Source organism: Hordeum vulgare, chromosome 2H (genome assembly GCF_904849725.1).
Source record: "Hordeum vulgare subsp. vulgare chromosome 2H, MorexV3_pseudomolecules_assembly, whole genome shotgun sequence".
Taxonomy (NCBI): Eukaryota; Viridiplantae; Streptophyta; class Magnoliopsida; order Poales; family Poaceae; genus Hordeum; species Hordeum vulgare.
Genome location: NC_058519.1, coordinates 256944716 through 257088894, shown reverse-complemented (window position 1 = coordinate 257088894; position 144179 = coordinate 256944716).

Here is a 144179-nt window from a genome sequence, read left to right as displayed (position 1 = left end):
GAAGTTCCATCTAAATCTTAGCAAGGTTAATCTTATTATTTTCAGCCTTCATTTCGTTTTGTCATTCTTTTGTATAGGGAGGTTCTTCAGGGTGGTTCTTCAAGGATTGAATTACTTCTCAAGGTGTTCTTCAAAATTATTGTTGGAGAACTGCAGTTGTTCCTTCTGTTGCATTTCAAAGTGCAATTCTTCCTCCATTATCCTTTGAGGTGGTGTTATAGCATTCTTGACTCATGAGGAGTCTCACTCAGAATTTGTTTCAAGAATGAGAAATTTAAACCCACCAATTTCTTCGATCATGAGATATTTTCAAATCATGATTTCCTCATTGAAGTTATCTTGGATTGGATTTCACCTAAAGCTTTTTCTAAGGATTTTTGCTATTATGTTGTTTATCATTGATCCAGGTTCTCAATGTATCCTTTTGGTGAAAGAAGTTTTCCATCTCTTATTGCCCCCTAGCAATCCTTTTTCATGCAAGTGGTAGATTGTCACCTCATAATTTTGAGACGTTTTTCATAAGCCCACAAAAAGCTTTTTCTTTTCGTTGTTGGTTTGCCAACAAATCCTTTCAATTCTTCTTGTAAGGATGCTGATCAAATCCAATTGTGGTAGAAGTCGTCATTTTCTTCTTCATCAAATGATCTAGATTCTTTTTTTGTTCCGGAGGCTTTGTGATGTTTCCCTCTTTAATCCATTACCTTGTTTTATCAGGATCATGTTCTTTCCTTGCTTATCCATTTAACTAGAGATTTGTGTCCTATTTTCAATTCTTTCCATCTTATCAAGTTTAGCTTCTCTTTCCTACCGAAGTGCTGCCCAAATGTCTTTTGAATTCTTGCTTGTTCCTGATGTCATTCTTCATCTCTTTGCAACCTTCAAGTATTGTTGGTTTCACTTGTTGTTAAAGAAGCAACTGAGATTTACCTCTTACTTTCTTCTTGCTCTTCCCTTTCATTCTAAGATCTCGGGGTGACATCTCTTGTTGGTGGAGGAGAGCTATAACAACCGGGAACCGACACTTCAAAAGATTACCTTTGTATTTCATTATCATCATGTGATTTATTTGGTTGTCCCATTCACCATCGCATAGTTTGCATCATCTGCATTGCATTGGCACTTCGTTGCCGTCATTTTTTTCAAAACCTGCATCCGGTATAACTTGTCGGTTCTTCCTATTCTTGTCGTCGACCGTTTGGAGTCCTACCACACATGAATGCGCCCGCGACATCGTTAAGATAGTGTTTTTAAAAGTGCGTATAAATTTTTCTCGGATTGGGTTGAAAGTTGGCGTCCGGTCTTATTATAGTGTAGGTAGGCCGCATAACGAATTTCATCACAATCGGAGTCTGTTTGATACCCGAACCATTAATCATATAGCGGCACTATAGGGAGTCAAACGTCGGACGTTTTAGTATTTAAAGATCTTGTCACGGGCTGCCACCTTTCGAGTCTTCTCAACCCAACTACTCTACACAGCCCAACTAGCCTAAGCTGAGCCGTCTAATCGCAATCGCATGGTCGAAATCGGAGCCAAACCCCCATTCTAGCCCTATTTTCCTATTTAATCAGAACCCCTAGCCATTTTTGGACCAAACACTAGTCCTAGACCTTCCCCTACCTTTGCACTACCACCACATGTCTCCCCTCCACCGCGCAGCCGCCCCCTAAGCCAGCCACAACAACCAACTCTATTGAGCCACGATTTGTGCCACCTGTGGCTAGATCAGATGGCCAGGGCACCCCAAGCCACCATCGCCTAAACCCTAGAGCCTCCCTCGCTGTTGCTCACCGCCGCCCGAGCCGCTCACCGCCGCCCATGTTGTACCTTGCTGCTTCCCGCGTTGCACCTCACCGCCGGCTGCACTTCTGCTCGCCTTGCCGCCACCAACGACCCTTTCCAGTTGCTACAGAAGCTCCGCTGGCTAGCTTGGGCATGGCCTCCACCCTCCAGCGCGCTGATACGTCTCCAACGTATCTATAATTTTTCATGGTTTCATGCTATTATCTTGTCAAACTTTGGATGTTTTGCATCCCTTTTATATAAATTTTGGGAATAACTTATTAACTCAGTGCCAATGGCGAGTTCTTGTTTTTTTCCATGTTTTTGACCCCTTTCAGAGGAGGATTTTGAACGGAATCCAAACGGAATGAAACTGCCAAAAAGATTTTTTCCGGAACAGAAAAAGATCGGTAAGCCGGAGAATTAGGGCAGGGGGCCACCAAGGACCCCACTAGCCCTCATGGCACGGCCAGGGGGGCCCACAGCCCCTTGGCTTGTGGGCTCCCTGAGGCTCCTTTGCCCTACGTTTTGCGCCTATATATTCCCTAAAATCCCAGAAAAAATAGGAGATCATCGAAAGTACTTTTCCGCCGCCGCAAGCTTCTGTCTCCGCAAGATGCCATCTGGGGCACGTTCTGGTGCCCTCCCGGAGGGGGATTCGAATACGGAGGGCTTCTTCATCAACACCACGACCTCTCCGATCATGCGTGAGTAGTTCAACATAGACCTACGGGTCCATAGCTAGTAACTAGAAGGCTTCTTCTCTCTCTTGGATCTTCAATACAAAGTTCTCCATGATCTTCATGGAGATCTATCCGATGTAATCTTCTTTTGCAGTGTGTTTGTCGAGATCCGATGAATTGTGGATTTATGATCAGATTATCTATGAATCTTATTTGAGTTTCTTCTGATCTCTCTTATGCATGATTTCATATCCTTGTAATTCTCTTCGAGTTGTGGGTTTTCTTTGGCCAACTAGATCTATGATTCTTGCAATGGGAGAAGTGCTTGGTTTTGGGTTCATATCGTGCGGCAACCTCACCCATTCACAGAAGGGGTAGCGAGACACGCATCGTGTTGTTTCCATCAAGGGTAAAAAGATGGGGTTTTCATCATTGGTTTGAGTTTATCCCTCTACATCATGTCATCTTGCTTAAGGCGTTACTCTGTTCGTCATGAACTCAATACACTAGATGCATGCTGGATAGCGGTCGATGTGTGGAGTAATAGTAGTAGCTGCAGAAAGTATCGATCTACTTGTCTCGGACGTGACGCCTATATGTACGATCATTGCCTTAGATATCGTCATGACTTTGCGCGGTTCTATCAATTGGTCGACAGCAATTTGTTCACCCACCGTGATATTTGTTATTTTGAGAGAAGCCTCTAGTGAACACTATGGCCCCCGGGTCTACCCCACACCATATTTTCAGCCTTACACTTTTTACTTCATTGCACTTTCCGCCTTCAGATCTCACTTTGCAATCAAACTTGAAGGGATTGACAACCCCTTTAAAGCGTTTGGTGCAAGCTCTTTTGTGTTTGCGCAGGTACTCTGGACTTGACGAGATTCTCCTACTGGATTGATACCTTGGTTCTCAAACTGAGGGAAATACTTATTGCTCCTGTGTTGCATCACCCTTTCCTCTTCAAGGGAAAAACCAAAGCAAGAAAGTCTCCGTCAACGTGTCAGTTTCTAGCGTTGTTGTTTGAGAAGTAGCAAGAAGAATTTCTGGCGCCGTTGCCGGGGATGATCAAGTCAAGAACTCATCCAAGTAGGTGTCGCAAACTCATCTCTTGCAATTGCTTTGTTTGCCAGTTGCCTCTCATTTTCCTCTCCCCCACTTCACATTTTGCCTTCTTCGTTTGCCTTTTTTTGTTTGCCTTTTCATTCGCCCTTCTTCTCTCTTGCCCTTTGTTCGCTCGTGTGCTTGCTTGCTTGCCGAAGTCACCATGAATGAAAACACCAAACTTTGTGACTTCTCGAATACTAATAATAATTATTTTATTAGTACTCCAATTGCTCCCGCCACTAGTGCGGAGTCATACGAAATCAATGCCGCTTTGCTGAATCTTGTTATGAAAGAGCAATTCTCCGGCCTTCCTAGTGAAGATGTCGCATCCCATCTCAATAACTTCATTGAGCTTTGCGATATGCAAAAGAAGAGGGATGTGGATAATGATGTGATTAAATTGAAGCTTTTTTCCTTTCTCGTCGCCAGATCGTGCAAAAACTTGGTTTTCTTCTTTGCCCAAAAATAGTATAGATTCTTGGGATAAGTGCAAAGATTCTTATATGTCCAAGTATTTTCCGTCGGCTAAGATCATCTCTCTCCATAATGATATCATGAATTTCAAGCAACTTGATCGTGAACATGTTCAACAATCTTGGGAGAGAATGAAATTGATGATTAGAAATTGTCCCGCTCATGGCTTGAGTCTTTGGATGATTATTCAAATCTTCTACGCTGGCTTGAATTTCGCTTCTAGAAATATCTTGGACTCCGCCTCAGGTGGAACGTTCATAGAAATCACGTTAGGGGAAGCCACAAAACTCATATACAACATCATGACGAATTACTCTCAATGGCACACTGAAAGGTCACCTACTAGTAAGAAGGTACACGCTATAGAAGAAATTAACTCGTTGAGTGCTAAGATGGATGAGTTAATGAATTTGGTTGCTAGTAGAAGTGCTCCTTTAGATCCTAATGATATGCCCTTGTCTTCTTTGATTGAGTGTAGCAACGCTAGCTTGGACGTTAATTTTGTTGGTAGGAATAATTTTGGCAACAACAATGCTTTTAGAGGAAACTATGTTCCTAGGCCTTTTCCTAGTAACTCCTCTAATAACTTTGGCAACTCCTACAACAATAATCATGGAAATTACAATAGATTACCCTCTGATATAAAGAGTAATATCAAAGAGTTCATCAACTCGCAAAAGATTTACAATGCGTCCATAGAGGAAAAACTACTCAAAACTAACGATTTGGCTAGGAGCGTTGATAGAATGTCTAGTGATATTGATGCTTTGAAAGTTAGATGTGCTCCTCCCAAGATCAATATGGATGAAACTTTGAAAGCTATGCGTGTTTCCATGGTTGAGAGCAAAGAAAGAACCGCCCAAATTCGTGCTAGACATGAATGGCTTAAAAAGGCGTGTTCTCGTGACAAGAATCATGAAGATCTTAAAGTGCTTGGTGTGACTCCCATTGAAATTTGTTTTCTTGTGTCAAACCTAATGATGATGGGGCTGGATATGAATCCACTTTGGTTGAAAAGTGCCCTAATGATTCGGAGTCCATCTATCTTGATGCTAAAAGCATTGAAAGTGGAGTAGAAGATATTAAAGCTTTGAGTAGTAATGAAATTACTACCATGGATTTCAAGGAATTCAATTATGATAGTTGCTCCTTGATTGAATGCATTTCCTTGATGCAATCCATGTTAAACTCTCCACACGCTTATAGCCAAAACAAGGCCTTTACCGATCATATCGTCGAAGCTATGATAAAATCTCTTGAAGAGAAACTTGAATTGGAAGTCTCTATCCTTAGAAAGCTTCATGATGAGTGGGAACCTACCATCAAAATCAAAATCAAAAACTATGAATGCAATGCTTTGTGTGATTTGGGTGCTAGTGTTTCCGCGATTCCAAATTCTTTATTTGATGTTCTAGGTTTTAATGAGATTGAAGAGTGTTCTCTTAATTTGAATCTTGCGGATTCTACTATCAAGAAACCCATGGGAAGGATCAATGATGTTCTTATTATTGCAAATTGGCACTATGTACCCATGGATTTCATTTTGCTTGACATTGATTGCAAGCCTACATGCCCTATTATTCTTGGTAGACCTTTCCTAAGGACTATCGGTGCTATCATCGATATGAAGGAAGGGAATATTAGATTTCAATTTCCTTTAAAGAAGGGCATGGAACACTTTCCTGGAAAGAAAATAAGATTGCCTTATGAATCCATGATGATTGACACTTACGGTTTGAGCACCAAAGATGACGATACGTGACTCTATCGCTTTTATGCCTAGCTAAGGGCGTTAAACAATAGTGCTGGTTGGGAGGCAACCCAACGAATTTATCTTTTTTATTTCTGTTTTGTTGCGTCCACACCATCATAATTCTGTTGTGATTGGGTTTTTTGTGTTTCTTTTTGTGTTTGAGACAAGCAAAACCTTTATGACTAGTCTTGGTAATGGTTGTTTGATCCTGCTGGAAAAAGACAGAAACTTTTCGCTCACGAGATGATTTTTCGTTTTTATTCAGAAAGAGATTTTGAGTTGATTATTTTTGCTGCTGGTTGATATGCCTTTTCCCAGGCAGTCGTAATTTTTACAATTTGTGAGATAACAGAAGTATACGAATATACAGATTGCTACAGACTGGTCTGTTTTTGACAAATTCTGTTTTTGTTGAGTTGGTTGCTTGTTTTGATGAAACTATGGTTAGTATCGGGGGGTACTAGCCATGGAAAAGTGAGAATATAGTAGCCCAACACAAATATAGATAGAATTCAAGTTTGCTACAGTACCAAAAGCGGTGGTAGTTTGTTTTCTTGTGCTAATGATATCACGAGTTTCTCTTTAAGTTTTGTGTTGTGAAGTTTTCATGTTTTGGTTGATGTTCTCATGGACGATGAGTTAAAGAGTGGAAAGAGCTCAAGATTGGGGATGCCAAAGGCATCCCAAGCCAAATTCAAGGACACCAAAAAGCCTAAGCTTGGGGATGCCCCGGGAAGGCATCCCCTCTTTCGTCTTCAATCCATCGGTAACATTACTTGGAGCTATATTTTTATTCACCACATGATATGTGTTTTTCTTGGAGCGTATTGTATCCTAGAAGTATTTTCTTTTTGTTGTGTAGCAATCATCCTTGCTGGACACCTTTTTGAGAGAGAGATACATGCACTCATCGTGATTTTACTAGAATGTTCATAGTGCTTCACTTATATCTTTTGAGCTAGATACTTTTGCTCTATGTGCTTCACTTATATCTTTTAGAGCACGGCGGTGCGTGACTTGGTAGTTGGCTCATTCTATGAAAGTAGTTCCAAAGGGGATAGGTACCCAAAGAGGATACAAAACCTCCATCTTCATGTGCATTGAGTAGAAAGAGAAGTCTTGATTCCTCTCAATTAGTTTTGAGGCGTGGATCTGGTAATATTAAGAGTTATGTTAGTAGGGTGTTGTGAATCTAGAAATACTTGTGTTGAAGTTAGTGATTCCCGTAGCATGCACGTATGGTGAACCGCTATGTTAGGAAGTCGGAGCATAATTGATCTATTGATTGTCATCCTTTGTGTTGAGGTCGGGATCGCGCGATGGTTAACACCTACCAACCCTTCCCCTAGGAGTATGCGTTTAGCATTTTGTTTCGATTACTAATAAAAACTTTTGCAACAATTATGTGAGTTCTTCATGACTAATGTGAGTCCATGGTATAGATGCACTTTCGCCTTCCTCAAAACAGCCACCATACCTACCTACTATGGCATTTTCATAGCGATTTCGAGATATATTGCCATGCAACTCCCACCGTTCCGTCTCATGACTTGTGCCGTCACTCTCATATTGCCATTGCATGATCGTAAGATAGCTAGCGATATGTTTCAACGTCATATGCCAAGCTAGATCGTTGCATATCCCGGTACACCACCGGAGGCATTTCCTATAGAGTCACCATTTTTCTAAGCTTTTGAGCTGTGAGTAAATAAAAGTGTGATGATCATCATTATTAGAGCATTGTCCCATGGGAGGAAATAAAAAAAAGAGGCCAAAGAGCCCAAAAAAAGAGAAAAAAAAGAAGAGGCCTAAGAGCCCAAATGAAAAAAAAGAGAAAAAGTGAGAAGGGACAATGCTACTATCTTTTTCCACACTTGTGCTTCATAATAGCACCATGTTCTTCATGATTGAGAGCTTCTTGCTTTGTCACTACCATATGCTAGTGGGAATCTTCATTATATAACTTGGCTTGTATATTCCAGTGATGGGCTTCCTCATAATTGCCCTAGGTCTTCGTGAGCAAGCAAGTTGGATGCACACCCACTAGTTCTCCTTTTGAGATTTCACATACTTATAGCTCTAGTGCATCCCTTGTATGGTAGTCCCTACTCATTCACATTGATATCGACTAATGGGCATCTCCATAGCCCTTTGATATGTCGAGTCAATGTGGCCATCTCCTCCTTTTTGTCTCACAACCACCACCACACTCTATTCTACATATAGTGCTATATCCATGGCTCACGCTCATGTATTGCGTGATAGTTATAAAAGGTTTGAGAAAGTAAGAGTGCGAAAACAATTACTTGGCCAATACCGGGGTTGTGCATGATTTACATTAGTTGTGTGAGGATGATGGAGCATCGCCAGACTATATGATTTTGTAGGGATAATTTTCATTGGCCTTGTTATTTTGAAAGTTCATGATTACCTTGCTAGTTTGCTTGAAGTATTATTGTTTTCATGTCAATAGCAAACTATTGTTTCGAACCTTACGGATCTTAACATTCATGTCACGTGAAAGAAGTAGCAAAGGACAACTATGCTAGGTAGCATTCCACATCAAAAATTCAATCTTTATCACTTCCCTACTCGAGGACGAGTAGGAGTTAAGCTTGGGGATGCTTGATACGTCTCCAACATATCTATAATTTTTTATTGTTTCATGCTATTATCTTGTCAAACTTTGGATGTTTTGCATGCCTTTTATATATTTTTTGGGACTAACTTATTAACTCAGTGCCGAGTGCGAGTTCCTGTTTTTCCATGTTTTTGACCCCTTTGAGAGGAGGATTTTGAACGGAGTCCAAACGGAATGAAAGTGCCAAAAAGATTTTTTCTGGAATAGAAAAAGATCGGGAAGCCGGAGAATGAGGGCAGGGGCCACCAGGGACCCCACAAGCCCTCATGGCGTGGCCAGGGGGGCCCGCAGCCCCCAGGCTTGTGGGCTCCCTGAGGCTCCTTTTCCCTAGGTTTTGCGCTTATATATTCCCTAAAATCCCATAAAAAATTAGGATATCATCGAAAGTACTTTTCCGCCGGCGCAAGCTTCTGTCTCCGCAAGATGCCATCTGGGGCACGTTCTAGTGCCCTGCCGGAGGGGGGATTCGGATACGGAGGTCTTCTTCATCAACACCATGACCTCTCCGATCATGCGTGAGTACCATAGACCTACGGGTCCATAGCTAGTAACTAGATGGCTTCTTCTCTCTCTTGGATCTTCAATACAAAGTTCTCCATGATCTTCATGGAGATCTATCCGATGTAATCTTCTTTTGCGGTGTGTTTGTCGAGATCCGATGAATTGTGGATTTAGGATCAGATTAACTATGAATCTTATTTGATTTTCTTCTGATCTCTCTTATGCATGATTTCATATCCTTGTAGTTCTCTTCGAGTTGTGGGTTTTGTTTGGCCAACTAGATCTATGATTCTTGCAATGGGAGAAGTGCTTGGTTTTGGGTTCATACCGTGCGGTGACCTCACCAGTGACAAAAGGGGTAGCGAGGCACGCATCGTGTTGTTGCCATCAAGGGTAAAAAGATGGGGTTTTCATTATTGGTTTGAGTTTATCCCTCTACATCATGTCATCTTTCTTAAGGCGTTACTCTGTTCGTCATGAACTCAATACACTAGATGCATGCTGGATAGCGGTCGATGTGTGGAGTAATAGTAGTAGATGCAGAAAGTATCGGTCTACTTGTCTTTGACGTGATGCCTATATGTATGATCATTGCCTTAGATATCGTCATGACTTTGCACGGTTCTATCAATTGCTCGACAGTAATTTGTTCACCCACCTTGATATTTGCTATTTTGAGAGAAGCCTCTAGTGAACACTATGGTCCCCGGGTCTACTCCACACCATATTTTCAGCCTTACACTTTTTACTTTGTTGCACTTTCCGCCTTCAGATCTCACTTTGCAATCAGTCTTGAAGGGATTGGCAACCCCTTTAAAGCATTGGGTGCAAGCTCTTTTGTGTTTGCGCAGGTACTCTGGACTTGACGAGATTCTCCTACTGGATTGATACCTTGGTTCTCAAACTAAGGGAAATACTTACTGCTCATGTGTTGCATCACCCTTTCCTCTTCAGGGGAAAAACCAACGCAAGCAAGTCTCCATCAACGTGTCAATTTCTGGCGCTGTTATTTGAGAAGTAGCACGCGCCTCAACCTCGCCGACCTAGCCGCCCCTCGCCAGAGTGCCGTCTCCTGCTGGTCAACTCCACCACCTGGTCGCGCTCCACTCCCAAAGGCCTCGTCTCTGTAGCCCAACCCGAACCTCGCCAGCGTCGAGCCGCCTCGCTACAGCCACACCGCCAGATCTGGACGGACATGTCCCGGATCGGCATCGTCCGACCTCATCTGGCCATCCAAACACGCTGCCTGCACGCCTTCCTCCCGTTTTTCCCCTCAAGGAGAAATTCCTCCAAGTCCCCATAAAACTGTCATTTCATCATCATGTTCATAATTGTGATGCTTGCATTTGGAAAACCGTGCATCGGATCTAAACGTGTAATATATGTAAATTCATATACTCAACATGCTCTACATGATGAATGAATTTTCACACATATTAGGAATCATATTCATGCTCATATCTCTCTTGCAAAAGTGCTTTGCATTGTAATCGTTGAAAACTGTTATATTGTTCAATCTTGCGTGGATGATTGCATCTAATTCGAAGGCCTTTTGCATGTGGTTCCTTTGTGAGAATTGCTCTATTTAATGTCTACTTTGATGCCATGCCTCTAGTTGCCATGTAAATTATCATTAACATGTTCATTTGTGGCTCCCAAAGTGCTATCACGTTCAAACTACTCATATGTTTTTGTAAAGTTTCATTTTGCGAAGCTCGAATTAAGCAAACCTTGTCTCTTTTGAATGTGAGCAACAGAGTGATTTGTAGTATGATATGTCTAGTTGCTGTTAGTAGGTTTCCCATGCCATGTATGTTACGCTTAGCTATAGTATGATGTGATGATGTTGCTGTTTGGTAGGGCCAAATAATTCTAAGTCTGAGAATCTAATTATTTCAGAATGCCATGTTGTAGGGATGCGATCTATGAATGTGTGCATATTTAGACCTTGCTAGTGTGGATTTAAATGAAGTGCATCATGCCTACTACAATTCGGTAAATTTTCTTGCCATTATATGACCTGTAATATGTGTTTTCTTATTGTCAATACGCCATCATGATAAAAACTACAATGTTAAAACTGTTATTTTCACTAAGTCTAAAAGTGTGTTCAAGTAGCTATTTTGAGAGCTCATTTCCTAGTGATCCATGCTTCCATTCAATTTGCTGTTAGAAGATGATTGTTGTGTATCTTATCAAATATTGTCCCATATCTTGTTTGTGAATTTTGGAATCCTATAGGTGGTTGTTTTGGTGTGTATAAAATGTCATGTTGCTGTTTTGGACAGATTATCGCTATAACTTCTGTTCGTTGTAGTTGCCGAGCCGTTGCTCCATTTTAAACTTGCCATATATGAAACTTTCTTAGAATCTCAGGTAGTTTCATAGTATCTAGATGCATTGATGTTCCAAAATGTTTTTCGTTGTCATTGGCATACAATTTGCATTCATGGCATATTATCTTGGGTTGGTCATATCTTTTAGACCGTAAGTCCGTTTTAGATGATCCATATATGTAAATTGACTAGAATGACATGTAAAATCACATTGTGAAATTAGTTTCCCTGTTTAATAAATGTAAAAATATGTTTAGTTCATATATGAACCATTTTCGATATTAACATATAGCTAGGGTCGATCCAGAAATACTATAAGTTGTTTCCGACCTCATTTAAAATGCCTAGATAGTGTAGTTTCATTAGGCTTCACCTCTTGCCATGTTTAAAAACTTTTAAAATTGTTGAGTAAATAAATGGGAGTGAACTAAATAATTCAAATGTGGAGTCTCATCAATATGTAACTCGTTGCATATTGAGCTTCACTTAATGTGTACTATTTGATTGTTGTGCTTTGTCATGCCTTGCATAATCGTATGGACATGCACCATACTTGATTGTGAATCATATCATGAATATGTTGTGTTATTTATCATGTGTTTATGGTTTTTGTCGTATTTCTTCTTCTTGATAGAGTTCTGAAACTAGTTCGGAGTGTGAGGATTCGTTCGACTACATTGGTTTGTCTACTTCACGGATTCGTTCTTCTACCAAGTAGGATCTCAGGCAAGATGATCATTTCCGTGGATACCACTACAATCATTGCCATGCTAGTTGTCTCATTTCTATCGCTATGTCTCCCTTCCTACCACCTGTTATGTCAAGCCTCCCAACATTCACTTGAAAAGCCTCTAACCCCTCAACATCTGAGCCAACCTTTGTTTTGTCTATTTTACCGCTTGCTCATCACTTCTTATAGCGTTGCTAGTTGGAGGTGCAAGTTGATTTCCATGTGACACCATAGATTCCTTGTTTTATCACAATATTGTTGCTATTTAATTTAATGCACCTATATACTTGGTAAAAGGTGGAAGGCTTGGTATTTTTGCTCATTGTTTTGTGCCACATTTGCCACCCTAGTTACTTGTGTACCGGTGTTATGTTCCATACCGAGCACTCCTAACATGCTTGGGGTTGTTATGGGGAGCCCCTTGATTTTCGTTTTGAGATAAAACTCTTCTCACAAGGCCCAAAATTGGTATTATATTTGCCCAACAGAATAATATTGAACAATTTTTTTAAAGAATAGGGCGTCATGAACCCGGGGATTAATTCAACATAATACAGGGAGGACTAGTGTTGATGGTGCTGGTCCTAAATAGAGTGGTGTGCAGGGCCACACCAGGGCAACTCAGGGAATTTCTGTGAGGCCATTGTACATTGCGCTCATGCAATTGTGCCCTGAGAACGAGATGCACGACTCCTATCGGGATTGTCGGCAAGTCGGGTGGCCTTGCTCGATTTGTTTTACCTTTCTCGAATATCTTGTGCATAGGACTCCGAGGATAACTTGTGCTATTTGGAGGTTTTGGTTTTCCATCGGGAAACTGAAAAGACTATGGGTTTTCCGTGGTTGAGGTTTTCCACTTAGATTACTTTGTGATGGACTAGTTGGAGCTCCCTTGCAGGGGTAAGTCTTTTGGAAAGTCATGCCTGCGGTAATGTGGCAACTTGGAAATTTGTTTAACACACAGTCATAACAAACTTGAAGTAAACTCAATTAAAATATCACGATTATGCACATAGTTGGCATATTTTATTTGAGTTTACTTCAAGTTTGCTATGACAGGGTGTCAAAAAAAGTTACCATGTTGCCACATAACCGCGGGCACGACTTTCCGAAGGATTGAACCTTGCAAGGGTGCTCCGACCAGTCCATCACAAACTATCAAAATCTGCCCTAGAGAGAAAACCTCAACCTCGAGGTAGCCTGAGGTATCCTCGATATCCTAGTGCACAACAGATTCGCTAAGAGTAAAGCAAATCTAGCAAGACCGCTCGATGTGCCAACAATCCCGATAGGAGTTGCGTATCTCATTCTCACGGCACGACCGATGAGCTAAGCATACAATAACTGACATCCCGAGTTGCCCCCTGTATTAGGTTGAATAACTGACATACGCACGATGCTCTAGTTTGGACCAGCACCATTAGCATTACCCTCTGTATTAGGTTGAATAACGAACCTTGGGTAGCCCTAACTCCCTATGCGTCAAATTAATTATCAATAGTATTATGTCGGGCAAATATAGTACCAATGTTGGGCCTTAGAAGAAGAGTTTTATCCCAAAACGAAAATCAAGGGGGTCCGCATAACAACCCCAAGCATGTTAGGAGTGCTCAGTATGGAACATAACACTGGTACACAAGAAACTAGCGCAAAAAATTTTGAATAGAACACCGAGCCAAAAGTCAAAGCCTTCCACCTTTTACCAAGTATATATGTGCACTAAGTTAAGTAGCAAAAATATTGTGGTATCTCAAGAAATCCATGTTGTCACATAGCTAGAAGCAACTTCCACCTGCAACTAGCAACGCTATAAGAAGGGTTGAGCAAGTGGTAACATAGCCAAACAAAGGTTTGCTGGTATGTAGAGGGGTTATAGGATTTTCATGGCAATGTTGGGAGGCTCGACATAACAGGTGGTAGGCAGCAAGAAATAATGATAGAAACAAGACAACTAACATGGTAGTGGTAGTAGTGGTATCCAGGGAAATGATGTCACATCCCTCAAACCTAACCAAAGTATAGCATTGTGCTCATATCTTCTTTGCATTGCATCAAAGAAAATTGCAACAAGATCAAAGCAAGTGGTGAAGCAAAACTCAAAAACCCTAGCCACTTCTCAATTTAAAGGAATTTCCAAACTTGTTAAAATCAATGAACCCAAAATGGCCTCAAGAAAAGTTCAACTTTTCTGATAATTCCTGAAAGCGAATAATCAATGAAGAAAACTATTTTCATAACACTTTTGGCATTTTATTTAAGTACAAAAAAGCCACTGAATTCAAGTTTAAATTTGAATTCAAAAACTTTAAGTTTTCAAAATGTTGAAAACTTCTGGAATCGTTGGATATATTCCAACTAATATTCTGGTGTGTTCAAAATAATTTTATAAACTATTTTGGAGCTGAAATAAATAGCAAATCAAAATAGTTAGCAAATCAGAAAACAACACAAGAAAAAAAATGCAAAACTCTTACCTGTCGCTTACCTGGCCCAGGCCCAGCTCCCCGGTCGTCTTCCTCCTCGCCAGTAGGCAGCAGGAGGTGGCCACCGCGATGCCCGGCGCCTCCACGCAGCTCCCTGTCTGCCTGGCCGCCGCTTCGCGCTGGCACGCGAGGGTATAACCCTCCCGAGGCGTGCCCAAGCCAATCCCTCCTCATTCTCCCCCTCTACTTCGTTTCCCCACTGCCGCCATTGGAGCCCGAGCAGAGCTCGAGATCGCCGTCCTTCTAGCCTACCCCCTTCCTTCCTGAGCCGCATAGAAGATCCGCCGCAGCTCCCTGAAGCTTTCTAGCCACGAGCCCGACGCCAAGACGCAGTGAATCGACGAGACGCAGTCGTCTTCTTCCTCGGGTCACCAAAGTTTATCGCCGGCGTTCTCCCTCTCCAGGCCGTCCCCGAGCAAGCTAGCACCACCACTGCACCCCCCGTGAGCCTAGCAAGCTTTTCCCCACGTTTCCCCCTTCGATCTCTTCCTCTAGCCCTGATTTCACCGGAGCCCGACGAAATCCGTCGCGGGAGCTCGTCGCCGGTAGCTCTCCGGTGAAGTGCTCGTCCTTCAAAGGCCACCAGTAGCTTCAGGCTGTCAAGTAGGTGCCGTAGGTGCTCAGCCCCGTGCCTATCTCCTTCAGATTCGACTAGCCCGACGATGCCCGAGCTTCGGCCGCCGCCAAGCTCGTCGCCGGCGTCATATCCGGCCAGCTCAGCCCTGGCTAGGTGCAAAAATGAACCTGTGGGAGACGTGTCGTTCCTCTGGTGCACTCCGCACAGAGTTTGGCCGCCTGTGCGCCGTTTCCAAGCCCTGCGCCGTTCTGGTGGTCGCCGGAGGCTCACCGCCGGCAAGGACGACCTCGCCGCCGGTGGATCTCAGCTAGCCTGAGCCACTGACGCGTGGGGCCAGCCTCTGGATGATTTTAGTTAATAAAAATAAAATTAATTAAACTAATAAGTCACTGACATGTGGGTCCAGTGCTGTTAATTAGCTAATTAAGTTTAAATCTAATCCAAAACTGACCAGAGTCACTGACGAGTGGGTCCCACTGGTCAGGTTTGACTTTCAACGGCCAGTTGGACCTGATGATGCCATGCTGACGCAATAAGTAGATTTTCTGTTTAAAACAATTCCAGAAAATGCCCAAAACTTCTAAAAATCATAGAAATTAATCTGTAACTCCAAGGAAAATAATTTATATATGAAAAAGTATTAGAAAAATCCAAGGAATCTGAATATGTCATTTTAAAACATGTTTGAAGATGTTACTGGACCAAACATGGAGAATAATGAATAGGTTAAATTTAATAAATGCTTCGTAGTTGGAATTTGAAAATCATTTGGATTCCACTTCAAATGCTATGATCAAACATTGTGCAATCAAAACCAGCAACTTAACATATCATTCCCATGCATGTTAAAAACAAGTTGATCTGAGCATCAGGTCGAATCAATTAAAATGGTATTCGAGAATACCTCATTTGAAGTGATATTTGAATCTGATTCAAATCAACTCCAAACTTAATAAATGATAGCTACATTAGCATACCACCATGCATCTTCATGCCATGTTCATGCATCATTTTGTTGCATACGATTATTATTGATTGATGTCATTTCTATCGGTAGGCTCCGCTCCTCCGGATTCCACCGAATATCCGACTGATGGATATTGTCCCTCCTCTGAGCAACAAGGCAAGCAACCATTTTCATCATCCTGATAAATCCCATGTTCTCGCTCCTGCACTTACTTATTGCATTAGGATCAAATGCTTCAAATGCTTTTGCCAAGTTAGTTGAACCCACTTCCTTTGCATGACCTGTCTTTGTCACAGTAAATAGCTGAACCTTGCAACCTAGCATACCTGGTAGATGCTTGAGCCATGATGTGCCTTATCCTGCTATGCATGCTATGCTTAGAGTTGTGTATGGTCTGTCATCTGGGAGATGTACAGAATTGTGAAAATGTGTTCAGTAAGTGAAGGTTGTGTGTTGAACCTGATTTGGTAAAGGTACCGGTGAAAGGCTATGTAAGAGTACATGGCGGGTTATTTCATTGGAACCGTCCTTAGGAACTGAGTTCCGTGTATGTAATCCAGGACGAGATACTATCGCATGCTGGGCCCTGAAATATGACCCCGCTTGACTTATTAATCGCCTAGTACTCGGTCCAAGAGTTTCAAATAGTTTCTGGTGTTTATAGTCATGCTGGAGGCCGTGCATAGCGCTGACCTGAGAGGTGGGCGGTGATGCGGTAGGCAGTGGCACGGTGTGGCAAGTGGCACCCGGATGGTGGGCTTGGGAACCCTGCGCACATCGTTTGGGGCCGTGGCGGAAACCTCGGCCGGACTTCCGTGCGGGTTACCCTCAGATAGGCGATAGACCTAGACTAAGTATTAGCATGGTTAACGGTCATGGCCGACTCCCTCGCTGGGCTTCCACTTGAAGGTTGCCGAGGTGCATGACGTGCACATGGCGATAAGTGGCGAGAGATAACTAAGTCCTTGTCGCGACAAATGGAGGGTTCTTCCTAGACATCGACGACAATGAGTAGCTGGTATCCCAGCTACGATCTGGCCCTAGGGTGGGTCTATAGTATAGTCAGGCCATGTGCCTTCTAGTTTCATATGTCTGTACTCAGACAGTTTGTCTACTTCCGCTGGCTTGTAACTTGAATGACTGTTATGATGGGTCGTGAGACCCCTACTGTGTAATATTATGTGTGAGGCTCTTCCGAGCCTTTTAAATAAAGCTTGTGTGTTTATGGTTATGTTGTGATGCCATCGATGTATCTATACATATCAGTATGCCATGCGTACGTGTGTCGTACTTCATATGTATGGGGTTTGATTACCTAACTGTAGGCTCTAGTAGCATTCCTTACAGGGAAATGCCCCTTTGTGATCCAACAAGCCATGGTAGTTCGCTATTTCTCCGGACACATTGGTTGACCGGCATGTGTCCTTCTTAGCTGTTGTGTATGTCCCCTTTGGGGAAATGTCACATGATGTAATGGAGTCCTTGTAGCTTGCTACGACTTGTCTACATTCGCTGGTGACCGACACCTCCTTTGCTGGGTCATGTATGCATGTCCGTGTGCGGAACTGCCACTTTTGTTTATGACTAGACACGTCGATCCGGGTTCTTTGTCATTGGATTGCTAGCGACACAATTGCATACGCGAGTCAAAAGGCGCAAACGGTCTCGGCTAAGGTAAGGCTGCAGCCGAGGGGTTAACCGTGTGTGAGACCACAAAGAGATGCGATGTATTACAGGCTGGATTCCTATGGCTTAGGATCGGGGTCCCGACAAATGATCATTTTGCATGAGATCCCTCATGGAAGGAGAACGAATCTGTGAAGTAGACGAATGGGCGTAGTTGAATGAATCCTCACACTCGAAAACGGTCCAGAACTCTATCGAGAAGAAACAATCCGGAAACAAACAATTAACACAAAATAAACACCATAACATATAGATGGCATGATGCGCAATCAAATATGAAGCATGTTCAGTTTAAGTATGCTGGGCATGACAATCACAATAAACAAATACTACACGTTAAATGAAGATCAACATGCAACGATTGCATATTGACGAAACTCCACATTTGAATTACTTAGTTCACTCCCGTTTAGGTACACATCAATATTAAATATTTTTTAAAATGGGTGGTCATGGCATAAGGTGAAGATGGAATTAAGAAATTTTAAATGGAGAAGGAAAACATACGTATAACGAAATAATAACTCTCCATATTTAAGAGGAATGGGGTTAATGTTGCTTGAACTAAACAAACATTTTAAATGTTGTTAATCATGGTAATAGGTGAAGCATGACAAGTACATCTTCTAGGCATTTTAAATGAGGCCGGAATCAACAAATAACAATTTCGAAAAGTCCCCATATGTAATTTCTGAATTTGCTACTATTCTGCCTAGAACACAATTTTAGAGTTACTAAACACCAAAATAAATGACACAATTTTATTCTACGCATTTGTCTAGTCAAGTTGCATATGTGGATCATTTTAATGAGAGCTAGAGTTATTTAATTATAAGACAAAGCGTTTTTAACATGTCATTGATGAAAATTAATGCAAACAAGAATTTAAACATTTTTAACATGTGTGAAAGTGGCATATTATCAATGTACAAAAAATTCTTATCATTTTACATGTCTAACTCATTTTAATCCGATGTACGGTTCAAAAGTTATAGATGCATTATTTTAGGGACTAATCTCTAAAACAATTTTCATTGGAGAATCGGATAAATTCACAGCATCGGGAAAAAAATGGCATATGGGCCGAATCTGAAACAGAGCATTAGGCACAACATAGAGGAGGACTGCATGAAGCGATATAGAGGAGGTTTGCAGGGAGGTCTTCACGGGCTCAGCCTTCTTGGGGCCGAGCCTGGGCCTGACGATGGTTGGCCCACAAGGCCTGATCGGACAGGAGGCTTGCTCAACGTGAGCGTCGTTCCTGGCATGCTCGAACTAGAAGGGTAGGAGCGGCGGGATGCAGGGTTCCACCACAGAATCGGTCTATGGTGCGGCTCTAGCGATGCAGACGAGGCGAGGATGTCCAAGGCGACATCAGGAATGGCGTCGGAGGATGCTCCCGTCCAGATCCAGCCGGATCCGAGGAAGGACTAGAGGCAACCGAAAACGCCGTGGCTTCTCCTGTCCGAGCAGAAGGAGAGAGAGAGGGAGCTAGATGGTCAGAGGAGGAGAAGAGCAGGAGGAAGGAGAGGAACACAGGGAGCGCAAGGACGACTAGCGATTGCGGCGACCAGCGACAGGGCTCCTGGTTATCGCTCGAGGTCGAGGTGTTTTGTTCCAACGGGACGGCCAACATGAGAGGTAGAGTAGGGGCGCGCGACCGCCATGGCTTGCCAGTCCCTTGATGTGGGCGATGCGCAAGTCTCACTAGTAGAGAAATGGCTAGCCACAACTTTAATTCGTGGCGCCTCATTTTCAATTCACGTTAACACTATATTTTTAAAATAGTGGTGGCCTCAATATATATTATACGTCATCACTTCATCATTAGTAATGGCGTGTGAGGTAGAATCCACGCCATTACTAATTGGGATCGAGTAGCCTACTTGGTCGCAAGTTAGTGGTGACGTGTAAAGTTTTATCACGCCACCAGTATTTTCCTTACCGCTGGCGTGGAACTTTTTGCGACGCCACCAATAACTATATAAGTTATTGAAAAACAAAAAATCTAGATGAGTTTGCGAAAGAATAAAAGAAAATGACTGAACAGTCACTCTCTTTGATTGAAAACTGGGTATTTATACCCTTCTTATAAGGTAGTTAGAGTTACAATGTCGGTAACTAGAACCGACCTAAACAACAACTTAAGCATTGATTACTAGGATTAAATTAATCCTTAACACTCCCCCCTAATCTATGATAGTCTAATACGCTTCATCTTGATGAAGATTCCTTCCCGTATGTGTTTGCCTTGAGAATGTTCATCGTCTTCATTTGAGAAAGACTTGTATAATCTTTAAAGTCTCCTCCAAAAACCCTATGGGAAAAATATGAGGAGAATAATATAGATATGTTGCTAAAACTCCTTTAACCAAGTGCAGAAAATAAGGAGAAAATGATGAAACATATAATGATTATTGTCTCTTGATAACTCATATGAGAAAAACCATTGAAGAAGGAGAAAACTCATCGATAAGTTTGGAGAACAATTAATATATCAAGAGTACTTCCTTTAAAAAACCCGGTAGGGAAAATAGAAAGTATTGTTGGGTAACGTAGTAAATTCAAAACTTTCTTACGCCATACAAGGATCTATCTATGGAGAGACCAGCAACGAGCAAGAGGGAAGATAATATTCATACCTTTGAATATCGCTAAGCGGAAGCGTTACTAGAACGCGTTTGATGTAGTCGTGCTCGCATCGATTAGAATTGCGGTGTGATTCCGATCTACGTGCCGAATCACGGCACCTCCTCGTTCAACACACGTGCAGCCAGGTGACGTCTGCAACACCTTGAACCAGCAAGGGGGAAGGAGAGGTTGAGGGAGTGCTCCGGCAGCACGACGGCGTGGTGGCGATGGAGCTAGGTGGGATTCCGACAGGGCTTCGCCAAGCACCGCAGAAGACAAGGAAGGAGGGAGGTAGGGCTGCACCGAGAGAGAGAGAGAGTTCATCATCCCAAAACAGCCCCAACTCATGGGTATATATAGGAGGAGAGGGAGGAGGGTGCGCCACCTCTAGGGTTCCCACCCTAGGGGTGGCGGTAGACCCATCTGGCCCCCTTTCCTCCCTTTGCCATGCCTTGGGATGGGTGGGACGTGCACCAGTCCACCAAAGCGCTGGATCCCACCCACACTTGGCCCATCTAGCCTCCCGGGGCTGGTGGCCCCTCCCGGTGGACCCCCGGAACCCTTCCGGTGGTCCTGGTACGTTACCGGTGACGCCCGAAACATTTCCGTTGTCCAAAATCTTACTTCCTATATATAAATATTTACCTCCGGACCATTCCGGAGCTCCTCGCGACTTCCGAGATCTCATCCGGCACTCCGAACAACTTTCGGTAACCACATACACTATTTCCCTATAACCCTAGCCTCATCGAACCTTAAGTGTGTAGACCCTACGGGTTCCGGAGACGTGCACGCATGACCAGGACATCTCTTCGGCCAATAACCAACAACGGGGTCTGGATATCCATGTTGGTTCCCACACGTTCCACGATGGTCTCATCGGATGAACCACAATGTCAAGGATTCAATCAATCCCGTATGCAATTCCCTTTCTCTATTTGTATGATACTTGCCCGAGATTCGATCGTCGGTATCTCTATACCTTGTTGAATCTCATTACCGGCTAGTCTCTTTACTCGTTCCGTAGCACATCATACCATGACTAACTCCTTAGTCACATTGAGCTCGTTATGATGATATTCTACCGAGTGGGCCCAAAGATACCTCTCCATTACACGGAGTGACAAATCACGGTCTCGATTCGTACCAACTCAACAGACACTTTCGGAGATACCCGTAGTGCATCTTCATAGTCACCCAGTTACGTTGTGATGTTTGATACACCCAAAGCACTTGTACGGTATCCGGGAGTTGCATAATCTCATGGTCCAAGGAAATGATACTTGACATTAGAAAAGCTTGAGCAGACGAACAACAAGATCTAGTGCTCTTCTTAGGATTGGATCTTGTCCATCACATCATTCTCCCAATGATGTGATCCCGTTATCAACGACATCCAATGTCCATGATCAGGAAACCATGATCATCTGTTGATCAACGAGCTAGCCTACTAGAGGCTTACTAGGGACATATTGTGATCTATATATTCACACATGTATTATTGTTTCCATTTAATACAATTATAGCATGAACAATAGAGAATTATCATGAACAAGGAAATATAATAATAACTACTTTATTATTGCCTCTAGGGCATATTTCCAATAGTCTCCCACTTGCACTAGAGTCAATAATCTAGTTACATTGTGATGAATCGAACACCCATAGCATTTTGGTGTTGATTATGTTTTGCTCGTGGAAGAGGTTTAGTCAACGGGTCTCCAATATTCAGATCTGTATGTACTTTACAAATATCTATTTCTCCTTTCTGGACATAGTCCTGGATGGAGTTGTAGCGGCGTTTGACGTGCTTGGTCTTCCTATGAAATTTGGGCTCCTTGGCTATGGCAATAGCTCAAGTGTTGTCAAAGAAGAGTTTCATCGGGCCTGATGCACTTGGAATCACTCCAAGGTCGGTGATGAACTCCTTCATCCAGATCCCTTTTTGAGCTGCTTCCGAAGCAGCTATGTACTCCGCTTCACATGTAGATGCTGCCACGACGTCTTGCTTGCAGTTGCACCAGCTGACTGCACCATTGTTCAAACATACACATATCCGGTTTGTGACTTGGAGTCATCCAGATCTGTGTCAAAGCTAGCATCGGCGTTACCCTTTATGACGAGCTCTTTGTCAACTCCATAAACGAGAAACATCTCCCTAGTCCTTTTCAAGTTCTTAAGGACATTCTTGACCGTTGTACTAGAGTGATCATACCACTTTGGTACCTCCCTACCAAACTTATGGCAAGGTTCACATCAGGTCTGGTACACAACATGGCATACATAAGAGAACCTACGGTTGAAGCATAGGGGATGGTACTCATCTTCTCTTTATCTTCTTCCGTGGTCGGGCATTGAGTCTTACTCAATCTCATACCTTGCAATACAGGCAAGAAGCCCTTCTTTGACTTATCCATATTGAACTTCTTCAATATCTTGTCAAGGTATGTACTTTGTGAAATACCTATGAGGCGTCTTGATCTATCTCTATAGATCTTGATGCCTAATATGTATGCAGCTTCTCCAAGGTCCTTCATTGAAAAACTTTTATTCAATTAGGACTTTATGCTCTCCAATAACTCTATATCATTTCCCATCATCAATATTTCATCCACATATAGTACGAGAAACGCTATAGAACTCCCACTCACTTTCTTGAAAATACAGGCTTCTCCATAAACCTGTATAAACGGAAACGCTTTAATCACCTCATTAAAGCGAATGTTCCAACTCCGAGATGCTTGCACCAGCCCATAGATGGAGCGCTGGAGCTTGCATACTTTGTTAGCACTCTTAGGATCGACAAAACCTTCTGGTTGCATCATATACAACTCTTCCTTAAGTTGTCCATTAAGGAATGCTGTTTTGACGTCCAGTTCCCAAATTTCATAATCATGAAATGCGGCAATTGCTAACTTGATTCAGACTGACTTCAGCTTCGCTACGGGAGAGAAAGTCTCATCGTAGTCAATTCCTTGAATTTTTCAAAAACCCTTTGCGACAAGTCGAGCTTTATAGACGGTCACATTACCGTCTGCGTCAGTCTTCTTCTTAAAGATCCATTTATTTTCTATGGCTCACCGATCATCGGTCAAGTCCACCAAAGTCCATACTTTGTTCTCATACATGGATCCTATCTCGGATTTCATGGACTCAAGACATTTGTTGGAATCCGGGCCCGCCATCACTTCTTCATAGTTCGAAGGTTCATCATTGTCTAACAACATGATCTCCATCACAATGTTGTCGTACCACTATGGTGCAAGACGTACCCTCCTGGACCTTCGAGGTTCAATAGCAACTTGATTCGAAGTTTCATGATCACCATAATCAACTTCCTCCCCAGTTGGTGTAGGCGCCTCGGGAACATTTTCCAGCGATGTGCTGCTCTCCGGTTCAAGAGGAGGTACAATTACCTCATCAAGTTCTACTTTCCTCCCACTTACTTCTTTCGAGAGAAACTCTTTCTCTAGAAAGGGTCCGTTCTTTGCAACAAATACTTTGCCTTCGGATCTAAAGTAGAAGGTATACCCAATAGTTTCCTTAGGGTATCCTATGAAGACGCATTTCTCTGTTTTGGGTTCGAGATTTTCTGGTTGAAGTTTCTTCACATAAGCATCACAGCCCCAAACATTCAGAAACGACAGATTAGGTTTCTTTCCAAACCATAATTCTTACGGTGTCGTCTCAACGGATTTAGACGGTGCCCTATTCAAAGTGAATGCTGCGGTTTCCAAATTATATCCCCAAAATGATAGCGGTAAGTCGGTAAGAGACATGATAGATCACGCCATATCTAATAAAGTGCGATTACGATGTTCAAACTCTCTGTTACGCTATGGTGTGCCAGGCGGCGTAAGTTGTGAAACAATTCCACATTTCCTCAGATGTGTGCAAACTCCTGACTCAAATATTCTCCTCCACGATCAGATCGTAGACATTTTATTTTCTTGTCATGTTGATTCTCAACCTCACTCTGAAATTCTTTGAACTTTTCAAATGTTTCAGACTTGTGCTTCATCAAGTAGACATATCCATATATACTTAAATCATCGGTGACAGTGAGAACATAACAATAGTCACCGCGAGCTTCAATGTTCATTGGACCGCATACGTCGGTATGTATTATTTCCAATAAGTTGGTTGCTCGCTCCATTTTTCCAGAGAATGGAGTCTTGGTCATCTTGCCCATGACGCACGGCTCGCATGTGTCAAATGATTCAAAATCAGGAAACTCCAAAAGTCCATCAGTATGGAGTTTCTTCATGCGCTTGGCACCGATATGACCAAGGCGGCAGTGCCACAAGTATGTGGGACTATCATTATCAACTTTAGATCTTTTGGTACTCACACTATGAATATGTGTAACATCACGATCAAGATTCACCAAGAATAAACCATTGACCAGCGGGGCATGACCATAGAACACATCACTCATATAAATAGAACAACCATTATTCTCTGATTTAAATGAGTAGCCATCTCGCATCAAGCAAGATCCCGATACAATGTTCATGGTTACAGCTGGTACTAAATAACAATTATTAAGGTTTAAAACTAATCCCGAAGGTATATGTAGAGGTAGCATGCCGACGGCGATCACATCGATCTTGGAACAATTTCCGATGCACATCGTCACCTCGTCCTTAGCCAGCCTTCGTTTATTCTGCAGTTCCTGCTTAGAGTTGCAAATGTGAGCAACAACATCGGTATCAAATACCCAGGAGCTACTACGAGCGTTGGTAAGGTACACATAAATAACATGTATATCATATATACCTTTGACGTTGCCGGCCTTCTTATCCTCTAAGTATTTGGGGCGGTTCCGCTTCCAGTGACCGGTTCCCTTGCAATAGTAGCACTCAGTCTCAGGCTTGGGTCCATTCTTTTTCTTCTTCCCGGCAACTGGCTTACCGGGCCCTGCAACAGCTTTGCCGTCTTTCTTGAAGTTCTTCTTACCTTTGCCTTTCTTGAAACTAGTGGTCTTATTGACCATCAACACTTGATGCTCTTTCTTGATTTCTACCTCTGCATATTTCAGCGTCGAGTACAACTCAGGAATGGTCTTCTCCATACCTTGCATGTTGTAGTTCATCACAAAGCTTTTATGGCTAGGTGGAAGCGACTGTAGGATTCTATCAATGACAACATCATCTGGAAGTTCGACTCCAAGATGAGTCAGACGACCGTGTAACCCAGACATTCTGAGTATATGCTCACTGACAGAACCGTTCTCCTCCATCTTACAGCTAAAGAACTTGTCGGAGACTTCATATCACTCGACCCACGCGTGACGCTAAAAAACTAGTTTCAGCTCCTGGAACATCTCATATATTCCGCGTTGCTCAAAACGCCTTTGGAGCCTCGGTTCTAAACTGTATAGCATGCCGCACTGAACCATAGAGTAGTCATCACTCCGCGACTGCCAGTCGTTCTGAACGTCCTGGGCTGCCGGGGCAGCGGGAGGATCACCTAGAGCCGCATCAAGGACATAAGCTTTCTTGGCCGCAATAAGGATGAGCTTTAAGCTACGGACCCAGTCCACATAGTTGCTGCCATCATCTTTCAGCTTTGTTTTCTCTAGGAACGCGTTGAAATTCAAGTTGACAGGTGCGTTGGCCATTGGATCTACAATATTTGTAAATACAACTTTTAGACTAAGTTCATGATAATTAAGTTCATCTAATCAAATTATGTAATGAACTCCTACTTAAATTGACACCCCTCTTGTCATCTAAGTGTTACATGATACATATCGACTAGACCGTGTCCGATCATCACGTGGGACCGACTAGTCAACAATGGTGAGTATCTCCATGCTGATCGTATCAACCATACGACTCATGTTCGACCTTTCGGTCTCCCGTATTCGAGGCCATGTCTGTACATGCTAGCCTCGTCGAGTCAACCTAAGTGTTTTGCGTGTGTAAACTGGCTTACACCCGTTGTATGCGAATGTTAGAATCTATCACACCCGATCATCACATGGTGCTTCGAGACAACGATCATTCGCAACGGTGCACACTTAGGGAAATACTTTCTCGAAATTTTATGAGGGATCATCTTATTACGCTACCATCGTTCTAAGAAATAAGATGAAAAACATGATAAACATCACATGCAATCATATAGTGACATGATATGGCCATTATCATCTTTTCTCCTTTGATCACCATCTTCGGGGCATCGCATGATTATCATCGTCACCGGTGTGACACCATGATCTCCATCATCATGATCTCCATCATTGTGTCTCCATGAAGTTGTCACACCAACTATTACTTCTACTACTATAGATAACCGTTAGCAATGAAGTAAAGTAATAAAAACATGGCGTTTCATCTCATACAATAAATTAAGACAACTCCTATGGCCCTTGCCAGTTGTCATACTCAGCGACATGCAAGTCGTGAATCCTATTACAAGAACATGATCAATCTCATACATCACACATGTAACATCACATCCTTTGGCCATATCACATCCCATAGCAAACCCTGCAAAAACAAGTTAGGCGTCCTATAATTGTTGTTGCAAGTTTTACGTGGCTGATTTGGGTTTCTAGCAAGAACGCCTTCTTACCTACGTGACAGTCAAAACGTTGATATGCCAGAACTATTTAACCTTCATACGGACACTATTCATCGAATCCACTTTGACTACAGTGGGAGAGAGAGACACCCGCTAGCCACCTTATCCACCATGTGTATGTTAGGCGGTGGAACCAGTCTCACGTAAGCGTACGTGTAAAGTCGGTCCGGGTCGTTCATCCCACAATACCGCTGGAAAAGATAAGACTAGTAATGGCAAGCAATTGACAAAATCAGCGCCCACATCTTTTGTGTTCTACTCGTGCATAGAATCTACGCACAGAACCTTTGCTCGGATGCCACTGTTGGTTAACGTAGTAAATTCACAATTTTCCTACGCCATAAAAGGATCTATCTATGGAGAGACCAGCAAAGAGAAGACGGAAGAGCATCTTCATACCTTTGAAGATTGCTAAGCGGAAGCGTTACTAGAACGTGGTTGATGGAGTCATACTCGCAGCAATTTAGATCGCGGTGTGATTTAGATCTACGTGTCGAATCACGGCCCCTCCGCGTTCAACACACGTGCAGCCCGGTGACGTCTCCAACACCTTGAACCAGCAAGGAGGAAGGAGAGGTTGAGGGAGAGCTTCGGCAGCATGACGGCATGGTGGCGATGGAGCTACGTGGGATTCCAACAAGGCTTCGCCAAGCACCGCAGGAGACGAGGAAGGAGAGAGGTAGGGCTGCGCCGAGAGAGAGAGAGAGAGAGTTCGTTGTCCCAAAACAACCCCAACTCATGGGTATATATAGGAGGAGAGGGAGGAGGGTGCTCCACCTCTTGGGTTCCCACCCTAGGGGTGGCGGCAACCCCATCTAGCGAAAGGAGGTAGCAGCCAGGGCAGGGAGAGGAGGGGTAGCGTGCCAGGTGGGCCTGGGACCCTCCTGCGCTAGGATTGCCCCCCTTTCCTCCCTTTGCCATGCCTTGGGCTGGGTGGGAGGAGCACTAGCCCACCAATGGGCTGGTTCCCTCCCACACTTGGCCCATGTAGCCTCCCGGGGTTGGTGGACCCCCCGGAACCCTTCCGGTGGTCCCGGTACGTTACCGGTGACGCCTCAAACATTTCCAGTGTCCACAATCTTACTTCCTATATATAAAACTTTACCTTCGGACCATTCCAGAGCTCCTCGTTACGTCTGGGATCTCATCCGGGCCTCCTAACAACCTTCGATAACCACGTACACTATTTCGCTATAACCCTAGCATCATCGAACCTTAAGTGTGTAGAACCTATGGGTTCGGGAGACGTGCAGACATGACCGAGACATCTCTCCGGCCAATAACCAACTGTGGGGTCTGGATATCCATGTTGGTTCCCACACGTTCCACGATGATCTCATCAGATGAACCACGATGTCAAGGATTCAATCAATCCCATATCAATTCCCTTTGTCTATCGGTATGATACTTGCCCAAGATTCAATCATTGGTATCTCTATACCTTGCTCAATCTCGTTACCGGCAAGTTTCTTTACTCGTTTCGTAGGACATCATCCCGTGACTAACTCCTTAGTCACATTGATCTCATTATGATGAAATTTTATCGAGTGGGCCCCGAGATACCTCTCCGTTACACGGAGTAACAAATCCCGGTCTCAATTCGTACCAACTCAACACACAATTTCGGAGATACCCGTAGTGCATATTTATAGTCACTTACATTGTGACGTTTGATATACCCAAAGAACTTCTAGTGTATCCGGGAGTTGCACATTCTCACGGTCCAAGGAAATGATACTTGACATTAGAAAAGCTTTACCAGACGAACAACACGATCTAGTGCTATGCTTAGGATTGGGTCTTGTCCATCACATCATTCTCCCAATGATGTGATCCCGTTATCAACGACATCCAATGTCCATGATCAAGAAACCATGATCATATGTTGATCAACGAGCTAGCCAACTAGAGGCTTACTAGGGACATATTGTGATCTATATATTCACACATGTATTACTGTTTCCGGTTAATACAATTATAGCATTAACAAACATATATGCAATCTGATGATTGCTAATAGGTTATAGTTTGTGAGATTACTCCCCCTGAACCTTCCAAATATGGAGGATGTCTCATACCAATTCCATTGACATGAACAAAAGATTGTGTATAATATGTTGGATTTTCACATGATTTTTTCTGCAAATTATTTCCTCACTTTTTTATAATACGTGTGGATAAGTAGTTTCCGAGCAATGTGATATATGATATTTCTCTTCGTATAACATGTAGGTATTGAGTAACACAAGTGGAAATATCTTTATATATCAAGTTATGTGATTCTGATGAATCTCAACCACGTGATTTTGAGTGTGGTTAATCATGCTGCCAAGCCATGCATATTTTGCATTGCTTTTAGATAATGCAATTATGTTAGAATGATAACTGGCAATAACCATTAAATTCCATTTAGATGACTTCCATATGAAGGTTATTCGAGCAAATTCAGTCATTGATATGGCGTCGTTGGGATCAAATAAAGAGCCAATATCATTATGTCATATCATGGTCATATCTTGTGTTTCCTGATGGAATTGTCCAATATTTATTGTGAGCTTAAGATATAAGATGATATTCCATATATCAAGCATGTACCTTTTGTTGGGGGTTGCACTCTGAACAAACATATCAAATGTGGTGTCAGGCTGACATAGTTTGCAATCGTATGAGTGCTTTGATATTAGTGAGATAGAACTTCAGGTCTTTATGTCACTTCATTATCATTCCTAGGTAAGAATATATTTGTACCAGATCAGGGCAGTATTACCATACATATCATTTATTGACATGATATATCCAAATTGAGCTTCTCGTATATGTTTTGGATATATGTAGACTGATATGTATTCTTGAGAGAATTCTCAAGTTGTAAACGTAAGCTAAATTTGTTTGAATCCAAATTTTCCGTCTTGAGATGATTTTGTGTATGTTTATGTCTTGTGGAGACATTGATGACGAAATCATAGATATACACTAAGGTGATATAAGGAATTCAAATTTGGGGGTTCCTTTGTTAGCACTTAACACATAAACAATCATCATTCTTTGAGTAATCCTTCGGGAGAAGAAAATCATTTAGTCGGCAGTACCATGTGATTTCCGACTATTTTGAGCCATATAGTGACTTCAGAAATTTTACACGAATATGTTGCAATTTATTTTGGATTTGGAATTGTAATCCCTTGAGGCACTTCTTTATAAAATTCTGAAACAAGTGACACATATGAGTATGTACTCACTACATCCATTAACTTCATGGATAATATTATTTGTACTGCCAATGATTTTTGTTATCGAAACATAATTCCACTCATACCAAGTGGGTATGTTACATCATAATCGATGTCGGGTATCTACATGAACACTTCTATTACAAGCCTTGCTTTCTCACCACCTCATTTAGTTTGTCTATGAATGAGAAGTTTTAGTATTCCATATGGAAGATACTTATGAGGAGTGGGTATTACTTTGGTAAATACAGCTCGTTTGTAGAGTGAGTTCTATTCTTCATTACTTGTTTCCTTTTATGTGAACCAATATGAGTGCAAGAGGCACTCTACCATGGATTTTTGTTCAGGGCGCAAAAGGTTTTAGCAATTTTTAGAAGAAATATATGTCGACAAATGTAGTCTTTATTTTGTATGATTCTGGTGGAATCGATGAAATTTGTGGAAATGTATTTATTCCTTTTAACTCCTTGTGATTTCCTACAACAATGTAGTCAAGGTGTTTCTATGTCCCGACACCAAAACATTTGTGCACATTTATGTCGAGCTTTGTATGATGAGCATCAAGTGAGGTGTCTTTCAACTTGATGTTGAATTACATTTACTAGTTGAGGATTTGATTTCCTTTGTTTCCGCGGAAGCATATGCAAGATTATATCTCGTGTGGTTAGATTCCTCCCCCTGTTGCACTCAATTCGGCAGAAGAGTGGTTTATTAGGTACCTCCACTCTTTGTGACACTTTACTACAGGAATATAAAATTGAGTAACACATTTGTCATCGGTAAATGTATGTGGCAGCTTTGCAATGTGTTGCAAATATGTGATTCCGAACCTCTAGTTTAGATTCTTTGAGTACGTGGATATAAGGATTGAATGTCAATAACATTTCTAATTTATTTTTTGGCATTCTTTGTGGTACTTATCTCCCCCTAATGACGGAAATGTCCTTATTGCTGATGCAATCATCATACGGGCTATGAATAATTTTGATTGACAAATAAATTGTTATTCCTCACATAGATCCCTAATTTTCTGTGAGGGCCCATTGATTTACGCTGGAGTCGTGATATTGGTATGTAATCGGATTATCACAGATAAGAAATACTTTGTTGATTTCCACGTAATTACTACAAGGGGAAAGTTGTATGCTATTCACTTAGTACGATTTATATCATACTTATGGTGTGTAATGCCGTATTTATTTAGCAAGAGGCTAGGAAATTACAATTTTATAAGTTTGGTCATGTTATTAATTTCACTATCTTTGATAAGATATTTAACTAAACCATTCTGGGTATGCACATAAAGTATTATGTATAATCAGACATTGCTTGTGAAGTGAGTTCAACAAAGTTGTCCATTCGACCGGATTTATCCCTTTTTCGGATAGTTTGCTCTTACTTTGAGAATTTGAGCAATTAATTTAGTTATATCATTCATGGTTTTGTGTGACAAGAGACACACTTGAAGTCATTTTATAAATGTTTCCATAAGTACCATGAAGTATTAATATAATACCACATAATGGTTAAGTAGTCCACATATATTTTTTGAATGTGGTTTAGGAAGAATGAGTGGCTCATTTAGAATTGTAAGGTGAGAACGCCTTCAATTAATTTTCCCTATGAAACATGTGGTGCATATAAAATCTGATGATTTGGGAAATTTTGGAATTTGTTAAGCTGTGACCAATAGAATTGTCAGTAATTTTCTAATCGTCCCCAAACCAGGATGGCTAAGGCTACCAAGACTAATATTTAACTTATTAATATATAAAAAAATCATTGTGTACGCAACAATATTGAATATGAAATTAAAACATAAATTCAAATTTATCAAATATTGTATCCAAGGGATATGATATTAGACATTTTACTACATGTGGTAGTACAAGTATAGGCTAATAATATGTTGGGATAATTAGGAGATCACGTGAGGTCTCTCATATTGTTTAGTGCAAATGAATGCATCCTCTATTTACTACACTAGACTTTAGTTCTCCTTGTAATGAAATAATGGTATAGTGCCCATTGGGTGAATATGATGATTTTAAGAAATAATATGTTTCTTTACCATGAAAATGGTAATGCCGTCATAAGAAGATGTAAAGTGTATTATTGGATTTTCAATCGGATTCAAATATGAAAAATATCTGATCACAAAATCTCAACTTAAGTTGATTTTATAACTACCAAGATTGTAAGTTGTGATAGACTTGAGGCCCTAAAAAGTTATTGGGTGATCATTCCAAATGTGCTCATGGAAGCATGTTTCTCTTAAGTGAAATATTCAATGTGAATAAATATTCATCCATTATGTACTTAGTTTGATAACTAAGTGAAGTTGGTGATTTATAAAAAGCATATGCACATATTAGCTATTAAGATAATAGTCGTGGCACATTTTCCCGAAGGTTGAGTTATAGTGGAAACAATGCCACGTGTGGATATAATGACTGATGTCGTGAATCATCTTAAAATAAATACTCCCACCAAATCATCCATTTAGTGTGTTTGTAAATGTGAGCCATGTGTTACTTGAAAATTCTAATGCATTTATTTAATTTACTTCTAGGAGTAAGTGGCATCTATGAATAAATGATTTGTTTGAGAACTATCATGGACAAGGTGATACTTGGTGAACCTGGGTCTATCGTTCAATACAACAAATGTGATGAAATAATTGCTAATGTTTTGGACTTCATTCTTGAGGAAGTGTGGGATTTTATTTCACTGCCAAAATGTATAGACTCTGCATTTTTAACATTGCTTAGTCAGTATGAAAGTATAACCACAATCTGATGTGGACCCTGCGGAAGTGTCAAGACAGTCAATCGTTGCCATAAATTATGGTATCCGTCTTGATGGACAAACAACACTATAATTAGAAATAGTGACATCGGCTCTAGTGCCATGCATTTTACCAATGTAATAAAAGGTAATCGTTGGAGTATGCAAATATTTGCATAATTCCCCAAGACCTATTCAAGAAAATTGAGGCTTGAATAATTCATATTGGCACAAAAATACTATTTCAGCATGTAGTGACTATCCATGAATGATATTTTACCATGAGAGTAAAATATTTTAGTGAACAACAACAATAAATACTTTAGAGGAGAAATTTTTAGTACGGCTCATGCCTTATAGCGATATGTGTAGATCTCAATTTATATAGGATAACACTTTGAAGATAATCACCAATATGGTTTAGATCTGGCAGTAATAGAAAATATAGTCTCACTTTTGCCAGTAGAGGTTCATATCTCTATTACCTTATGCTACACTATATTTACGAAAATCACTTTGAAGGTAATCCTATGTCATGATGTAGACCTTGAAGTAATAGTGGATATTCTACAATTTTATTTTATTTTTTGCAGTAGATACGAATATTGGCTTATGATATCTTGAGGTAGTCACATATTAATATTTGGAAGAGCACTTTGAAGGTAGTCATCTTGTTAATGATAGGATGTAGACCTCACAGTAATGGTGGATACTCTGCAAATGATGTAGTAGATGCCGCCAATACCTTGTGATTCACAAATAATTTTTACTTTGAGTTATATAATCTGATTGTTGCACTAAAATTAAATGTTATAGCGATTGTTGCAACATCATGTACCCTGTACATATAACATATGTCAAAACATGTACGCTCTCACATCTAAATTTATGAAACATCTGAGGGCTTAATTTGCAATTTTTAGTAAGCATGATAGCTCACTGCATTGCACTCTACAAGATGTGTCACATGGTCTGAACTGAAAACTGACGAAGGGATAAGGTTCTCTTTGTCTCTCCCGTGAGGTTGTAAAATTGATATTCCCACCTACAGTACTATCCCGAGGGGATTTTTTTTTCTTTAACAATCTCAATCGGCAGCCTCGACGGCCTCGACGGGCCGCTGCCGAGAGCCGTGGTGGACGCCGGGAGGGGCGATTCGCCGTCGCCGGGCCAAAGGCATGGACGCCACACCGCGAGGGTGCATCGCTGCCCTTGCGCTGCACCGAGGCCTAAGTCCATGGCTGCGCTGTGGACTGGTGCACCAGATGACATCACCGCGGTCGGGGCCTGGTCTTATCTCGCGGAGCGAGCCCGAGGTCGATGACGGGGCCGTTGCCGAGAGATGCCACGGCCGTGCCTGAGGGCATCTATGGCCGCTCGTCGCCTACCGCGAAGACAGAAGGCCATAGTTGCGCTGGACATCGTTACGATGCCATTGCCTAGTAAGTTAGTATCGATCGCTGTGTAGGAACATGGAAAATAATTGGAATAGGATCATCTGATGATGTAGCAATTAAGATCAAAAAATTTGATCTGTACGGTTCATGTGTGAAGTACAGAATATGAGAATCAGGATACTACTAGTTCGTGACTTGACTCCTTTTATTTTATTTGATATGTGCTTCCTGATCCTTGTTCTTCTTGGTTCTTCTCATGGTGGCCTTCTTACTCTTTGCATCTGCGATGAAAAAGAATCTAAAATGCAGAAGGAACTGCCAATTTAATTGGTTGATGATTGATGATCGTGCAGAGGATGATGGGGTCGACGAAAAAAAGAAACGAGGATATGGTTGTTTGCAGCGTATCCGGAGAATAAAATTCGCCGGAGTTCTTCGTCGATGCTCGGTTTTCCTCGCACCGTCGGCGCCCGTGGTCGCTCCGCCTCCATCTCTGCTTTAGGGTGGTGTGACGCGATGTGTCATCGCTGCTGTCGTCGTTCCTCTCCATGTAGCATGTGCTCTCGGCAAAGGCGTGCTGATAACGTGTGAAAGAATAAAAGCAAATTACCAACAGTCACTCTCATTGATTGAAAACTGGGTATTTATACCCTTCTTACAAAGCAGTTAGTGTTACAATGTCGGTAACTACAACCGACCTAAAAACCCGAATTAAGCATTGATTTCTAGGATTAAATTAATCCTTTAACAGAGTTAATGCTGGCGACAGTTCAACCCACGTTAGCAGTAGTGCAGCCCATGCCAATAAGAGCATCTGCAATAGCCGCGCTAAAACGGCGACGCGTTGCAAAAATCGCCTTTTTAGCACGCACGCAATAAAAAAAGTTGCTCCAGCGGTCGCGCGATAAACGCACGCGCGGCATAAAGAGTACAACGCGCGGTCGGAATCGTGATCGTGCACTGCTTATTTGGTGCGTCCGCTTCGGCGCGCTTTACACTCGAGCGCTCGGATCGCTCTCTCTCCGGCGTACTGCCAGATGGACACCCCCGCCGGCACCGCCTTCAACCCTTCCTGCACCTGTGACTCCTCCGCTGCGGCCGTCGCCGCCACCTCCGCCGCAAACCCTACCGCTGGGAGCTTTGGCTGCGCCGCCGATGCTCCTCCAAGCACCGGCGTCGCGCCCGGCCTTTTCATGCCACCACGGATGACCTCGGCGGCGGGTGGCCTCGCGCCGATGCCTGCCATGAACCCATGTGCCCCACTCTTGCAACTCTCAAATGTGGCGCGGGCGATGAAGGGCAAGGTTTCTGCGAAGAAGAAGAAGGCAACGGACAGCTCCGGCTCCTCCAAGCCATCTAGAAAGAGACTTGCAGGGCGTGTGACGGCCACGATTGCTCCAGAAGTGCCGGCGAGCTAACTTGTTGAGCCACCGGCCGACGCGCAAATGGTGTTCGAGGAAATGCACCCAAGGTAACAAAAAATTGTTGTTGTTATTTTTTGAATTCATACATATAGATAACTCATTTACTTCGTTGTATATTCTTTGTAGTGTCAATGATGAAGCATATATGTCAACTATGGGTGTTGGCTCCAACAATTCTCATTGGTGTAAAACCAATGACATGCATTTCGATGACCATGAGTTCGAAGGTGGACGAGGATGGTGAGGGCATTGTCAACGCACCGAAAGGAAGAAGAGGAGGCAACTACACCAACGATGAAGACATATTGCTATGCAATACTTGGTTGCAAGTGTCGAGGGATCCATCCATTGGAGGTGATGAAAGTAAAGATGCATATTGGAAATGGATGAAGGAGCACTTTGATCTACACAACAAGAGTGGAATTGACCACTCGACACGATCTGTTCGCTCCCGGTGGTCGACAATCAACCGAGATTGTCAAAACTGGGCAGCCGCACAAAAGGCGGTTGACATGTTGAACCCAAGTGGCACTAATGATATAGATAGGGTATGTGCCATTTCATCCATGTTCATCATGCTTGTTCTTGGTGTTTGTAGTGCTAACTTATTTTTTTGTAGTTCAATATTGCACAAAACTTGTTCAAAGGAGAGGAGAAGAAGACCAAGAAAGAGAACATCAAGAAAGGGAGACCATTTGCCTTGCCTCATTGCTATGAAGAATTGAAGGATGATGAGAAGTGGAAGAAGCGTGACAGCATCAATGATGTTGATGAGAGAAACAAACGCACGAAAATAATTGAGTTGGATCACGATGAGGAGGAGGCATCAAGTGATGATGGCAAGAGAAGCCCTACACCAAACTCGGTTTCATACTCAAAGCCAAAATAACCGGATGGGTGCAAGAAAGATGCAAAAGAAAGGAAGAAGAGGAAAGGGGATGATGAGCTAAAAAATGCTATGGAAGCTATTGTGAAGGCAAGAAAAGAAGCGAACAAGGTGAGGAAGATGGCAAGGACCCAAGATGCCACGACCGAGGAGAGGAGGGTAGCGGCCGAGGAGAGGAGGGTGGCGGCTGAGGAAAGGAAGGTGACATTGGAGGAGAGGAAGGTGGCCATGGAGGAGCGATCCAGGTTGTTGGAATGGGAGAAGTATTTGTTCTTCTTGGACACATCTACTCTCAATGAGGCGCAAAAGGAGTATATAAATCTTACCCGTGAAGAGGTCTTGATACAAAAAAGAGCCATGCTTCGCAGCATGGGTGGCGGTGGCATTGGCGACATGGGTAGCGGTGGCATTGGCGGCATGGATGGCGGTGGCATAGGTGGCATGGGTGCCACGGGTGGCTTGGGAGCACCTCCGGGTGGCATTGGCGACATGGGTAGCGGTGGCATGGGCGGCATGAGAGGCATGGATGGCTTTGGAGCAACTCCGGACGGCATTGGCGGCATGGGAGGCGGTGGCATTGGAGGCACGGGAGGCATGGATGGCTTCGGAGCACCTCCAGACGTCATTGGCGGTATGGGAGGTATGAGTTTTGCGTCTCTCATGTGAGGCATGGGAGCACCTTCGGGCGCCACGGGCGGCATGTCTTCCGGTGTGCCAACACCTTCGTATGACCTTGTCAACACCCGTGAAGAGGAGGAAGAATCCGCTTCGGATGATGAATCGGAGGAAGAGGAAGATGAAGATGAGGATGAAGATGAAGACGAGGACGAGGCTTGATGTGGGCATGAATTTAAACTAGTGGGCATGAACTTGGTTGGATGATTTTGTGGGCATGAACTATTTATGTCATCATGGACTTGTTTGTGTGATTTAAATTATGCCATGTCTTTGTTTTGTTCTTTGAAATTCATTTTGTATTGAAATGGGTCAAAATGCAACACATGGCAAGCGCCGGCTGCTCGTGCGCGCTGCATTTTAGCGTGCCTGCTGGAGCTATGGGCGGGTGCTGCATTTTAACGCGCCTGCTGGAGCCAGCGATAGCTGCCGTGCCAATACAGGGAAACTACACGCTGGAAACTGTATTTTAGCGTCGCATATAGCATAGTGAGCAACGGCTGTGGGATGAAGTACCTCAATCTGTTTTCTCTTCTTTTAGCGCAAAAATACAGTTTGCTCACTGCGCCGAAGAAACTAGCTAACTATCCCTTAGCTCTCTTTCTAACTGGGAAGTACAAACAATCGAGAGAGAAAGGACAGATCAAGCGACTTAAAAAGAAGAAGAGAAAACAGATCGAGCTAGTTCATCCCACAACCGTTGGCGACCCATCTCGCCGGCGGCCGCCGCCCGCACCCTCTCCCCATCGCCACTTCCCCCGTCCTCTCACCTCCCCGCCCCCATCCTCTCTCCTTCCTGCCCCCATCCTCTCTCCTCCCTGTCCCCCACCCTCTCCTCGACGTGATGCCCTATATCGAGCGCGGACGGCCATGGCGATCCGTGATCTGCCAAGGCCCGGGCCGAGTTGCCGCCGTCGTCTAGGATGAGGCCGAGTGGAGGTTTTGGGTCTCCACCTCCAAGCATGCTTCCTCCTAATCCAGCCGAACCAAGCCGCGGTCGCTGCCAACCGAGAGCCCCGCGTAGGACGTCGACGGAGACTACGGGGGCACATCCTCGCCGCTTGGCGAGGCTATATGGCAGATGGGGAAGATCTCCAGCGAGCTGTCTCACACACACGCCACCCCGTTCTAGCGGCACGTCACCATCGAAGTCCGCCTCGTCCCCACCGTCGGCGCCCGTGCAATTCTCCCTGATTATCGTGTCTGTGCTCGTGCAGGATTGCTGCACCGACTTCCCCAAGCTCTGGTGCGTGTGATCACTGATTAGTTCATGTGCTAGAATTTGGGCCCATATTTGGGGCAGCCCAACTAGCAAATCCTGAAATCTCAAAGTGGCCCACGTGTATAAGCAAGTGGTGGGAGTGGGAAGTTTAGTCCCACAAGGAAAGTTGGAGGAGATGTACACCACATTATAAGGTGGAGTGTTGTAACACTTGTAAGTGACTGAGAAGAGGAGAGCCTCTCACGCACTCCTCCTCCTCCTCCGTCGCCCGCCTCCACACGGTGCGATCACGTTTCGTGAATTCGAGCCTTGAGCCGAGACAACATTTGTATTTATTTTGCTGTTTTGGAAAGCTGAATTCATAGTCGTGACGGACGCGTCACAGCTGGGCCGGTTCAGGTCGCTTTCGAATCGCGTGCTGCAATCGACTCGGATCTGCGGTGTGGGCCACGTCGCACCCGTTAGGGTTTTACGAACCGCACTATAAAAGGCACGCACCGTGGGCGATGTACACACACCAAAACAAATCTAGGGTTTTGCCACTCCTCGTTCCTTGCGCCGCCACCATAGTCTATTCCACCCCGAGCGCCGGCGTCCACCGGCAAACGAGAGAGGAGGTCTCCAGAACCAGTCGCCTTTGTGATCCTGTATGGGAGAGGGCGAATTAGGTTTTTGGAACGCGCTCTGCGCGACTGCTCGCTGCTTCCACAACGGGACGTCTACCTAGCAAGTCGGGTGGTGCTGCGTACCGCCGCCTCCAGCGTCATCTACTTCGTCCTGTCATCGCCAACGTCATCGTCAACAACATAGCTGCACCGAACACATCCGCTTCATCTGCAAACGTTCGGAACGTGCATCGTGTTCCCGTTGGCCTGATGAACATGTTAGATGCGTACATGTTTTGCTATACTGTGTTGCTGCTATTCTTGTTGTCTACTGCATCTAGTATGTTGGAGTTTCACATGTTAGTAGCTAGTATTGTCATGCTTTATATTCTGGAATTAAGCATGGAAATTGTGCCTAATTATTCAATAATCCAAAAACCTTATTATTTTTATAGGCAATTTCCTGAGTTAAACATGGGACATCTATCTGAGGCACTGAGGCCGGACAAGTTTACCGGTGAGGATCGTGGTGGATAGTATTTCTATAAAATCTTTGATGAATTCCATGAGGAACACGGTATTATTCATGAGAGGACGCCTCCCTATTCACCCCAATCAAACGGGATTGTTGAGAGGAAAAACCGGATGCTAACCGACTTGGTGAATTCCATTTTGGACACAGCTGGTTTATCTAAGGCATGGTGGGGGAAGGCTTTATTGACTTCGTGTCATGTATTGAATAAAGTTCCAAACAAGTACAAAGAGAATACCCCTTGTGAGGAGTGGGTTGGGAGAAAACCATCACTTTCATATTTGCGCACTTGGGGATGCTTGGCGAAAGTCAATGTTCCAATTTCGAAGAAACACAAACTTGGACCAAAGACAGTGGATTGTATCTTTCTAGGCTATGCTGAGCGGAGCATTGGTTATAGATTTTTAGTGGTTAAATCCAAGGTACCCGATATGCATGTTGATACAATTATGGAATCTCATGATGCAACATTCTTGAGAATATGTTTTCTATGAAAGATATGCATAGCTTTGCTGAATTTTCTTCTAAGTTAATTCCTGAATCTAGTACATCTAATGATTACTCTAGACAACCACTTGTCGAGAAAGTCCTTGAGAAGTATGACAATGAAGCTCCTAAACGGAGTAAGAGACAGAGGGTTGAAAAATCCTTTGGTGATGACTTCATTGTGTACCTTGTGGACAATACTCATACGTCCATTGCAGAGGCATTTGCATCTCAAGATGCAGATGACTGGAAAGAAGTTGTCGATAACAAGATGGACTCCATTGTTTCTAATGGAAGGTGGGAATTATCTGAGCGACCATATGGTTGTAAGCCAGTGGGCTGTAAGTGGGTGTTCAAGAAGAAGCTAAGGCCTGATTGTACTATTGAGAACTACAAGGCACGACTTGTAACCAAGGGCTACACCCAGCGAGAAGGCGGAGATTAATTTGACACCTATTCACCTGTTGCTAGACTGACCACCATTCGTGTACTACTTTCCCTGGCTGCCTCTTATGGTGTGATCGTTCATCAAATGGACGTAAAGACAACTTTCCTTAATGGAGAGTTGGAAGAGGAAATCTATATGGATCAGCCTGACGGGTTTGTGGTAAAAGGTGAAGAGAAAAAGGTGTGCAAGTTGTTAAAATCTTTGTATGGGCTGAAGCAAGCACCTAAGCAATGGCATGACAAGTTCGACAAAACTTTAACTTTTGGGGGCTTTGTCATTAATGAGGCTGATAGGTGTGTTTACTACCGCCATGCTGGGGGCGATAGAGTTATATTATGCTTATATATTGATGACATACTGATTTTCGGTACAAGCATGAGCGTGACAAACGAGGTCAAGTCTTTTCTATCAAAGTGCTTTGATATGAAGGATCTCGAAGAAGCTGATGTAATTCTGAACACTAAGCTTATTAAGGATGAGAGTGGAATTACGTTAATGCAAGCACACTATATTGAGAAGAACTTGAGCCATTTCGGCTTTACTGATAGCAAGCCTTCTCCAACACCTTATGATCCCAGCGTGACACTTTGAAAGAACAAGAGGATAGCGAGAGATGAATTGAGACACTCTCAAATAATCGGTTCACTCATGTACCTTGTGAGCACGACGAGGCCTAACATCTCCTTTGTTGTGAGCAAGTTGAGCAGGTTCATGTCAAACCCGGGTAATGATCATTGGCGTGCACTTGAAAGGGTCATGCGCTATCTGAACGGCACTATGAGTTATGGGGTTCACTATTCAAGGTACCCTGTCGTGCTTGAGGGATACAGTGACTCAAACTGGATATCATATGTAGATGACCTCTACGCCAGAAGTGGATATGCATTCCTTCTTGGAGGTGGCGTAGTGTCATGGAGGTCTTGCAAACATACCATATTACGAGATCAACCATGGAAGTAGAACTTGTTGCTTTAGATACAACCACTGTTGAGGCAGAATGGCTACGTGAGCTCTTGATGGACTTGCCGATGTTTGAAATGCCATTACCGGCCATCCTCATGAACTGTGACAATCAAACGGTGATTGCCAAGGTGACCAGTTCTAAGGATAATGGGAAGTCGTGAAGACACATTAAAAGACGTTTGAAGTCCGTCAGGAAATTGAGAAACTCTGGAGCAATTACTGTTACGTATATTCAAACAGACAAAAACCTGGCAGATCCATTTACGAAGGGAATATCACATAATGTGATAGATAGTGCATCGAGGGAGATGGGTATGATACCGGTGAGTATTATACCATAATGGTAGCCCAACCTATGTGCTCGGAGAATTTGGGCCCATATTTGGGGCAGCCCAACTAGCAAATCCTGAAATCTCAAAGTGGCCCATGTGTACAAGCAAGTGGTAGGAGTGGGAAGTTTAGTCCCACATGGAAAGTTGGAGGAGATGTACACCACCTGATAAGGTGGAGTGTTGTAGAACTTGTAAGTGAGTGAGAAGAGGAGAGCCTCTCGTGCACTCCTCCTCCTCCGCCGCTCGCTCACCTCGACTCAACACGACACGTCACGATCGCGTTCCGTGAATTCGTGAATCGAGCCGAAACAACATTTTTCTTTATTTTGCTGTTTTAGAAAACTGAATTCGTAGTCGTGACGGACACATCACAGTTGGCCTGGTTCGGGTCACACCCGAATCGTGTGCTACAACCGACTCGGATGTGCGGCGTGGGCCATGTCACACCAGTTAGGGTTTTCCGAACCGCACTATAAAAGGCACGCGCCGTGGGAGCTGTACACACACCGAAACCAATCTAGGGTTTTGCCACTCCTCATTCCTTGCGCCGCCACCATAGTCTATTCCATCTCGAGCACCGGCGTCCATCGGCAACGGGAGAGCAGGTCTCTAGAACTAGTCGCCTTTGTGATCCTGTACGGAAGAGGGCGAATTAGGTTTTTGGGAAGCACTCTGCGCGACTGCCCGCTGCTTCCACAACGGGTCGTCTACCAAGCAAGTCGGGTGGTGCTGCGTACCGCCGCCTCAAGCATCGTCTACTTCACCCCGTCATCGCCAACGTCATCGTCAACAACATAGCTGCACCGAAAACATCTGCTTCATGTGCAAACGTTCGGTACGTGCGTCGTGTTTCCGTTGCCCTGGTGAACATGTTAGATGCATACATGTTTTGTTATACTGTGTTGCTGCTATTCATGTTGTCTACTGCATCTAGTATGTTAGAGTTTCACATGTTAGTAGCTAGTATCGTCATGTTTTATATTCTGGAATTAATCATGGAAATTGTGCCTAATTATTCAATATCATGCATTGTTCTTAAGACGAGTGCTTTCTTTGCGAAGTCAACAATTAGTTCACATGTTCATCCCATACGGAGTCCCCATCTTTTGCATTTAGTACGGGTATATAGCAATTAAGTACATTCACTTGCTAGCAGTTGAAACAAAGTTCTTAATTTGCATCACTTAAGGGATTGATCGATACATCCATGGCTTTATATAAATTGATGTAAAGTGCTGAAAACAAATGTACACCTGTCACAAAAAATACAGTACCTTAATAAAATAGATGGGCAATGCATTGGAAAATCAATGTCTCTACTAGACTGGATACTTAAATGGACGACACATTTCATAGTAAGAAACCTACAATATATACTTTCGAATATTTTATACTCCGTAGTAACTAGACTAGATACAACTACTGTACTCTACATGTGTGTATAACTATATACCTTTCAAAAGTTCAGTCAAATGTAAAATTACACATATCAACTGTAATTTGGCATTCGGTACTTCAGAAGGTATTTTTCGTGGCACAAGCAACCTCGGTCTATGGTGCCGGCAACTCCTTCCTCCGCAACGGATTCGCCATCCACAAGTATGTACCCTACTCAACCCTCATCTTATGTATCCCACTCTAGATAAGATTCAGCGTTTGATATGCTGCAAGTGCACGTTTAGGCCCCCTCTTTGGATTTTAGATTTTTCATAGGTTGCTTGTACCTTGTTAGTGTGCATGATAGAAATTAATTCTCAGTTGCTGACTCTTTGGGTTGTTGTAGTAGAGGGTATGATGGCAAAATCCTAGTCCTATTACTGCTAATAGTGCTATTAATCTGTACAGTCAATAGGGCAAACACCCATCTGGGTTGTGTGTAGAAATTACGCTTGAGAATAAAATCACTTGTGTTTGACACCCTATGAATGCTTCACTAGTGAAGAAATTGCATGTGCCTGCAGTATAGTGTGTCTACTCAAGGACTACATTATTTTTTATTTTCTTTGGCACCTTTTGCATAGACTAAATTCTGGCCGTCAGTAATCTTTGTTCCATTTAAATAATCATGATGCATTAGGTTCGAAGTTTAGATTGAGATGACTCGGTTGTGCTGGTTGCCATAAACTTCAATTGAAATTTCTAAATAAATGTAAGAAGCACGTGACTGCAATTGGAAATCAGAATTTTCCTAGTTGTTAGAGCTCGGATTTGTGTGCTTAAAATACCCTCTCGTAAGAAGGACGAGATTGACATAGGGTTGCATTTGTATACTTCATTACTTGTTAGATCATGTAGAAAACTATTTTGAGACTGAGCGCAATAGACATCAGAATATATAATCACGTTGTCATAGTGCCCTACTGCCTTTTATATGAACCTACTAGACTAACTACTTGCTATCACACTACTAGAAGTTAATTTTGAAGGATCGCCATACTGCAAAATACATAATTTGTTCGATCATGTAGAAAACCAATTTGATACTTCATATTATTTAGTGCTACATATCTTACCTAAGATTCTTCCTCCCGGCATCAATCACGTAGGTGTCATGGATGATGATGCTTGCCTGATTTATTTTTAGTACTCGTCGTCAAAAAATGGTGTAGGTTTTGAGTTTGTGGACGAGGACGATGGTACAAATGACATTAGGTGCAGCGGGAATTGTAGTTGGTTCAGGTTGGACTTGGACATCATGTTGTCGCACGATCTCTTGGTAGATATCTAGATATTGTCTCCTTCATCTGTTGTGGATAAGTATTCAAATGGGACATAAACAATAGATGAGCATGTCATTTCAATAAGTATTCATCGACCACAAAAGGAAATGTAACCTTCAGACTTCACAGATCACCATGACTGCAATTTACACACTAAGATTTAGAAAATCTTCTTAACTTTGGTCTTTTTACCAAACACATGCCCCAAACATAGTGGTCATGAAAAACCGAAATCAATTTTCATAGAATGTTTTTTGTATGAACTAGCTAGTAATTGTTAGCCTCTTACTATTAATTTTATTACTATTGATTTTCTCTATATATGTAGGTTTGCTTCCATCTCATGTTGGCAATGGTGGTGGCGGCGGCAACAACTACGGTGACATCAACACGGTGCTATGGTGGCAACGATAATGACCACACTTTATAATTAATATATATAGATGAATATATCAATTGTATGACTGATTTAAACATATGGATGAATGTATATATATGTTTAGATGCAACGATGGATTGTATAATTGTCTTTTTTAATTCATAACTACTTAGTGGTGGTGTTGGTTGGTTTGCTCACTTCACTACTACTAGTGAATAGTAGTGACGTGTGTTATTCTCCACGCCATTGGTATTCCATATAGTGGTGGCGTGCGCGAAAAGAGCCACTCCAGCGGTAAATAAACTACGTCAATATTTTTAACTATGGTGCCACATTGGTGGTGTTGACCTTTGTTGCCAGCAATGTGTTTTTTAGAATGCTAGCACTAGAATTTTCAATGCTAGTGTCTCGTGTCCCATCGACCCGAGAAGCAGGGTGTCATGAAGCAGGGTGTCGTGGGAGCAGCTGGTTGCGTGGGGCTAGAAACGGCTCGCCGGAATAGGTGCACGGACCATTCGTTAGGTTAGGGGTTGTGGATCCGGTTGGCTGGTAGCGTTTGTGGTTGCTAGATGGCTTGCGCTTGTTGGTGTGGAGCCAAAAACAAGGTGGAGGCTTTGGTTGGTCGGGAGGAGATCCCGAGCGAGAGGGTGGCGACGGCACTGCGGGAATTGAGGGAGTTGGTACTCTAAGGTTGGATGGGACAGGCTAGGACTAGGGTTTCATCTACTATAAATAGGTAGGGTTTTTATCTAGGGTGTGTACTTGGACAATGTTTGACCATACAATTTAAATTGGATGATAAAAAAATTAGGTTAGGGATTCAATTGAAAAACCGATGATGGTTTGCGGTATTATGGTGTTGACCTGGATCCAACGGTCACGATCGCCAAGTTTTGGTTTGGGGGAGTTTTTGGCTAGGTAGCGATTAGGTTGGTGCACTATGCACATAGGCTAGGCAAAGATGAGAGGGAAAACGGGCAGCACAGAAATGTAGTTTAAAATACCGAAAAATCTATGAGTTGACGGGCTATAGTGCCGCCTGAGGTTAATCCGTCGGGGTATCAAACAGACTTAGAATACGACAAAATTTGGCACACGATCTACCTACACTATATTTAGACTGCACACCAATTTTAAACCCATTCCAATAAGGTATTATAAACTCATTAAGAAAACAATATTATAGTGATGCCGCGGGTGCGTGCGTGTGTGTTTGGTGTGGAAACGGTCAACGATAATAACGAAGAGGACCGATGTCTAATAACGGATGTGAGTTTGAAAAAAATGACGAAAATGGACTTCCAATGCGATGCAGATGATGCAATGATGAACGTTACAAAAAAATAATTCACATGAAAATAACGAAATAAAAAAGGTATCTTCTGCAGCGTCGGTTCTGGGCTAGTACACTACCTCTAGCCAAAATGGTTGTGGCACGAGCATGCACGCATCCCCTTCTCTCGGTCAAGGTGCCCTCACTTCCGAATCCTCCTGCGTCAACCGCGGGGGGGAATACAGAAGTACCTATGGCCGAGGTGATTCCCCGCCCACCTGTTCTAGGACAGGCGAGCACGGGGTGGCACGAAATAGAGGAATCTATGGTGCACTCCTCCATCCTTCCCGAACACCATGTCCTTCTGGACTCGACTTTCCACCAATTATGGTGTGTAGAGGTCAGAATTAAGAAGGACTTCAAGGGTATTTTCAAAGGCTTTGAGGTATGTTGTAACAACTATTATTTCCTTTGTAACTTTGGCATTCTTAGTTAACACGTAAGACAATCAATAGCGCCCTTAACAGACCAAGTTTGGGTAAATATTGTCCGAAGACTCACTTTTTTTGTAAAAAATAAATTATCCAAGCATGATCAAGAGCATGAGCATAGTGACAGTATCCCCCGTTCCCTAAGTTAGTTTCAAGAAGCTGACTTAGGGGGTCATCTATATTTCGACCATATATAAAAGTTATGCGGTAGCCCTCGAGACTCTGGTTTGATTCATAAAACTGAGTAGAGGATCCAAATCGTTTCCAAGGATTAACATTTACCATAGCGTCCAACTCCAAGGAGTTGGAAGAGCTGAACAAAAAGCTTGCATCCTCCAAGGGGGAGATCAGTCTACTTAAAACAACGAATGGATAATGCACATGGTGAGTTTGAATTAGCGCTGCTTTCGTGTACTTGCTTTGATAAGAGCATTCATAACACAAATTTGTTTTTGCTTTATCAGCTAGCACGTCGGAGGTATAGAACCTTCGAGCTGAGCTCAGCAAATCTCAAAAGGAAGCCAAGCAGTAGAAGGTTGCGGCTAAGATGGCTGGTGCCAAGCTAGCCCAAGAAGAGGTTGCGTGGGGAAAGGATCAGACCCGGGTAGTTGATAACCCACAAGTGTAGGGGATCGTTTGTAGCCTTTTCGATAAGTAAGAGTTCGAAGCCAACGAGGAGCTAAAGGTAGAATAAATATTCCCTCAAGTTCTATCGACCACCTATACGACTCTACAAACACTTAACGTTTGCTTTACTAAAACAAGAATAAAACTAGAAGTACTTTCCGAGAAAATAAAGAGTAAGTAAATAGAAGTCTTGGGCTGTTTAGTAGAAAGCTTTTTGTGTAACACAAGAAAACGATAGTCCATATGCAATTGAATATAAGATGATAGATACTTATCATGTGCAACGAGGGAGAGGCATACGCTAACACACTTTCTGTACTTGGACGATATGCACTTACGATTGGACATCTAGCAAGCATCCGCAACTACTAGAAATCATTAAGGTGAACCCAACCATAACATTAAACATCAATTCCTGTTTACTCCTATACGCGCACAACTCCCTTACTCGGATGTAAGTTTTTGTCACTCTCACCACCAACTATAAAAGAATCATGAACATATTGCAAACCCTCCAGCGTGTATCCTTCACGTGTGCGCCACACGGAAGGCACATTAGAACATCACCATATCAACACACAACTCATATCAATAACATCATATCACAATTAACCCATAGGTAAAAACGGATCCACTCAAACATCTTACGATAACCACATATCATTGGGACATAGTATGTAGTGTTGAGCACCATGTTTAAGTAGAGAGTTGCAGCAGGAAAAGAGGTGTTACACTACTGCATAGAGGGGGAGAGAGTTGGCGTTGACGGTGGCAAGATTGTTGATGTAGATCGTCGTCACGCTCCTTGCCCTCGCGGCACTCCGGCGCCACCGGGAGAGAGGGGGAGAGAGCCCCCCTCCTTCTTCTTGCTTGGCCTACCCCTATATGAGAGGAAAGTTCCGCCTATGGTCCATGGACTCCATGGCGGCAGAGGGGTTGGAGCCCCTCCGAGATTGGATCTCCCTCTCTATTCTCTTCTGTTTCGAATTCTTGTTTTCTGGCCCTTCATCAATTGTTAAATTCCAGGAGATTCATAACTCTGACTGCACTGAAATTTTGAGGGGATTTTTATCCATAATTTAGATTTCTTACGCCCGAAGCAGATCCCCAACCGACTTGAGGGGTCCCCACTAGATACCACCACGCGTCAGGGGGGCCCAACCGCGCCCTGGTGGGTAGTGGAGGCCGTGAGATTTCACCCAGCATCGATCTTCTGGGGAGAGATGGCGAAGGGCTCTACTGCGAAGCTCGAGCGGGCAAAGAAGGTGTTGAGGGGATCCTTGTCGATCACCAGCGCCTCATTGGGTTGGCTCCAGGGCGACTATACCTTGTCACCGACCACAGAGGCTAGCCTGATTGAGTTGTAGAGCCAATGGATCGTGGCTGACGGAAGCTGGAGGCTATCGGAGGAGGGAAACCTCGAGCCATTGCCGCATGGGGATGAGTGAGTGCTTGTGGTGATGCACGTCAAGCAAGGTTTACTCTGCCTGCACAACCCTTTTTCCAAGCATTTCTTGATGTCTTCGGGGTCCAACTCCACCACCTTTCCCAAAATGTCATTTCCTACCTAACAACCTTTGTCTACCTTTGTGAAAACTTCATAGGATTCCCTCCTCACTGGGGGCTCTTTAAGTACCTTTTCACTTGTCAAGCCATAACCGTGAAAAAGGCTTCCCCGAGTGGAGAGAACACCAACGTGAACCAGAAGTGCGGGGGTTTAGGTATCCAACTTAGGGGGAAGGGTAGTTTTCGTGCCATGTCGTATCCCGACTCGATGAAGGTGTCACAGACACATGGTTTTACTTCAAAGATGTTCCTGTTCACGTCGGTCAGTCGGGGATCCTGCCGAACTCGACGGAACGAGCATTGTCCCCTCCATCCTTGAATGTTTCCAAGGAGGAGAAGATGGATGTTGATATCCTCGTGATAGCCCTCATGGCCATACTTAAGAAGGGCCTTAATGGGATGGACCCACTGGAGGTATTAGTTATGAGGAGGATCCAACTCCTCCACACAAGGACCATTCCAATGTGTGAGTATGAGGGATCAAGTGACTCTACACGAGTCCACTGGAGCAGTTTACACAAAGACATTGGAGACCAAGATCGTGACAATCATTGTAGCGCGCTACAACCCCCGGGGGTACCAGTGTGATAGCTCCTTTCAACAAGGTGCACCCATAGATTGAGGTAATTTTGAATGTTCTTGACCTTAATGCTTTTGTCACTGCTAGTTGACTATAGTTGACTCTAGTTCTTTCTTTCACGGTAGATTTTCACGGTGATGATTAGTATGGTGTCGGTTGTCAACCGCACACCCGTGAACTTAGCGAGTGACATCGAGCACTAGGAGGGTGAGGGGATGATGGCAGTGAAGTCGAAGATGACGACCCGAGGATGACGATGATGACTCCGAGGATGGACACGAGGTAGAGTCTTCGTCGTTTCAGGACATACCCACTGACGGCCGCTCCAAGGTGCATCATGGGCCGAGTGTTCGTGTCAGTGGCGCCGAAGGGCCAAATGGTCCCAAGCGGAGTGTAGCGGCTCTTCCAACCCATATCTTGAAGCACGAGCGAGCGAAATCTGTCATGTTGCATGAGAAGGCAGCCAAACGGCCGAAGAACTCGATGGCCTAACCTCAAAAGGCGTCCTTGCCACAAACCAAAGTGAACGTGCGTGTGGCCTTAGTGTAGGACTCGTCATCGCTTGCCTCTATCTTGTCCGGTATCTTTGTGTTGATGTTTGAGTGACTTCTATGCCACAGTGCACACACTTTGACTTCCTCATCCGACCCGAAGGCCACGGAGAATGGCCAAGCAGAGACAGACACTGCGGCCTCCAAAGATGACCTCCGTGCTTGTCTTTGTTGCACTCAAATAAAATTCTCTTCCAATTTCTTGACGTCCAAGCGTTTGCAGGATCGAATGAAGTGATAGAACTCGATGAGGATGAGAAGGATGATCTACCGATCCCACGGATGTCGTGATGTAGGACGCCCCGTCTTTCTGAGTGCCTAGGGTCTCTTTGGTAAAGGCTCTCACCAAGCTTGGCTGTATGAGTGTTACTCCTAGGGTAGGGGTCGCACTCAGGACCGCAACACATGATTCTTAACCGGTCACGACCACGACCAACCTCTGCACGCCGCACCATACCCCGGAGGACCAAGTGGGCATGGGCAAGAAGCCCATGATCCAGCTACAGCTGATGAGCACCCGACTGAAGGCGGCATTTTACGCCAGCGAGGTTGTGAAGACAAATGTCCAAGTAAGTGCCATCATAAGTACCAAGTTCAGTCGTGGTCTTGATTTTCTCATAAGGCTTGTTTTTATTTAGTTCCCGAGTGGGTTTGCGCGGGGCACACCCACTAGGTGTTCTTCTATTCCAGTGCGTGCACACTGAGTGCACCCACTGGGTGTAGTACTGAGACTGCCGTCGACTGTAGCAGTCGGCTATAGTCTGTTTTCCCTGATACTTTGTTGTTAAGTGTGTCTCCGGGGTAGTTTTGCATCGTGGTGAGCTTTAGAAGTACCAGATACCGACCTTGCCTAGGTACCTCACTAAGATTGTAGAAGTAGCACATACCGACCTTCTTGAGGTAGTTTTCAGAGCTTGTAGAAGTAACACATACCGACCTTATTGGGGTAGCCGACTGAACATGCAGAAGTAGAGCATAACGACCTTATCGGGGTAACTGACTGAGCTTGTTGAAGTAGCACATACCGACTTTGTCAGGGTAGGTGAATGAGCTTGTGGAAGTAGCGCATACTAATCTTGATGAGGTAGCCTATTGAGCTTGTGAAAATAGCGCACACCAACAATACTAGAGAAAAGTCTATAGGTGGAGGCATAATAGTAGAGAGGCCCACACCAGCGCGCTACTGCTAGCTAGCCGTAGCACGGGCAAATAGAAGTAGCTACTAGTAAGAAATTAGTAGTAGCGTAGTCCAAAAATGAGCATTGCTCGTAAGCTTCCCGAAACTTACTCACCCGCCTATTTATAGTAGCAGCGGTGGTTCAAGAACCACACTATTGCTAAACAGGTTAGCAGTAGCACATTTTCCTTATGCGCGCTACAAGTATGGGCGCACTATGCCACCTAGTGGGCCCCATTTAGCAGCACTGCATTTACTCCTACCGCTACTGCTACTGCTCGTAACAGTAGTGCGTTTATGTTGCCCGCGCTATTGCTAACACGCAACAGCCAACTTTTCCCACCTATCCCCTCCCCTTCCCCTTGCTCTCTCCCTCTTTCTCACTCACTTCCATCTCCCCCAGTACTCCTGTGTTGTTTCTCCTTCCTCTCTTCCTCACTACTTTAATGCCCCCTCCACCATCTCCATTAATGCACCACCTTTTCTATCTTAGCTTCCTCCTCACCTTTTTCTCCTCCCTCGACTAGCTAGTTAGAGCTAGTCATGCATGCATCTCCTTCCCCTACTAGCTAGCTAGATCTACCCATTGAGTAAGTGGAACCTCTCAACTTTCCCTACTAGCTAGATCTATCAATTGACTTAGTGGAACATTTCATGTCCCCACTAAAAATTGTGCTTAGGACAATTTTATGCATGCGATATGTCTGAATGAGGCGATAAGATGGAAATTGTGCGTTTGGCGTGGGTTGTCGCCTATATGTTTATTTTGTCGAATTGTGTGTGTCATGGCAACTTCTTATATTTTGCCGAAATGTTGATTTATTTCTGTTTCTGCGAATTTTGGGCAATCTCCATATGTCCTGTTTTTAGGGAAGGTCATGCCGAATTTTTGTATGACTTTGATGGATGCATGGGTGTGTTTATTGTCCTTTTTCTTATTAATTATATCGCGCAGGCGATCATGAAGTTCAGTGGAAGAGTGGTGGAAATATGATTTCGACTAGCCGTGCACGACATGCATGAAATAACCGAAAGGAGATTTGATGTCTGTGTCGAAGATGCAAAGGAGGAGTCTTGCACAATCCCTTTAAGGGAGGTCATTTGAAAGCTCACCTGCTTATGACTTGTTTCATTAATGGCCATACTCACTGGATAAGTGAAGATGGTGACATCGTTGATGCAACAACCAATGACGAAGAGATCAACGATAATGGCGGTGGAGAAGAGGCCGTCCATAGTGGCGGAGAAGAGGCCGGGCATGGAAGAGGAGAGGAGGTCGGACATGAGAGAGAAGCCGTGGACACGCCACAACATTCTTCGGTACTAAGTTCAATCCTACTTGATGATCATGTTCAAGACCTGCTGCGCAAGAGGACAAATAGAGATAGCGCTGCTTATAGAGAGGAGTCCAAGCTAGAGAAACCAGAGGTAGACTCGAAGATTCCATTGTATATTCGTTGTGATCCAAAGGTGACCCACTTCAGTTTCACGCTCGAACTTCTAAATACAAATGCTAAAAAGAAATGGACGGACAGAAGGCTCGATGAGTTTCTCAAGTATCTAAAGAATGTCTTCCTCACAGGGAACCTGTGTCATACTAGTGTCAATGAGGCCAAGAAAATCGTGTGCCCTCTTGATTTGCCGCACATTAGATAACACCCATGCATCAATGATTGCATCATTTATCAGAAGGAGCACACGAAAAAAACCAGATTTTCGGTGTGCAATTCTTCTTGATACAAGAATGCCAGAAACAAATGCCCTCAAAAAGTTGTATGGTACTTACCAATCACTCCCCGTTTGCAGTGTTATTTCGTAGATCCTAAGGATGCAATGCTCATGCGTTGGCACGCGGAGAGTGTGAACCCGACGATGGAGATGATCTGAAGCTGAGACATATCGCGGATGCAAACCAGTGGAGAGTGGTCAACGCTGGATATCGATATTTCACTACAGATCCAAGGAACATCGCTCTTGCCGTGAGTATTGATGGCATGAATCCATTTGGCAACCAGAACAATAACCATAACACACGGCCCGTGTTTGCAAGGATGTACAACCTCCACCCTAGTTGTGCATGAAGTCAAAGTATATACATGTGAGTATGTTGGTTCAAGGGCCAAAACAAACGGTAAATAATATTAATCTATATCTGGGGCTACTGAAAGAGGAGTTAGACACGTTACGGAAAACACAGTCGGAACATTGGACACTAGCAAAGGAGAGTATTTCTTTATGAGAGCCGCTTTGACGATGACGGTTCATGACTATATCGGTTACGGATATGTCGCAGTACAGGTGTGCAATGCTTCTTGATACAAGAATGCGTGAAGGAAATGCCTCAGAAAGTTGTATGGTACTTACTGATCACTCCCCGCCTATAGTGTTATTTCGTAGATCCTAAGGAAGCAAAGCTCATTCGTTGGCACGCGGAGAGGGTGAAGCTCGTCGATGGAGTTCATCCGAAGTTGAGATATCTCGCGGATGCAAGCCAATGGAGAGTGTTCAATACCGAATATTGATATTTCAAAGCAGATCCAAGGTACATCGTGCTTGGTGCGAGTATAAATGGCATGAATCTATTTGGCAACCAGAACAACAACCATAAAACATTGCCTGTGTTTGTATGGATGTACAACCTCCCCCTGGTTGTGCATGAAGTCAATGCACATACACATGAGTATGCTGACTCAAGCCCAAATAAACTGGGAAATAATATTAATCTATATCTGGGGCTACTGAAAGAGGAGTTAGACACATTCTGGAAAACACCGATCAAAACATGGTACACCAGCAAAGGAGAGTATTTCTATATGAGAGCCACTCTGGCGATGACGGTGCATGACTATCTCGATTATAGATATATTGTAGGACACGTTTGCCATGGATATTGTGGATGCACCCGGTGCATGGATGATACAGTGTCTCAACAGTTAACGTCGATGAAAGATGGCGGGTCTTGAAAAATCGTGTACATGGTGCATCCAAGATGACTCGAGAAGGATGACCCGTGGATATCTATTCAATGGTGAGTCTAAGCATCAAGCACCTCCACGTAAGAGGTGCGGTGCAGAAATTTATGAGTTATTGAAAAATTAGGAAGAGTGCCCCGTTCCGGGAAAGATCAAAAAAGCACCGGAGATGATTCTGAAGGTATAGAAAACAAGGTTAGTTTTTTGGGACTTGGAGTACTACATAAAATCGACATGCCTCATTGCCTTAATAAAATGCATATCACGAAGAATATCCTCAAGAGTTTTCTTGGGACAGTGATGAATATGCCGGACAAGACCAAGGATGGGCCGAAGGCAAGAAAAGACTTGGAATGTTTGGAAATCAGGGCTGATCTCAACATGCCCTGTAAAAAGTCATCGGAGGACACAGATACGGGGACGGATGTGGGGGACAGGGGCAAAATAGTCAACAAGAAGGAAGAGCAATATTGCCGTGTCACACCGTGTTTTCACTTTGCCTCAAGTGTAGTCTTTTCAAATTTGGATTTCATTAAAACTTTTTTAAGAAAATGCTATGAGTGCCATGATTCTCATTGATTCTATGTATGCTTGAGTGTGTGCATCCAAAAATTATTTTTATAACATAATATTTTCATAAAAATCCTTTTTCTCATATTTGTTAATTCAAAACCTCGCTTTGGGGTTTGCACTACAAGTCCCTCATTTCAAAGGGGTGACTTCACCCAAAGATTGTATTCTAATTCTAGCACTATTATAACTCTCCAAAATCATAAAATAATTATTTTATGAAATATTTTCCTATTTTATTTGCATGTCCTTTTCTGATACCAGAAATGATATTTCTAAGTGGAAAATTATTTTTCTACCTTAGAAAAATCTGAGGAAATTTGGAGTAAATTTTCCATGCATAAGATTTTTAACTCCTATTTATGTTCCAAATAATTGAGCAACCCTTTGAAAACCTATTATGTATGTTTTGATCTTTTGAAATATTTCCAAAGGAAATATTCTCAATAAATTCGCAGAAAATTCAAGCATGTTTCCCAAGCTATATTTGGTGAACATGCCAAGGTTCACCTCATTCCAAGGAGGTTTGGTTCACCAAATAATCCTAAAACCCTTCCTGTACAGATTCAATTTCAAGCAACTCTACATAGCAAAGTTTGTCCATATGGCCTAAAACTTTGCAGGAGTGCTCAATACCCCAAATGAGGACACTCTGCTAAGAATTGGATTTGTGAGGATTAAATTGCTCACATTTCCTCTTAATAAGGCAGAAATGTCCATTCGGGGGTGTTTTCAAGTTTACATTGCCAAACTTGTCCAATGGAGCTCCAATTTGGTAGAGCATGGTAATATTGCCTAAAAATCAATCATGTTAACTTTCACAATCATTAGTAAAGGTTAGTTGCCCCAAACCGAGATCAAACACCTTCATCCAGATTGGTCAAACATCATCTAGCGCTCTCTCCACCCACTCCCTTCTCTCCAAACTACTAGCACAAACTGCCAACACCACTCCTCAACTCTAGACGAGTGGCCCCTCCATGGTTCAAAGTAAGCCAAAAACCCCAATTTAGCTCTTGGTTCAATGCTGGCAGAGCCTCTTTAAGCACCTCCCTTTGACCACCATTGATCTTCTCGGTTCCTAGCAACCGAGGGGCATCTAACCCACCCCACTAACATGCCAGACAAGGCCAAAGCGCGCCATCATGCCATGGCATGCCAAAACTGTGCTCTCGACGCCATACGGGGCACACCCGAGGCTACGAAGGCCATCCTTGCCGGTTCTCACCTCCCCTCGATGTCTCACCTCGCCCTCGACAAACCCGACTCACGGCAGCCTCAAGGCCCCTTTCTCCTCCTCTCCACTGACTCAAGCGACGCGTGCCCACGCGCGCCCGATTCGGGAAAGGGGGCGCAGCCCCGCAGCACGCCTGCACATCTACCCCCACACCTCCTGTTGCGTACGCGGAGTCCTAAACCACGTCCGCAAATAGTGGTTTCGGCCCCGATCCCTCTCTCCCTCTCCTGCAGCCGTGGAAAAAACCACCAGCGCTCCCTAGCTCGGTGCACCGTCGCTAGCCTATAAATAGGCTTCCCCTGTTGTTCTAGCACCTCACTCCTCTCCTCCCAACCTCCAATCGAGCCCCTAGCATCCCCACTTGAGCAAGGAGAGCCCCGGTGCTCGAGATCGACAGAGGTGCCGGCGCGCCGCCGGGTCGGAGCTTCGTAGATCTTGGGCTACACGCTCACTCTCGAGCTCCTCTCCTTTCCCTAAGAGCATGACAAGCTCAGGAACCTCCTCCACCACTCCCCCGAGCTTCTCCCTGCTCGGAACACCCTTCTCCACCACAACCCGAAGCTCATCCGTCGCGGTCTCCTCGTAGCCGGTGACACAGGTCCTCCCCATCGGTCCCTCGATGCCTACCAGGTACGCGGAGACGCCATGAGCCCATTTCTGTGCTCAATTGGACACAAGGACGTTAGAGCCGCCGCTATCCTGTCTCCCCTCCTCTCTGTCTAGAGGTGGAAGACAACCCCGATAGGAGGGTCCCACCTGTTGGTGGCTAGTCTCTCCCCCTCTCTACCCTCTCTCTCGCTGACCGCGGGGGCCCACGCCTCAGGTTTAAACCTGAAGGCGCGCGCGCCCGGGCTGGCCGGTTGGCCAGTTGGGCTGGCCCACCTACTGGCCGAGCCGGGCCACGGGCTAAACCCCTTTTTCTTTTCTTTTAACCCAGATTCTTAGATTATTTCTACAGGATAAAATATTTAATTAAATTCAAATATTTTCCACCATTATTCCTCTAAAAATGTGTAGAATTTATTAGTGATGTAGTGCAAATTTTTGCAAACACTTTTATGAAAAACTTTAATGAAATACCTAGTTTGGGTATTTTTACCTTCTATTAATAAGACTTTAAAAATACCTTTTTACTTCAAAAACAGAAACAAACATTTTTAGAACTAAAAATATAATTTCTCATAATAGGTTAACATTTTTAATATGAGTTTGTGCTCTGTTTTTGAGTGTGCTTATTATTATCATTATTGTATATACGACGGTAGATCACGCGTTTGACGAAGGACTTGGAACCGAAGACCTCGAAGACCCCGGACACCTAGTTTATCAACGCAAGCAGCCCTTTGATCATGTGTGAGAAAACATTTTTATGCATGCCATGTTTAATACTTTACTCCGATGCATATGATCATGAATTGGTCGGTAACCCCTGGGTAGGGTTTTTCCGATAGCTCCTTTGGAGCACTTGCATTGAGCATGACCCTACCATCTATGAGGGTCACGCTGATAAATTGTTGGCAAGTAGATACTAGTGCTACGCACAGAAATAGCATATGTGTGGTGATGGTAAAACAAAGGTGATATCAGAGGTTTTACGAAAACCCCGCCGGGTGCGACTAATGCCCGAGGGTGATGGTGTTGAGCTGGATGACCACTTGAGAAAGAAGTGGTGTACCGAAAATGTTTTGCGTCACTGGTTTCGGAAATGGATTAGATTCAAGATTAGTCGACCGTCCGAACGTTACATGTGCGACCACGATACCCCTTTATGGGACGGGGTTGTCTTGATTACTCCGACCGTGCTAGCCAGGAGCCCGCATTACTAGGGACGGGAGTGATATGGTCACTCTCGTGATGGGGTCGTGCCATGTAGGACAACTATGCAGTTTTTACGTGTTCCGGGCACACTTTTGGTCCCTGCATGGATGATACGGTCCAAATCTGGTGCTCGGAAGAGGTGCATCATGTGGGCTGGCTACCAATCGAGTAGACTCTTTGTCTAGTGTTGTCACGGAAAAGACATTGATTGGGTACTTACCTCGGGTATATTATATACCGCATGTCATGGATGACACGGAAGTTTCCCGGATATCGTGGGTACAACGTACAACCTTTGGAGAGTGCAAAACTATTCGAATAGCCGTGTCCACGGTCAAGGACAATTGGGTAATCCTGCTTAAACTACGTCCAGTCATTTCCGCATAAACCAGATAGATGTCTGTGTGTGTATTAAGGTGACACGTGAGTAAGATGATATGACAAATCTGGAAACTTGGCATATAGGTTGAACCTGTGGTGTTCAGCCCTCCGCTGATATCTCGATATCTGTGAATTGTATTCATGATTACCATCTAGCTTATGATGCATATCCATACAAGTAATTGACCATGCTCATTTTCAATTAAAACATGCTTTCTTCAAAGGCTACACATTACTTTATTATCGTACCAACTGCATGATCCATATCAAGGGTTGTTTGCGAGTACATTCAATGTACTCATTGGCTTGCCACTGGTTATTTTATTGACTAGACATGGAGGAACCAGAGTTTGGAGAATAATTCATCGTCCGAGACGGAAATGCGAACTAGGACGCTTCCCAGTCAGAATGCCTGTTGGTTAAGGCTGATGGCATGGGTTCCCATTTACTACCAAGTATTCCGCTAGTAGCCGTGTTGGTGTGATTGTCCTTCTTGGCCCTATGTATATAGGACTTGGCCGTGATGGTCCTTTATTGTATCAAACATTTATTTCGGATGTAAGACTCTTGTTATTCAGTATCTGTGTGTTCAGTGAGCATTGATCTCTGGGATCACTGTACATTTGCATTCGGTGATCTCAAAGCGTAAGTCGGGGACCCCACAAAGCTGGTTTCAGAGCCCTGACTGTAGGAAGCCATAGGTAGCATGGACGATAGCCGAGGCGAATGACACTCTCAGCCCATACACTTAAGATTTTCTACACCCTACTACCTTTTGATACCACCCACAAATTTCTAACCCTCTCCTAAAAACCTTATAGATGGCCATCAAACCTGAGACGCTTCTGGAGACAACTTGGAGAAGTGTCAAGAAAACCGCACGCCTGTTTTTATCTACCACGAGCACTGGGTCAATGCCAGCACAACGGAATATGACATGGACGAGATTGTGAAGGCAAACGACTCCCCAGCTTGTTGGTTCTTTGAAGGACTGCAGATGGAGACTATGGTATTGGAAGTGGAGACAGCAGCACGAGAGGCGCTCGTGCATCTCCCTGATCTCCTTCTTGAGATGGCCAACGAGCGGGCTACCCGTCACCTGCCTTTTGTTAAGGAAGGACTTGATGGGAGCTGGACATTCAACCTATCCTCGGAAGAAGGAACACCACTCAGGTTTCAGACCTACTTCAGCCTCTCTACCGACACTCTAGCTCACCTTCTGATGAAGGAGTCCATGACGCTCCGCCAAGAACTTCATCAAGTCAAAGACCTACTCCGCCTAGAGAAGATGAAGACACACAAGATTAAGTAAGAAGGAGCACCCGGAGGGCAATCTTCCATTGCCATTCAAGGAGGAATACCACCACTTATGGCCACTCTTATATAGAGTCCTCGCCTGATCGCCGAGGAGTACACTGAACTCCTCACCGCTTCATCGATGAAACGTCTTCGTGATGGACCTCTTCCTTCGCCCACACCCCCGAAGGAAGATAGTTCCCGCAGACATGATGATGAGAAGGAAGACCCTGAATAGCATGTGTACGAGACCGAGCAATCCGTCGCTTAGGATGGATGTCTTAGGACAAGTTAAGAGTCCCCATGCAAAGTCGAGTTCGTGTAATGGTTCATATGAAACCATGAATTCTTGTAGTGTGTGTGCTTTCTATTTGTGTCTCGGTGCAAGCCGCACTTTTTCCTTAGGCAACATGTAAGTGACTACATCGCCTATCTTAATTAATGTATTTGCATAGGGTTCTTCGACCCTTCTTGTTTGACACACTTGCACCATACCAAAGCCCCCTTATATAGGCACGTCATCCCTTTATGCTTTCCACTCGACCACTTCAGAGTATTGACCTGTCTGCTCCAAATAGGATGGTGACTGCTACTCGCACCAGTACCTTCTGCAACCCCAGCACTGACGATTCTAGATAGCAGCCAGGAGCCGGTGGGTGTGCCCAAGCTGGAGATCACAAGGAGCAGCAGCAAGGCGACATTCCCCCGCCACCGCCTCCTCCGGAGAACATGAATGTGGCTGAGTTCCTCCAGGCGCTCTGAAAGGAACGCCAAGCCAACAACACTGTCATCCAGCAGATAGCACATGCCCTAGTAAACACCCCGCCACGAGGTGGAAATGGCAATGGTCGCTCCACTCTGTCTGAGTTCATGAGGACTACGCCCCAATATTCACTGAGACAACTGAGCCCCTGGATGCCGATGACTGGATCTGCACCATTGAAGACCTCCTCACGCTGGTTAAGTGCACCGACGATCATGAGAAGGTCCTTCATGCTTCTCACTGTCTCGGAGGCACAACCAGGGCTTGGTGGGAGGGATTCCAGATTATGCACGACGCGCATGCTATCACTTGGACTCTCTTCAAAAACGGGTTCCGTGCTTCTCACATCCCCCTGGAATGATGATTATCAAGAAGTGTGAGTTCCGTGCTCTGAAGCAAGATAGTGACACAGTCAAGGAATACCTGTAGAAGTTCAACCTCTTGTCAAGGTATGCGCCAGAAGATGTCACACTGAAGCCGCTAAGGTGGAACGCTTCATGGAAGGACTTGAGCACTCGCTGCAATATCAGCTTGTTGTTTGTGACTGTCGGACCTTCTCTGATCTGGTTAACAAGGCTCTCATGTTGGAAGACAAGCGGCGTGCTATGGTGATACTCACAAGCATAAGCTGATGGGCAATGGTGGTTCCAGCAACCAAAAGGCTCGTCCGTGGCAATCCTCCCCGGCAAGGCCTAACTATCAGCAGCAGCAGTACAAGACTACCGCATTTTGCCGAAACTATCAGCCTCAGCAGCATGACAACCCTAAGTCGGCAATCAATTTGCCCAACAACAGTGTGGCAAGACCAACATCCCAGGGCAGATCACCTGCTTTTGATGTGGTCAGCCTGGACACTACTCCTGGCAATGCCCCAACAAGAAGCCCGATGCACCGCGCCCCAATGCGCCAAATCAAGGACAAGGTCAGGGAGCATCGAACATGAATCAGGCTCCCCGCAACCAGCAGTACCAAAGCAGGGGACGCGTGAATCACATCTCCGTTGAGGAAGCCCAGGAGGACCCAGACTGCATTTTGGGTACGTACCTTGTCAACTCCACGCCAGCAACAATATTGTTTCATTGTGGTGATTCGCATTCTTTTGTGACCCATAAGTTTGCTACAAGATGTGGTTTGAAGCCTACCCTCCTTAATGGGAAAATGGCAGTACAGACCCCAGGAGAAGTGCTAAGGACCAACCTAGGATGTAGAGGAGTTGGGATCAACATTAACGGGATAGACTTCATAGCAGATCTCATCGTCCTTAAGTCGCAAGGCTTGGACGTTATCCTTGGAATGGATTGGTTGGCAAGGCACCAAATCATACTGGACTGCGCCAAGAGGGCTAATACCATGACAAGTGACCAAGGGGTCAATGTCAAATACGTTCCTGAGCCTACATCCACTCAAGACCCTTAGGTTAAGTGCCTTTCAAAAAACGAGTTGGACCAAGTACCAGTGGTATGTGAATACCCGGACGTCTTTCCTGATGAGCTGTGTGGGATGCCTCCTGACCGACATATCGAGTTCATCATTGAGCTCATGTCCGGGTCAAGGCTTATCTATACGAAACCTATAGAACGGGATGCGAGGAGCTGGTAGAGTTGAAGAAGCAGTTGGCCGAGAAGCTCAAGAAGTGATTCATCCGTCCAAGTGCCCCACCTTGGGGATCACCTGTTCTATTCCTGTCCAAGAAGGATGCGACTATCAGGCTCTGCCTCGATTACCGATCCCTCAATGAAGTCATGATAAAGAACAAGTATCCACTCCCCAAGAATGAAGACCTATTTGACCAGTTAAATGGTGCCAAGGTATTCTCCAAGATCGATCTCAGATCTGGGTACGACCAACTGAATATTCGGCCCGAGGACATACCTAAGACGACATTCGTGACTAGGTACGATCTATATGAGTGCGCGGTCATGTCGTTTGGGCTGACCAATGCCCCAGCATACTTCATGTAGCTCATGAACAAAGTCTTCATGGAATACCTGGATAAGTTTGTTGTCGTCTTCATTGATGATATATTAATCTTCTCCAAATATGAAGAAGAACATGAGAAACACTGGAGGCTGGTGTTGGAAAAACTTTGAGAGCACCAACTTTATGCCAAGTTTAGCAAATGCGAATTTTGGCTGCACAAAGTTGGATTCTTGGGTCATACCATTACGACAAATGAATTGGAAGTCGATCCCGCCAAGATTACTACGGTAGCCAACTGGGAATCGCCAATCGATGTGAAGGAGGTTAGAAGCTTCCTCGGACTCGCGGGATACTACCGCAAGTTCGTGGAAGCATTTTGCCGCATCGCTCAACCAATGATTCAGCTCTTGAAGAAAGCGAAAAAGTTCGAATGGATGCGGGAGTACGAAGAAAGCTTACAGGAACTGAAGAAGAGATTGACGACCGCCCCGATACTGGACACTCCAGTCGTCAACAAGGAGTTTGTGATATACTGTGATGCATAAAGAATCGGGCTCGGTGGCATTCCGATGCAAGGCGGCAGAGTCGTGACTTATCTGTCACAGCAACTGCACCCGTACAAAGAGAACTACGCCACTCATGACCTCGAGTTGGCAGTTGTAGTTCATGCCTTGAAGACATGGCGAAATTATCTCCTCGGGAAGCGATGCGAAATATACACCGACCACAAGAGTCTAAAGTATATCTTTACCCAAAAGTGGTTGAATATGAGGCAGCGAAGGTGGTTGGAATTGATGAAGGACTACGACCTCAACATTCAATACCACCCCGGTAAGGCCATTGTGGTGGACGACGCCTTGAGCCGTAAGGCTTGCACTTTGAAGGCTATAATCAAGCAAGGGTTACCCGCCCTGTATGACGAGATGGAGAGCTTCGGGTTAGAGTTGGTTGAATGAGGATTCCTGGCTAACCTCAAAGTCAAACACACTCTGCCAGATGACATTAAAGACGCCTAGAAGGGACAACGATAGCATCAAAGGCATCAAGAAGAAGATCAAGGAAGGCAAGGCCCCAGGATTCTCAGTGGATGAACAAGGAGTTGCGTGGTTTGGGAAACGTTTATGCGTACCCAACAAGGCTGAACTCAAGAACTTAGTCTTGCAAGAGGCCCACAACACTCCCTACTCAATCCACACTGGTTGGACCAAGATGTATCAAGACCCTAGAGAAAGATTCTGGTGGCATGGCATGAAGCGGGAAATAGCTTCATGTGTCGCCAAGTGCGACGTATGCTAGTGGGTCAAAGCTGAGCACCAGCAACCTGTTGGGCTGCTACAACCTCTCTAGATGCCTGAATGGATGTGGGATAAAGTCGGTATGGACTTCATCACGGGTCTACGTACCCAGATCCAACAAAGGCCATGAATCCATATGGGTCATTGTCGATCACCTGAGCAAGGTCCCACACTTCATTCCTGTCATCACCGCTTATGGTGGCGACAAGCTAGCTAGTCTCTACATTGAGCATATTGTGAGCCTCCATGGAGTTCACAGGGAGATTGTGTCCTACCGAGGCACACACTTCACCTCAAGATTCTGGAAGAAGTTCCAAGAAGCTCTAGGAACCAAGCTCTCTTTCAGCACGGCCTTCCACCCACAGACGGGCGGACAGACGGAGCGAGTAACTCATATACTAGAGGATATGCTCCATGCTTGTGTCTTGGCACATGGAACCAAATGGGAAGACTGTCTACCTTTCGCCGAGTTCTCATACAACAACAACTATCAGTCCAGTCTCCAAATGGCCCCATTCGAAGTGCTATACGGACGTAAGTGCCGCACACCGCTCAACTAGTCCGAAACTGGTGAAGGGTTTATTTTTGGGCCAGACGTCCTCCGTAAAGCTGAAGAAAAGGTGCAGCTTGTCAGGGAGCACCTAAAGGCTGCCAAGTCACGGCAAAAGAGCTATGCACGTTCCCACCACAGGGAAGTGGAGCTCGACCCCGGAGACCATGCGTACCTCCGCGTCACACCTCTCAAGGGGACTAAGCTTTTCCACGTCAGGGCGAAACTTGGTCCAAGATACATTGGACCTTTTAAGATGAGGACAAGGCGTGGAGAAGTTGCTTACCAGTTGGAGATACCCCCAGAACTTTCTCGTGTGCACAACGTCTTCCGCGTGTCATAACTTTGGAAGTACCTTCAAGCGCCAAACCATCCAGATCTTTGTAAGGACATCGGCCACCAAGCCATTGACCTTCAGCCTGATCTCACTTATCGCGAGAGGCTGATCCGCATCCTAGACGAAGCCGAGCGTTGTACTAGAAGCCGCACCATTAAGTACTTCAAGGTTTAGTGGAGCAACCACACCAAAGCAGAAGCGACATGGGAGTGTGAAGACTATCTCAGATCCGAATTTCCGTACCTTTTTAGCACCTAGCTTAGGAATCTCGGCGACGATATTCTTGTGAGGGGGATAGGTGTGTCCCACCTTGTTTTCACTTTGCCTCAACTGTAGTCTTTTAAAATTTGGATTTAATTAAAACTTTTTAAGCAAATTCTATGACTGCCATGATTGCCATTGATTGTATGTATGCTTGAGTTTGTGCATCTAAAAATAATTTTTATACCATAATATTTCCATAAAAATCCGTTTTCTCATTTTTTTGTTAATTCAAAACCTTGCTTTGGGGTTTGCACTACAAGTCCCTGATTTAAAAGGGGTGGCTTCACCACAAGATTGTATTATGATTCTAGCACTAATATAACTCTCCAAAATCATAAAATAACTATTTTATTAAATATTTTCCTATTTTATTTACATGTCCTTTTCCGAGACAAGAAGTGATATTTCTAAGTGGAAAATTATTTTTCTACCTTAGAAAAATCTAAGAAAATTTGGAGATACTCAGAGGACATACATTTTCTATATATAAGATTTTGAACCCCTATTTATGTTCAAAATATTTGAGCAAACTTTTGAAAACCTATTATGTTTGTTTTGACATTTTGAAATATTTCCAAAGGAAGTATTCTCAATAAATTCCCACAAAATTCTAGCATGTTCCCCAAGCTATATTTGGTGATCATGCCAAGTTTCACCTCATTACAAGGTGGTTTGGTTCTACAAATAATCCTAAAACCCTTCCTGTCCAAATTCAATTTGAAGCAACTCTACATAGCAAAGTTTGTCCATATGGCCTAAAACTTTGCAGGAGTGGTTAATACCCCAAGTGAGGAGACCTTGCCAAGAATAGGATTTGTGGGGATTAAATTGCTCACATTTCCTCATAATAACGCAGAAATGTCCATTTGGGGGTATTTTCAAGTTTACATTGCCGAACTTGTCCAATGGAGCTCAAATTTGGTTGAGCGTCCTAATCTTGCCTAAACCTAAATCCTATTAGTTTTCAACATTAGTGGTAAAGGTTAGCTGCCCCAAACCCAGATCAAACACCTTCAGCTAGATTGGTCAAACAACATCTAGTACTCTCTACACCCACTCCCTTCTCTCCAAACTCTTAGCATAGACTGCCAGCACCACTCCTCAACAACACACGAGTGGCCCCTCCTTGGTTCAAAGTGAGTAACCCAAAAACCACAATTCAGCTCCTGGTTCAATGTCGGCAGAGCCTCTTTAAGCATCCCCCTTTAACCAACATTGATCTTCTCGGTTCCTAGCAACTGAGGGCATATAACCCACCCCATAGACATGCTAGACAAGGAGAAAGCGCGCAAGCATGCCGTGGCATGCCAAAACTGCGCTCTCAACGCGCTATAGGGCACATCCGCGGTGAGGGAGGCCAACCCCGGCCGGTTCTCACCTCGCCCCCGACAATGACCTGACTCAGGATAGGATCAGGGCCCCTTTACCCCACTCTCCACTAACTCAGTCGACGCGTGCCCGCGTGCGCCCAATTCGGCAAGGAGTGCGCGACCCCGCAGCACGCGTGCACAGCTATTCCCGCACCTCCCGTTCCGTCTGCAGAGTCCTAAACCACGTCCGCAAACTGTGGTTTCAGCACCGAGCCCTCTCTCCCGCTCGTGCAGCCGTGATAAAAACCACCGGCGCTTCCCCGCTCGGTGCCCTTTGTTCTAGTCCCTAGCATCCCCACTTGAGCAAGGAGAGCCCCGGTGCTCGAGATCGACCGAGGCGCCGCCGCGTCGGAGCTCCATCGATCTCGGGCTACATGCTCGCTCTCGATCTTGTCTTTCTTTCCCCGAGACAACAACAAGATCAGGAACATCCTCCACCACTCCCCCGAGCTACTCCCAGCTCAGAACACCCTTCTCCACCACAACCCGTCGCGGTATCGTCGTCGCCGGTGACACAAGTACTCCCCGTCGGTCCCTCGACCCCTACCAGGTAGGCGGAGACGCCACAAGCCCATTTATGTGCACACTTGGCCACAAGGACGTCGGAGTCGCCGCCAGCGTGCCTCCCGTCCTCTCTGTCTAGAGGTGGAAGACGACCCCGGATAGGAGGGTCCCACGTGTCGGTGTCCAGTCTCTCCCCCTCTTTCCCCTCTCTGTCGCTGACCACACGGGCCCGCGTATCAGGTTCAAACCTGACGGCGCGTGCGCCTGGGCTAGCCGGTTGGGCCGGCCTTGCTTCTGGCCGAGCCGGGCCATGGGCTGAATCCCTTTTTCTTTTCTTTCAAACCAGATTCTAAGATTATTTCTATAGGATAAAATATTTAGTTAAATTCAAATATTTTTCAACAATTATTCCTCTAAAAAAGTGTAGAATTTATTAGTGTTGTTGTGCAAATTTTTCCAAAGACTTTTATGCACAACTTTAATTAAATACCTAGTTTGAGTATTTTTAGCTTCTATTAATAAGACTTTAAAAATACCTTTTTACTTCTAAAACATAAAGAATTTTTTTTAGAAGTAAAGAAATAATTTCTCCGAATAGGTTAACATTTTTAATATGAGTTTGTGCTTTGTTTTTGAGTGTGCTTCTTTTTATTATTATATTTAAGACGCTAGATCACGCTTTTGACGAAGGACTTGGACCCGAAGACCTCGGAGATCTCGGATACCTAGCTGATCAAGGCAAGCATCCCTTTGACCATGTGTGAGAAAATATTTTTATGCATGCCATGTTGAATACTTTACTCCGATCCATATGATCATGAATTAGTCGGTAACCCGTCGGTAGGGTGTTTCCTATAGCTCCTCTAGAGCACTTGCATTCAGCATGACCCTACCATCTATGAGGGTCACGATCATAAAATTTTGACAAGTAGATAGTAGTGCTACGCAGAGAAATAGCATATGCAAGGTGATGGTAAAACAAAGGTGATATCAAAGGTTTTAGAAAATTCCCGCCAGTTGCCACTAATGCCCGAGGGTGATAGTGTTGAGTTGGATGACCACTTGAGAAACAAGTGGTGTACCGGAAATGTTTTGTGTGAGTGGTTTCAGAAATGGGATTAGTTTTATGATTTTTCGACCGTCCCAGCCTTACATGTGCGACCACGATACCCCTTTATGGGATGGAGCTCTGTTGATTACTCTGATCGTGCTAGCAAAGAGCCCGCGTTACTAGTGGCGGGAGTGATATCGTCACTCTCATGATGCGGTCGTGCGAGGTAGGACGACTATGCCATTTTTACATGTTCCGGGCACACCATTGGTCCCTTCATGGATGATACTGTCCATAGTTGGTGCTCGTAAGACGTACATTATGTGGGTTGGATATCAATCGAGTGGACTCTTTGACTAGTGTCTTCAGGGCAAAGACATTGATCGGGTACTTACCTCGGGTATGTTATATACCGCGAGTCGTGGATGACACAGAAGATTCCCGGATATCATGGTACAGCGTACAACCTCTACAGACTGTAAAACTATTCGAATAGCCATGTCCACGGTCAAGACAGTTGGGTAATCCTGCTTAAACTACGTCCAGTCATTTCCGCATAAACCAAATGTGTGTGTGTGTATTAAGGTGACACCTGAGTAAGATGATATGACAAATTTGAATACTTGGCATATAGGGTGAACCTGTGGTGTTCAACCCTCCGCAGGTATGTTGATACCTGTGCTTGTATTCATGATTACCATCTAGCTTACGATTCATATACATACAAGTAACTGACCATGCTCATTTTCAATTAAAACTTGCTTTTCGCAATGGCTACACATTACTTTATTATCGTACGAACTACATGATCCATATCATGGGTTGTTTGCGAGTACATTCAATGTACTCTTTGGCTTGCCACCGGTTATTTTATTGACCAGACATGGAGCAACCAGAGTATGGAGAAGAATTCGTCTTCAGAGACGCACACACGAACTAGGACGCTTCCTAGTCAGAATGCCTATTGGTTAAGACTGATGACATGGGTTCCCGTTTACTAGCAAGTATTCCACTAGTAGGTGTGTTGGTGTGATTGGCCTTATTGGCCCTATCTATGTAAGACTTGACCATGATGGTCCTTTATTGTATTAGACGTTAATTTCGCATGTAAGACTCATGTTATTCGGTATATTTGTGTTCAGTGAGCATTAATCTCTGGGATCACTCTACACGTGCATTCGGCGATCTCGACTCATAAGTCGGGGTCCCCACATGCCCCCCATCCTGCTTCACCTTAACTACAAGGGAAGTGGATCAATTCTTCAAGTTCCTAACTAGGCGCGGTGAAATGCATCCATGAATTTTGCTAGCACTGGTCGGCCCAAGATTCCATTGTACGACAACGACATCTTTGCAAAATCAAAGAGAACCCGCTATGTCCTGAAGTTGAGCTCGCTACTGAATGTCACCAGCAGGGTGATCTTTCCCTTGGGCTGAGATCTTCCTGGGTTGACACCCTGGAAGGATCCCGTCGATTTGAGATCCGTGTCGGCGGTCTACAGCCACTTACTCACATCGGGAACAGATCTTCATAACCTTCAGGTTGCGAACTGTGGGTGATACCAATAACGGTAGACATCCGATAGAAGTGATGCAGTGAGGGTGATCTTCACCGTCGAAGATGATGGTACTGTTGGACCACTTCAGGGGTTTCCTTGCCTCTGCCGCTGGTTCTACTGCATTGACCACAAGGACCGAGTGCTTGAGCTGCCGTTGGGAGGAGTGCAAAGATGCACCTCCGTAAACGCACATAACATCTACCGCCTTCTCGAACTCTTGGCCATCACATCCTTCTTCATCTTCATCATCATCACCGTCCTTGGCATCGACTTCTTGGCTCGGCCCCTAGTAGGCTTATCTCTTTGCTGATTGGCCCTGCGGCGGCGTGTCACACACTTTGTTTGAACCACTTTTCCACAATATGTTTTTACAAAATTTGGAACCGTTTAAAACTTTTTGTGTGTGCATGTGATGATTGAATTGGTTGCTATGTGCTTGTTTGCCAATTTGGGTTTTTATTCACAAAAATTATTCACTCTCTCAATACTCATCTTCTTGCTCGAAATCCTTGCCCCATGATCATACCATGTGTATAGGACCTAAAACTATTTTTACAAAATATTAATTTGACCAAAAAGGCATTTACTTATTTAAAGCTTTCAAAAACCCTTAGTTGAGATTTGTATTACAAGTCCTCAATTTAGGAGGAATGTTTTGTCCCAAATATTTTATTTGGATCCCATTACCAAAAAGACTTCCCGAAACCACAAAATTATTATTTTAAAAGTTATTTGCCTCAATTTAGTAGAGTGAGCCGCGGAACTGCGCGGCTAGATTTTCTGAATATGGTTATTCATGTTTTTAGTTGAAAGTAGGATCGTCTAACACAATAAGTGAAAGGATTTAAAAATAGACACCCTTGAAAAATAAGTTCTTTTAAAAATCATGTAATCTTTTATACATATATATATCCAAAGTTTGTACATGCTCATCTTAAAATAAGTTCGTATGCTCATCTTACTATAATTTCATATATCGTCGCTCAGGTAACGCCATATAACCATTGGTGTGCTCTCATATAAATATGGAAAAAAGGACCTCTCCCGCACTATCATTGTCACTTATTTTACCATGGCCACTTTGTTTGTATTAACCTATATTTTTAACACCACTAAAATAACTCACTAAACTTCTCCCATTGCTTACAGATTACAACATTTACCTCTAGTACCAAAACATTGTGTTGCCACCTTGATGAAATTCACTTAGTTAAACATGCGTAGCACATTTTAAGCTATTCATCGATTCCTTTTATACTATGCCATCCGTACCTAATAGAAGATTTTTATGTATGTACATACACTCTGGCTTTTTTTACATCTAACTCTTCTCTGTATTTTTCTCGGACCATGATATCCGTCATTACCTATAATTTATTGCTTAATGTGAATTATATTATTTTATTTCCAATCCTTTTGTTATATTTCTGAATACATGCATCACTTACCTCTTTTAAGCTAAATAGTGCATGTTATGAAATGAAAACTGCTTACTCTATGATATTTTATTTCTATCCTAATTTAGGATTACTTTCATCTATTAAGTACTGATCGGTAATTTCCAAAATTTGGCAAATTACAGAAACTTCTAGATTTTGCAGGAAAGAAGATTGTCAAATTACCTATTAATTTTGATTTTTGATATCCGTATATGAAGAGAAGCAAAGTATTTAATTAACAAATAGGATGGTGTATTTAAAATGTTAGTCCTAATTTAGTGATTAGGGGTATTGTATCCGTGTACAAAATAGTATCTGATATTGTTTACTTATAAATCCCGATTTTCTATAAATCAAACTAACAATTTGATATAAGGTGATTGCAAGCTTTTTTATTGGTGGACAATACATATATTTATTTTATATAAAAAGAACTTGCTATTATATTTTAGATTAACATTTCATCTCATTTGTGAGTCAACTTTCTAAAAAATATACATGTTGACTTTGATTTTCAAATGATCTTGGGTAAGGAAACTCTAAGCATCCCTCTTCATGTAAACATCCTTACACAAAATTGTAATTATTGTGCTATAGAAAAATCCCACAAAAGATAAATATATTACTTTTACCTGATCGAATTAAAAGTCTGAGCATCGCTCTTCATGTGAATATCCTTACATGAAATTATAATTATAGTGCTATAAAAATCCCGCAAAATATAAATATATTACTTTTCCTTTATTGAACTAAATATTTTCATATATATTCATAGCGAATGGTAAAAAAGTTTGAATCGAACCATCCTTTTTAATCAAGTTTGTTTGTGTGCTAGATAAATCAGTGCCTTATGGTTTGTTTTTGATAGCTAATTAGACACCAAAGGATGAAGATCAATGTAAAATGAAACTAAATATATTATGGTTTTTACAGAATTTGGAAGGATGTGGGGACAAATGCATCGGCCAGATCTTGAGTGCCACTGAAATCCTAATTGCATGCAGGATTTGATCAATCAGGTTGCTGGTATTTTCAATGAAAAATGTAGTATGCTTTGATTAATTGAGCACGTGGCATCATCAATGATTTGCCCGCCGTGAATTCCGGTTTGTGTTATAACATGTGTGTAGAGCTAACCGATAGCATACATTTGAAAAAACATATAGCCTCTCGAGCCGTTATTAATTTCATAATTTGTGTCCATGTACCAACTCAAAGAGAGAGAGAAATCAGTGTCCATGTGTAACATGTTTCTTTTTTTAGAATCTACAACATGTTCGTTGACAGTCCGTAGGTTCCTATTTAATAGGCTTGCATCATACATTTTCTTTTCTTTTTTGAATCTGCTTGGATTGTACGTGTCCTTGTAGGACTTTCCTGGGGTTTTATTCTTGAGCTTAGGGTTTTGTCTTTGCTAGGTATAAACACGTGATCTGTAGATAACTATGGTAGCATGAGTACATATTTGTCTTGTATCTATCTTTTTTAGTCCAATTTAAATATGACATGTTATTTAGTATTTTTTTTCTATCTATTGCATATTCTCATGTACCAATTCTACTCAATGCTACTTTAACTACGTGTTCTCTTTGACTGGTTCCCGCGTTTTTTTGACATGTGTCACATTACGTGAGAAGTTATCACTAGTAGAAAAAGGGCCTATAACCACAGTTCGGTTGGGCCATTAGTCTCGGTTCGCGAATCGGGAATAATCAACCGGGACTAATGCTAGCCCCGGTTCGGCCCCGAACTGGGGCTAATGACCTTCCACGTGGAGGGACGGGGAGCAAGGGGGGAGGGGTATTAGTCCCGGCTTGTATTACGAACCGGGGCTATTTCTTCACTGCTTTTTTCAGCACTTTTTAGGGTTTAGGTTTTGCACCAAATTGGATGGGGCTATTTTGCTATCCCCTATTTTCCCATTTACTTGTTGTGGGCACTTTTTAATTCTTGTGGTGCACTAAATTTGATGGTACATACACAACAATAAAGGAACAACTATATTGCACATCATCGCCACGAATATATTACACCATCTCATCTGTCGTACATTGTCGAACATATTATAAAATGTAGACACGAGTTATATGCACATATATGCATCTTTTTTACACTATATCATTTCATATCAATTGCATCGACGGGCAATAGTATTCTCCCTTGACATCTAGGACCTCTGCATCTAAGAATCCGGCAATTTCCTCTTGAATTGCTCGTACACGTTCCTGTGGTAGAAGACCGACCCGCAACCGTTCGATCTAATTCAAAGAAGGGGTCAATATATATATCAATTAAAACGAACACATTTTATGGTAATAAAATAAAGCTGTGAGTATTGTTTATCGTACTTCAATTTTTTTTAAGTCTCGGTTTTTGCCAGTTTCATGGGCTGTCTGGCGAATGAACTCGCAAACATAGTATCCACATAAATTGTTCCCCTTTTCCTGCCTCAAGAACTTTACGAGAACATAGTTCAATCAAAAACATAATCAAGAATTATAATGGTATTGAAACTAGAATAAAGAGATGCGCGGATCTAGCTAGTAGTTACTTACATCTATTTGTTTAAATGTAAGCTCTGACTTCCAAACACCCCGAGCCTTCGCGGTGAACCGTTTCCAAGCCCTGCCAAGAAAAGGAAATGTATAAATGAGTTATATATTAATTCCTTGCTATCAGGAAATGAACGAGAAGTTGCCGATATAGTGCCATAATGATTGAAATTACCTCTCGAGGCATTCCTGCATGTTCGCCCATTCAGCGAGGGGTGTGCATTTCGGGTCCATGACTATTACTTGTCCCTCGTCAGGTTCAAAATAAAGTGGAACCTACGCATGCATAACGAGTCAATTATACACTTATAAGAACATCGAGTAAGCAAAACTAGAATGTGTGTAGTAACACTCACTTGAAGCTGTAAGGAAATAGTATTTCCCTTTTGGTGCCAAAAAACCTTAACCCTTGTACCTAGTTATTCTCTGTGTCGCGGGGATTCATTGCGAGACTTTGGTGATGAATGAAATATGGGTCAATGAACCCAATGTCATAGATTTGTCCTATTTTGCATTCGAGAATCTTCATTCTGCAAAATTAATATATTGATGAGTAAGATTACACATGCAAGAACGAGAAGAGTAAGACTTAATGACATAAATTAATAATACTTACAAACAATAGGCACTGATGATAGATTTGTCGAGGGCGTCTTGTTGGTATTTGGCTATTGTGCCAACATATGAGACTTCTTCCTCCCTTGACTTAATACATTCTCGAGTGGTGATACGGATGTGGTCCCTAACAACAATTCCGCATGGCTTCACAAACTTATGCTTCACATCTGTGGGAGCAATTGGTTGCCCCACATTTGAAATTGTTTCGATCCTGTATCTCTCACTGTCATCCAGCTTCTTGGTTGGGCCTCGTTTCGTCCGCACTAAAGTTTTTCTCGATCCAGAGGGCTAAAAGAAAGAGCGTTAATATATGTATATATCAGAGGATTAATTTTTTAATATATATATATGCACCTCGACGGAGCGTTCGGCTTCTCCTCGTCGGCTTCTTCCTCATTGGAGCCGCCGATTCCTCCCTCGCCCGTGGCGTGGACGTCTACCTCACCGGAGCTTCTACCTCGTGTGTTGAGAGACTCATCTCCCTGTCCGGACTCGTTCAGAAACCGATTGGTGACATCGACATCGCGAACTAAAATATCATCCCCACGGATGACACCATGCATCACGTCTTTCTGATATTCGTCCCTACCGTGTATTGGATCCATAGTATCTACAAATTAATTAAACATAAAAAACTAAATTAACTAACAACTAAAACTCCCGGTTATATACTTCGAATAATCCACTTAATTAATGCATCATCGAATAATCCACTTAATATTATCAAATATATAATCTGGAATACATAAATAATACATCTCTCGAATACAGTAATACATCGAATAATATATAACTGATCAACCAACAAAGAGTCATTGCTGTATTGAGGCGCGGGAGGAGGACACCCACAGAACAGGGACCATCACCGGATCATAGCTCGGGTGAGATCCCTAAAGAACCTACCGGGTATTGGAGAACCTGGCATCCAACGCCTCCATGTAGCGACGGACATGCTCGTCCTCCTCCCTGACACGGCGACATACCTCCTCCTTGGGGGCCGGCAACCTAGGCACCGAAAGTGGCCCCCGCGAGCTCCACCAAAGAAGCTTCGGGTCAACGACGGGAGCCCGGTTCCTCACCAAGCTGCGCGCCTTGGAAGGTAACTCCTCCGAGTGCTAGCCCGGCAGAGCACAGTCCCGCACATGCTGGCGCCTATCAAGCAGGAGGTGGTCGCCACCGAGTCGACGACGAGGATGCGGGTCGGGCATCGTATGCCCTACTATTTAAACTTCTACTATTTAATAAACTTTTCTAAACTTGTACTCCCTTCGATCCAAAATATAAGACCTTTTAAAGATTTCATCAAAAAATTACATATGTAGCAAAATGAGTGAATCTATCGTGTAAAATATGTCTAACAGATTCTCTTAACCTTTAAGGGATTTAACAAAATGGCGACATTTTGGATGTGTAGAAAATGATCCATATTTTTCCTGATCTCATCTACACTTCTATATGTCACATTGTCTACTGTCAAAGGATTCAAGAAAACCATGACTTAATCATTACCTAGTAGTAATAGGCGCATGATGCTATGAAGCTTTACAAAGTTGTTTTGTAACAGAATCCCGAATAGGATAATTAGATTTTTGGTACGCAGTTCAAAAAGAGCCATCCGAATATCGCTATTTGGAAGGACTTTCATGAACTTGGTACCAAAAAATGAATTATTCTATCAGGAACTCCGTTCCAAAACAACTTTCGAGAGCTTGATAGCACCATGCGTCTGTTACTAGCAGGTAATGATGAAGCCATCGATTTCTTCAAGAAAACCATGACTGCATCATTTCCTAGTAGTAATAGGCGCATGATGCTATGAAGCTTTACAGAGTTGTTTTGTAACGGAATCACGAATAGGATAATTAGCGTTTTGGTACGCAGTTCAAAAAGAGCCATCCGAATATTGCTATTTGGAAGGACTTTGCTGAACTTCGTACCAAAAAACGAATTATTCTATCAGGAACTCCGTTCCAAAACAACTTTCGAGAGCTTGATAGCGCCACGCGTCTGTTACTGCTAGGTAATGATGAAGCCTTGGACCATGACTTCATCATTACCAACTAGTAATAGGTGCATGATGCGATGAACCTTTACAAAGTTGATTTGTAATGCAATCCCGAATAGGATAATTAGCTTTTTGGTGCGCAGTTCAAAAAGAGCCATCCGAATATCGCTATTTGAAAGGACTTTGTTGAACTTCGTTCCAAAAAACAAATTATTCTATCAGGAACTACATTCCAAAACAACTTTAGAGAGCTTGATAGCGCTATGCGTCTGTTACTACCAGGTAATGATGAAGCCATGGATCTCTTCAAGAAAACCATGACTTCATCATTACCTAGTAGTAATAGGCGCGTGATGCTATGAAGCTTTACAAAGTTGTTTTGTAACGGAATCCCGAATAGGATAATTAGCTTTTTGGTATGCAGTTCAAAAAGAGCCATCCATATATCGCTATTTGGAAGGACTTTGCTGAACTTCGTACCAAAAAACGAATAATTCTATCAGGAACTTCGTTCCAAAACAACTTTCGAGAGCTTGATAGCGCCATGCATCTGTTACTACCAGGTAATGATGAAGCCATGGATTTCTTCAATACTTTGATAGACAACAACGTGTCATATAGAATCTTGCTCGCTAGGTTACATAGATGAGACCAAAAAACATTGAATCAACTTGTGCACATACAAAATGTGGCACTCTTGATAAATCTATTATTAACACTAACAATGTTGTTTTGTCTAGCTTAACCTACACCTAAAAGAAAATTCATGTACACATGTACAATCTACAATCTACAAATATTCTACAATTTACAAATAATACTTAAATCACTACAAATATCACTTAAGAATTTATATGCTCAAGTGATATTTGTAGTGATTTAAGTGATATTTGTAGATTGTAGATTTCTACATGCTTAAACACTAACTGTGACCTAAACTAAAAGGCTCTAAACTAACTTACTTAAATTTACCTAACCCTAACCTATTAATTAACACTAACTACCTAACCCTAATAACAGAAATTTACATAACACAAAAATAATACAAATAACCTATTTAACACTAACCTACCTAACCCTAAATTCACCAAATATTCTACAAATAACACTTAAGCATATACGATAGAAAAATTAAGCAATAATCTACAACACACTAATTAAGCATCTACATACGTACAAAATTACATAAGCATGCGTGTCGACAATCAATCGAGAGAGGAGAGGAGAGAGGCTCACCGACGGCAGGGGGTGTTGGACTGAGGAGGACGGCAGGGCGACGGCGACGGTGAGGAGGATGACAGGGCGAAGGCGACTGCGAGGAGACACTTTTTCGGCAGCCCAAAAGGCGGGAAGCACGGGCCTTTAGTCCCAGGTCGTGGCTCCACCCGGGACTAAAGGGGGTCTTTAGTCCCAGTTCGAGCCCCGACCCGGGACTAAAGGCCTAGGCTGGCTCCGGTGCGGCGCAGGTCAATCTTTAGTCCCACCTCGCCGAGCGAGGAGCGGTGGTAGTGCTTTATAAGAACTACCACGCCAACTCATTTGAGCTTCTTTCTATTGCAGGCCTATGGGCCTAACTCTCTTCTCATTGCCGGTTGGGCCTATTGGGCCCGCGGGCCTGCATCTTGGCCCACCTGTCGGGTAGGGTTTCTAGTCGTATGCAGGCCGTGATGGCCCAATAGGCGGCATTTTTTTTAACTTTAATAATTTTAATTCCTAGTTTATATTTTAGTTCCTTGCTATTAAACAGTTTTTCTCTTTTATTTTAGTTTTTTATTTAAGATTTTAACAAAAAACTTTATGAACATTCTTTTGAGTTGTTTTTTTTGTTTCTTTTTAGATAATGTATTACTTGTTTCTTTTTAAGAAATAAAACACTTTGATAATTTTAGTTCGTTCTTTTTAGTTAATGTTTTAGTTGATTCTTTTTAGTTGGCATCACAAATTTTCAACAATTTCTCAATTCATTTGATATTTTTTGTGCATTTACTTATTCGTTTTTTAGATAATTGACCCTGAAATTGAAAAACACTACAAATGAACTCTTGAAATGTTGATAGTTGGCATGGTATCATCATTTCACCCACATAGCATGTGCTAAAAGTTGAGAGGGTCACGTCAAAAATTGGATGCACTTCGTGTGCAAAACGGACAATCTCTTTCGAAGTATGAGGGTTTCGAACGAGGACTCATCTGTTACAAATGGATTTCATTTTTTTGAACTTATTTGAACTCCATACTTTTTGTGTGTTCAAAATGCACCATTCAAAGGCACATCACAAATTTTCAACAATTTCTGACTTCTTTTGATATTTTTCGTGCATTTACTTATTTGTGTTTTTGAACTAATTGACCCTTAAATTGAGAAGCACTAGAAATGAACTCTGAAAATGTTAAAAGTTGGTATGGTATCATCATTTCACCCACATAGAATGTGCTAAAAAGTTGAGAGGGTTACGACAAAAACTAGATGCACTTCGTGTACAAATCGGATAATCTCTTTCGAAGTATCAGGGTTTCGAACAAGAACTCATCTGTTACAAAGTAATTTCATTTTTTTGAACTTATTTGAACTCCATACTTTTTGTGTGTTCCAAATGCAGCATTCAAAGGCACTTCACAAATTTTCAATAATTTCTGATTTCATTTGATATTTTTATGCATTTACTTATTTGTTTTTGAGCTAATTGACCCTGAAATTGAAAAGCACTACAAATGAACTTTGAAAATGTTGAAAGTTGGCATGGTATCATCATTTCACCCACATAGCATGTGCAAAAAAGTTGAGAGGGTTACGACAAAAACTGGATGCACTTTGTGTACAAAACGGACAATCTCTTTCGAAGTATCAGGGTTTCTAATGAGAACTCATCTGTTACAAAGGGATTTCATTTTTTGAACTTATTTGAACTCCATACTTTTTGTGTGTTAAAAATACACCATTCAAAGGCACATCACAAATTTTCAACACTTTCTTTGGAAGTATCATTAGTACACATCACATAAAGTTTAATACATTAGTACACATAACATAAAGTTTAATGCATTACATAGATTTATATTTTGATCCCTTGCCTATGATCGCTTTGGCCATAACCATGGAGCATCTTCATTATTTAACAGGATGCTTGGGTCAATTCTCACTATGAAGGGCGGAATTTCATCAAACTTACTATAATCTGCTCACATGTTTGTCTTGTCCTGGATCCCCAAGATGTTTCTTTTCCCTGAAAGAACTATGTGACGGTTTGGCTCATCGTCCGATGTATTTATTTTCTTGTTTTCTCTTTTTCGGTCTGGAGGACATGTCTTTCACGTAGAAAACCTGAGCCGCATCATTGGCTAGGATGAATGGCTCATCTCTGTAACCAAGATTCCTGAGATCAACTATTGTCATTTCGTACAACTGGTCTACCTTTACCCCTTCTCCATTCATGTTCACCCAACTAGATCGAAACAAAGGGATCTTAAAAGTAGGTCCATAGTAAAGTTCCCATATCTCCTCTATGTAACCATTGTATGTGTCCTTTTTCCCATTCTCGTTTGTCGCATCATAGCGGACACCACTGTTTTTGTTGGTGCTCTTTTTATCTTGGGCGGTCCTGTGAAATATAGTCATGTTTATCTCGTACCCTGGGAAATGTAATACAATCGAAGAAGGTGACGCAGCCAACAAGTAGAGTTGATCTCCAACAGTGTTGTCATTCATGAGACGTGCTAGCAACCAACTGCCGAAAGTATCCATGTGTTTTTCTTCAATCCAGGAGATAGCCTTCCCCGGGAACTCGGAGCATACAAAATTATTGTGCTCCTCGATATACGAAGCCACGAAGGTGGAATTTTTTAGAACTGTGTAGTGTGCTTGAGTGAAATAATGCCAGTCCCTACATATCACTCCTTTCTTTCCTAGTGTGCCCTTTCCACTTAGTCTCCCCTCATGCCGCGATTCAGGAACAACAATCAGCTTAAGGTTAGGAAGAAAGTCTACACAGAACCCAATGACCTCTTCTGTTACATAGCCCTTGAAGATGCTTCCTTCTGGCCTAGCACGGTTATGAACATATTTCTTTAAGATTCCCATGAACCTCTCGAAGGGGAACATATTGTGTAGAAATATAGGACCGAGAATGGAAATTTCCTCGACTAGGTGAACCAGGAGATGCGTCATAATATTGAAGAAGGGCGGGGGGTACAAAGCAAGGAAGGAGGAAGTGATTAACAACAAGGCACCCTAGTAATGGCTCCCTCCCTCCTTCTCTCCACCTCTCCCCTCCTCCCTGACTCTCCACCGGCCCTCCACTCCAACCATGAAAATCTCTCTTGTTAATCAAGATGGAAGGGCTACTGCATTGGGATTTTGCACCAGGACTGGCCCTGCCAAATCAGGTGAGGCGCAAGTTTGGCACCACGGTGCATTTTTGTTCTTCTCGAGGGGACAAGGAATTCTTCTTGGTGGTTTCGTTTTCTTCGGCTTCCTTTCCCCTGAATGATGATTCGGTGGGCATTGCTCTTCAATGTTGTTTGGGTGGTCTCAGCTCGGGTTTCTCTGTCCGCAAGTCTCTGCTATACCTTTTGGATTTTCTGTTGCCAACAACAAAGTGGGTCATTTCATTTATGGACTTAAAGATAGAGTTTGGCCGGATTTTGTTTACCACTTTCATCTATTCAAAGGACGCTTTTCCCAGTCTAAGCACTATGATTCTCATTGGCATGCGGACGAGGAACTGGTGGACATTTCCTCTAGGCGGAACCTGGCGATCAAGGCTGACTTTCGTTCTCTTCAGCATGGAGCTGACTTGGAACATGACCCATCTCTTGGTCACAAATCGAGCTTGGTTCCCCTTGATCATATGAACTTCTTCAATTGTAATGTTGATGAAGCTTCTTCCTCAGGTACTGTTGCTCCTCCTTCTATGCAGCCAAACCATACGCATTCAAACTTGAATTTCAAACTGCCAATCTCGGAGGGAATCACTCCTAAGCGATTAATGGAGAATTATGTTGCCCAAGCGGAATTAGAGGAATTGGGGATATCTACCCAGCTTGATTATATCACTTTCGGCAGTTTCCATTTTAAGATATTTCCTTAAGTCAGCGTTCAAATATGCACCCCCTTGTACTACGTGGCCTCCTGTTCTTGAGGCCCGTCACAAAGCTGACTTGGCTCAAGCTCAATATTCGGAGGAGGAAATATCTGGTCTGGCCCTTAATTGGCCGATTTTATGCTCCAGACGCCTTCAATGGGGCCATCATATGCGTGCTTGCCTTTCGCGCTTAATTTGCATTAAATGCTCCGCCCCTGATCATAAGGTGATCTCCTGTCCAGCAGTTTTAAAGCTTCAGACGTCGCGAGTAACACCTTCAGAATTGGATATTAATCCCCACGATCTCAATCAATCCAAGGTTGCCGTTTTTCGAGTGGCTTCCTAACAGGGTGGGAGACGTCGATCTGTTCGATGCAATTGGTGTGGGGCCTATGGGCATGCGGCACGAATCTAAATGGATTTGGGTGCCCAAATCTCCCGATCCTACCCCCCACGCTTCGCATTCTCCTCCTCCTTCCCATACAAAGCAAACCACCCCCCTGTCACATCCATCGCTATCACTTCCATTGCCCCCTCCATTGCTACCACCTCCATGACGCCCATCACTGCAACCTTTGCTACCTCCAGTTCCACACCCTCCACTCACCATGGCCAACTACCCTCTGAACCCGGTGCCGTTCCTACCGCCAGGCTTCGCCGTTGAACCTGGTCCGGTTGACAGATTGGTGAGAAGTGGTATGGTGGTAGGCACGATCACACCTCTCAATCATGACTTTCTGGCTATCGCGGAGTCAAGTCACTATGCCCCGCTGCATCATCATGCAGCTATCCGCAATCAGATTGAAGGTCTGTTACATGAAGCTCAGATCTTCCCCACTGAATCGTCTGATCATCCTTTGTGCATTGGGATTTTTGGTTTTATGGACTCTTTTATGCGGGATACTGCCATTTCTACTCCGTTAGAACTAGAGGATGAGGCTTTTATTATCACCTTTGTGCCACACAATGAAGCTCTGAACCGACGTAGTACTACTTTCGGGCCTAAACTATGGATTATGTATTTTGGCTTTCCTTACGATTACCAAACAGAGTACTACATTAATAAGTCTCTTGGCGATTTTGGCTCTCTCATTTCCTAGTATAACCCGCGACAAGATAAAAGATTTGTTCTGCTCAAAGTGAGAGTCCTTAACATCCGTTTAATACCGAATAGTTTTGTAGTCTGGCAGATTGGAGGGGCTAGGGATTGCTGGACAGTTCAGGTGACCATTCTGCGCAGTAATGAATATGATAGCTTACTACCAGAAGTTCCCCCTGTCGGGGAAGAACCTCCTCCTCCTGATGGTAACCACACCCACATTTTGGACCTGATCTCACTGCTGAGTAGTTGTACCAACAACAGGTTCATAACTGGCTTGTTCAGAATGCTGCACCTCACAATGCAGCTCCTCCTCCTAATGATGCCCCCAATCAGCATGTGCATAATGGTGGTTGGGATGAGTGGCCGATCCAACCTTCACAGGAACCTCAATTACCACCATAGCTTTTTAACTTTCAGGCAGGGCTTGCTGCACAGGGTCTCCAAGTTCAAGATGGGTTGGTTCCTGAAAACAACATATCAGACAGTGCTTCACATGCATGGAATGACACTATCACAGTTTTTGATAGCTCAGGTAGTACAAATAATTCTGCTGGCTCTATGCCCTTGGTAGTGATGCACCCCCCATTAGCACAACAGCAACACTCTGGAGGCCCTCTGAGGATATCTATTGATGTGCACAATGAGGGAATCTGTTTTGGGATCTCTGAACATGGGGAATCAGTCCTCTCACTGCTCTTGATAGACCCAGCTCCCAGACAGTAGCTAAATGACTTCATATTCAGAACCATTAAACCTCTTATTGCCTCTCGGGGGCCTTGGATCAATGGCTATGGGTTCAAACATGAGTGTGTAAATGTGGGATTTACAGTTGCTATTGGAGAACAGGGATTGATCCTCAGCAACACTTGCTCTACCCTGCCAGCAACCAGACCTGCATCTGCCATAGTGATCGAGGAAATTTCTCTTGAGCATAATATGCTTCCAAGGCTGAACTATATGGTTACCCCAGTGGACCCAGAGCTCAACCTAACCCATACGATAGATGTCTATCAGCACAACACCGGGATTGTACGTAGCAGCAGAAGGTTCTACTGATGGTGGTGGGGATACTCAGTCAGGGCCGCATATTTCTGCTGAGCTGAGGGGGGGACATGATCCCCCAGAAGGAGAAGGGCAAAATGAAGATCCATATTGACACCGCTAATCTTTGCCGTAGCTCTCATTTGAACAAGTATGATGGCTGCAAGGTTCCACCCATGACTGATGGTCGTGTTAGCAAGTCAAAATTCAAGCCTAGGGTGATGCCCCATATCTCAATCTATGATGGTACCCATGATTTGGAGGTGGATGTGCCCCCCTACTGCCATTAGCACATGCAGGCCATCGGGACTCATCTCTGCGTCATCCCTGAAGAAGAGCTCGCTGCCAGTGAGCTCCTCAAAGAGGCACCAGGATCTGAAGAAGATCACGCCTAAACCTATTTTACGCTATAGCGCTTAATATTCTCATTTGGTTCATTTGCAACATTGGAATGTGTTATGTTGGAACATCCGTGGCCTTAATTCTCCCAAAGAACATCTAGCTCTCTCAAACGCTATCTGTCACAAAATATTTTCTTCCAAGAAACTAAAATGTCAATGTTTGATGATGTTACTCTGAAATCTCTATGCCCTAAACGCTTTGATAGATTTGTTTATGTCCCCTCTAGGGGGGCATCAGGAGGTCTTGTCATGATCTGGAACAGCAGTGTGTTCAGAGGAGATACGTTCCTAGAGGAAGATTATGTGCTTGGAGTCCAGTTTAAATCAATGCAATCAGCCCATCGATGGAAGTTGCTGAATATATACGACCCTTGTCAGGGGGAACAACGAGTTCTATTTACAAACTGGCTCTTTGACCTCAACATCCCTGCATCTGAAGACTGGCTACTCCTTGGGGACTTCAATTATATTAGGGATCCAACAAACCGCAACCTTCCTGGATGTGATGTGCAAGACATGTTCACGTTCAATGAATTCATGAGTGAACAAGCGCTAACGGAACTTCCAATCAAGGGCAGAATGTACACCTGGTCTAATATGCAACATGCCCCGCTCTTCGAACAACTGGACTGGTTTTTCACCTCTCTGAACTGGACCTTGTCCTTCCTCAACACCCTGGGGAACCCCCTAGCTCGCCCTGCCTCGGATCATATCCCGTGTTCTGTGGTAATACAAATGAACATTCGTAGGAACAGAAGCTTTCAGTTTGAAACATACTGGATTGCTCACCAAGGTTTCATCGACACGGTCTCTCAAGCATGGAATAAACCGATCAAGCATGGCAAAGATGGTAATGCGGCATCGATCATTTGTCAGAAACTAAAGGCGGTCTGATTCGCTTTGAAACGCTGGAGCAGGAAAATCTCCCGCCTCAAAGTCGCGATTGACAACACCAACAAAGCCCTGCTTGAGATTGATGCGATTGAGGACAAAAGACCACTGACAACTCTAGAGACGAACTTTAGGACTATCCTCAAAAAACACATCATCCGGCTGCTCCAATATCAGAAAGATTATTGGAGTAAAAGGTGCACGGTTAGATGGATCAAATTCGGGGATGAGAATACCAAGTTTTTTCAAACAATGGCGACTCAATGCTATAGGCGTAATTGTGTTGCTACACTTAAAACTAATGATGGCACTCTGGTTGAGAACCACGAGGGCAAAGAGGCGTCCTGTTTGACACCTACATAGAGAGGATGGGTACATCTAGATCGCCTGACATACGCTTTAATCTAACTTCTTTATAACGGCAAGGGATCGACTTTGATGCCCTCACTACTCCTTTTAAACGATCAGAAATTGATGCAGTTGACAAATAGATGCTAGCCAACCGAGCGCCAGGACCACATGGGTTTAACGGGGATTTTTTGAAAGCCTGCTGGCCAATCATCAAAACTGACTTCTATGATATCTGCAGTGAATTTCACAAAGGCTCACTTAACTTAGAGTCCCTTAACTATGATTATATTACATTGATTTCGAAGACGGCCTCGCCTGAGACAGTGAACGTCTATAGCACGATCACGCTGCTTAACTGTTGCCTAAAGATGATAACTAAGATTCTAGCACAACGGCTTCAGAAGGTTATCCTGTAGATTGTGCACCGAAACCAATACGGTTTCCTTCGGGGTAGATCGATACATGATTTCCTAGCGTGGGCATTTGAATACATTCACCAATGCAAAGCGTCTCAAAAAGAGATAGTGCTCCTTAAGCTTGATTTCGCCAAAGCGTTTGACATGGTTGAACACTCAGTAATGATCAAGATCATGCAGCATATGGGCTTCAACTTGAGGTGGATTAGTTGGATCAACTGCATTTTCTCGTCAGGGAGATCGTCGGTGCTGCTAAATGGAATCCATGGAAGGCAGTTTCCATGTATATGTGGAGTCAGGCAGGGGGACCCCCTCTCCCCATTGATCTTTGTTCTAGCTGCAAATCTCCTACAAACTGAGATCAACAAAGCGCTGATCGACGGAACCCTTGCACATCCCATCGATCCCAGGGGTGCTGCTGATTTCCCAGTAATCCAATACGCCAACAGCACGATCATTGTAATTCCAGCTTGCCCTATCCAAGCTTCAAGGGTGAAAGGAATACTGGACGACTATGCTGCGACCATCGGCCAGAAGATCAACTACCAAAAATCGACGCTATTTCCCATCAACATGTACCTCGACGCATGCGACACCATTATGACGATCTTTGGCTGCGCACGAGCTTCCATTCCATTCACGTACCTAGGGCTCCCGCATGGCACGTCCAAGCCCACGGTATTAGACACGACACCACTTGTATGTAAGGCGGAGAGGAAGATCACAGCGGCCATGTCAATGATGTCGTACGCGGGCAAATTATCTCTGATGAATTCTCTCATCACATCGCTGCTCGTGTTCTCGATGGGACTCTCCGAATCCCTCCGAAGATCGTGGAACAATTTGATAAGATTCGGAGAAGGTGTCTGTGGAGGAAGAAGACGAAGGATGGATTTAAGAGCAATGCACTTGCGGCGTGGGATTCGGTGTGCAGGCCCAAGGAAAATGGCGGGCCGGGAGTTCTGAATATCAAGCTGCAAAACGATGCCATGCTTCTGAAAATGTTGCACAAATTCTATAACCGACATGATGTCCCCTGGATATAACTGATCTGGAACACATACTATACTAACGCGGTGCCGCATGTACGGGATCAGTGTGGCTCCTTATGGTGGCGGGAGCTACTTAAGCTCATGCCGGTACTTAGAGGAGTGACCAGGGTGAAGGTAAACAATGGAAGATTGGCCCTGTTTTGGAAAGACAATTGGAACAATGCCATATATGAAGACAAATTTCCCAGGGCGTTCTCTTAAGGTAGTTCTGAGGATGCTTCGGTCCAAACCTTCCTAGGGACGCACTTGCTGCAAGATGTGTTTTCGTTGCCGCTATTTGAACAAGCCCATGAGGAAGTCAAGCTGCTATAGCAGGAAATGGGAGAGGTTGAGCTATACCCCAATGGAGATGAGTGGAACTGCGTGTGGGGTGCTGATGCTTTCACAAAGCGGCGTATCGCCGCTTCTGCTTCAGGGGGTCGTTGCTCACGCAGCGTTCGGCTGGCTGTGGAAGTCAAAATGTGTGCCTAAGATCAAGGTGGTCGGCTGGTTCCTGTTGATGGATAGGCTTAACACAAGAAACATGCTCAAAACAAGACACTACCATATAGGATCTATGCTAGACTGCCTAATGTGTGGTCAACATATGGAGGAGACGCTTGAAGACCTCTTTTTTGGATGTTGTTTTAGCCAACGTTGTTGGGAGGTGTTGGGCATCAAGTGGGGTGCCCACCGCCACAGGCTGGATATGTTGCAACATTAGAAGACAGCACACCCCCGTAAAATGTTCATGGAAATCTTCCTAGTGGTGGCTTGGAGTCCGTGGAAAGAACGAAACAACAAGTGCTTTTAGAATGTAGCACCTTCTCTGGACTCTTGGAGACGTAGTTTGTAATGGACTTCTCCAACCTTAGGTTTAGGGTGCCTGCTAGCAAGGTGCAGCTCATACACGACATTGTTGCACCCCTAGTGATCCCCTCCTATGTTGTAACCCCCCCTCTCCACCTCCACCACTCACACCCCCTCCCACACACACACACACCCACACCTGTGTACATGTAAAAGTTGTTGGCCTGATATATACATGCAGTAGGAGCCTTTCCTACTGTCTTACATTCAAAAAAAGAAGGACGGGGGGAACACCAACTCAAAACTGACAAGACATTGGACCACATCCTTCTGTAGACTTTCCAGACGTTCTCGATCGATTACCTTCTGAGTTATTGCAGCGAGGAATGCACATAGCTTCACAATGGGTAATCGAACATTTTCCGGTAGAAACCCCTCAATGCAACCGGAAGCAACTGCGTCATAATCACGTGGCAATCATGAGACTTCAGGTTCTGGAATTTTTTCTCTGCCATATTTATTATTCCCTTTATATTAGACAAGAAGCCAGCGGGGACCTTCATACTACTTAGACATTCAAAAAAAAATTCTTCTCTGCTTTGGTAAGAGAGTGGTTGCTTAAGTATTGACGCACTTTATTAGTCTTCTTGTCGTATGGGTCTTTCATACGTTGTTGCTCCTCCCGTGCTTCTGTTGTATCTTTTGTCTTCCCATACACGCCCAGGAAGCCTAGCAGGTTCATGCAAAGATTCTTCGTCACGTGCATCACGTCGATTGAAGACCGGACCTCTAGGTGTTTCCAATAGGGTAGCTCCCAAAATAAAGATTTCTTTTTCCACATGGGCACGTGTCCGGTAACGTCGTCTTTCGCAACAGATTGACCGCCAGGACCCTTTCCAAAGATTAATATTTGATCCAAATCCTTGACCATAGACAATAACTCATCACCAGTAGGCAGGTTAGGCTTCTTCCGGTGATCTGCCTCACCGTTGAAATGCTTGCCTTTCTTTCATACGGGATGATTGGTCGAAAGAAATTGACGACACCCCAGGTAGACAACCTTCTTAGATTTTTCCAAATATGTACCTTTAGTCTTATCTAAATAGTGCGTGCATGCATTGTATCCCTTGTTTGAGTGTCCTGAAATGTTACTAAGAGCAGGCCAATCATTGATGGTTACGAACAACAATGCTCGTAGGTAAAATTCTTGTTGTTTGTGGTCATCCCACACACGTACACCTGATTCGGCCCACAACTGCAGAAGTTCATCAACTAATGGCCTTAGGTACACATCAATGTCGTTGCCAGGTTGCTTCGGTCCTTGGATGAGCACTGGCATCATAATGAACTTCCGCTTCATGCACAACCAAGGAGGAAGGTTGTAGATACATGGAGTCACGGGCTAGGTGCTGTGACTGCAGCTCTGCTCCCCAAAATGATTCATGTCGTATGTACTTGGACCAAGCCATAAGTTCCTTGGGTCATTTGCAAAGTCCGGCCACTCCCTCTCGATTTTCCTCCACTTCAACCCATGTGCGAGGTGTCTCAACTTTTTCCCGTCTTTCTTACGCTCGTCTTTGTGCCATCGCATCAACTTGGCATGCTCATTGTTTCTGAAAAAACGTTTCAACCGTGGTATTATACGAGCATACCACATAACCTTAGCAGTAACCTTCTTCCTGGGGGGCTCGTCATCGCCCTCAACATCACCATGGTCATCCTGTCTGATCTTGTACCGACATGCAGTGCATACCGGGCATTTATCCATCTTCTTGTACTTCTCACCGCGGTACAAGATGCAGTCATTAATGCATGCATGTATCTTCTGCACATCTAATCCAAGAGGGAAGATAGCCTTCTTTGCTTCATACGTAGTCTCGGGCAATTCGTTATTCTTTGGAAGCTTCGGCTTCAATATTTTCAGTAAGTTCCCAAATCTCTTGTTAGATAAACCTGTTTCTGCCTTCCATTTCAACAGTTCCAATGTGGTACCGAGCTTTGTGCTGCCATATTCACAATTTGGGTAGAACAGCTTTTTATGATCCTTTAGCATGGCCTCCACTTTCAGCTTCTCCTGTTATGTATCGCATTCCCTCTACGCATCAAAAATGACCCGACCAAGACCATCAGCGGGCTCATCTGATGCCGGTTGTTCTTCAGCTCATTCTTCTTCATTGTCTTCCATTGTAGTATTACCGTATTCTTCAGTGAACATAGGATAGTTGTCGAAATCATCTTTTTCTTCATTGTCTTCCATCCTAACCCCTCTTTCTCCGTGCATGGTCCAACAATAATATGTGGGCATGAAACCTCTATGAAGCAAGTGGATATGAATGGTTTTCAAGCTAGAGTACTCCTTCACGTTTTGACAGCCAACACATGGACAATGCATAAAATTATCCACTTTGTTTGCCTCAGCCACATCGATAAATTTGTGCAGGCCTGCAATAAATGCGGAACCGCGTCGTGCGTCGTACATCCATCGCTTCCATGCATCGGTCTGGCATCATACATGAATAGTGAAATAACCACCGTACATTAACACATGCAATATTTTTGTATCAATTACAGATGAAAAGGATAAGGTTGCTAACCTCGGTCGAGGATACCATTTTGTGTGAACTTAAGTGTTACTCGGGCATTAGTCACCGTACATCCATTGGCGGTTTATCTGTATTATGAAATTAAATATATCAAAAAACCATTGCAGAACATCATGAATAGAGAAATGAACAAATTAATACAAGTTCGTCATCACATTAAAACCAAAGCAAAGTAGTGATCAAATTTTACCATTGCAAAAATAAATACATAAAGTTCTCTTATAAAACAACATACAACTATGTAAAACATTTAAATGCAACAACAAATGCGATCAAAATCGCAACTAAGGTAACAATTGACCCAACAGCATAATGATACCAAGCCTCTTTATAAATGGCATATTTTCTAATATTCCTAATCTTCAAGCGCATTTCATCCATCTTCAAGCGCATTGCGTCCATCTTCAACTACATGGCATCCATCTTCATCTTGCGATCATCGACGACATCGGCAACATGCAACTCCAGTTCCATATTATTCTCCTCAATTATTTTCAGTTTTTCTTCTATTAATTGTTTTCTTTTTCAACCAAATTTAACTTCTCGATGAGAATTTCTATGTGGGTTGGAATTTCTGGTTCACATACCTCCTATATTAAAAAATATATGTCACGTTGGTCGTCATAATTGTCATAAACACTAAATGAAACAAATAGTTATAAAAGATAATATATACCACATCAGAATCATAGACAGGACGAGGGCCGACGGACGCGGATACCAAAACCATCGCACTATATAATAACAAAAAATAATGAAAGTAAGTAATTTATACAAGTACTATCTAAATCATACAAGTAAGATTTTTTTTTCTTTTAAAAAGAAGACAAGAACAAGACAAGATCGGCGCGGGTGATCGACAACGGTGAGGACATGCACGGGACGACATCCTACACATGTGCACACTCTAAAAAGTTAATTCGAGCTCAAATTTTGCATCTAAAACAAAATAACTCCTCCATACACTCCTACACTAAAACCCACAAATCACTCTACTTCTAAAGCACTTGAAATAAGTTAAACTAGCAGTGAGAGATGAAAGGATGAAGTAGTAACTTTTTAGAACACTTGTGTAGTTGGTGCATGACCAAACCTAGACAAATATTGAGGAAAATGGAGCTTGGAGGTCGATCTTAGAGAGGAGAAAGCTTAAGTAGTGTGGCTCGGGCATTTCATCGAACACCTCATGTGCATGAACTAGAAGGGTGGCAAGAGCACGGCATGCACACCTGAACAGCCAAAAAACAGAGGAGAGGGTGGAAGGGGCGAGGGTATATATAGGCAGCACTTTAGTCCCGGTTTTTGTGTAAAACCGGGACTAATAGCCTACCATTTAGTCCCAGTTCTGGCTAGAAACCGGGACTAATGCTCCGCGGCATCCACCTGGCAGTCGCCGGATCTTTAGTCCCGGTTTTTGCCCCGAACCAGAACTAATGATATGAACCGAACCGGGACCATTGCCCTCGCAAACTGAACCGGGACCAATGCGTGGCATTGGTCCTGATTTTAGTTTGAACCGGGGCTAATGGTCCTTTCTGCTTCGGCCGAAAGACCAATTTTCTACTAGTGTATGGATCCCTACTATGTTACGCAAATCGAACGGCCATAGATTTATAATTTTAAAAATCAACCGGATCAAGGGTTGGTATTTTCTAATTAACGTGAGATTTTCTAACTTATTTCTCTATATTGAACCCATATTTTGCTTTTACTATATAATAAATAACTTTTTCTAAAGCTAAAAATGGCCTTGTATGGAGGAAAATTATTATATTGCTTCAAAAATATTTGAGAAAATTTAGAGAAACTCAGTGGACATATATTTTCCATATATAAGAATTTCAACACATGGTGATGTTTAAAATATTGGAAAAATCCATCAAACCCCTTTCTACCTATTTCAAGCTTTTGAAATATTTCCATATGAAGTATTCTCAATTAATTCCAGGAACATTCTAGCAAGTCACACATAATATATGTGATGATCGTGCCATGTTTCTTCTCAATCCACGTTGATTTGGTCCTCCAAAATATACCAAAACCCTTTGTATTGAGAACCAAATTTGAGCAACTCTACATTGCCAAGTTTCTCTAATTGCTCACAAACTTTGCATGAGTAATCTAGACCCCAAATAAGGATGCTACACCAAGTTGTGAATTTGTAGAGTTGATTTGCCCAGATAGATCTACAAAAACCTGATCGTGTTGATTTATAGTGTTTTTTCTGTTTGCATTTCCAACTTTATCCTAATGACCCCAAACTTGGTGATAAAGCTCAATTATTACCACCATTTGATACTGTTAAATGTCACAGCAAGTAGGCAAGGTGATCTTGCCCAAAATCCAGCAAACACCTTCATACAGAATGTAAAAGTCATTGTTTTGACCTACAAAGCTTTTCTCCTTGCCCCCAAATTTTTACCACAGCTTCACAGAAGCCCAAATCATCTCCAGGATCAACCCCAATGGATAGATCCATGTTTGAGGGGGGGCGACTTGCTCCACTGTGGATGACCTCTTTTCTCCCCTCTCTTTCTTCTCTCTTTCCTGGCCAACCTCTAGAGCATCCCATGCTCCCTCCCCCTTTGTTTACCTTCCCTGCAGCTGATGGATGCAAGTGGCCATTCCAGAGCGCGTCAAGGGCATTATATTACCAGACAAAAGGATGCTCTGGAGCATGCTACAGGATGCCCAAGGCTAGACTTTGCTCCACACCCATCCCCTGGCCGCCTCGAGCCTCTCTCCTCACGCCACTGGAGTCGCCTCGGTGTTCACGACACGCTAGTGTGTCAGGAGCCACCTCTCTCTCCTTCACCCTCTCCAACGCTTGTGCCATACCATGTGTTTGTAACACTTTGCCACATGATGATTTTATAGAAAGTAAAGCCAGTTAAACTTTTTGCAGGTTTGTGATGGTTGATTTCGTTGCTACTTCCTTATGTGTCCGATTGAGTTTTGAATCACTAAATATATTCTCCTCTTAATAACTCACCTCCATGACCCTAAAACTTTTCCCAATGATCATGCCATGTGAATAGGACCAAAAAATCTTTTTATAAATTATTATTTTAACAAAAGGCATTTATTCGTCTTAAGCTTTACAAAACCCGTGATTTGAGGTTTGCACTAGAGGTCCTCAATTTAGGGGAGATGCCTTACCCCAAAGATTTTTATTTGAAACCTATTATGAGAAAGGTTTCAAAAAACCATAAAATAATTATTTTAAAATTTACTTTCCTATTTTATTAAATACTTCTTTTTGGAGCCAAAACTGGTATTTTATCACTTCAAAAATATTTGAGAAAACGTTGGGGAACTCAGTGGACATATATTTTCCATAAATAAAAGTTTCAACACATGATTATGATCAAAATATTGGACAGACCCCTCAAAACCCTTTTTTCCTAATTCAAGAGTTGGAAATATTTCCATAGGAAATATTCTCAATAAATTAGAAGAAATTTCTAGCAAGTCACACATGATATATGTGGTGATCCTGCAAAGCTTCATCTCAGTGCAACTTTATTTGATTCAATAAAATACCCCAAAACCCTATGTGTCCAGAACTAAATTCAAGCAACTTCACATTGCCAAGTTTATCCAATTTATCCCAAATTTAAAGGAGTGGTCCAGCCCCAAAAGAAGGATGCAACACCAAGTTCTGTATTTGTGGGAGTTGATTTGATCACTTAGGTTCATAGGAATCTGATTCTGTCCATTTCTAGGGTTTTTCATGTTTACATTGTCAACTTTGCTCAAATAGGCTCGAACCTTGTGATCCCTCTCATTTTTACCCATCAAATTATCCACATAAATCTCACTGCAAGTGGTGAGTTTTATCTTGCTCAAAACAGCATCAAACACCTTCTGGTGATTTGGTAAAACTCGTGCTTTCACCCCTTCTACCACTCCCCTTCACTCCAAAATCTTACCACAAGCCCACATTGTTACCTTTTACCTACAGTGAGAAGAACAAGCTTTGATTCAATGACTAGGGTGGGTAAAAATCCGAATAAACTCTCTGGTTTACTTTGACAGAAGCTCCCTCCCACTTTTTCTTTTACCTCTACCCCTCTCCTTGGTTCTAGAGTATCCAAAGAGCATATCCACTACCCCGAGGTACTAGTGGACAAGATGGGACATACCAGAGCACGCTGAGATACTTTGGCATGCTGAAACAGTTCTATGGGACGCGATACAGTGCGCTCCCGCACTGAGACCGTTGCCCAATGGCCAACCACAACCGTCTCGAGCCCCTCCCCCTGTTATTGCCCGAGGTGCCCCCGACGTGTGGAGGCCTACGCTTTGTCAGGCCCCTTCTCTCTCTTCCTCTCTCCCCCTTGTAGCGTGTGCCCGTGATGAACCGACTAGGCCAGCAAACGCCCGTGGTCATGACCATCCAGGAGCCTGCCCCCGCTCCTCCTTGTTCTCTTCCCAACCCCACACTGCATCACGAAGGCCCCAGACGCATCCCCAAGACCTCTCTCCCCCTGGCAGTCACCATGATCCTGCCGGTGCGTGAGCTCTCGGTGGACCGTGCCCTGGCTCTATAAAGCCACCCGGCCTCCTTGTCCCTTCCTTCGACCCGTGCTGCTCCTAATCGCGAGAAGCTCTCGAGCTCGAGATCAAGCTCAGGATCCGCTGCATCGGGATGCCGAAAATCTCCGAGTATGAGGCAGCTCCGGCCATCCTTTCTCCCCCTTTGGAATCGTGGCAATCTCCTAATCTCCTCCACCCTTATGCTGCAAGAATCAGCCCCGACGACCACCTCCAGAAACGTCTCCGCCACAGGACCTCGCCACCCGTGACTGCCTACACCTCACCTCTTCCCACCACCATCAACCGAACGACGGATCCACGTTGGTCTCATTCCCATCATCGCCAAGCCCAACCATACGCCATCTCTATTGGAAATATGCCCTAGAGGCAATAATAAATTGGTTATTGTTATATTTCCTTCTTCATGATAATTATCTAGTGTTCATGCTATAATTGTATTAATTGGAAACCATAATACATGTGTGAATATATAGACCATAACATGTCCGTAGTGAGCCTCTAGTTGGCTAGCTCGTTGATCAATAGATGGTCATGGTTTCCTGACCATGGACATTGTATGTCATTGATAACGAGATCACATCATTAGGAGAATGATGTGATGGACAAGACCCAATCCTAAGAATAACAGAAGATCGTGTAGTTCGTCTACTAAAGCTTTTATAATGTCAAGTATCATTTCCTTAGACCATGAGATTCTGAAACTCCCGGATACCGTAGCAGTGCTTTGGGTGTATCAAACGTCACAACGTAACTGGGTGATTATAAAGGTGCACTATAGGTATCTCCAAAAGTGTCTGTTGGGTTGTACGAATCGAGACTGGGATTTGTCACTCCGTGTGATGGAGAGGTATCTCCAGGCCCACTCGGTAATGCATCATCATAATGAGCTCAATGTGCATAAGGAGTTATACACATGATGATGTGTTACGGAATGAGTAAAGAGACTTGCCGGTAACGAGATTTACCAAGGTATAGGGATACCGACGATCAAATCTCGGGCAAGTATCATACCGGTAGACAAAGGGAATTGCATACGGGATTGAGAATCCTTGACATCGTGGTTCATCCGATGAGATCATCGTCGAACTTGTGGGAGCCAACATGGATATCCAGACCCTGCTCTTGGTTATTGGCCGGAGAGATGTCTCGGTCTTGTCTGCATGTTTCCCGAACCCGTAGGGTCTACACACTTAAGGTTTGATGAAGCTAGAATTGTTATGGGAATCATATATGTGGTTACCGAACGTTGTTCAGAGTCCTGGATGAGATCCCGGACGTCACGAGGAGTTCTGGAATGGTCTAGAGGTAAAGATTTATATATGGGAAGTCCAGTTTCGGTCGCCTGAAAAGTTTCGGGGTTTATCGGTATTATACTAGGACTACCGAAAGGCTACCGGGGTCCACCGGGAGGGTCCACCTATCCCAGAGGGCCACATGGGATGAAAGGGGAGAGGAACTAGCTCCTGGTGGGCTGGTGCACCAAGAGGATGAGGCCCAAGGCGCAAGGGGAGGAGGCCCACGCGCAAGGAAGGCCAAACTCTAGGCGTGGGGGTTGCCTTGGGTGGCAAGCCACCCACCTAGGGCGCCGCCCCCTCCTCCTCCTAGGTCTGCCGCACCTGCTAGGGCTTCCCTAGGGGTGGCACACCCCCTCTCCCTCCCTCCTATATATAGTGGAGGATTTGGGAGGGCTGCACAGACCTGATTCGATAACCCTATGGGCGCAGCCCTACTTCTCCTCTTCTCCATCTCCGTGGTGCTTGGCGAAGCCCTGCACGATAACCACATAGCTCCACCGCCACCACACCGTCATGCTGCCTAAGTTCTCCCTCAACTTATCCTCCCTCCTTGCTGGATTAAGAAGGAGGAGACGTCCCGGGGCTGTAGGTGTGTTGAACGCGGAGACACGGTACGTTCGGTGTTCGGATTGGATATTCCGCGATTTGAATCGCCGCGAGTACGACTCCATCGACCGCATTGCAATCTTCAATGGTATGAAGATGCTCTACCTCACTCGTTGCTGGTCTCTTCTAGTTGATCTTGGTATGACGTATGAATTTTTTTGCATTACTACGACGTTCCCCAACAATCTCATCACCGGTGAGCTCTCCCCCTCTCGTGTCTGGAGGTTCAAGACGAATCCGACGGGGCCCGTTTGTCATCCTCCTCCTCCCCTCCGTATTTCACCGACCGCTGGGGCACGGCTGGAGGCGTAAAGCACCTTTACGCCTTCGACATTGCGGCCTCGCATGGGCTGATTCGCCTGTGGGTCGGCTATGCCGATCGCTTTGGCTCATGGGAAACAATGTCTTTTGTTTTTATTCTTTTCCAGAAACTTTCAAAAATCCCCTAGATTGAAATATTTGTCCAAATCCAAATATTCCTCCACCTAATATCTTGCAATATTGTGTAGTACTTTATGATGCACTTGTGTAATTTTTACATAAGGTTGCATGCATTGTTTTATTTTAAAACCTTGTTTAGGACATTTTAACACTGTGTTAAAATGATTCTTACAACTTTTTACACTTCAAAAATAGAACCCAACAATTTTTACAGTACCCATACTCACCCTAGTATTTTACAAAAATGAGTTCACATTTTTCTGAGAAGATTATTTTCTTTGTTTTGTTTCGTGTTCTTATTTTTCCTGTTAATATTGCGACGATAGATTGCATTATTGATGAGGGACTTGGACCAGAGGACTTTGAATACTTGGGAGGCTTTGTTGAGAAAGGCAAGAAGCCCTTTGACCATGTCTAAGAAACTATTTTTATACATGTCATATATATCACTTTGTTCCGATGCATAAGATCATGTTGAATAAGTAACTACCTCAATGGGATGTTTCTGGTAACTCCTCGTTCACACTTGCACTTGAGCATGACTCTACCTTCCAGAGATGGCCGGCGAGCCGGCTACTCGCCACTTCCCTTTCGGGATAGATGATGCTGACGAGAGTTGGACGTTGGTCCCATCCCCGGAGGATGGAACATCTCTCAGGTTCGAGACCTACTTTAGCCTCTCCGCTGACATCGTGGCCCACAACCTAATCAAGGAGTCTGTGAAGCTCCACGGGAACTTCTATTGGAAATATGACCTAGAGGCAATAATAAAATAGTTATTATTATATTTCTTGTTTCAAGATAATTGTTTATTATCCATGCTATAATTGTATTGAATGGAAAAATAAATGCATGTGTGGATATATAGACAAAAGAATGTCCCTAGTGAGTCTCTAGTTGACTAGACTGTTGGTCAAGGATGGTTAAGGTTTCCTGGCCCTAGACAAGTGTTGTCACTTGATAACGGGATCACATCATTAGAAAACTAATGTGATGGACAAGACCTAAACTATAAAAGTAGCATGTGATCATGTCATTTTGTTGCCATTGTTTTCTGCATGTCAAGTATTCATTCCTATGACCATGAGATCATGTAAATCACTCACACCGAAGGAATGCCTTGTGTGTATCAAACATCGCTACGTTACTCGGTGACTATAAAGGTACTCTACCGGCATCTCTGAAGGTGTCCATTGAGTTAGCATGGATCAAGACTCACATTTGTCACTCCGTGTGACAGAGAGGTATCTCGGGGCCCACTCGGTAATACAACATCACAAACAAGGCTTGCAAGCAATGTGACTAAAGATTTAATCACGGGATGTTGTATTACGGAAGGAGTAAAGAGACTTGCCGGTAACGTGATTGAAATAAGTATGGAGATGCCAACGATCGGATCTCGGGAAAGTAACATACCGAAGGACAAAGGGAATGATATACGGGATTGTGTGAATCCTTGAAATACAGGTTCAACCAATAAGATCTTCGTAGATATGTAGGATCCAATATGGACGTCCAGGTCCTTCTATTGGATATTGGCGAGAGAGTGGCTCGGTCATGTCTACATAGTTCTCGAACCCGCAAGGTCTGCACACTTAAGGTTCGGTGACGTTTTTGGTATAGTTGAATTATTTATGTTGGTAAGTGAATGTTTTTCGGAGTCCCGGATGAGATCCCGGATGTCACGAGTGTCTCCGGAATGATCCGTAAATGAAGATTGATATATAGGATTGTTACATTTGGCTTCCGGAAAGATTTTGGGCATTACTCGTAAAGTACCGGGAGTGACGAATGAGTTCTGGGGTTTTACCGGGAGGGGCCACCCCCCCGGGAGAGAACCTAATAGGCCCATGGGTGGGGCACCAGACTTGAGTGGGCTGTTGAGGCCAGCCCAATAGGTCTATCTCGGCTAAGACAACAATAAAGGAAAAAGAAAGAAGAAAAGAGAGGAGGTGGGAAAGAAGGAAAGGACTCCTCCTCCAAACCGAATTGGAGGAGGAATCGTTCCTCCTTGGCTTGGCCGACCTCTCCTACTTGGAGTAGGAGGCAAGGCAACCACCCCTTGGTTCTCCTATATATAGTGGAGGTTTGAGACAGTTTTTGCACCTCAAGACTTTGTGCAAACCTCTCTCCCTCCAATACTTCATGACATATCGTAGCTAGATCGATACGGCATGACGAAGCCTAGCTGGAGTAGCTCCACCACCATCACCACCATGTCGTTGTGCTACCGGAGAGTTCAGCTACCTCTTCATCTCTCTTGCTAGATCAAGAAGGCGGAGATCGTCATCGAGCTGTACGTGTGCTGAATGCGGAGGTGTCGTCCGTTAGGTGCTAGATCAGGATGGATCATGGGACGACGGTGATTTGGATCGCGAATATGTTCCACTACATCAACCGCGTTTCTTAACTCTTCCCGCTTAGCCATCTACAAGGGTATGTAGATCCGATCTCCCTCTCATAGATGATCATCCCCATGATAGGTCTTTGTGTGCGTCGGATTTTTTTTGTTTCGCATGCAACATTCCCCAACAGTGGCATCATGAGCTAGGTTCATGCGTAGATGATATCTCGAGTAGAACACAAAAGAGTTTGTGGGTGTTGATGTTCAATTTGTTGCCCTCCTTAGTATTTTCTTGATTCGGCGGTATTGTTGGATTGAAGCGGCCCATACCAACCTTACTCGTATGCTTACGAGAGACTGGTTTCATCGACTGACATGCAACTTGTTGCATAAAGATGACTGGCGGGTGTTTGTTTCTTCAATTTTAGTTGAATTGGATTTGACCGATGCGGTCCTTGGAGAAGGTTAAATAGAAATTTACATATCACCTTTGTGGGTTTGCATAAGTAAGATGCGATCATACTAGATACCCATAGCAGCCACGTGAAACATGCAACACCACATTAGAGGACGTCTAACTTGTTTTTGCAGGGTATGCATGTGATGTGATATGGCGAAAGACATGATATGATATATTGGATGTATGAGATGATCATGTTGTGATAGTTAAATATTGACTTGCACGTCGATGCTACGGCAACCGCCAGGAGCCATAGGGTTGTCTTTAAACTAACATTTGTGCTTGCAGATGCGTTTACTGTATTGCTATGTAGTAGCTTTAGTAGTAATAGCATAGATAGAACGACAATGTCGATGGCGGCACAATGATGGAGATCATGATGATGGATATCATGGTGTGGCGCCGGTGACTATGAAGATCATGCCGGTGCTTTGGTGATGCAGATCAAGAAGCACAAGATCATGGCCATATCATGTCACTTATGATTTGCATGTGATATTAATCCTTTTATGCACCTTATTTTGCTTAGAACGACGGTAGCATTATAAGATGATCCCTCACGAAAATTTTCAAGATAAAATTGTGTTCTCCCCGACTGTGCACCGTTGCGACAGTTCATCGTTTAGAGACACCAAGTGATGATCGGGTGTGACAGACTCAATGTTCACATACAACTGGTGCAAAAGAGTTGCACACACGGAACACTCGGGTGAAACTTGATGAGCCTATCATGTACAGACATGGCCTCGCAACACAAGAGACCTAAAGGTCGAGAATGAATCATATAGTTGATATGATCAACATGGAGTTGTTCACCACTGAAACTATACTCAACTCACATGATGATCGAACTTGAGTTAGTGAATTTGGATCATGCTACACTCGAATGACTAGAGGGATGTCTATTTGAGTGGGAGTTTATTAGTAATATGATTAGCTAAACTCAATTGTCTTGAACACAGTCTAAGTAATCTTTGCAAAATTTATGTTGTAGATCAATGGCTCATGCAGTAGCAACCCTGAATTTCAATACGTTCCTAGAGAAAACTAAGCTGAAAGATGATTGTAGAAACTTTGTAGACTGGGCTCGAAATCTGAGGCTTATCCTCCAAGCTGGGCAAAAGAATTATGTCCTTGATGCGGCGCTAGGAGATGAACCACCTGCTACGGCTGACCAAGATGTTTTGAACGCTTGGCAAGCATGTAAGGATGACTACTCACTCGTTCAGTGTGCAGTTTTGTATGGCTAGGAACCGGGACTTCAAAGACGTTTTGAACGTCATGGAGCATATGAGATGTTCCAGGAGTTAACGTTTATCTTTGAGTAGAATGCCTGGATCGAGAGGTATGATAATTCCGATAAATTCTATGCTTGCAAAATGGAGGAGAATTCGTCTGTCAGTGAACATGTGCTCAAAATGTGTGGGTACTCAAACCGTCTAGCTGAGTTGGGGATCACTCTCCCACAAGAATCTATCACTGACAGAATTCTTCGGTCACTGCCTGATACGTCTCAAATGTATCTATAATTTTTGATGGTTTCACGTTGTTATCTTGTCATCTTTGGATGTTTTATGTATCTTTTATATCTTTTTTGGGACTAACTTATTAATTCAGTGCCAAGTGCGAGTTCCTGTTTTTTCTGTGTTTTGCACTCTTTTGAGATCTGATTTTGGAATGGAGTCCAAACGGAATAAAACCCCGAAATGATTTTTTCCTGAACGGAAGAAGATCAGGGGGCCTCTGGGCCAAGCCAAGTGGGATCGAGGGAACCCACAAGCTCCCACTCCGCCACCAGGGGGAGGCGGCAGTGTCAGGGCTTGTGGCCTCCCTGGCCGCCCCCTGACCTAGATCCTTGGCCTATATATTCCCAAATATTCAGCAAAAAATAAGGGGAGCCTCGAAAATACTTTTCTGCCGCCGCCGCAAGCTTCCGTTTCCGCGAGATCTCATCTCGAGACCCTTCCTGGCGCCCCGCCGGAGGGGACTTTGGAGATGGAGCACTACTAGAAAACAGTTATTTGTCATCTGCTGCTTCTTTGCCATCTGCTGGCTGATGGCAAAGACCCTCTTTGCCATCAGCTACCAGAAACCAGACGGCAAAGAGCAGGCTGATGCCAAAGGTACTATTTGCCATCAGCCAGCTCTTTGCTGTCTGCCAGCTCACGGCAAAGAGCATGCAGGCAGACGGCAAAGAGCAAGGGCGGCCCACCCCGTAGCCCCTCTCTCCCCCCTAACGGCCACTTTCTTTGCCGTCTGCCTGCACGCTCTTTGCCGTCGGGAGGCGGACGACAAAGAGGGTGCCCCCCTAATGGCCGTTAGCCCCACCCCCACGCGCCTCTCTCTCCCCCTAACGGCCACCCCGACTCCCCTCTCTCTCACCCCCGACACCACCACCGCCGCCGCGCCCTCCTCCGGCCTCCCTGTGCCGCCCTGCGCCCTCCTCCTCCCTGGCCGCCCTACACCCTCCTCCACCGCTGCCCTGCGCCCCCTCCTCCACCCCGGCCGCCCTGCACCCTCCTCCACCGCCGCCCTGCGCCCCCTCCTCCTACCCGGCCGCCCTGCACCCTCCTCCACCGCCCACCTGCACCCCCTCCTCCACCCCAACACTCCTCTCTCTCACCCCCGACACCACCACCGCCATCGTGCCCTCCTCCGGCCTCACTGCCCCACCGCGGCTGACGCCGACGCCACCCCCACCTCAGCGCCCGACCCCACCGCCGTCGCCCTCCTCGCGCCCCTCACCGTGCCCCTCCTCCCCCTGCTGCCCTCCTTCCCCTGCGGCCCTCCTCCCCCCGGTTAGTTTTCTTTCTTCTTTTTTAATAGTTTTTGTTTAATTAGTTATATGTTTTAGTGCGGTTTTGTCTTAGTTTTAGTTTAGTTTAGGATCAGTTTTAGTTTAGGTTAGTTTTCTGTTCAGTAAAGGAGAAAAGGAGACGAAGAAGAGGGACAAAAGAGAAGAAGAAGAAGGAGAAAGGATAAGAAGAAGGAGGAGAAATGAGAAGAAGAAGAAGGAAAAAGGAGAAGAAAAAAATAAGAAGAAGAAGGAAAAGGAAGGGAAGGAGAAGAAAGAAGAAGAAGAAGAAGAAGAAAAATAGGAGAGGAGGAGAAGAATAAGAGGAAAAAATAAAATAAGAAGAAGAAGAAGAAGAAGAAGAAGAAGAAGAAGAAGAAGAGAAGAAGAAGAAGAAAAGAAGAAGAAGGAGAAGAAGAATAAGAGGAAAAAAGAAAAAATAAAATAAGAAGAAGAAGAAGAAGAAGAAGAAGAGAAGAAGAAAAGAATAAGAAGGAGAAGAAGAATAAGAGGAAAAAAGAAAAAAGAAAATAATAATAAGAAGAAGAAGAAGAAGAAGAAGAAGAAGAGAAGAAAAGAAGAAGAAGGGGAAGAAGAATAAGAGGAAAAAGGAAAAAAACAAAATAAGAAGAAGAAGAAGAAGAAGAATAAGAGGAACAAAGAAAAAAGAAAATAAGAGTTAGGTCACATATTTTTTGATTATCTTATAAAAACATCATATTTGTGTTGATCGGGTGAATTTCTCTGTGCAGTTGTTCGACGACCTCCACGTGCGTTGGACGAGCTCCACCCCTACGTTTATTGGTGAGCACAAATGACTTCTCCTCCTACCCCCTTAATTTGCTCTGTCCCGGTCTTCGTGCCGATGAAACTTGCTAGCTATATATAGGTTTCTTCAATCATGAGTATGCGTGACCAGTATGCTTCTCCCGTTTGAAAGGGCGACATCTATAAATATGCATGTCCTTGCGTATTTATAACGGCCATCCTTTTGAATTGTCCAACATTATCCATGGACAGCCCGAGTATGTGTAGATTGGGTTCGTTTTCCCGTATGCTGTGCTCTGGATCCGATGCGGAATTTCGTCAGCGCCTCCCTGTTGTACTTCGGATGCACATCCTCTCTGTTTATTGCGGAGACATGTATCAGGAGAACAGTGGGGAGGTGCTGCCGAAATTTTGCATTGGATCCGGAGCAGAGCATGGGAAAACGAACCCAATCTACACATACTCGGGTGGGATTAGGACCTATCTTTACCTATTAGCGTGTAGGTTGCCTGGACGTAATAAAAATGGCGAACCTGATTAACCAATGAATATAAATGCTAAATTATATATAAATATATTTCTTCTGTCTTTAGTAGCTAGGCAAGATGAGTGATCGTGCGTGGATGTATACCGGTCACCCTAGTCAGAAAGAGATGACGAAAGAATGGTTTGTAAAAACAAAGGAATTTGTGAAAGCCGCATTCGCAAATGGCCAGGAAAGAATCTATTGCCCCTGTCCTGGATGCGACAACTATAAAAAGACGACAGAGGCTGTAATGATTAAACACCTGCAGAGGAGGGATTTTAAGCCTAATTATACGGTGTGGACATTTCATGGTGAGTCTACACAACGCACAAGAGCTGAGGTGGTCCGTCGTTGCACGAATGAGCATGGTACCGGGATCGAAGACATGTTGCAAGACTTTGATGATGCTCGGGATTCGGAAGATGAGATGCAGGAATCTTCAAAGGCCTTTTATGAAATGTTGGAGTCTTCAAAACGTCCTCTCCATGAGCACACTGAGCTGCACAAGTAATGGCTCTGAAGGCTCAGTTCAACTTGGGAAGAGAATGCTACGACGCGATGATGACACTATTTGGACGCTTCCTACCCAAAGGCCATGTCATGCCTACAAAGCTGTACCAGTAGGACAAAATACTTCGTGTACTTAAGATGCCCTATGAGAAGATAGATGCATGTGAGAAAGGATGTGTCTTATTTAGGAAGGAGTATGCACACTTGGATTATTGTCCCAATTGCGAGTCTTGCAGGTATCTTGTGGTAGACAACGGTATGGGTGAGAAGAGGCAGACCAAAATCGCAGTTAGTGTTCTTCGGTATATGCCAATCGTACCAAGACTTCAACGTCTTTCCATGCTCGAAGAGACAGCCAAACAAATGACATGGCACAAATTGGGCAAAAGAACCGAACTAGATGCGGACGGGAATAAGATGATGGTACACACATCGGATGGGGAAGCGTGGAAACATTTCGACGGATTGCATCAGGATAAAGCGGCAGATCCAAGGAATCCTCGAGTCTACGCCGCCACGGATGGTTTTAATCCCTTCGGCATGACGGCAACCCAATACAGTTGTTGGCCTGTATTTGTCATTCCACTCAATCTCCCCCCGGGGCAGATTATGCAAAGAAAGAACATATTTCTGACGTTCATAATTCCAGGGCCCAATTATCCGGGGAAGAATATGAATGTGTACCTGCAACCGCTTAAGGATGAATTGGAAGAATCTTGGGATAATGGGGTCAAGACATACGATGATGCTAGAAAAGAAAACTTCAAAATGCATGTGTGGTACATGTACTCTATGCATGACTTGCTAGCGTATGCGCTATTCTCTGGATGGTGTGTGCATGGAAGGTTTCTGTGCCCCCAATGCAAGGCAGCTCTTCAGTTTCATTGGTTGCAGGAGGGACGGAAGTATTCTTGCTTTGACTTGCATAGACAGTTCCTGGATCCTGACCATCGGTTCAGAAAAGACAAGAAGAATTTTACCGAAGGTAAAGTTGTCAAAAACTTGGCACCACCTGTGTTCACAGGCCAATAGATCCTGGATCAGTTAAACGCCCTCGAGCCTGATCCAGAGCATCCAGGGTATTTCAAGGGGTATAATTCAAAACACGCCTGGACTCACAAGCCATGCTTCTGGGATCTGCCTTACTTCAAAGACCTCCTTCTTCCACACAATATCGACATGATGCACACTGAAAAGAATATCGGAGAGGCTATTTTTGGTACATTGTTCGACATAGATGGGAAGACAAAGGATAATATTAAGGCTAGAGTTGATCAAGAGACACTATGTCATAGACCGTTACAAAACATGCGAGAAGGAAAAGGAAAGCAGAAGTGGTCGAAGCCAAAGGCCTGGTTCAATCTTGGAAGGCCAGCTATGAGGGAAATTATCTTGTGGGTCAAAATGCACTTGATGTTCCCCGATGGGTATGCAGCGAATCTAAAGAGGGGAGCGAGTCTTGAAAAATTAAAAATCTTTGGTCTCAAGAGTCATGATTGGCACATATGGCTAGAGCGGGTAATGCCAGTGATGTTACGTGGCTTTATTCCTGAGGATGAATGGCTAGTACTGGCGGAGCTGAGCTATTTCTTCCGTGTTCTTTGTTTGAAAGAATTGTCGCCTCGCATGGTAGAAGACATGGAGGAGTTTGCACTGGAGTTGTTGTGCAAGTTATAGAAGATCTTTCCACCGGGCTTCTTTAATCGAATGCAGCATTTGATTTTACATCTACCGACCGAGGCAAGATTGGGTGGGCCCGTGCAAGATCATTGGTGCTATGCAACTGAGAGGATGCAGAAGACCCTTCAAGCTAAATGTAAAAATAAACGTAGAATTGAAGCATCGATGGCTGAGGCATTCATTACTGAGGAGGTTGCAAACTTTGTGACAGCACACTATGAAGCCAAAAGTCATCATTTGCATAATCCGAAGCCTCGGCACAATGATGCAGACCCTAAAAAAGGTAGGTCCAACCTCAACCTATTCAAAGGGAAGCTCGCACCAGCCGGTGCTTCAAAACCAATAATGTTGGATGTCAAAGAATGGCGGAATATTTCGTTGTATATCTTCAACTACCTCACAGAAGTGTGGCCGTACATCGAGTGAGTTCTCGGCACATTTTCCCGTAACTTGTCACAGCCCTAGCTTTCATTTGTCTACCAAGCATTGATGCATGCATTATAAAAACCTTTGATGTTTAAATAGGAAGTGACCAAAGCCCCAAATGTTTTGATCAATTGACAAGAAGGCAATAAAATTTAATACCTTAAATGGAACCAGAAAAATGTTCCAAAAACTTGGCAAAATAGTGACATAAGGTAAAATTGTCAAACCAAAATTCTAGGTCACAGGAACTTTTTAAAAAGGATTTCTGAGTTGACTAAATAGCTATTTGGAATGGAATTATTTTGGTTCCTTCTATTTTAAAGTTTCAAAAATGTTGAAACTTTTATGTGGCATTGGACATTATTGTCTCTGTCACCTAATAACATTTTTGGGTTTTATATTTGGTCAAAATATATATTTTAAGTCCTAAAAGTAAATGCCAGAAAGAAATAAAAGAGAAATGAAAAAAAAACAGAAAAACTTACCTGTCGCCACCCTCCTGGCCCGGCCCACCAGAGGGGGGTCTCCCTGTCGTCTTCCTCCTCGTGCCAGAAGGCAGAGGAGAAGGAAGGCACGGCGCCCTCGCCACCTCCTGCTCGCGTGGAGTCTCATCCTGCCTCCACCGCGCCACCACGAGGCCGTCTCTCCTTTATCTTCTCCTTCCCCTGCTCTCTTTCTCTCCTCTTGCTCTCTGTCTCTCTCTCGCGCCGCCATTGCCGATCTGCTCAAGCTCGTCTCTAGCTCGTCTCCGGCCACCTCTCGCCACCCCGACCGTCTCGTTAGCTTCGCCTCGGCAAGAAGCTCCTCACCGTCAACAAGCCCGAGCACCAGAGCCCTGCAGCCTCACGTCGACGTCTTCCTCCTTCTCCGGCAACCGGAAGCCGCCGCCGTCGATTCGGTCGGACCGTCGCCCCTTCTTCGCCGCCGATGCCAGAAACGGAATCACTATGAGCCCTCGAGTTTTTCCCCTCTTTCTCGCGCGCGAATGAACCTCCAGAGCTACCTAACCGTCGAGCTCCACTTCCGGCCGCCGCTAGAGCTCGCCGCCGGCTCTTTCTCCGGCGATTCCAGCCCCTCCTGCTACCCCTGCTCGATCGGCCGTTTCACCAGCATCCCGTAGCCGGAAACCGCATGCCAAATAGGGCCCTGTAGCCTCGGTTAGGCCATCTCCGGCGAGCCTCTGCCGCGGGTCTGGTCGCCGGCAACCACCCTCCGGTGGGCGTCAACGTGGCCGACCATTAACACGCTAATTAACCCCCCACAGACGCTGACAGAGGGCCCCACTAGTGAGTAAAACCTCACTTAGTGCGGGTCAGCGCGGGGTTAGCCTCTAGGTCACTGACCAGTGGACCCCACTGGTCAGGTTGACCTGGACCCGGCTGGTTGACCTGCTGACGCAGGGATGACATCAGCCTGACGCAGTAATAGTTTCTGATTTAATTTAATTCCAGAAAATTGCTGAAACTTGTAAAAATCATAGAAATTAAAATATAACTCTGATGGAAATAATTTATATATGAAAAAGTATTAGAAAAATGCAAGGAATCCATTGGTGGCATTTATACACATGCTTGGACATCTTAACCTTGCTGAATATGACAAATTCACAATAGGCTTATAAATGATATAATTGGATTTTTAAAATGACTTGTATAGATCAAATAAACTTCTTTCAACCTATGATCACTTGCATTAGATGAAATCAGCATCATAATAACTTGCCATGCTCATGCATCATTGTGAAGCATTTGCCGTGATTAATTTCTTTCGTTTGATCTGTCCATAGACCTTGCGAGATGTAGTTATCACCGGCATCGAAGAATAGCTGAGTTCTTCTGATCAACAGGCAAGCAAAACCCCTTTGAACATTCCGACAAAATCCTATGCTCTCGCTCCTGCTCTCATTTCTATGCATTAGGACAAAATGATTCAATTGATAGTTGTATTACGATAGCTGCACCTATTCCTTTGCATGACCTGATTTTGATCACAGTAAATAGCTAAACCAATGCAACCTAGCATATCTGGTAGATCCTTGATCCATATGTGATTTACCCTGTTACGCTTGCTATGCTTAGGTTGAGTTTGGTCCGAGCATCGGAATGATGTAATGGAATGATCATGTCCTATTGATGAGAGTTAAAGATGTGAAACTGTTCTGGTAAAGGTAGCGATGAGAGGCCATGTAGGAGTACATGGTGGGTTGTCTCATTACCGCCGCATTTAGGACCCGAGATCTTGAGTTGGTGTTCCAAGACTAGCTACTACCGCACATTGGGTTCCGGTAACTCGACCCCTCTCGGCCTATTAACTACTCTGTTCTCAGTCTAGAAGTCGCAGTAGTTCGAAACGTTCATAGGTTGTGGCACGGCCTGCTAAGTGGATGAACGGCCCAGTCGGGACCGGCTTGGGGCCCTGCTCACATCGTTTGAGGCCATGTTGGAAACCTCGGCCGGACTTCCATTATGGGTTCCAACTCAGATAGGCGACTGTCTTGGGCGTGAGTCTTAGTAGGTTAACGTCCATGGCCAACTCCCTCGCTGGGCTTCCGCTTGAAGGTTGCCGAGGTGCTGGTTTTTATGTGCACTTGGCGATAAGTGCGGAAGCATGTGTGACGAAGTACACCCCTGCAGGGTATCTATCTATTCGAATAGCCGCGTCCTCGGTTATGGACTGCTTGGATACTTACATGGTTCATAGATAACTTTAATGGTTACTCTAAAATGGTCCAGATAAGTGTGAGTGCTATGGATGGCTTTCTTGTAGGATGACGAGAGAGGATCCGTGGTGGTGTATTGATGTGGTGGTTATGTGGACTCGTGTGCGCTCTCTCGTAAGGAGACAAGAGAGATAATAAAACTTTGTTGTAGAATAGGTTAGCCAAAGGTCAAAGCTGGCTTCTCTGCAATAAACCCCACAAATTACGTTCATTGATACTTGATGCATATGTAGTTAGCACTGATGTAAGACTTGTTGAGTACCTTCGTACTCACTGTTGCTTATTCACATTTTTGCAGAATAGACGCCGCTCTCTCTACGTTATCTCTTGACGTTAACATCGATGGTTTAGTTTGCGAACCCAGACAGTGATCTGGCTCCTATGGTAGGGTCGTTGTAGCTTTTAGGCTCTTCCAGCCGCTTTTAGTAGATGTCTGTACCCAGACATGTAACTTCCTCTTGATGCTTGTATGCTCTGAATGTTGGGTCATGTGACCCCTTTGGTTTGTAACATTAAACTATGTTGGCTCTTTGGAGTCTATTAAATAAATGATGTGTTGTAGAGTTATGTTGTGATGCCATGTTGTATCTACACATATCGTGCATATTGTGTGTATGTTTGCAATGCATTGGTATGTGTGGGATTCGACACCTAGTTGTGTGCCTTGAGTAGTACTCCATACCGGGAAATGCCTCTTTGTGCTTCCACCGAGCCTTGGTAGCTTGCTACTGCTCCGGACACATTGATTGACCGGCATGTATCCTTCTTGGTTGCTGTGTCTGTCCCCATGGGAAAATGTCACGCGGTGTAATGGAGTCCCTGTAGCTTGCTACGACTCGTCTACACTCGCTGATGACCGACACCTGCCTTGCTGGGTTATGTATGCCTGTCCCTGTACGGATGTGCCACTTGGGTTCATAACTAGCCATGTCGACCTAGGTTCTTTGACATATGATTGCTGGCAACATAGTCGTATACGTGAGCCAAAAGACGCACACGGTCCCGGCCAAGGTAAGGTGGCAACCGGGGTGATTACCGTGCGAGAGGCCACAAAGTGATATGATGTGTACATGCTGGAGTTGTATGGCTTAGGATCAGGGTCCCGACATAACTTCTAATTCATTTGAACTGCTCTTATTCCCGGATATTTCAAACAACCGTTACGTCGCCAAATTCTCGGATGGAGCGGTGATCAAAAATGATTCCCTCGAAGAGTATGAGCTTCTGTCAAAGACAGGAGGCGGCTATCCCGGTTTCATCTCTTGGTTCAAACAAACGGTAATTATCAATAATGGACCATTGCATTCTTGGTCTAACTTGCGGCTAATGCAACAATCGTTTCGTATTAAACTTGTAGGCTAATTCAGAGTCTATGGACGTCGAATTGAGACAAGTCGCTAATGGTTTTGACTATAAGGTCCATTCATTTGAGAAATACAACATCAACTGGTATCTCTTTCGTACCTTTGGCAAACAGCTATCTATGCCCGACCGGAAATCTACAAATTGTGGTGTCTCTGCTATCGGCGAAGGTGTTATCGAGTATTATGGAAGAGTTGAAGCAATTTATGAACTTCAATTCTATGGTGAAAACCCACCGAACGTCGTAGTCTTCAAATGTTATTGGTTCGAGCCGAAGAAGACTAGAAGGACTCATGAACATATAGGACTAGTCGAAATCAATCCAAACACCCATTTAGATGTTCTCGATGTCTATATTACGGCTCAACAGGCGACCCAAGTTTTTATCTACCGTGGGCATGCCAAGCGGATAAGAATCTGGAAGGTTGGTATGTTGTTTATGAAGTGTCGCCACATGTCAGACCACCTCTCCCAAATGAACAGGATTATGAACCTCACATTAACCCAGACACATATGATGGAGAATTATTCCAAGAAACACGTCTTTCCAAGAAACGTTCCAAGAACCGCCGTGCTTCACTCAAGAACATGGAAGTAGACAGCGACAATGAATCCGACTCCAGCCCTGAGCCAAAACCAGAAGACCTGGAACTCGTAGAGGTTACTGATGCAGATGACTTGTCATTGCTTCAACGATTAAAGGAAGGCCTTTCACAACTTCGCGCCGTTGAACCCGACGAGCACGTCATTCATGAAGACATGTGTGATAGTGATGATGATGATGCATTTATTGATGATGATTATTAGTTTGTAAGATTCACAACTTAAATTATATATATTTTAATCTTTATTATTCATGTACATATTATTATTCATGTCAGTTATTCATTTTTTTTATGTTGTACTAATTTATTTTAATCTTTATCATGGCAGGTTACCAGGTGTGGAAAGATGGTGGGCGCTGGTCCAGATCGCTCGACGGGTTCTTCCCAGGCACCCCGCACGAGGGGTGGTACTTCCCTTCCACCCCTATCTCTCCGTAGAGCCTTGGCAGACAGTCTGTCGATACCACCCGTGGGTTCTTCTTCGTCGATGGCATTGCCCACTGGGAGAGGTGCTGGTCGGGTAGGGAAGAAGGGGAAGGGTACAGGGAGAGGTGGTGACCGTGGAAGATCCAGGAGGACTGTTGAGCCGTCCTCGCCACCACCACCAGCTCATTCACCCGAGCATAGGACTACTATGGTCGAACCGTTTGCGGAGGAGGATACGGGGACTCCGTTCCAGGAGCTTGTTGTTGATGGGCATTCGTCCCATGAGACTCCGGTCCAGGAGCACCCTCGTGTCGAGGTGCATTCGGCCCAGGAGCAGCCGGAGGAGACTACGGTTCCGGAGGCTTCACCCGACGTGGAGAGGTCCGGATGGGAGACCTGGCCGGATCGTACCGAGTTGCCGGATTGGTCCGAGGGTCCAGGTGGCTCAGGGGGCGGGGATGGCGGGGATGAGCTTACGGATAGTGAGGGCGATGTGCAGGTGGACGGGGCCACCGCGTACAAGCGTGGTAGTACACGTCTCCCGGTCGCGCCGGCTACCCGCGAGCAGAGGCTGGTGATTAAACGTGAAGGAGATAGGTAAGTACATTTACTCTTTTTTTAGCTTTTGCCTTCAAGTTTGTTCAAATATCTAATGCGTTGACCTTATCATACTACAGGGGATGGGTACACCCTCTTGTAGTCCACAGGCCGAACTCCGTCCTTGGTGTGCTTTGCCGGACAAATTTCCCGGGGTTTGTCACGTTGCCTGGTGAGGGTCAGGTTCCTACCCTAGGATTTTCCTGGGAGCACTACCAGGCTGCGCAGGCCCCGTTGGAGGAGATTATAGATGGTGTCTTGTGCCACACGAGGGCCGAGATGGTGATCAAGAGCTTTTGGGGAAATTGTCCTTTTACAGAATCTAAAATTAACAATATAGCTAATTATTGTACTAACCGGTGTTTTCACGTTTGATTGCAGAACTTCTATAGGTGTGAGGATGGATATGAGGAGGAGGCGGCCAGGGTTCTCGAGGCCGAGTGTAGGCGGTTACTACAAAACTTGCACCATGAGGCTCGGCCGCAGGCTATTCGAGATTACTACGCCACGCGTGGTATTAAGAAGCAGAAGAAGGATTGCCGCGGAAAGTTTCTAAAGAAGGAGCAATACATGAAGGTAATTACCTATTCTTAAGTCCTTCTACGTAGTTTTCTTGATTTCATTCATAGGCATAGCGCTTAAAATTCTTTCTAATAACTTATAGGTGCCCCCGAGATGGTGTGCGGATAAGATGGATTGTTGGGAGGCGTTGGTTGATGAGTGGTGCACAGGCAGCTGGCGAGCCGTCCACGAGAATGCGAAGGATCGGCATAGCCAAATGGTTGGTGTGCCACACTATCAAGGCAGTGCCAACTTACTTCAGTTTGGACGAAACTGGGTATGTGATTTGCTTCATGATTCATGCAATTCATTCTTGATGCTAATATTTTGTTCCTCTCTTTTAGGCGCATCACAATAAGACGGAGATGCCACACTTGTACGACCTTTATGGCATGGCCCATACTGCCTCGTACAAGAAGGCGAAGGCATTCTCTGAGTCTGACCTGGATGATCCCAATAACCTCACCAACATATCATCCCACCAGAAGCTCGTGGCATACGGGGACGCGGGGAAGGCTACGAAAGGGGATGACTTTAACCCTAGCCACGAACCTTTGGATCCACAGCCGGTGATGATATCTGGTGGCAGGAGGCCCCATGGCTCGATAGCCATTGGAGATGGGATAATACATTGTCCACTCTCCCGGAGATCAAGGCGCGCCAGTCGAGCAGCTGTCCTGAGATAATGCCTCATCCACGGCCAGTCAAACTTGCCATCGAGGTTAGTTGTACGGAGTAAGAACACTTTCATCCACTTCATTATGTGTGTCACCATAGATCATTACTGTGATAACGAGGAATGGTGTTTCAGGCTTGTCTTTAGAAAGAGAGATTGGCAAACCAGGCTGCTCTTGAGAAAGAGATATTGGCAAGCCAGGCTGCTCTTGAGGCTGCTCTTGAGAAAAAGAGATTGGCAAGTCAGGCTGCTCTTGATGAGAGGGACCAGACCACGGCACAATTGATTGAGGAGGAGAGGTCCCGGAATGAGGCGGGTCAACGGGCCCTGTACGAGCTTTTTGTGGTAAGTTTTTTTTCACATTAGCCAAATCATGTGTGTAATGTCTGTTGCATTACTAACTAATACGACCCACTCTTCAGGGTCTGTGCGAGAAGAGCGGTCAAGTCCCTCCGCCGATGCCCGTCTTCTCTTTGATTGGCACGGTGAGTTTCATTATAAACTAGTATTAATAATTGAGTGTCATCATGCTAACTGAGACATTGCAAAATATCTATTCTACAGAATAACTCCCGAGCGGCATCGCACGACCCTTCTCGAGGTGTTTCTCCTCCTTGATGACCACTACGGTAAGTTTCTCTTCTCCTCTTTCATATTCTCCTTGCCTTAATTTCCCCAACAATGACATAGTTAGCCCATTTAGCTCAAAAAAGACATAATTAGCCCATTTAGCTCCAAAATGCCATAATAACCTCAAAATGGCATAAGAACCTTTGTTAGCACATTAATATTATATACTTAGCTTATTTTCCTCTAAAATGGGATAATTATCCCATTTAGCTCCAAAAAGACATAGTTAGGTAATTTAGCTCCAAGAAGAGGAGAAGAGGAGAAGAAATAGGAAAAGTGAAAAGAAAGAAGAAGAAGAAGAGAAGAAGGAGAAGCAGGAGGAGGAGGAGGAGGAGAAGGACGAGAAGGCCAAGGACCTTCTCCTCCTCCTCCTTCTCCTCCTTCTTGATTTCCTCTTCTTCTCCTCCTCCTCCTCTTTCTTCTCCGCTTTCATATTATCCTTGCTTTAATTTCCCCAACAATGACATAATTAGCCCATTTAGCTCCAAAATGCCATAATAAGCTCAAAATGCCATAAGAACCTTGGTTAGCTCATGAATATTATATACTTAGCTTGTTTTCCTCTAAAATGGGATAATTAGCCCATTTAGCTCCAAAAAGACATAATTAGGTAATTTAGCTCGAAGAAGAGGAGAAGAAATAGGAAAAATGAAAAGAAAGAAGAAGAAGAAGAAGAAGAGAAGAAGGAGAAGGAGGAGGAGGAGGAGAAGGAGGAGAAGGCCAAGGACCTTCTAGTCCTTCTCCTCCTTCTCCTCCTTCTTCTTGATTTCTTCTTGTTCTCCTCCTCCTCCTGTTTCTTCTCCTCTTTCATATTATCCTTGCTTTAATTTCCCCAACAATGACATAATTAGCCCATTTAGCTCCAAAATGCCATAATAAGCTCAAAATGGCATAAGAACCTTGGTTAGCTCATGAATATTATATAGTTAGCTTGTTTTCCTCTAAAATGGGATAATTAGCCCATTTAGCTCCAAAAAGACATAATTAGGTAATTTAGCTCCAACAAGAGGAGAAGAGGAGAAGACTTAGGAAAAATGAAAAGAAAGAAGAAGAAGAGGAAGAAGAAGAAGAAGAAGAGAACAAGGTGAAGGAGGAGGAGGAGGAGGAGAAGGCCAAGGACCTTCTAGTCCTTCTCCTCCTCCTCCTTCTCGTCCTTCTCCTCCTTCTTGATTTCTTATTCTTCTCCTCCTCCTACTCTTTCTTCTCCTATTTCATATTATCCTTGATTTAATTTCCCCAACAATGACATAATTAGCCCATTTAGCTCCAAAATGCCATTAGAACCTCAAAATGGCATAAGGACCTTGGTTAGCTCACGAATATTATATACTTAGCTTGTTTTCCTCTAAAATGGGATAATTAGCCCATTTAGCTCCAAAAAGACATAATTAGGTAATTTAGCTCCAACAAGAGGAGAAGAGGAGAAGAAATAGGAAAAATGAAAAGAAAGAAGAATAAGAAGAAGAAGAGAAGAAGGAGAAGGAGGAGGAGGAGGAGAAGGCCAAGGACCTTCTAGTCTTTCTCCTCCTCCTCCTTCTCCGCCTTCTCCTCCTTCTTATTGATTTCTTCTTCTTCTCCTCCTCCTCCTCTTTCTTCTCCTCTTTCATATTATCCTTGCTTTAATTTCCCCAACAATGACATAATTAGCCCATTTTGCTCCAAAATACCATAATAACCTCAAAATGGCATAAGAACCTTGGTTAGCTCATGAATATTATATACTTAGCTTGTTTTCCTCTAAAATGGGATAACTAGACCATTTAGCTCCAAAAAGACATAAATAGGTAATTTAGCTCCAAAAAGAGGAGAAGAGCAGAAGAAATAGGAAAAATGAAAAGAAAGAAGAAGAAGAAGAAGAATAAGAAGAAGAAGAAGAAGAAGAGAAGAAGGAGAAGGAGGAGGAGGAGGAGGAGAAGGCCAAGGACCTTGTAGTCCTTCTCCTCCTCCTTCTCCTCCTTCTCATCCTGCTTCTTGATTTCTTCTTCTCCTCCTCATCCTCCTCCTCTTTCTTCTCCTCTTTCATATTATCCTTGCTTTAATTTCCCCATAAATGACATAATTAGCCCATTTAGCTCCAAATACCATAATAACCTCAAAATGGCATAAGAACCTTGGTTAGCTCATGAATATTATATACTTAGCTTCTTTTCCTCTAAAATGGGATAATTAGCCCATTGAGCTCCAAAAAGACATAATTAGGTAATTTAACTCCAACAAGAGGATAAAAGGAGAAGAAAAAGGAAAAATGAAATGAAAGAATAAGAAGAAGAACAAGAACAAGAAGAGAAGAAGGAGAAGGAGGAGGAGGAGGAGGAGAAGGCCAAGGACCTTCTAGTCCTTCTCCTCCTCCTCCTCCTCCTTCTTGATTTATTCTTCTTCTCCTCCTCCTCCTCTTTGTTCTCCTCTTTCATATTATCCTTTCTTTAATTTGCCCAACAATGACATAATTAGCCCATTTAGCTCCAAAATGCCACAATAACCTCAAAATGGCATAAGAACCTTGGTTAGCTCATGAAAACTATATACTTAGCTTGTTTTCCTCTAAAATGGGATAATTAGCCCATTTAGCTCCAAAAAGACATAATTAGGTAATTTAGCTCCGACAAGAGGAGAAGAGGAGAAGAAATAGGAAAAATGAAAAGAAAGAACAAGAAGAAGAAGAGAAGAAGAAGAAGGAGGAGGAGAAGGAGGAGAAGGCCAAGGACCTTCTAGTCCTTTTCCTCCTCCTCCTTCTCCTCCTGCTTCTTGGTTTCTTCTTCTTCTCCTCCTCCTCCTCTTTCTTCTCCTCTTTCATATTATCGTTGCTTTAATTTCCCCAACAATGACATAATTAGCCCATTTAGCTCCAAAATACCATAATAAGCTCAAAATGGCATAAGAACCTTGGTTAGCTCATGAATATTATATCCTAGCTTGTTTTCCTCTAAAATGGGATAATTAGCCCATTTAGCTCCAAAAAGACATAACTAGGTAATTTAGCTCCAACAAGAGGAGAAGAGGAGAAGAAATAGGAAAATGAAACGAAAGAAGAAGAAGAAGAAGAAGAATAAGAAGAAGAGAAGAAGGAGAAGGAGGAGGAGGAGGAGGAGGAGGAGAAGGAGAAGGCCAAGGACCTTCTAGTCCTTCTCCTCCTCCTCCTTCTCCTCCTTCTCCTCCTTCTTCTTGATTTCTTCTTCTTCTCCTCCTCCTCCTCTTTCTTCTCCTCTTTCATATTATCCTTGATTTAATTTCCCCAACAATGACATAATTAGCCCATTTAGCTCCAAAATACCATAATAAGCTCAAAATGGCATAAGAACCTTGGTTAGCTCATGAATATTATATACTTAGCTTGTTTTCCTCTAAAATGGGATAATTAACCCATTTAGCTCCAAAAATACATAATTAGGTAATTTAGCTCCAACAAGAGGAGAAGAGGAGAAGAAATAGGAAAAATGAAAAGAAAGAAGAAGAAGAAGAAGAAGAAGAGAAGAAGGAGAAGGTGGAGGAGGTGGAGGAGGAGGAGGAGAAGGCCAAGGACCTTCTAGTCCTTCTCCTCCTCCTCCTTCTCCTCCTTCTCCTCCTTCTTCTTGATTTCTTCTTCTTCTCCTCCTCCTCCTCCTTCTTCTCCTCTTTCATTTTATCCTTGCTTTAATTTCCCCAACAATGACATAATTAGCCCATTTAGCTCCAAAATGCCATAATAAGCTCAAAATGGCATAAGAACCTTGGTTACCTCATGAATATTATATTCTTAGCTTGTTTTCCTCTAAAATGGGATAATTAGCCCATATAGCTCCAAAAAGACATAATTAGGTAATTTAGATCCAACAAGAGGAGAAGAGGAGAAGAAATAGGAAAAATGACAAGAAAGAAGAAGAAGAAGAAGAAGAAGAAGAGAAGAAGGAGAAGGAGGAGGAGGAGGAGGAGAAGGCCAAGGACCTTCTAGTCCTTCTCCTCCTCCTCCTTCTTCTTTATTTCTTCTTCTTCTCCTCCTCCTCCTCTTTCTTCTCCTCTTTCATATTATCCTTGCTTTAATTTCCCCAACAATGACATAATGAACCCATTTAGCTCCAAAATGCCATAATAAGCTAAAAATGGCATAAGAACCTTGGTTAGCTCATGAATATTATATTCTTAGCTTGTTTTCCGCTAAAATGACATAATTAGATCAAAAACATCATATTTTGTTCTTCTTCTGACTTTCGTATTCACATTTTTGCAGACTGGATATACTACATGCATGGAAGCTGGCATTCATGGAGTTGAACAATGTCGATGGATGAACTTTATATGTATATCGTCTAGTTTTCATTTGAGTTGATGAACAATGTCGAACTATATGTATATATGGATAAAGAGTGCAATACTTTGTATGTTGGTTCTTCCGATATATGGGGATGTACATTGATTTATATGTATATCATATATGTGTGGTGAAATATATATATGTGTTGGCAAGTATATGTGTGGTGAACTATATATCATATATGTGTGGTGAATTATAGAAATGTGCTGTCAAATATATATATATGTGCTGTGAAATAATATAAAACAAAAAAACAGGTATTGTATGGGCTCTCTGCCGTCTGCCAGTTGATGGCAAAGACCTGTGCTATCAGCTGGCAGATGGCAAAGGTGCCACATGGCACCGAGTTGTGCATCCTGGGGTGTCTATATAGGCTCTTTGCCGTCTACCTCCAGGGTGGGCAGATGACTAAGAAGAGGGCACAGAGGAGGGGGGAGGAGGAGGCAGATGGCAAAGAATGGAGGGGGGAGGAGGAGGAGGCAGACCGCAAAGAATAAGGGGGAGGCAGACGGCAAATAATAAGGGGGAGGAATACGGCAAAGAATAAGGAGGAGGCAGATGGCAAAGCCTCCGTTAACCCCTAACGGAGGCAACGCCTGTCGGCTGCCATCTCGAGCACTTTGCCGACTGCTCCTATGGAAAGCTGACGGCAAAGAGCTTTGTCGTCCGCTTTGGGGGATAGACGGAAAATAAGGTACGATGCCGTCGTATGATGACGCAGAAATTTTGCCGGCCATGAGATTCTTTGCCGTGTGTGATTTAGTCTTTTCCGTCCGGGATTTAGTCTTTGCCGTCTGTGATGGCAGACGGCAAAGAAGCTGATTCCTGTAGTGAGGATTTTGTTTGACTCTTACATGTTCTTTGGCAATATGTTTTCTTTAGGCAGCAGGCTAACAATAACTGACAATAACTCATTGAAGCAAATTATGCTTATGCAATGGGTTGCCTTAAGGGCCAATAGGTGTGTGATGCCATCTAGTTGAGTGTCACACCCTGTTTTCACTTTGCCTCAACTGTAGTCTTTTCAAAGTTGGATCCAATTAAAACTTTTTAAGAAAATGCTATGAGTGCCATGATTGTCATTGATTGTATGTATGCTTGAGTGTATGTATCTAAAAATAATTTTTATAACATAATATTTTCATAAAAGTCCTTTTCTCATTTTTGTTAACTCAAAACCTTGCTTTGGGGTTTGCACTACAAGTCCCTGATTTCAAGGGGGTGCCTTCACCCAAAGATTGTATTTTGATTCTAGCACTACTACAACTCTCCAAAATCATAAAATAATTATTTTATAAAATAGTTTCCTATTTTATTTGCATGTCCTTTTCTGAGGCCACAAAGGATATTTTTGCGTGGAAAAATATTTTTCTACCTTAGAAAAATCAAAGAAAATTTGGAGATACTCACACGACATATATGTTCCATACATAAGATTTTAAACTCCTATTTATGTTCAAAATATTTGAGAAAACCTTTAAATATCTAGTATGTCTGTTTCGACCTTTTGAAATATTTCCAAAGGAAATATTCTCAATACATTCCAAGAAAATGCTAGCACGTTCCCCAAGCTATATTTGGTGGTCAATACCCCAAATGAGGAGACCGTGCCAAGAATTGGATTTGTGGGGATTAATTTGCTCACATTTTCTTTTTATAAGGCAAAACTGTCCATTTGGGGGTGTTTTCAAGTTTACACTGCCAAACTTGTCTAATGGAGCTCAAATTTGGCAGAGCATCCAAATTTTTCCTAAAACACAATCCTGTTAACTTTCAGCATCATTGGTGAAGGTTAGCTGCCCCGAACCCAAATCAAAGACCTTGAGCCAGATTGGTTAACCAACATCTAGCACTATCTACACCCACACCCTTCACTCCAAACTCCTAGCACAAACTGCCAGCACCACTCCTCAACTGCAGACGAGTGGCCCCCTCCCTGGTTCAAAGTGAGTGAGCCAAAAAACCCAATTTAGCTCATGGTTCAATGCTGGCAGAACCTCTTTAAGCACCTCCCTTTGACCAACACTGGTTCTCTCAGTTCCTACCAACAGAAGGGCATCTAACCCACCCACAGACACACCAGACAAGGCCAAAGCACACCAGAGCGCGCCAGCATGTCGTGGCATGCCAAAGTTGCGCTCTGGACGCGCTACACAGCACACCCGAGGCTAGGGAGGCCTGCCCCGGATGGTTTTCATGTCCCCATGATGTATCTCCTCACCCCCGACAAAGACTGGACTCAGGGCAGCCTCACGGCCCCTTCTCCCCCTCGCCACTGACGTAGGCGACGCGTGCCCCCGCGCACCTGATTTGGTTAGGAGGACGCGGCCCCAGAACACGCTTGCACAACCAACCCCGCTGCTCATGTTGCGTCCGCGGAAGTCGTAAACCAAATACGCAAACCGTGGTTTTGTCCCCGAGCCCTCTCTCCCTCTCCTACAGCTGTGGCCAAAACAACCGGTGCTTGATGTCTACTATGCAACCTTCTCCTTGTAGACGTTGTTGGGCCTCCAAGTGCAGAGGTTTGTAGGACAGTAGCAATTTTCCCTCAAGTGGGTAACCTAAGGTTTATCAATCCGCGGGAGGCGTAGGCTGAAGATGGTCTCTCTCAAGCAACCCTACAACCAAATAACAAAGAGTCTCTTGCGTCCCCAACACACCCAATACAATGGTAAGTTGTATAGGTGCACTAGTTCGGCGAAGAGATGGTGAAACAAGTGCAATAACGATGGTAGATATAGGTTTTTGTAATCTGAAATTACAAAAACAGCAAGGTAACAAGTAACAAAAGTGAGCACGAACGGTATTGCAATGCGTGGAAACAAGGCCTAGGGTTCATAATTTCACTAGTGAAGTTCTCTCAACAAAGACAACATAATTGGATTATATAACTACCCCTCAACATGCAACAAAGACTCACTCCAAAGTCACTAATAGCGGAGAACAAATGAAGAGATTATTGTCGGGTATGAAACCACCACAAAGTTATTCTTTCTGATCGATCTATTCAAGAGTTCATACTAGAATAACACCTTAAGATACATATCAACCAAGACCCTGATGTCACCTAGATACTCCATTGTCACCTCAAGTATTCGTGGGCATGATTATACGATATGCATCACACAATCTCAGCATCATCTATTCAACCAACACATAGAACTCCAAAGAGTGCCCCAAAGTTTCTACCGGAGAGTCAAAACGTGTGCCAACCCCTATGCATAGGTTCCCAATTTCACGAACCCGCAAGTTGATCACCAAAACATACATCGAGTACTCACATGAATCCACGTGTGCCAACCCATATGCATAGTTTCCCAACTGTCACAAACCCGCAAGTTGATCACAGCAGATAGACACGTGCAAGACACACATCAAGTGTTCTTAATGACTCAATCCGATAAGATAACTCCAAAGGGGAAACTCAATTCATTACAAGAAGGGAGAGGGGGAAGAAAATCATAAGATCCATCTATAGTAGAAAATCCCACGGTACATCGAGATCAAGACATCTCAAGAACACGAGAGAGAGAGAGAGATAAAACACATAGCTACTGGTACATACCCTCAGCCCCGAGGTTGAACTACTCCCTCCTCGTCATGGAGATCGCCGGGATGATGAAGATGGCAGCCGGAGATGGATTCCCCCTCTGACAGGGTGCCGGAACGGGCTCCAGATTGGTTTTTGGTGGCTATAGAGGCTTGCAGCGGCGGAACTCCCGATCCAGGTTTCTTTCTGGGGGTTTCTGAATTTATAGGAATTTATGGCGATGGAATTGCGTTAGTTGGGCCCACGAGGGGGTCACAAGCCTGCATGGTGTGAACTGGGGGGTAGGCCGCGCCCCATGGGCTTGTGACTCCCTCGTGGCTCTTCTGGCCTTCTTCCAAAGCTTCGGGGGTCTCTTTTGGTCCAAAAAAATCATCATAAAGTTTCATTCCATTTGGACTCCGTCTGAAAAAGGGTCAAAAACATCCAAAGTTGACAAGATAATAGCATGGAACCATCAAAAATTATAGATACGTTGGAGACGTATCCAGCATCCCCAAGCTTAACTCCTCCTCGTCCTCGAGTAGGGAAGTGATAAAGACCGAATTTTTGATGTGGAATGCTACCTAACGTAGTTGTCCTTTGTAACTTATTTCATGTGACATGAATGTTCAGATCCGTAAGATTCAAAACAATAGTTTGCTATTGACATGAAAACAATAATACTTCAAGCAAACTAGCAAAGTAATCATGAACTTTCAAAATAACAAGGCCAAAGAAAGTTATCCCTACAAAATCATATAGTCTGGGTATGCTCCATCATCCTCACACAATGTAAATCATGCAGAACCCCGGAATTGTCCAAGTAATTGTTTTTGCACTCTTACTTTCTCAAACTTTTTATAACTATCAGGCAATACATGAGCGCGAGCCATGGATATAGCACTATAGGTGGAATAGACTGTGGTGGTGGTTGTGAGACAAAAAGGAGGAGATGGTCACATTGACTCGGCGTATCAATAGGCAATGGAGATGCCCATTAATAGATATCAATGTGCATGAGTAGGGATTGCCATACAAAGGATGCACTAGAGCTATAAGTATGTGAAAGCTGAAAAGGAAAACTAGTGGGTGTGCATCCAACTTGCTTGCCCACGAAGACCTAGGGCAATTTTGAGGAAGCCCATCATTGGAATATACAAGCCAAGTTATAAAATGTAGATTCCCACTAGCATATGATAGTGACAAAGCAAGCAGCTCTCAATCATGAATAACATGGTGCTATCATGAAACACAAGTGTGGAAAAAGATAGTAGCATTGTCCCTTCTCTCTTTTTCTCTCTTTTTTTTTATTTGGGCTCTTAGGCCTCTGTTTTTTGGGGCTCTTTGGCCTCTCTCTCTTTTTTTTATTTCCTCACATGGGACAAGGCTCTAATAATGATGATCATCACACTTTTATTTACTCAAAGCTCAAAGATCATAATTTTGATGACTCCGTAGGAAATGCCTCCGACAGTGTACCGGGATGTGCAACGATCTAGCATGGCGTATGATGTTGAAACGTCTCGCTAGCTATCTTACGGTCATGCAATGGCAATATGAGAGTGACGGCACAAGTCATGAGATGGAACGGTGGTAGTTGCATGGCAATATATCTCGGAATGGCTATGAAAATGACATAATAGGTAGGTATGGTGGCTGTTTTGAGGGAGGCATATGGTGGTTTTGTGCACCGGCGAGAGTTGTGCGGTACTAGAGAAGCTAGCAATGGTGGAAGGGTGAAAGTGCGTATAATCCATGGACTCAACATTAGTCATAAAGAACTCACATACTTGTTGCGAAAGTTTTTATTAGTAATCGAAACAAAGTGCTAAACGCATACTCCGAGGGGAAGGGTTGGTAGATGTTAACCATCGCGCGATACCGACCTCAACACAAAGGATGACAATCAATAGATCAATTATGCTCCGACTTCCTAACATAGCGGTTCACCATACGTTCATGCTACGGGAATCACCAACTTCAACACAAGTATTTCTAGATTCACAACACCCTACTAACATAACTCTTAATATTACCGAATCCACGTCTCAAAACTAATTGAGAGGAATCAAAACTTCTCTTTCTATTCAATGCACATGAAGATGGAGGTTTTTGTATCCTCTTTGGGTACCTATCACATTTGGGACTACTTTCATAGCATAAGCCTACTACCAGATCACGCACCGCCATGCTCTAAAGATATAAGTGAAGCACAAGAGCAAAAGTATCTAGCCCAAAAGATATAAGTGAAGCACAAGAGAAAAAGTATCTAGCTAAAAAGATATATGTGAAGCACAAGAGAAAAAGTATCTAGCTCAAAAGATATAAGTGAAGCACAAGAGCAAAATTATCTAGCTCAAAAGATATAAGTGAAGCACAATGAGCATTCTAGCAAAATCACGATGAGTGCATGTCTCTCTCTCTCAAAAAGGTGTGCAACAAGGATTATTGTGACCAAACAAAAAGAAAAGACTCCTGAGATACAAGACGCTCCGAGCAAAACACATATCATGTGGTGAATAAAAATATAGCTCCAAGTAATGTTACCGATGGATTGAAGACGAAAGAGGGGATGCCTTCCCGGGGCATCCCCAAGCTTAGGCTTTTTGGTATCCTTTAATTTGGCTTGGGATGCCTTGGTCATCCCCAAGCTTGAGCTCTTTCCACTCCTTATCTCTTTGTCCATAAGAACATCACCCAAAACTTGAAAACTTCACAACGCAAAACTTCAACAGAAACTTGTGATAATCATTAGTACAAGAAAACAAACTACCACTTCTTTTGGTACTGTAGCAAACCTGAACTCTACCTACATTGATGTTGGGGTACTGTATTCTCACTTTTCCATGGCTAGTACATCCCGATAGTAACCATATTTTCATCAAAACAAGCAACCAACTCAACAAAAAACAGAATCTGTCAAAAATAGACCAGTTTGTAGCAATCTGTATACTTTGTATACTTCTGGTACCTCAACAAATCTGAAAAATTACGAAAGCCTGGGAAAAAAGCATATCAATCATCTGCAAAAAGAATCAACTCAAAATATCTTTCTGAATAAAAATGAAAAATCATCTCGTAAGTAGAGAGTTTGTCTTTTTTCCAGCATGATCAAATAACTATCACCCAAGCTATCATAAAGGCTTTACTTGGCACAAACGCTAATTAAAACATGAAAACACAATCATAACAGAATTATGATGGTGTGGAATAAGAAAAATAGAAAGAAAAGGCAAAAATAAATTCATTGGGTTGCCTCCCAACAAGCGCTAGGCATTGATTTCAATGATGCTCACATAAAAGGTAAGGATTGAAACACAACGAGCGCATCATGGAGCATATGGCTAGCACATTTAAGTCTAACCCACTTCCTATGCATAGAGATTTTGTGATCAAACAATTTATTGGAACAAGAATCAACTAGCATAGGAAGGCAAAACAAGCATAGCTTCAAAAATTTCAACACATGGAGAGGAAGCTTGATACTATTGCAATAAGTAGAAGCATATGATCCTCTCTCATAGTAATTTTCAGTAGCAACATGAATGAATTCAACAATATAACCAGCACCTAAGGCTTTCTTTTCATGATCTACAAGCATAGGAATTTTACTACTCTCCACATAAGGAAATATATTCTCAAGAATAGTAGTGGGAGTATCGTAAAAGACTTGAGCACTAAAAATTGTGTCCACAATGAAAAAGCAAGGTTTAGCAAAGGGGTTCTCGAGAGTATGAAAAGTTTTATCATCTCTCTTCTTTAAAGCATAACTATCCTCACAATAATCATCATAGATAGGGGGCATGCTTTCATCAAAATGATTTTGATCATTCAAAGTGGAAGAACTAAAAAGATCATCTTTATCAAATATAGCATCCCCAAGCTTGTGGCTTTGCATATCATTAGCATCATGGGTATTCAAAGAATTCATGCTAACAACATTGCAGTCATGCTCATCAATCACATATTCTATGCCAAGCATTCTATGTAATTCTTCTTTGAGCACTTGAGCACAATTTTCCTTCCCATCATGCTCACGAAAGACATTGAAAAGATGGAGCATATGAGGCATCCTCAATTCCATTTTTTGTAGTTTTCTAGTGAAAGAACAAGAAAAAAAAGATTCGATTGCAAGCTCTAAAGATATACCTTCAAGCGCTGACCTCCCCGAAAATGCTTCGTTGACGAGATGTTAGTGCGGCTTACCTAGCCTCCCCGGCAATGGCGCCAGAAAAATGCTTGATGTCTACTACGCAACCTTCTCCTTGTAGACATTGTTGGGCCTCCAAGTGAAGAGGTTTGTAGGACAGTAGCAATTTTCCCTCAAGTGGGTGACCTAAGGTTTACCAATCCGCAGGAGGCGTAGGATGAAGATTGTCTCTCTCAAGAAACCCTTCAACCAAATAACAAAGAGCCTCTTGTGTCCCCAACACACCCAATACAATGGTAAGTTGTATAGGTGCACTAGTTCGGCGAAGAGATGGTGAAACAAGTGCAATAAGGATGGTAGATATAGGTTTTTGTAATCTGAAATTACAAAAACAGCAAGGTAACAAGTAACAAAAGTGAGCACGAACGGTATTGCAATGCGTGGAAACAAGGCATAGGGTTCATACTTTCACTAGTGAAGTTCTATCAACAAAGATAACATAATTGGATCATATAACTAGCCCTCAACATGTAACAAAGAGTCACTCCAAAGTCACTAATAGCGGAGAACAAATGAACAGATTATTGTCGGGTACGAAACCACCACAAAGTTATTCTTTCGGATCGATCTATTCAAGAGTTCATACTAGAATAACACCTTAAGATACATATCAACCAAGACCCTAATGTCACCTAGATACTCCATTGTCACCTCTAGTATCCGTGGGCATGATTATACGATATGCATCACACAATCTCAGAATCATCTATTCAACCAACACATGGAACTTCAAAGAGTGCCCCAAAGTTTCTACCGGAGAGTCAAAACATGTGCCAACCCCTATGCATAGGTTCCCATTGTCACGAACCCGCAAGTTGATCACCAAAACATACATCGAGTACTCACATGAATCCACGAGTGCCAACCCATATGCATAGGTTCCCAATTGTCACAAACCCGCAAGTTGATCACAGCAGATAGACACGTGCAAGACATACATCAAGTGTTCTTAATGACTCAATCCGAGAAGATAACTCCAAAGGCGAAACTCAATTCATTACAAGAAGGGAGAGGGGGAAGAACATCTTAAGATCCCACTATAGTAGCAAAGCCCATGGTACATCGAGATCAAGACATCTCAAGAACACAAGAGAGAGAGAGATCAAACAGATAGCTACTGGTACATACCCTCAGCCCCAAGGTTGAACTACTCCCTCCTCGTCATGGAGATTGCCGGGATGATGAAGATGGCCGCCAGAGATGGATTCCACCTCCAGCAGGGTGCCGGAACGGGCTCTAGATTGGTTTTTGGTGGCTACAGAGGCTTGAAGTGGCGGAACTCCCGATCTAGGTTTCTTTCTGGGGGTTTCTGAATTTATAGGAATTTATGGCGGTGGAATTGCATCAGTTGGGCCCACGAGGGGGTCACAAGCCTGCATGGTGCGACCTAGGGGGTAGGCCACGCCCCATGGGCTTGTGACTCCCTCGTGGCTCTTCTGGACTTCTTCCAAAGCTTCGGGGGTCTCGTTTGGTCCAAAACAATCATCGTAAAGTTTCATTCCATTTGGATTCCGTCTGAAAAAGTGTTAAAAACACGGAAAAAACAGAAACTGGCACTTGGCACTGAGTTAATAGGTTAGTCCCAAAAAATATATAAAAGGCATGCAAAACATCCAAAGTTGACAAGATAATAGCATGGAACCATCAAAAATTATAGATACGTTGGAGACGTATCAGCGCTCCACCGCTCGGTGCCCCATCGTGAGCCTATAAATAGGCCTCCCCCTCGTTCTAGCACCTCACACCTCTCCTCCCCACCTCCAATCGAGCCCCTAACATCCCCACTTGAGCAAGAATAGCCCCGGTGCTCGAGATCGACCGAGGGGCTGCCGCATCGGAGCTTTGTCGATATTGGGCTACACGCCCGCTCTCGAACTCATCCCGCCTTCCTAGTGGCCGTAGTGAGCTGAGAGACCTTCTCCACCACTCCCCCGAGCTTCTCTCCGCTCGGAACGCCCTCCTCCACCACAACCCGAAGCTCCTTCGCCATGGTCTCGTCATCACTGGTCACGCAGGCCCTCCCCGTCGATCTCTCGACCCCTACCAGGTAGGCGAGGACGTCAGAATCACCGCCGGCGTGCCTCCCCTCCTCTTTCTCTGGAGGTGGAGGGAGGTCCCACATGTCGGTGGCCAGTCTCTCCCCCACTCTCCCCTCTCTGCCGCTCATCACACGGGCCCGCGCGTCAGGTTTAAACCTAATGGCGCGCAACCCTGGGCTGGCTGGTTGGCTGGCTCGCCGATTGGCCAGCTGGGCCGGCCCCGCTGCTGGCCGAGCCAGGCCAGGGGCTCAGCTCCATTTTCTTTTCTTTTAAAAATGGTTTTAGATTATTTCCATAGGATAAACTATTTAATCAAATTTAAATATTTTTCCACCATAATTTTTCTAAAAATATGTAGAATTTATTAGTGTTGTTGTACAAATTTTTACAAAGACTTTTATGCACAACTTTAATTAAATACCTAGTTTGAGTATTTTTAGCTTGTGTCAATAAGACTTTAAAAATATATTTTTACTTCAAAACGGAAACAAACATTTTAAAACTAAATATATAATTTCTCAGAATAGGTTAACATTTTTAAATGAGTTTGTGCTCTGTTTTTGAGTGTACTTCTTATTATTATTATATTTATTACGACGATAGATCACCCGTTTGACGAAGGACTTGGACCCGAAGACCTCGAAGACCGCAGATACCTAGATAATCAAGGCAAGCAGCCCTTTGACCATGTCTAAGAAACTGTCTTATGCATGGCATGTTGATTATTTTATTCGATGCATATAGTCAAGATTAATCGGTACATTCCGGCATGGTGTTATCGATGGCTCCTCCGGAGTAGTTGCATTGAGCATGACCTTACCATCTATGAGGGTCACGCTCAAAAATGTTGACAATTAGCCAGTAGTGCCATGCATAGGATGAGCACATGCATGGTCATGGTAACACGGAGATGAAATCAAAGGTTTTACGAAAACCCTGTCGGGTGCCACTAATGCCCGGCGGTGATGATGTTGAGCTGGATGACCACTTGAGAAAGAAGTGTTGTACCAAAAAGGTTTTGTGTGAGTGGTTTTGGAAACCGGATTAGATTTATGATGTGTCGACCATCCCAACCATACATGTGCGACCATGATACCCCTTTATGGGACGGGGCTTTGTGGATTACTTTGGTCGGTGCTAGCAAAGAGCCCGCATTACTAGTGGTGGGAGTGATATGGTCACTCTCGTGACGGGGTTGTACGAGGTAGGTCCCCTATGCCATTTTTACGTGTTTTGGGCACACCGTTGGTCCTTGCATGGATGATACGGTCCAGAGTTAGTGCTCGTAAGACGTACATCATGTGGGCTGGGTACCAATCGAGTGGACTCTTTGTCTAGTGTCGTCAGGGGAAGGAAATGATCGGGTACTTACCTCGGGTATGTTATATATCGGGAGTCGTGGAAGACATGGATGTTTCCCGAATCTCGTCAGTACAATGTGCAACCTTTGCAGAGTGTGAAACTATTCAAATAGACGTGTCCATGATCAAGGATAGTTGGGTAATCCTGCTTAAACTACGTCCATTCATTTCCGCATAAACCAAGTGTGTGTGTGTGTGTGTGTGTATTAAGGTGTTATCTGAGTAAGATTATATGACAAGTCTGGAGACTTGGCATATAGGGTGAACCTGTGGTGTTCAGCCCTCCGCAGATATGTTGATATTTGTGACCTTTATTCATGATTACCATCTAGCTTATGGTGCATATCCATACAAGTATTTGACCATGCTCATTTTTAACTAAAACTTGCTTTCGGCAAAGGCTACATATTACTTTATTATCGTACCAACTGAATTATCCATATCATGGGCTATTTGCGAGTACATTCAATGTACTCATTGGCTTGCCACTAGTTATTTTATGGACCAGACATGGAGGAACCGGAGTGTGGAGAAGAATTCGTTCTCGGAGACGGACATGCGAACTAGGACGCTTCCGAGTCATAATGCTTGTTGTTTAAGGCTGCTGGCATCGGTTCCCGTTTACTACCAAGTATTCTGCTAGTAGTTGTGTTGGTGTGACTGGCCTTCTAGGCCCTATCTATGTAAGACTTGACCATGATGGTCCTTTACTGTATCAAATGTGAAATTCGGATGTAAGACTCTTGTTATCTAGTATATGTGTGTTCAGTGAGCATTGATCTGTGTGAACACTTACACGTGCATTCGACAATCTCGACGCGTAAGTCGGGATCCCCACAGAGCTGCTATGAGAGCCATCCTGACTGTAGGAAGCCTTAGGTAGCATGGACGAGAGCCGAGACGAATAACACTCTCGGCTCTTACACTTGATATTTTCTACACTATACTACCTTTTCATACCACCAACAAATGTCAAACCCTCTCCTAAAAACCTTGTAGATGGCCGTCTTACGTGAGACGCTTCTGGAAACTGGCTTTGCCCTACTCTTGGGAGACAGCTTGGAGAAGTGTCAAGTACGCCGCACGCCCGTTTTCCTCTACCACGAGCACCGGGTCAATGCCGATACAAAAGAATATCATCTGGACGTGATCTTGAAGTCAAATGACTCGCCAGCTAGTTGGTTCTTTGAAGGTCCACAGATGCAGACTTTAGTATTGGTAGTGGAGACAGCAGCACGAGAGGCACTCATGCATCTCCGCCACCTCCTTCCCAAGATGGCCAACGAGTCGGCTACTCGTCACCTACCTTTTGTTAAGGACGGACTTGATGGGAGCTAGACACTCAACCCATTCCCGGAGGAAGGAACGCCACTCAGGTTCCAAACCTACTTCAGCCTCTCTGTCGACACTTTAGCTCACTTTTTGATCAAGGAGTCCGTGATGCTTCACCAAGAAATTCATCAAGTAAAGGACCTACTCTGCCTAGAGAAGATGAAGCCACACAATATTAAGGAAGAAGGAGCACCCGCAGGGCAATCTTCCATCACCTTCTGAGGAGGAATATCACCACTTAGGGCCACTCCTATACAGAGTCGTCGCCTGACCTCCAAGGAATACACTGAGCTCCTCACCGTTTCACCGACGAAACATCGTCATGATGGAACTCTTCCTTCCCCCCACACCCCTGAAGGAAGAAGATACCCGCACAGATGAGGATGAAGAGGAAGATCCTGAAGAACCTGTGTACGAGACCGAGCAATCCGTTGCTTAGATGCTTGTCTTAGGACAAGTTTGGAGTCCCCATGTGAAGTCGAGTCCGTGTAATGGTTCATATGATACCATGAGTGTTCGTATTGTGTGTGCTTTTAGTTTGTGTCTCGATGCAAGCCGTGATTTTCCTTAGGCAACATGTAAGCGACTGCATCACATATCTTAATTAATGTATTTGCATAGGGTTCTTCGACCCTACTTGTTTGACACACTTGCACTATACCAAAGCCCCCTTATATAGGCACGCCATCCCTTTATGCTTTCCTCTCAACCACTTCAGAGTATTGACCTGTCTGCTCCAAACATGATGTTGACTACTACTCGCAGCAGTATCTTCAGCAATCCCAGCACTAGAAATTCTAGCCAGCAACCAGGAGCCGATGGGTCTGCCCAAGCTGGAGGTCACCCGGAGCAGCAGCAAGGGGACATTCCCCTGCCACCGCCTCCTTTGGAGAACATGACTATGTCTCAGTTCCACCAGGCTCTTTGAGAGGAACGCCAAGCCAAAAACGCCGCCATCCAGCAAATCGCTCAGGCCCTAGTGAACAACCCGCCACAAGGCGGAAATGGCAATGGTCGCTCCACTATGTCTGAGTTCATGAGGACTACACCCCCGATATTCAGTGAGACAACTCAGCCCCTGTATGCTGATAACTGGATCCACACCATTGAAGACCTCCTCGCGCTGGTTAAGTGCACCAACGATCATGAGGTGGTCCTTTATGCTTCTCACTATCTCAGAGGCACAGCTAGGGCTTGGTGGGACGGGTTCTAGATTATGCAAAATGCGCAGGCTATCACATGGGTTGTCTTCAAAAACGAGCTCTGTGATGCTCATATTCCCCCTTGAATGATGACTATCAAGAAAAGAGAGTTCCGTGCTCTGAAGCAAGGCAGCGGCACAGTCAAGGAATACCTGCAGAAGTTCCACCTCTTGTCCAGGTATGCGTCAAAAGATGTCAGAACTGAAGCCGCTAAGGTGGAACGATTCATGGAAGGACTTGAGAAGTCGCTGCAATATCAGCTTGTTGTCGGTAACTGCCGGACCTTCTAGGATCTGGTAAACAAGGCTCTCATGCTGGAAGACAAGAATCGTTCTATGGATGATACTTGCTAGCGTAAGCTGATGGGTAATGGTGGTTCCAACAACCAGAAGGCTCGTCCGTGGCAATCCGCCCCAGCAAAAACTAACTATCAGCAGCAGCAGTACAAGACTCCTGCATTTCGTGCAAACTATCAACCTCAGCAGCATGCCAACCCCAAGACAGCAATCAATCCGCCCAACAAAAGTGGGGGCAACCCCAACATCTCAGGGAAAGTCACCTGATTTGGATGTGGTCAGCCTAGACACTACTACAGGCAATGCCCCAACAAGAAGCCCGAAGCACAGCACCCCAATGCGCCAAATCAAGTACAAGGCCATGGAGCACCAAGCAGGAATCAGGCTCCCCGCAATCAGCAGTACCACACCACGGAACGCATGAATCACATATGTATGGTTTTGGGCTCCACAAAACTCTAAAGATTCGAACTCTGGGGCGTGTACGAACATCTCTCTCGGACTCACCACTCCAAGCTAGCTACTCGATGGACAAGGCTGAGAACTCACTCGATGTTGAGGAAGACACAGAACACTGCAGTTTACCCAGGCTCGGGCCTCTGAGAAGTGTAATACCCTACTCTTGCTTTGGTGGATTACCTCTCGTGGAGGCTGGTGGATGAACAAGTACAATGCTCGAGAGCCTCCGGAGGATGGATGGCCTTCGTGTGGTACAGGTGGTTGAAGCGAATGAACCGGGTCCCCTCTGCTAAGTAACCTACCCTCTCTCTTTATAGTTGCGGCCCTGGTCCTCTTCCCTTACCGTTTCAGGGGGAAGGGATCCCACAACGGCCAATTTCAAAGGGGGACAGGGGAACATGCTTCCCATGTCCAAAAGTAGTCTTCACCTGCAAAGTGGCTGCCAGCTGTAGGGGCTGGTTCAGGGATGACGTTCGTCCTGCCGGTGGGTGGCCAGGGTCTTGTTGCACCAGAATGGAAATATTTAGGAGAAGCCTTGGGAACCCCTGGTACGTCCTTTCCCCCTTTGCACAAAAGGGAAAACTGCGCCGCCCTACTGTCCGCTGCTCGCCTGCCTTTCCTCTACGTCATCCTTGACTCCTGAGGCCAGGCCTCGCCTCGGTATATCCGCTGCTCCGGAGTGGTCCAGAGGAGGCCCCCTGCGGGTCTTGATGTCGTGCCTCCTCGCGAGGCTCGGCTCCTTAAGAAGGCCTTGTCTTGAGTGGTGTCGGGGCCGTCAGTCCGCTTGATGAAGTGGGCCATCTTTGGCCGCAGGCAGGCAAGTCTTGGTACCCCCATTCCCAGAATGCCGACAGTAGCCCCCGGGCCCACGATGCGCTCGGGTTGGCTTCTGGGCGAAGCCTCAGGGACGGCCCGAAGCATCAGGGCCCTAATTGCCTGCGGGCCAGGCGTCACACGTGTCCAACCGCCGTGCGACGATGCTCTCGTTCCCCGAGGCATCCGGGGCACAGCAGGCCATGACGGCACTATCTCCAAGAGACGCGCCGACCATCATTGTTATTCATTAATGGCATCGACGTGGCCGGCCCATGACCAACATCCCTCGCGGACGTGACCGCTTGGTTGACAGGTGAGGCGACGTGGCGGCAGCACACCCCGCGGCACCTGAGGGGAGCGCAACACTTGTGCTCTCACGACGCTTGCTGGCCACGGCTCGCCTATAAATCTGCCCCGCCCCTGTTAAGGGGGAGGCTCTGCGCTCTTGAGCTTCCTCTCTGCTTCCTTCGCTCCACCGAGAAAAATCTCCTCTCCTCTTTGTTTCCCTATCTTCCATGGCGTCTCCGGGAGGCGAACCTGGCGGCACGGGGAAGCGCGCGGCTCCATCCACGCCCTTGTCCGCCTCCGGGAGGAGCGGCGGAGGGCCCACAGGGTCTTCGCGCGTTCGTCGCTGCTGGGCTCTGGCCGATGAGTAAGTCCCTCATATGCACATCTTTTCCCGGTCATCCCGTCCACTGCTTGGTGGTTGATCTCTCCTCTTCTCCAGTGCACCGCCACCAAGAAACCCAAGCTTGCAGAGCTTCAGGAGGAGGTGGAGGGGCTACGGGCCCAGCTCGAGAGCGCCGAGGCCGCCTGCCAGGGTGAGGCGGAGGCCAAGACGGAGCTGGCGTCGCTGCAATAGCAGGTCCAGGAGGCGACCGACGCAGTTCAGGCCGCCCAGGGCGAGGCGGCGTACACCCTGATGATGGCATCCCAATGCGCCAAATAGTTCGAGGGTATCGCAGGCAGGGCGACAGGCGCGACAGACCGATTCATGGGAGACGCCCCGGCGCTGCCGAATGTGAGAAGCGACGGGGGCTACCTCGCCTTCTTCCAGAAGGTGGTGGAGACGCTAGAGGCTGGCGTCTCCCGCATGGAAGCGGACAACACGTCCGACGCGCATGAGCTTCTGGGCCTTGCCTTCATGCTCTTCTTCTCCAACCCACGTTGCCTTGTCCCGCAGCTCGACCTTCGTCGCGTCGTCAAGCCAGCGCTCGCCGAGTCCAGTCGTCTTCTCCAGGACGAAGTCCGCCCGCACGTGGACGTCCTAGTGGAGCGGTACGTTCGGGTGCCCGTCTCTAGTGAGGAGGAGGGCTCCGACGCCGAGCCTGTAGTCGCCAACGGCAGTGCCGGCGACCTCTCCCCATAGGCATCCCCCAGCTTTCATGTTCCAGCCCCTATAATGACGAATCATGAATTCTGCCCTGTCGGGCGTTAAGCTTTTGGGTATTAACTTCGTCATTCTTTTTTTCATTTTTCTCTTGAATCAAAGGCTCACTCGCTGGTAGTTGTTCGGTTTGGTTTCCTTGCATAGGGCCCGTCGATGACCCAGCCGTTGCTCGGGGGGAGCGGCGGTCAAGGCCCTCAGGAGGTCCCATCCTCCCAAGGCATCGTTTGCTCCGCTGCACGCTTGGTCGATGGCCTCGTTCCATTCCGCAGCTTAGTCCTTAGGCCTTTCATCCTTTCGTTAGTACGCATGGTTTTAATTCATGGTTAGTTTGACGCGAAACCACATGGCCCTCATATGGTCCTACGGGATACTTAGCTCGTCGGTTTGCGCCAATCCCTTCCGTAAATCCTCCTGAGTAGCTCCTGCTCTGTAGGTGGGATAGGGTGGAGACCCTTTCGCCGCTCTATGTCTGCAGGTCCCGATTATGATCGGTAAGGCTCTCGAGGCTCTATGCTCAAGAGCCCCCCTTGGCGCTCGAGCGATTCCTCATCCCGTCCCTTAGGTCATCGCCCCGGGGCACCCTAAGGCCTCCCGAGACTCTTTGTGGTGGTATCATGCTCCAATCCGAGCCCCCGAGCAGGGTTCGACCGGTGAAAGAGTTTGCCCCTGGCACGACAAGTCCTTGATTTCATGCTCCTTGGGGCCTAGGGGCCGTGCCGAGCGTCCAGCTCCTCAGGGAATGGCATCCAGAAAAAGTCGGTGAAATGAAAAAGCGCAAGAGAAAGTTCTCCCATTTGTTTTTCAAACATCAACTTTTGAGTCCACCAGGGGATAATTCAACATCCACAAAGAAGCAAACAAATGCCGCGTCCGGCACCTAGGCTGGCATAGTCATTGGTGGACTGTGTTGTTTCCTTGCCAGCTACGGGCATAGTCATTGGCGGACTGAGTTGATTGCCTCCATTTTCTCCCCAGCGCGGAGCGTAGGGCTGACACTAGGTATGGGATGGACCCCTTCCACGTCCTCGGAGGGCCCTGGGCATATACAACCTCGGCTTCTTATGACATGAGAACGTCACGATGGGGGTGTATCTGGGAGGTCGCGAGGACGCTTTGGCCTCACGAGTGTCCCTACGCCCCGAGGCATAGGCGCCTGATTCCGGAAGTCATTGGTGGACTGTGTTGATTGCCACCGTCTTCTCCCCAGCGCGGAGTGTAGGCCTTCCAGTAGGCGTGGGATGGACCCTTCCGCATCCTCGGGGGGCCCTGGGCGTATACAACCTCGGCTCATTATTATGTGAGAGTGTCGCGGGATGAAGTAGGTTCCAGAAGAATTGAAGGATGATGCAGAGGTGCCACAGGTTGATGTAGGTCCTGCGAGCTCGTTTTCCTGACACCGATGGAGGGCTTTTTTATTGCTCTACTTAGGCAGGTCCCAGTCCTTCACATTTCCCAACCGTCGTGAGGCGCATCACGGGGCAAGGCCCTGACTCCCCTGATACCGACTGAATGTGCCTTGACGGCACCATGGTGGCCTAGTGGCTTTGTGACCGGTAAGGCTCCTGAGGCATGATGCTCAGGAGCCCCCTTTGACGGTCGAGCGGCTGTGCATCGCCGAGACCCAGTCCCGCACATTTCCCAATCGTCGTTGCATGCGATCGAACGAGTGAACTCAGCTACGGGTTCAAGCCCTACCACCCCTGATAACGACTTAATCTTCATGGACGACATCAAGGGTGGAAGGTGGCCTTATGACCGGTAAGGCCCCCGAGGCTCGATGCTCTGGAGCCCCCTTTTGACACTCAAGCGGCCCCCATTTCATCGTGCTGGTCGTGGCCCTCGGAAGCCGTGGAGCTTCCCCAGGTCCCGTGGTGAGGCGACGCACACCGGTCGGAGTGCCCGAGCAGGGGGTAGATCGCCCAAAGATGCAAGCAAGGTAAGAGGTCAGGCTGCTATATGGATGCAGCAGAAGTTATGGAAGCATGAGTAAATTATACGATGGGCAGAGATGTGCCCCGAGCACTTGAAGTTCATGAGGTCAGCAAGCACTCCCTAGAGCAGTGAGCCCAAAAAATTACCTCGCCTGCCTTCTTTGCGTCTGAGGGGCGCCTCGCGAGGCCTGGCCCCCGGCGCCCATGCCAGTGCCAGAGTTGTCGCAGGTGACCCGCGCCACCTGTGTCCCGTCGCCTTGGGTCCGGTTCTTCCCGGTGTCTCCGCAGGGACGGCAGAAAGCACCATGCCCCGCGACATGGGGGTGCCTCGCTGCCCGCGCCTCTTGGGCCCAGCGCTCCGCCAGCGTGGACCCTAGGGGCGGCTCAAGGATGACCCCAGAGAGCTCCTCACTCCCGTAGAGGACTAGCGCGTGGGGTGGGCGCCTGAGGTTCTTCCTCGACGGGAGAGTCAGGCGGCATCACATAGTTTGGTACGTAAGGCTCCAAGTAGGCGTTCGATTGACCCCCAAAGCCGTTCAGGAGCGCTGCTGAAAGATCTTCTTGTGATGGGCCTCTGCACAAAGTCACTTGCTCCCATTGCCGCTGTTGTATGGTCCCGGCATTGCCCGGTGCAGACTCCCCCTTGGTACCCTGGAGTTTCTCCATTGTTGTAGTTCGCCCGCATCGCCGCCTACGCCGCCTACTGGCTGCGCCTGAGGGAGCGCTCCCGCCTGGCCGCCCCGGGTTGTCAGGAACCGACCTGGTCTTGGTGATGTGCACCAGCGTGCGCATCGAACACCCTGCCGTTCTCTTCGTTCCCCTGGTGGTGGCTGTCTTGTTGTGCCTCGAGGCCAGTCGCCGGAACTTGGAGGATGAGGAGGGCAGCATGAGATGCGCCTCTCTTGGCCCCGCCCCGCGCAGGAGGGGCCATGTCGCTTGCAGGCCCGAGGACCAGCACGAGGTGCGAGCTCCCGGAGGCCGGCGCCTGTGGCCTTGAAGAATAGTGGGGTCGGATGGCCTTCTGTGAGATGGTGATTAGTTCCATGATATGGACTGCCCAGGTGTCGAAGGCCCCTTGCGACGGTCGTTGGAGGAGCATCTCGCTCGCCATACGCAACGCGCCATGCGCGCCGAGGTCCCCCAAGTGGACGCGGCGCGTCGTGGATGTCGGTGGCACCGTCCAGCCAACGGGCTCCTGTGTGACGTGTGTGGTTGCGACGGTGGAGGTGATATTGATGATCTGGTACGAGTCGCCTGGTACCACAACCCCGGTACACGTTGCGACCGCTGTGGTATGACGGTTGGAAGCCAGCTCGACGAGGCTTGAAGAAGCTTGTTGGGCGCCGGTCATCTGAGCAGCGGGCTTAGGGAAGGTGAAGTTCGAAGGAGACCCCAACACGCCTCCTACGTGGCGCGCCAAATGTCAGATTTCGGGCTCCGCAAAACCCTAAAGATTTGAACTCTGGGGCGTGTATGAAGATGTCTCTCGGACTCACCTCTTCTAGCTAGCCACAAGACGGACAAGGCTGAGAACTCACTCGATGGTGAGGAAGGCACAGAACACGGCTGTTTACCCAGGCTCGGGCCTCTGAGAACCGTAATACCCTACTCTTGCTTTGGTGGATTGCCTCTCGTGGAGGTTGGTGGATGAACAAGTATAGTGCTCGAGAGCCTCCAAAGGATGGATGGCCTTCGTGTGGTGCTGGTGGTTGAAGCAAATGAACCGACTCGCCTCTACGAAGTAAGCTACCCTCTCTCTATATAGTGGCGGCCCTGGTCCTCTTCCCTTCTCGTTTCGGAGGGAAGGGATCCCAAAACAGCCAATTTCAAAGGGGGACAAAAAACATGCTTCCCCTGTCCAAAAGTAGCCTTCGCATGCAAAGTGGCTGCCAGCACTGCAGGGGCTGGTTCAGGGATGACGTCTGTCCTGCCGGCGGGCGGCCATGGTCTTGTTGCACGAGAATGGAAACCTTTAGGAGATTCCTTGGGAACCCTGGTACGTCCTTGCCCCCTTTGCACTAAAGGGGAAACTATGCTGCCCCACTGTCCGCTCCTCGCCTACCCTTCCTCGCCATCATCCTTGAGTCATGAGGTCGGGCCTCGCCTTAGAATATACGATGCTCCGGAGGGGTCCTGAGGAGCCCCCCTGCAGGTATTGATGATGTTCCTCCTCGCGAGGCTCGGCCCCTCGTGAGGGCCTTGTCTTAAGTGGTGTCGGGCCCGTTAGTCCGCTTGATGAAGTGGGCCAACCCTGGGCCGTAGGCACGCAAGTCGGGGTACCCCCATTCCTAGAACGCCGACAACATCTTCGCTGAGGTAGCCCAGGAGGACCCGAACTACATTCTGGGTACGTTCCTTGTCAACTCCACACCAGCAACAGTATTGTTTGATTGTGGTGCTTCGCATTATTTTGTCACCCAAAAGTTTGCTGCAAAGTGTGGTTTGAAGCCTACACTCCTAATGGGCAAATGGCAGTACAGACCCCGGGAGCAGTGCTAAGGACCAACCAAGGATGTAGAGGAGTTGGGATCAACATTAATGGGATAGACTTCATAGCGGATCTCATCGTCCTTAAGTAGCAAGGCTTGGACGTGATCCTTGGTGTGGATTGGTTGTCCAGGCACCAATGTATGCTGGACTGCGCCAAGAGGGCTATTACCATGTCCAGTGACCAAGGGTTCAAAGTCAAATACATTTGTCGGTGCACTAAAGACTGGGGTCTCCTGTACCCCAGACTTGTGCATGGGCACCGGCAACCCCTTTGACGGCAAGGCATGACGAAGGCTGGCGGGAAGATTAATCCCCAAGCTCACCGGGGCCACACCCCTCCAAGGGTGTGAGGAACAAGTCTAAGCTATAAGACCCTGACAAGCCTTTCTTGCTGGGAAGACATCCAAGGCCCCGACAAGCCTTTCTTGTCGGGAAGACATCCAAGGCCCCGACAAGTCCTCCTTGTCGGGAAGACAGACAAGGCCCCGGCAAGCCTTCCTTCTAGGAAGGCAGACTAGGCGATTAGCGAGGGCACCAGCTAGGCAAGCCCCCTTCGCCCGCCAGGTGTTGCCTCCTACCACAGTGCCGCCGACTACCACAGCGCCAACGCATCCCTCATGCGCCAGCACAACACCCACATGTCGAAACACCTGGGTACGTGTCGATACTATCCTGATGCAGGACAGGAGACTGACGAAGCATTTACTGCAACTGACACCGCAGTAGATGGATGATAGTGAACACTGTTCACTGTGTAGCTCGTGAACCCACTTTTGAGCAGTGTTGGTGACCCCTTTGCTTATAAAAGGAGGCCCAAGGCTCAGTTCTAAGGGGTGTGACACTTTGGGCATTAGCCAGTAGGAAATCACTGTAGCAAGTAATCCTACAGCAAACACCTCATACAACACACAAAGCAGGAGTAGGGTTTTAGGCACTAAGTGGCCCGAACCTGGGTAAAAAACCTTCTCGCAGCAGATCGCCAAGCTTCGCCCTTGGCGCTGACCTCCTCTCCTCTTCTCGCGCCCTAGGGATCTGTGGAGGTTCCCAAAGGTGTCGCACCCGACATCTTTGGCTCGCCGGGTAGGGGTGAGAGCATTTGCGCTAATCTGGGCAAGCTATGCGCCGGAATTTTAGAAGTTGAGCACGCCACCGCAGTTCCCTAAAGCGGGACACAGCGATGGTCGCTCCACTCTGCTATGGCCTCCCAACACCTATGCGGGCGCGCTACTGCACAAGCGCAGGTTGGGGAGACCGAGACCCTAAGTTCTATGCCATCCGGCTGAAGCATCGCTCCAGGACAGTACGTTGTTGTCAAGGGTGTGCGTGGGAGCTTCAGCGAGGCCTCTGGCGCATACTCCGGCATATGCATCTCTGCGGAGTGATGCATAGCCGGCAAGGATGCGCCAACAGGTCCCGAAGCCCCGGCATGCACTCCAGCAAAAATGTTTTCTCCCCTGGAAGTGTCGCGTCGCCGCCAAAGATGTGCTCGGGGGCTCCGTCAGCATGGCCTGGCAAAAGAGAAAAAGGAGTTACACCCCGGCAAACTCCTTTCCTACGCGATGGTCAAAGACTATCAGCGAGAACCATGCCGGTGAGGAGCTTGCCAGGGGGGTGTAACATCCGGCTTGCGGGGGATCTCAGGCCTCGGCAAAATATTCACACGTCGCGAGAGGAAGTGCCGCGACACGACAGATAAGTGACAAAAACTCTAGATGAGATTTTTGAGTAGATAGATTGTTTACCTTCTAAGATCCCGATCTTTGTATGAGAAACCTATGCACAGAGGAACCAACAAGGATCAATGCACCTTGGTTCGGGTTCGAACTCATTGAACAACCTGAACAGCCACAGAGCGCCTTCACACTGTTTCGAACTTGCTCAACAGACCAAGCGGCTACGCAGCACCTTATTTCGCCTTGAGCCGCGCTCGACGATTTAAACGGTTGCACTAAGTGCGGCAAGGAGTCTTGCCGGTAACGACCCCTCGGACGAACTGCTAAGGATCCATTCCTCAAAGAACTAGCGGCAGGACCACTCAAGCCGGCAAGCTTCCGAAAAGCGCAAAGGATGTATCATACAAAAAGGGGAATCAACAAAAGGGAAATTATATTTCATTCATTTGTTTGAGGCAAACTCAGACATATTACATGGATGAATATAACTACTCTAACCTATGATACTGTCTTTGGCGAGGGACGATGCTTGCCGGACAGAAGTTCAAGAAGACAAGGTGAGACCCGCGGCGCAACCCAGGCTGGTTCCTCCTGGACCAGCGCTGTGCAGAGGACAGGAAGACCGGAAGGGATGAAGAACTCAAAGCCTGTGAGCACGCCTCCTCCTAGAAGATGAGCTGTCGATGCCAGCTCCAGCAAGAAAACCCCGTCGGGCGGGGGCGAGCCTTGAGGTGGCAATGGTGGTGCGGTCGGCGGTCAGTTAGAGCTCGGCGTGTCGTGCACCGACTTAACACCCAGAGATCTTGACCCGCCGCGAACGCCACCGCCGCCACTGTCCTCCTCGTCGCTATCACTCGAGGAGGGACATTCGGCACCGCTCGAGCTCTCTTTGCAACAGCCAAGACGTACACCTGAACGCCCATAAAACTTGACAGATAGTATATCGTCCTCCGCTAGCTTGAAGCGGAGGACATGTGTGTCCTCGAGATTGTGGGCGTGGGCGAAGGACTTCCAGCCACGCCCTAGCAACATGGAGCGGCGTTTCGGGTACTCCACATTCACCTGCATGGCACCGTGAGAGAAGCCATACACCCGAAGCCACAAGACATAAGGCTTGATGGCCTCCATTGCCATCGGAAAAGGGCGAGGGAGGTGCATATGGCCTCGAAGAACGCCGCGTAACTCCACGACGAACTCCAGCGCCGTCGTGTCCAAGTGACCACCCCATGGAGGAGAGGACGGCGCTGGTGGCGAAGGCGGGGGTGCTGGAGTAGCATCCAGCCTTCCCCGGCCACGGCCTCCACGGCGACCACGACCCCTCGCGCATCCGCCACCTCGGGCGATCGTGCCATCATCCGCAGTTGCGGTTCCTGAAGTTGTGGCATGATTCAAACGGGATCCTCTCGCCGCTCTGGCGGATGATGGTGGCCTCCCTCGTCCCCTAAGAATGATTAGGGGACAACGCCACCTGAAGCTAAAGAATATACTGCAGAACTCGCTGGGGGTCCTGTGCATTTCAGGAGTTGGATGGATGAGCAAAACCCTCTCACAAACCCCCTAATTTATAGGGCAAGGCACGGGGGCTAGCCCTCCTCACTCTGGAAACCGCCGCCCCTCTCGCCCAATCGCCCATCGTCACGTGCAAACAGGGAGCCACCCTGTTGCACAAATGCATGCAAGGTTGGGCCCTGCCACGGCTGCGACTTTTAAGGCCATGATTGCCACTTGCCTCACCGTTACTGTGTATGCCTCGCGCGTGGCGGAAATGCTTCGGGAGGTGGGATGGCCACTTTGCGCACGCCTCTCCACTTCATGCGTTCGATGCGCGACGTGGGGAAAGACCACTAGCAACGGCTCCAGCCTACAACATACCCTGTCACTGGGGCCTGTGCACCACTTTGGGACTGGCCCAACAATGCCTCGCACGCGTGTGTGGCCCAGGCATGGGGCTCCTGTCGGTGCACTGAAGACTGTGGTCTCCTGTGCCCCAGACTTGGGCACGGGCGCCGACAACTCCTTTGACAGCAAGGCACGATGAAGGTTGGCAGGAAGATTAATCCCCAAGCTCAACAGGGACACACACCTCCAAGGGTGTGAGGAGCAAGTCTAAGCTAGAAGGCCCCGACAAGCCTTTCTTGCCGGGAAGACGTCCAAGGCCCCGGCAAGCCTTTCTGGTCGGGAATACATCCAAGGCCCTGGCAAGTCCTCCTTGCCGGGAATACAGACAAGGCACAGACAAGCCTTCCTTGTTGGGAAGGTAGACTATGCTACTGGCGAGGGCACCAGCCCGGCAAGCCCCCTTCGCCCGCAAGGTGTTTCCTCCTGCCATAGTGCCGCCGACTACCACAACGCCAGCGCATCCCTCATGCCCCAGCACAACACCGAGGTGTCAAAACACCTGGGTACGTGTCGATACAATCCTGATGCAGGATAGGAGATTGACGAAGCATTTACTGCCCCTAACACCGTGGTAGATGGATGACAGTGAACCCTGTTCACTGTGCAGCTCGTGAACCCACTTTTGAGCACTTTGGTGACCTATTTGCCTATAAAAGGAGGCCAATGCTAAATTCTAAGGGGTTATAAACTTTGGGCATTGGACAGTAGGCAATCACTACAGCAAGTAATCCTACATCATACACCTAATACAACACACAAAGCAGGAGTAGGGTTTTACGCACTAAGCAGCCGAACCTGGGTAAAAACGTTCCTAGTGCTGATCGCTAGCTCTACTCTTGGTGTAACCCCTCTCCCCGCCGAACAATCAAGGGATCCAAGGAGGTTCTCATAGGTGACGCACCCGACAACATCCTTGAGCCCACCTCCACTCAAGACCCTCAGATTAATTGCCTTTCGGAAAAAGAGTTGGCCCAAGTATCAGCAGTATGTGAATACCCGGACATCTTTCCTCATGAGCTGCGTGGGATGGCTCCTGACCGAGACATCGAGTTCATCATTGAGCTCATGCCCGGGTCAAGGCCTATCTATAAGAAGCCCTATAGGATGGGATCCAAGGAGCTGGCAAAGTTGAAGAAGCATTTGGCCGAGAAGCTCAGGAAGGGATTCATCCGTCCAAGTGCCTCACCTTTGGGATCGCCTGTTCTATTCGTGTCCAAGAAGGATGGGACTATCAGGCTCTCCGTCGATTACCATTCCCTCGATGAAGTCACGATAAAGAACAAGTACCCACTCCCCAAGATTAAGGACGTATTTGACCAGTTTAATGGTGCCAAGGTATTCTCCAAGATCAATCTAAGATCTGGGTACTACCAACTGAAGATTCGTCCCGAGAACATACCTAAGACGGCATTCGTGACCAGGTACGGTCTATACGAGTGCACGGTCATGTCGTTTGGGTTGACCAATGCCCCAACATACTTCATGTACCTCATGAACAAAGTCTTCATGGAATACCTGGACAAGTTTGTTGTCGTCTTCATCGATGACATATTTGTCTTCTCCAAATCTGAGCAAGAGCATGAGCAACACTTGAGACTGGTGTTGGAAAAACTCTGAGAGCGTCAACTTTATGCCAAGTTCAGCAAGTGCGAATTCTGGCTGCACGAAGTTGGATTCTTGGGTCATACCATGACGGCAGATGGATTGGCAGTCGATCCCACCAAGATTGTGATGGTAACCAATTGGGAGTCGC